Source organism: Schistocerca piceifrons, chromosome 5 (assembly GCF_021461385.2).
Source record: "Schistocerca piceifrons isolate TAMUIC-IGC-003096 chromosome 5, iqSchPice1.1, whole genome shotgun sequence".
Classification (NCBI taxonomy): domain Eukaryota; kingdom Metazoa; phylum Arthropoda; class Insecta; order Orthoptera; family Acrididae; genus Schistocerca; species Schistocerca piceifrons.
In genome coordinates, this window is record NC_060142.1 from 144,510,102 (window position 1) to 144,654,280 (window position 144,179).

The window sequence follows — 144,179 nt, forward strand, 5'->3', positions numbered from 1 at the left end:
GATTATCGTAAAGCAAGAGAAAATTGTGGCAGAACTTGACTAGGAGAAGGGATGGGTTGGTAGGGCATATTCTGAGGCATCAAGGGATCACCAATTTAGTACTGGAGGGCAGCGTGGAGGGTAAAAATCGCAGAGGGAGACCAAGAGATGAATACAGTAAACAGATTCAGAAGGGTGTAGGTTGCAGTAGGTACTGGGAGATGAATAAGCTTGCACAGGATAGAGTAGCATGGAGAGCTGCATCAAACCAATCTCTGGACTGAAGACCACAACAACAACAACAACCTAATGCAGCCAGTGACGAAAACCTCGCTCGTACGTGGAGTCATTCTCCCTGTAAAATTCCTAAAGTAATTACACGATTTAATTTCGTCCATTGTGGTTCGTGCGCGAAGTGCTTCCCTTTTATTGCATTATGACGATTTTCAAATACACAAAACCTTGTTTTATCTTATACGAAATAGCAACGTATGTTTATGAAACTGTTATAGTATCAGTGGTTAAATAAACGCTTTAGTCTCCAGGTGTACGCTCCCCAACTTGTGTTGAGGTGTTCTTACGTCTTGTATCATGTCAAGGTTCTGCTTTTAAGGATACTTCAAAAAATCTTAAATCGTTGTTCAAACTCTTTATTTTGTGATTTCTTTTTATAAATGGTTCTATACTTCTACATAGCTGATGGAAGTATGGTCCAATAAACCTAAGTAATAAGAAGTGCTTCTTACTGGAACAGTAACTGAATTATGTATTATTATATGGAAGTAAAAACATCGCCTTTCACTGAGCAAATGAGTGTTTACTTCTACGATGCATTTAAATTCCTGAATCCATACTTTTATTATGATGTCACTATATACAAACAACAGTTTTCATTGTCAGGGTGATGATTCTAAACTAATGACCAAATTGCTTACTCGTTGTTGCACCAGTTGCACAGGTCTGAGGCACTGTTTATTTACGATGTGAAATACAGGCGACGCTTTGTGACTAAAGGGAGATGTTTCTGCATCCACAGTTAGGGCGAGCCTCAGCACCTCCCTTTCAAACTTTGAGAAACAGTAAATCAAACGAAGGATAATTTTTTGACAGTTAACTTATCATTTTCAACACGTCATTTACGAGCTAAGTCATGAGAAATGCACAATGTTCTTAGCACGAATAAAAGCTGTTGTACACACATTACAGTAAATCACTACCTCTTTCAATTAAATTAAAACGGATGTTTAAATAGTCTGCCATGTGTTTGTTATCTTCGCAACATGAATGTCCAGCTCTGACGAGTGCGTCTTTATTTTTTCTCACATTATGAAAAGCGTACTAAATTTAGTTTGTATCTGACGTTTGAATAATGCTGAAACAAGTATTTACTGGTTGCCGAATAGGAGTAAATGCATTTCGACTGTAAGTTAGACTTTAGCGAGCTATCGTAAAAGACATGGTGGCTAAAGAAGATGTTACTCTGTACAGGACAGCTGCCGTATTCAAAAGGCAGTCTCCATATTGCAGCTGGCAATATGTATTTACGTAGGGAATTTAGAAAGTAAGTTACACATGCTGTTTCCTGATAAGACCGTAGCGCGACGAGAGTGGCGTATTTTCAGAAGAGAGTAAATTTCCTTAGTTTCTTGCAGAAGCAGATCTGCTGCAGTACGGCTAACGGGTGCATCAAAGTGTGGGAGCGCAACGACGCGGCAAATGGAAACGTACTCTAGAACTGAAGTACGCGGTACAGAACGACTGTCGTGGGCGAAACATCTAAACTGCGCACAGACTCACCGTTAAATTCTGGCTGTGTATGGACCGGATGCAATGTCGCGACCACCCGTAGTGAAGTGGTGCCAACAATTTGACGAAGGCCGCACTGACGTGGGTGAAGCTGATTGGGAAGTCCACACTTTGCACCATGCGCTTCCCATCTTTTAGGCAAAGTGAAAGAATATATGAGGGATACATATTTTCCAGCGATAAGGACGTTCACACACAGGTTCTCAAATGGATCTGTGAAGAGCGGGTTTCTATCGTCAAAGAATTGAACAACTGGTAGAGCATTGTGAGATTCCAGCATCACATCTGTTTCGGAAGATTTTCATTTTCAAGTACGTCTGCTGTGTCCTGACGTATATATAACATCTGGTGTGACTGTTTCTGGTGACTGTTCTAGATATATTTCGTGTAAAATTCTAAAATATCGATTTCGTTTCGATTTTGTGATGTTTTACGCAATTTGGCGTAAAATTTTGGTATAATATTGTAGATATTACTTGTAATTTTTGGAAGTTCACACCATTTATAGACTGATGAACCAAAGAAACTGGTATAGGCATTCGTATTCAAATACAGGGATATGTAAACAGGCAGAAGACGGCGCTGCAGTCGGCAACGCCTATGTAAGACAACAAATGTCTGGCATAGTTGTTAGATCGGTTACTGCTTACAATGGCAGGTTATCAAGATTTAAGTGAATTTGAACGTGGTGCTATAATCGGCGCATGAGCGATGAGACACAGTATCTACGAATTAGCGATAAACTGGGAATATTCCCGAACGACCATTTCACGAGTATACTGTGAATAGTAAGGAATCCGGTAAAACATATCTCCGACATCGCTGCGGTCGGAAAATGATCCTGCAAGAAGCAGAAGAGAATCGTTGAACGTGATAAGAGTGCAACCCTTCCGCAAATTGCTGCAGACTTCAATGCCGGACCATCAACAAGTGTTAACATGCGAACCATTCAACGAAACATCATCGATATGGACTTTCGGAGCCGATGGCCCACTCGAGTACCCTTGACTGGATGTTTGTGTTATCCTCATCATTTCATCATCATTCATGAAAGTGGCGAAATTGGACTGTGCGAAGGTTGGGAATTTGTACGGCCGCTGATAACCGCGCAGTCGAGATCCCCATAAACCAAACATTATCAGCATCATCATCGAGTACCCTTGATAACTGCAATACAATAAGCTTTACGCTTCGCCTGGGCCCCTTGTCACCGACATTGCACTCTTGATGACTGGAAACATGTTGCCCGGTCGGACGAGTCTCGTTTCAAATTGTATCTAGCGGGTGGACGTGTACGGGTGTGGAGACAACCTCATGAATCCATAGACCCTGCAAGTCAACAGGGGACTGTTCAAGCTGATGGAAGCTTGATAATGGTGTGGGACGTTTGCAGTTGGAGTGAAATGGGACCCCTGATACGTCTAGATACGACTCTGACAGAGGACATGCGTGTAAGAGACCTGTCTGATGGTCTATACCCATTCATGTCCATTGTGCATTCCGGAAGACTTGGTCAATTCCAGCAGGACAATGCGACGTTCCATACAGAGTGGCTTCAGGAACACCCTTCTGAGTTGGCTACCGAACTCCCCAGGCATTAACATAATTGAGCATATCCGGGATACTTTACAATGTGCTGTTCAGGAGACATCTCCACCCGCTCGTACTCTTACGGATTTAAGGACAGCCCTGCAGGATTCATGGCGTCAGTTCCCTCCGTCAGTACTTCAGACATCAGTCGAGTCCATGCCACGTCGTGTTGCGGCACTTCTGCGTGCTCGCGGGGGCCTTTCACTATACATCTACATCTACATCTATACTCCGCGAGCCACCTTACGGTGTGTGGCGGAGGGTACTTATTGTACCACTATCTGATCCCCCCTTCCCTGTTCCATTCACGAATTGTGCGTGGGAAGAACGACTGCTTGTAAGTCTCCGTATTTGCTCTAATTTCTCGGATCTTTTCGTTGTGATCATTACGCGAGATATATGTGGGTGGTAGTAATATGTTGCCCATCTCTTCCCGGAATGTGCTCTCTCGTAATTTCGATAATAAACCTCTCCGTATTGCGTAACGCCTTTCTTGAAGTGTCCGCCACTGGAGCTTGTTCAGCATCTCCGTAACGCTCTCGCGCTGACTAAATGTCCCCATGACGAATCGCGCTGCTTTTCGCTGGATCATGTCTATCTCTTCTATTAATCCAACCTGGTAAGGGTCCCATACTGATGAGCAATACTCAAGAATCGGACGAACAAGCGTTTTGTAAGCTACTTCTTTCGTCGATGAGTCACATTAGGCAGCTGTGCCAGTTGCTTTGGCTCTTCAGCGTATTTACATCAATATGCAATGCATCTTTCATAAGAAGTTACTTGCTCTCCCACAATAATGTGGAACTTACTTTTTGAAGTTCCCTAGTAGCTGTATTACGGCAGTTGAATATGCGTGGACGTCCGAAGGCATCCTGGCATAAAGTTTGCTATATTTTTCGATTAAGTTAGCTTGCTTCTCATTAACAGCAGCAATGATGTTTACGAGCGTAACATCTTTATGCTACAAAGTGATCAGTTAATCGTATTGACGGCGACATATTCCTTCATTGTGTGAGTCACTGAGATAATGTTTTGGGGTTTAACGTACGACGCTAGATTACGTCAGTATCTGTTTTGTGCCATCTGTGCTCCCCTTAGCTGCCAAATAACGACAAGTAAAATTTCTCCCACCACGGCGACTGGAACCATCTACCCTCGGTTCGAATGTCGTAAAACTAGCGTGCCTTATAGCCACTTTGCTATAGAGATAGGTAGTCCGTGTGTTTGCGTTGTGCTTGATTTCAGAATTTTATACACATTCTCACATGGCTTGTACTACGAAATGTTTCCGCGTGTGGGTAGCGGACCGCACGCAAGCTAGTTGGCCATTTCGAAACCATCTCGATGAAACAAAAACATAACGGGTACTCGGCCAGCGTTGCAGGCGTTGCGTAAGCGTTTCCTTCTCGGCTAATTACCGAGAGTCTAATTCTGACGAGCAGGAGGGGCCGCGCCGCGAATGGAGAGACGAAAATGAAGAATGAAACAGTCGTGTGCAGGAAGCGAGGGTGCCGGAGGCTGCACTCTCTTCTGCTACTGCATTAGCACTGACATCCTAATTGCAGTTTGCGTTAAGTTGGACTCGCAGGTACGAAAGCGAATACGTTCCAGAGTATTTCGAAGAAAATACGTCTTTCAGCTCTTAGTTCTCATAACGGCAGTGTCTCGTGGCTCACTGGATACCTATTTGACGTGCCTGCGTGACTTGCAAAGTCTCAAGATCCTGTGTTAAGGGAGATATGTATTACACTGGACTGGGTCGATGAACAAGTTCGTTTTTCCATAAGTTAATCAACACAACAGATATACACAACAGAGACTTTAGTCATAAATAATATATTCTCCTTGACTATTTACAATAGGCTGCCAACCCTGGGATAACGTTTCTATCCGCGACTGTAGATACAACGTCGTTTTGACGCGAAGAACTCGTCGAACCATGTTCGGAGCGCATTTTCACCGGGAGAGGAAGTTCCTTAAGGGTTGTTCGTTAGAGAGCCGAAAAGGTGAAAATCAGAGGGCAAAAGATGAGGTGAATAAGGTGGGTGCGGAATGACTTCCAAATCCAAATCCTGTATAGTGTTTTTTGTCAGTCTAGCGAAATGCAGGCGCGCATTCTCGGGGAGCAGCATCACTTCACGCAGTCTTGGTCGTTGTTCTTGGACTGCGTCTGCAAGACGTCTCAGTTGTTGACAATAAATGTCAACAGTGATGGTTAGACCTCGGTCAAACAATCCGTAGTTCCACCAGATGCATAATATTGTCTTTTGTGGAAGAGCGCATATCTTTGTACGGAATGTCGGTGCATTGTTCGGGCTCAACCATTCCTTTCTTTTTCTTATGTTAGTATAAAGACACTCTTTCTCGGAGGCCGCGGTGTCCGAGCGGTTCTAGGCGCTACAGTCCGGAACCACGCGATTGCTACGGTCGCAGGTTCTAATCCTGCCTCGGGCATGGATGTGTGTGATGTCCTTAGGTTAGTTAGGTTTAAGTAGTTCTACGTGCTAGGGGACTGATGACCTCAGGTGTTAAGTCCCATGGTGCTCCGAGCCCTTTGAATCAACTCTTTCTCGTCACCAATAACAATACAGCATAAGAAAGATCAGCGTTTTTCACGAACCAACTGATGACGAGCAAGCAGAGATGCACACATGATCACCAGCCGAATTTCGTGATTTTGGCTTAGAGCACGCGGTATCCATACACCCGATCTCTGAACTTTCTGTATTGCGTGAAAATGTCGCAATGTCGCACGATGGTGGAATGATCGAAGTTCATCATATCTGCCAGTTCTAGAGTACACTGACAAGGACCATTGTGGATCAATGCGTTTAAACGATCTTCATCAAACCACGAAGATCTTACTGGACGTGGAAGGTCAGTAATGTGAAAACAATCCTCCTTAAAAAGAGAAAACCATTTGCTTGTCGTGTTTTGTCTAATGGCATTATCCCCCTCCATGGCGCAAATGTTTCTAATTGCCTCCGCTGCTGTCACACGTCTATGGACGTCAAAGAACATGTCGGAACTGTTTCTATTTCTACCCTCGCAGCCCACTTTCTCGCGCCCACAGCTCCGGTCACTATCTCCAAGTAACAAAATGACAATATGAAAAATCAAATGGCAACAGTGAACTACAAATAAAAAATGAAAATCAATAACCAAACAAACATACAGCAACCAGAATACTAACATCGAAAACAAATACGCTACCAAAAGTAGAGGAAATTTCGAGTCCGCAGCTCGTGGTCTCGCGGTCGCCTTCTCGGTTCCCGAGCACGGAGTCTCGGATTTGATTCCCGGCGGAGTTGGGGATTTTCACCTGCCTCGAGATGACTGGGTGTTTGTGTTGTCCTCATCATTTCATCATAATTCATGATTGGATTAAGCAAAGGTTGGGAATTTGTACGGGCGCTGATTAACCGCGCAGTTGAGCACCCCACAAACCAAATATCATCATCATCATCTTCAGGAACAGTTCGCAGAGGATGTTGACAGTGCACTTTTTCATAAAACAGCATCTGTGAGGGAATGGTTTGTAGACAGTTACATTCCCGGACTGGAGTGGCCTGCCCGAATTCTCCAAGTGAGCCAAATTCAATTGCTTCAAATGGCTCTAAGCACTGTGGGACTTAACATCTGAGGTCATCAGTCAGCTGGACTTAGAACTACTTAAATCTAAGTAACCTAAGGACATCACACACGTCCATGCCCGAGGCAGGATTCGAACCTGCGACCATACCAACAGCGCGGTCCCGGACCTCAAGTGAGCCCAACGGAACACATCTGGGATGTGTTCCAATACGAGTTCGCTCTAGGCCCCAGCGTCCAATAACACTACCTTCTGTGGTTTCGAGGAAGAATGGAATGCTACTTCTTCTCAAACATTCTGACTCCTCGTTGAACGCTTTCCCGTAGTACAAGCGAAGGTTGGACACACACCATATTAACGTTCACTAACATGTTTCCGGTACATTTGATCAAATAGTGTAAACGTTTTCTGCGAGATGGCCTGCTCTATCAAATGGTAATTTAGAAAGTTTAACTATCCGTGTTTGAGGTGGGTCTGAATCATTTACGCAGTAAGTTGAAATCTTCCTGTACTCCCCGATGACTTGCACTTCAGATTAAGAGTAAAATGCCATTAACCCATCTAGCTGATTAGGTAGGTCGCGGAGAGGGAGAAGGGGGGGGGGGGGGAAGATTAAAGTGAATGGTATGCAAGAGTTGTGAGCCTTCTGTGTGCTGGCAGTATCTTATCATCATGTCACAATCCTCAAGTTTTTCAAGAAAGACGTGCCTCGCCTGAAATCGATTTGCATATACTTAAGGTAATCGTTAGTCGAATGGAAAGGAGTTTCGTTCCTTATTTGCGACCTCCGCCTGCTAAAAGCCGCCTATATTACGTAAACTGGAAAGCCGTTTTTAAAAATGCGACAGGCCCCTCACTTCCCGACTTAACGTCACCCGCGACAGTAAGAACCTTGCCAACGTTGCCTAAACGGTGTATTAAGACAGAATGGAGCGGAGAGGCCGAAATGGCTCTATTAAAAGACGGCGAGTTTTAGTAGAACTTTTAACAAACGTCTCACATTTCGAGAAAGGAGGCTGGAGAGATTGGCAACAGCTGTCGAAATGTCACAGAGATTACTGCTTACTTAACTAACAGATGGCAACTCACCAGAAGGGAAGCTTCTTATGGCTCTCTGGTGCTTCGGCTTACCTGAAAGTAAAACAGAAAAATGGTGTTAGTTTTTGCATATTAATAAACTACTCCAAAAACTCTTGCTTTGATGTTTTACATCATCTTTGATTTGTACGTACACGCTTACACAGTTTAATAGAAACCATAAATGGATAATTGACAACTGGTTAGAGATAGTCGCATGATACAATTGTAAACCTGGTAGTTATAAAAGCCAACCCATTATCCATAAACCTTTCTCAATATGTATAGTGACACAGGTACACCATACAATCAACACAGTTGAGACGTGACGGGTAGCATTTAATGTAAACTGGATGTTCTCTTTGCTGGTCCCTAAATCATAAGTAATTGGCGAATGCTGAATGAAAAAGCTAAAATCAGTTGCTTCCATTAAATAACTGATGAATCTATGACTCCTGAGCACCCATGTGCATCAATACGAATAAAAAAAAAATGTAAAGCAAGAAAAAGACTGTTTATAGGAGGAATGCGTGGTTAGATTTTCTAAATGTTGGCTACTTCACAGTCTGGGGACCAACCAACCCATCTGTCGTATTAAGCCTAAAGCAATCCAATTACATGTTCAACACGTGCAGCTTGGAATTTGAGGTGAAACAATGTTCACTGCTCATAGTGATTTAAATTTTAACAAACTGAATTTATTTCAAAAATAAGGTATCGCTGATCACAATTAATAATAATAATAACCATATGAGCGAGGGCTTAAATAATCTGAACAGCACCTCAAGTTCATGTAAACTTCCGAAAAATCACGGAAAATAGTTAAAGGTCACTTAGACCAAGTTTAATGTTAAAGTTGGCTAACTGTGAACTTGTGAAATTCCTATTTAAAAAAATGCAGTTGATATCCGTTTGACCCATGGCAGCGCCATCTAGCGGGCCAACCATAGCACCATCTGATTTCACCCTTCAAGCTAGACGAGTTTCGTTCTTCGTAGTTTTTTCGTTTGACGCTTATTTCGTGAGATATTTGGCCCAGTCACTATCAATGGTCCACCCTGTATATCCTCACTCTGTTTCTAGACGGTTTCAGCAGTGCCGTTTCCTAGAGGAACCTACTAATAGACTGACTGCATACGCAAAGCGATCCAAACTGCCGTAGTCTACGCTTACGTACGACAGTCTACGGTAGCCTGCGATAGTTTTACGACTCTAGATCAAACATTCTCATAGTCCGAGTGTCTGCCAATCACTACCTCGAAGGGTGCCGCCATCTGCTGATGACAGCGCGTGACTACTGCGTCCTGTGGACCATGCCTGGCTCGGACGACCGCCTCCTCATCTGTCAATAACACGCGCACGAACGCTTTCTCGTAACCATTTCGGGGATGTACCGTCGCATAACTTAAATGTAATTCGACTTGCCCTTGGTTAAACCGTGTTGATTCCCCCTTGACTTTCGCCTAAAATTAATTACCATCCGATCAAACCTGCTAAAATATTAAATGTCTGGCATTTGACTTCAGACCGCAATTTACGAGAGACCGTCATAAATTGTCAACTATCATCACGGAACAATAAAGGTACATGATTAATTGTATTTACATTTATGCAGTCCCGGTAGACATCAAAGTACCGTACAGTACCGGAGAACGCCGCTAGAGCAATAAAAAAAGTGTTTGACCATTGATAAAGTGGAAATACGACGAGACATTTGAGTTTGCTCACTCTAGTGGCGTGCTACGGCACTTGGATTTCATTGTGTACCATGGTCGCAGGCAAGTACCTGCAAACAACAAAAAATTATTTAAGTCACTTTATTTCTCAGAGGTGATAATCACAAATTTATCACTGCATCTGATAACTCAGAATACCGAGTTCGAAATTGTGCAACAAAAGATCCACTGTAGACTAAAAATACATGTAGGGCGAGCACGGGGATTACATACTTGTATCAGTAAAAGCCACCTACAAAATCACTATCTGATCACTCCGCACCATTCCCTCGATTTCTGCGCGTCCCAAATTTTAACAGTCTCTGCTAGTTCTTGATTGTCATCCTCTGCACCTCGCATTCTGCATCTTATTACTCTTTCCATTACCCCTAATTTAACAGGTAATTAAGTTTATCCTCACCCTGAGGTTTCCAGAGCACTCACAAAAATCTCGTACATACCAATAACCGAAGCTCCACAACCCTTCAATGCCCACACTACTCACTGAAGGGTGCGCCACTACCAGTAAATATCTATTTCGCTTCACCATTAAACACCCTACATCATGTCCTAAGGAAACTTTAAGAAATTCCCATTTCCTGGTATTCGTGTAGAAATCTACTCTCCATAGCACTTATTGTCACGCCCTTTTCTATCCGCTCCATCCTGTCTCTGTTTCACGCATTTTCATCTCCCAGCTCCAGAAACACAAACATACAGTTTATGTTATAACCCCGCGTGACACACAGCGTCAAGCATTGTTACGCAACCATGCAACTGGCCATTTACTTTTCGACATAGCAACTCAGAGGCCATTAGCATTATACAGCCCCTTAGTAATTTGATTGGTATAATACGCCCGCAGCAAAAGTATTGTAATGGTTGGATGGTCGAATGTTGTAGTTGGACAAGACAGTCTGGAATGCTGAATTTTGCTTACTAGGAAGTGGAATACATAAAAAAGGAAAAAGAAAGAAAGATTTAGTACGAATGGTTGCACAAACAAGGGCACTTTCGTAAAAAGGAACAGCTACCAATACAGAAAAATATTAACACGCAAACAGAAAAATGCTTCATGGAAAATGTATGTCTGGAGTACAGCTCTCTATGGTTGCAAAATAGAGACAACGGGAAGGGTTCAAAAATGGTTCAAATGGCTCTGAGCACTATGGGACTCAACTGCTGTGGTCATAAGTCCCCTAGAACTTAGAACTACTTAAACCTAACTAACCTAAGGACATCACACACATCCATGCCCGAGGCAGGATTCGAACCTTCGACCGTAGCGGTCGTGCGGTTCCAGACTGTAGCGCATTTAACCGCTCGGCCACTCCGGCGGGCACGGGAAGGGAGGGGGGGGGGGGGAGGACAGAAAATAAACTATGAGAAGGCTATGAAAGGCGCTGTTAGAAACCTATGAAAGGTCTGCTGCAGTAGATGGTTGAAGATTAGGTTAATTGATCGAGTAAGTAGTGAGGGTAGTTTACAATGAGTCGAAGGTAAAACGATGCATGATTAAAAACACAATGAATCAAAGAGGTAGAGTGGTTATATAACATACTGAATTACAGAATGACCCAATACCAACATCTGAAAATTGAGTACTTCAAGGAATAATGTAGGTACAGAGATTCAAATTGCCGCAAATACTGCAAATGCTGCAAATGACATGGCGTTTTATTGAAAGAAGAAAAGTACACAGGACGACCAACAGATGATGCTTCACATGATCAAAAGCAATAAATAGCACAACAGTTGAATTTTAGTAAAGACGATGTTCCTTATAACAAACGAACAACATGTCGGCCGTTATTCCTCAACAACACCTGGAATCGACAGTGTTGTGAGCAGTATTGTACATTAAATCAATAGGTATGGGGAGTAACTGCCGTCGGATGTTGTCTGTTAGCATCCCTAATGAGATCGGACAACTGCAATAGTCTTGTGACTTCAGTTAACCACACAACCAATAATCACACTGATTGAGGTCTGCGGTCCTGGGAGACCAAACATGGAGAACGTGGCGGCTCAGCACGCGATCCTCACCAAACCAAAGGTCTTTCACACCTTTAGCAATATGGGATGGAGCGCCATCCAGAATAAAAGTCGTACATTCCACCAGGTGTTTATCAGCCGGGCTAAGGGTGATCTTACTCTCACTACAGCTCATTATACACTACTGGCCATTAAAATTGCTACACCACGAACATGACGTGCTACAGACGCGAAATTTAACCGACAGGAAGAAGATGCTGTGATATGCAAATGATTAGCTGTTCAGAGCATTCACACAAGGCTGGCGTCGGTGGCGACACCTACAATATCCTGACATGAGGAGAGTTTCCAACCGATTTCTCATACACAAACAGCAGTTGACCGGCGTTGCGTGTTGAAACGTTGTGATGATGCCCCGTGTGAGGAGGAGAAATGCGTACCATCACGTTTCCGACTTTGATAAAGGTCGGATTGTAGCCTATCGCAATTGCGTTCTATCGTATCGCGACACTGCTGCTCGTGTTGGTCGAGATCCAATGACTTAGCAGAATATGGACTCGGTGGGTTCAGGAGGATAATACTGAACGCCGTGCTGGATTCCAACGGCCTCATATCACTAGCAGTCGAGATGACAGACATCTTATCCGCATGGCTGTAACGGATCGTGCAGCCACGTCTGATCCCTGAGTCAACAGATGGGAACGTTTGAAAGACAACAACCATCTGCACGAACAGTTCGACGACGTTTGCAGCAGCATGGACTATCAGCTCGGAGACCATGGCTGCGGTTACCCTTGACGCTGCATCACAGAGAGGAGCGCCTACGATGGTTTACTCAACGACGAACCTGGGAGCACGAATGGCAAAACGCCATTTTTTTCGGATGAATCCAGGTTCTGTTTACAGCATCATGATGTTCACATCCGTGTTTGGCGACATCGTGGTGAACGCATATTGGAAGCGTGTATTCGTCATCGCCATACTGGCGTATCACCCGGCGTGATGGTATGGGGTGCCATTGTTTACACGTCTCTGTCACCTCTTGTTCGCATTGACGGCACATTGAACAGTGGACGTTACATTTCTTATGTGTTACGACCCGTGGATCTACCCTTCATTCGATCCCTGCGAACCCTATATTTCAGCAGGATAATGTACGACCGCATGTTGCAGGTCCTGTACGGGCCTTTCTGGATAAAGAAAATGTTCCACTGCTGCCCAGGCCAGCACATTCTCCAGATCTCTCACCAATTCAAAACGTCTGGTCAGTGGTGGGCGTGCAACTCGCTCGTCACAATACGCCAGTCACTACTGTTGATGAACTGTGGTATCGTGTTAAAGCTGCATGGGCAGCTGTACCTGTACACGCCATCCAAGCTCTCTTTGACTCAATACCAAGGCGTATCAAGGCCGTTATTACGGCCAGAGGTGGCTGTACTGGGTACTGATTTCTCAGGATCTATGCACCCAAATTGCATGAAAATGTAATCACATGTCAGTTCTAGTATAATATATTTGCCCAATGAATACCCGCTTATCATCTGCATTTCTTCTAGGTGTAGCAATTTTAATGGCCAGTAGTGTATGAACGATTCTCATGTGGCGTGTTGTTGTCCAGCGCCATAAGTTAGTTTGTGCACTCGTTTTCGGTTTCAATAAAACCCCATGTCATTTCAGGCATGTGTGTCAGTTTTTACCTCTCTACTGACATTATTCCCTGAATTTGGGTATTTTCATACGTTAACGGACTTTTGGGTCACCCTGTGCTAGCAGTTGTGCATAGAAGTTAGAATGACATTGTAATTTAGTTTCCTTGATTGTTACTATTCCTCTTTTACCTTTTTTTAACGGATCATCGAATGATTACTTTATTAGAATATATATGTTACTAGTTGTGTGAAACCACAATAAAAGAACTTTTTTTATTTGTTTCTAAGTCGGTGCAGTACGCGGGAGAGTGTTGGCGCTGCTGGTGCGCGTCTGGGCCGAGTTGCGTCGGGAGTAACGGCTGGCTGCACAGACCCCCACGGCGGTAATGACGTTTTGATTGCGATGTGCCGCCGCCCCACCTCCCAACTGCCGCATGCCGCAGACCACGCGGGGCCTCTACCTTTGGCTGGACCCCGGCAATGAGAGGCAGCGTCCAACATCGTATCTTTATTTCACTGTATTTCTAAAACGGTGGGCGAACAGACCCGAATTTAAATACGGTCGAGAGACGCTTCGGGAGGTCCTTCGTAGCAACTAAGCACTAAATTGACTCTGATTCGTCTTTTGCCGCAGTGAGTACAGTGCGTGTGAGATCCGCGAGCTATGCCAGAGGGGTCTGCAAGATGCTATTAGAATAAAAAATACACTCCTGGAAATGGAAAAAAGAACACATTGACACCGGTGTGTCAGAGCCACCATACTTGCTCCGGACACTGCGAGAGGGCTGTACAAGCAATGATCACACGCACGGCACAGCGGACACACCAGGAACCGCGGTGTTGGCCGTCGAATGGCGCTAGCTGCGCAGCATTTGTGCACCGCCGCCGTCAGTGTCAGCCAGTTTGCCGTGGCATACGGAGCTCCATCGCAGTCTTTAACACTGGTAGCATGCCGCGACAGCGTGGACGTGAACTGTATGTGCAGTTGACGGACTTTGAGCGAGGGCGTATAGTGGGCATGCGGGAGGCCGGGTGGACGTACCGCCGAATTGCTCAACACGTGGGGCGTGAGGTCTCCACAGTACATCGATGCTGTCGCCAGTGGTCGGCGGAAGGTGCACGTGCCCGTCGACCTGGGACCAGACCGCAGCGACGCACGGATGCACGCCAAGACCGTAGGATCCTACACAGTGCCGTAGGGGACCGCACCGCCACTTCCCAGCAAATTAGGGACACTGTTGCTCCTGGGGTATCGGCGAGGACCATTCGCAACCGTCTCCATGAAGCTGGGCTACGGTCCCGCACACCGTTAGGCCGTCTTCCGCTCACGCCCCAACATCGTGCAGCCCGCCTCCAGTGGTGTCGCGACAGGCATGAATGGAGGGACGAATGGAGACGTGTCGTCTTCAGCGATGAGAGTCGCTTCTGCCTTGGTGCCAATGATGGTCGTATGCGTGTTTGGCGCCGTGCAGGTGAGCGCCACAATCAGGACTGCATACGACCGAGGCACACAGGGCCAACACCCGGCATCATGGTGTGGGGAGCGATCTCCTACACTGGCCGTACACCACTGGTGATCGTCGAGGGGACACTGAATAGTGCACGGTACATCCAAACCGTCATCGAACCCATCGTTCTACCATTCCTAGACCGGCAAGGGAACTTGCTGTTCCAACAGGACAATGCACGTCCGCATGTATCCCGTGCCACCCAACGTGCTCTAGAAGGTGTAAGTCAACTACCCTGGCCAGCAAGATCTCCGGATCTGTCCCCCATTGAGCATGTTTGGGACTGGATGAAGCGTCGTCTCACGCGGTCTGCACGTCCAGCACGAACGCTGGTCCAACTGAGGCGCCAGGTGGAAATGGCATGGCAAGCCGTTCCACAGGACTACATCCAGCATCTCTACGATCGTCTCCATGGGAGAATAGCAGCCTGCATTGCTGCGAAAGGTGGATATACACTGTACTAGTGCCGACATTGTGCATGCTCTGTTGCCTGTGTCTATGTGCCTGTGGGTCTGTCAGTGTGATCATGTGATGTATCTGACCCCAGGAATGTGTCAATAAAGTTTCCCCTTCCTGGGACAATGAATTCACGGTGTTCTTATTTCAATTTCCAGGAGTGTATTTTAAATATATTTCGTATGATAACAGATTTTTTGTTTTGGCCGGTTCCTCCATGAGGAGAGCCTTAGCGAACGCTAACTTCTGCGTCTAGCGTCTTCCTAGAGTGTAAAGAAATCGGCAGTGAGCATGAGTAACTTATTATTCGTACAGAACTAAGATGGGTTTCTCGAGGTATGATCTTGTCAAGATTTTTTGAACTTAGAGGCGAGGTTCGTGTCTTCCTTCTTGACACAAAGTAAGCGGATTTTTTTACTACCCTCTCTTGGGTTTGCTCAGTTGCGTACTTAGCTGATGTGTTTGAACACTTGAATGTGTTAGACTTGAGTTTACAAGGAAAAAACGTAGACATGTTCAAAGTTGAGGATAAGATTAGTGCTATGGTCAAAATGTGTCTGATCTGGGCGTTAAGGATAGAAAACGAGTCACAAACTAACTTTTCTACTTTAAAACAATTTTTGGAGTCATCAGAGGAGAGTTTGCCTGACCACATAAAGATCAATGTAGCCGAGCATCTACGCAGCCTAGCCACCACTGACCCTGACGACAGATGGATTCGAAATCCCTTGAGCTGTGAAGAAATAGACAAAATCCGAGGCCTCACTGAAGAAGAGCAAGATCAACTTGTGGATCTGTCCAGCTCTGGTACAATAATAAACATTTTCATCTGTGATAAAATTACAGACTTCTGGGCATCAGCACGCAAGGACTACAAGAAACTTGGAGATAAGGCAATGAAAAAGATCCTTCCATTTGCAACCACTTATCGGTGTGAGCAAGCATTTTCTTCCATGTGTTTCATGAAAAACAAATATAGGAATCAGCTCGACATGCGGTCGGATTTCAGAGTGAAAGTTTCAAGTTTGGAACCTAATATTTCAGGAATAACGGACTCAAAGGTCAGATTGAACTCATCTCATTAAGAACTGAAAATTAAAACTAACTGTATACTGATGGATTACTCTGTTATAACTATATTTTTTCAAATAAATAATACCTTCTATCAAATTAGTGTTTTCTTATTTTTCATACACGTCTACTCAATGCAATATCAAGTGTAGTACACTTGAAAGACCATTACACTCAGTTTTAATTTTTTTCTGTGATTTACAGCTCATACTCAATTTTTATTTTTTAAGCGGTTTGTTATACTAAACACCAAGATTTGAAGACAAAGATTTTGAGCAATAATCAAAATTTAACAATAACAATGATGGCTAAATTGAAAAAGTTTTAAGCTCAATATTTTTACAATAATGAATATGTCAATGTTTTTTCTAAGTACCAAAAATAGAAAACGAACAAAAAGACTCTTAATTTGGCTTTTTTAGGTACTTGATACTGTGATATGACAAGGTACCAATCATGCTCGATGAGGGGGTCCTAGAGAAAATTTTGTTGGGAATCCCTGCTATAGAGCAACGAAGCGACATATATCAACATTTATACCCTTCAAACCACCTTATGGTGCCTGGTGCCTGCTGGAAAGTACTTACCGTATCACTTAAGTGTTCCATTCGCGTATGGTGCCTGAGAAGAACGACTGAGTGGGCTCAAATTTCTCACGGTCATTTCGTGAGACAAATGTGGGAGGAAGTAATATGTTGACCATCTCTTCTTCGAGCGTACGCTCTCGAAATTTCAGTGATAACCTTCTCTGTGATACGCAAAGCCTCTCCTGCAGCGACTGCCACTGGAGTTCGTTGAACATCTCCGTGAGGCTCTCACGCTTAGTAAACGATTCCGTGACCAAAGGTGCCGCACTTCGTTAAGATATTCTTTATGTTTTCTGTTAATCCTTCTTGGTAAAGGTCGATTCACAATGGTCGTCACGTCACTTAATGTTACACCACTTCACGTTCTGTAACATTACAACATTCCAACAGTGCACATCAAATGGCAACATCCATACAGGCCGGGAACAGACCGTCATATCACGTCACGACACGTTACATCACGTCTCGTCAATGTTTCTCGGGAGGAAAGCTTTGACGGTGTTGTCGTATGCTGGCATCGGAAGTTAACCTATTTACGGTGCTCTCACTCATAATTTAGGATTTCGTGCTTTTGTAATTTCCTAATCTTTATTTTATGATTTTGTTATGTTTCCGTGGCATATTGCAAATGGAAAAGGAAGTTGGTTACGTAACGATTTGGATATTTTACCCCATTGAGTGTTTTGATACAAGCGAGGTCAGATATATGAAAGCGAAAACTCATTTAGGGTCCACAGTGACAGAACAGAGCTGACACCCACGGTCTATATAAGTAAGAACGTAAGCTGATGAAGCCATTTTCATTAATGACGTTTTAAGCGAAAAATTTAGCTCTACTGGAAGAAAAAAATAAAATAGTTTATGACGTTCTTAGTTGAGTAAGAAATGAAAATAGTGGATAAGGTAAACAGATTCGATTTATTCCCTTATATATATTGTTTGATGAATCTGTATGTATATATTTTCATTAGCAAATAAGTGTCGCTATTTTGGATCGTTGTTTCCCTTCTCAGCACTTTACCACGGAAAGTTGATCAAGAACACACGTTACGAAGTTTGGCTAAATGGTTCAAATGGCTCTGAGCACTATGGGACTTAACTTCTGTGGTCATCAGAACTACTTAAACCTAACTAACCTAAGGACATCACACACATCCATGCCCGAGGCAGGATTCGAACCTGCGACCGTAGCAGTGTTACGAATTTTGCTTTGGCCAATAATAAGCTATATAGTTGTTAATACCTCTAGTGGATACTATGACTTTTTGTATCATGAATAGTATGATCTCACTCTCATCGTCCAATACTTGGTTAAGCAGACTGACAAAGTCACCTCGAAACTTTTACCGTCATTGTCTTGGAAACTACTGAGTATTGCTACCTACGCCAAAATAGGTGTCGCTCTATTTTCGCCCTTCTTTCGCCCTGTAAATTTTCGACTGTGTCAAACAGCGACCTATGGAGTGTTCCCCTTGTAAGTGACGCCTGGAAGTGAGCTGTCGAAAGTCCTCTGAGGAGAAACACACAAATTCGCAGGATTACTTATGCTCCTACGGGAGCGGTGGCGCTACCAGTGTGATGTGATGCCTTCCTGCAAAGTGCAATACAGTTTTCTCTTTGAATGTGAACTAAATGATACATACAATCGTAATTAACATAGTATTTCTGTAGAACTTTCGTCTCTGAGATGACTGTTATTCTTCCAAAGGTTTCTGTAGAAATGAGTTTGCTAAAACACACGACGATGGATCCTAAACAACATTTTGCAGACCGCATCTTTTATTGTAAATGCTCGGCTGGTAACCATCTGGGGTTACAGTATTTAAATGAAAGCTTGTGATACTGTCAAGAGACGATGCATATCAAGTGTTGGAGCGCTATACTCAGAGGCAATGTTGTTAATAAACGCAAACAGATGTAATTTCGTGATTTCCTTACGCACTGTCACTTATCGCTCCCTTTTCTTTCCCTTTTTTTTTCTTTTTGGCTTCAGAAAACGTGGCAGAGGCTTGTTCATTTTGCTTCACTCTGGTCGCGGTGTTGCCTCTATGGTATTCTATCTTTCTGGACTGCATTGGTACCTGGGGCCCCCACACTCTTCTGTGACAATCATCAGGCATTACAGCACTGCTAAACTTGTCGGTGAAGAAAAGCAAACGCCATTCAACCAGATTCCATTCCAGATATTCCCTTCCCCGCCTTCTTCACGCGTCTCGGTGCTTGATCAACACCTGGAGACCAAACTAAAAGTGTGAGGATGGTTGTACACTGTCTTCGTCGGCACAGCTTTCCCAGTTGTCACCATAGTACAGTTGTGCTGGATTCGATTCGCGATACCAATGATTCATAAGTAATAGGTAGCCTTCATCAGCTTGCGCTGTTTTTTCTCATGACAGCGGTTGAATGTTCGAATGACGTTCCCGTGAACTACCGTCAGGAAGTTTCAACCGTTCTTTATGTTTTTTAGTGCGCGAACTTAGTTTGAAATGCATTTCACATCACTGAGAATTCAGGTTTACCTTCTCCTCGATTACACACGTGGCTATGGTAAACAGCGATTTACTGTGGTCGAAAGGGTATTGGGAGAGAGGATTCCGGTAAAAAAAAACTCTTAAAAATACATCGAAAGTCATGAGGATGGTGAAAAACTACTTTTCCCCATGTACTCGTATAATTATGAAGATACGGTTCTGCCTTGAGCAAACACAAATTCGTCTAGTGTAACACCCAAACATGTTTTGGTGTAGTTTCACTGTCGTCAATGGAGTCATTTATTTTCTGTTCAATAATATGTAAGGAAAATTTGTATGCTAATACATATGCTTTTGAGATTATGGTATTTTCATTTATAAAACTACCAACAGAAATAATACATACCTTAGTATCATATACTGATGCTCTGTGGCTGTCTGATATTTTCAGTAAAGCCGATATTTTACTCCTATTTATCATCTGCAGTAGATCAACATTTTTTAATATTATGTTACATATATGTGGCAACGGCCTTGCCGCAGTGGATACACCGGTTCCCGTCAGATCACCGAAGTTAAGCGCTGTCGGGCGTGGCCGGCATTTGGATGGGTGACCATCCGGGCCGCCACGTGCTGTTGCCATTTTTCGGGGTGCACTCAGCCTCGTAATGCCAATTGAGGAGCTACTCGACCGAATAGTAGCGGCTCCGGTCAAAGAAAACCATCATAACGACCGGGAGAGTGGTGTGCTGACCACACGCCCCTCCTATCCGCATCCTCAGATGAGGATGATACGGCGCTCGGATGGTCCCGATGGGCCGCTTGTGGCCTGAAGACGGAGTGCTTTACATATATGTACCAGAATGTTTGGCCTAAAATGAAACTATTGCTTTCTCAGCTTTGCTACTGTTAGACATCTTGTCGTTATAATATATTCTCGTCAACACTGATTTTTTTCTTCATTGCTTACCTATCGTTTATTACATTAAAGTAACAGTATTCGAAAATGTTATTAGGATATGCTGATTAAGAATGAGCTTTGTGAATTGGTGATTGGGAACGGGGGCGTGTGTATGTAAGTTGAGTGTGTCTACTTTTGTTTATAGAAAATAAACGAACCCACTGACGATGGTGAAACTTCACCGAAACATGCTTGGGTGTTAAAAAAGAAGAATTTACGCTTTCTCAAGCCAGAACCGTATTTCCATATTAAATACTACGAAGGAAACACGGAAAAAAAGGGAGCTTTAGCCAAAAGATAAATGTTTCCCGCAGTTTATTTCATGAACGCCTGCCGCCATTTCTTGCGTCAGTGCCACGAAAGGGCAAAGGAACATTTCTGGACATGCTACAGCGAGTCCTTCATTCTGCGTTGAATTTCATGAAAAGTTATCGAGTACGGAGTGTGCATCCTATTGCACCAGAATTTCTTTAGTTGGCCAAATGCAGGCGCACAGAAGGGCCTTGCACCTCTCAGAGTCTTTTATCTAGAGAAATTACTGTAGACGGAGACAAACAACAAGGAGGAACTTGCGCGGCAGAGATGCTCATGTTTTGCTGCAGCTGAGAGAGCGGCTTGTGTTGTGCTCACGGGTTGCGAAGCCCCCCGTCACTTGCTGAGATGCTTTCGCTGATTTCATCACGGCGGTGTACTTTTTGTTCTACAGCTGCTTCCCCTTAGAGTACTTGTGCTCGTCCATTACTTATCTGATGTTTTGTAACGTCATACCTGTCACTCAGGTACAGCTGCGCTCGAAGAAGTGATCCCTCTGCTTGAATTCCAAAAGGTTACATTATTAATAACAGAAATGAAAGGTGGTTTCCAGAATAGATTATGATAAACATAATTTGTGTATTACTCTATCATTTTGACATAGCTCTTCAAATCTTATCGAATTTCGTGTTTTTACAGCAGTCTCAACGCTCTGATATTTATATGAAAGAAAAGGAAAGTTTGTTCAAAATGGTAATAGTTCATAATAAAACTACATGGAGCACTTGCCAGATGACAGATTGCAACACGTAATGAGCCAAATGTAATTACTCAGAGACAACTGTGAAGTGCAGCATACATAAGGAAATTGTGCACTTGTTACAATAGAAAAATCCTAGGATATTTGATCAGGTGAGTAATGCTGATGGTCCAGTATCTGGGTCTGAGGTTTTATCAAGTTTTATTAATGAAAATCCGTTCCAGTTGCTAAAACGGACTCTATTAAGTCTACACGACCGGTTCCAGCCTTAATATTGGGCTATTGTCAAGTGTATCTGAAAGTTACATGGCAGAGAAGCAACGTCTTCTCATATCGTATACTTGATAAGGACCTAATATAAAGATCGGAATCACTCGCGTGTACTGAATAAACTCCTTATTATCAACATAACTACATTAAAAAAATGAGAATACATTAAAAGTTTCGAAAAAAATAATAAACAAAAATTCATTTTCCAGCACTATTTTTATTCCAGAATGAGGTTTCCACTCTGCAGCGGAGTATGCGCTGATATGAAACTTCCTGGCAGATTAAAACTGTGTGCCGGACAGAGACTCGAACTCGGGACCTCGTATAGTTATGGAAATACGGTTCTATTATTTCAATAAACTTACGACCAGCCAAAAACTTTATTACATTTTCGGCTGCCTGCCTGTCTTAGACCGTATCATACTTGCTGTGTGGGGTGGTGCCTTCCTGCTCAGAGCAACACAGTTTTTGCTTTGAATATGAAATAAATGATACATACAATCGTAATTAACGTAATATTTCTGTAGAACGTTCGTCTCTGAAATGACTGTTGTTCTTCGAAAGTTTTCTGTCGAAGTGAGTTTACTATAACACACGAAGATGGATCCTAGACAAAATTTTGCAGACCCCTATCTTTTATTGTAAATGCTCTGCTAGTGACCATCTGGGGTTACAGTATTTCAGTATTAAAATGAAAGCTTCTGACACCGACAAGAGATGATGAATATAAAGTGTTAGGGGGCTATATTCAGAGGCAATATTGTAAATAAACGCAAACAATTGCTATTTCGTGATTTCCTTACGCACTCTCACGTCCTTTTTTTTTGGTCGCGGTGTTACCTCAATGGTATTCTATCTCTCTGGACTGCATTGGTACCAGGGGAGACGAGGTACTGGCCGAAGTAAAGCTGTGATGGACGGGGCGTGAGTCGTGCTTGGATAGCTCATTTGGTAGATCACTTGCCCGTGAAAGGCAAAGGTCCCGAGTTCGAGTCTCGGTCCGGCACACGGCTTCAATCTGCCAGGAAGTTTCACTATTTTTATTGGGCTCAACGGTTACTGAGATGCTATTTTTATTTTTATTCCAACAGAAAAGAAATAGTTTTAGAAACGTTAGTTCATCCTATAAAATCGCAATTACGGAATCGTGTTAAGAGATATGACTGTGTCAGTAACCACCTCGGGGTGTAACTATCATGCCAACATATGCACAACTTAATGCGTGTTCAAATATGTGCGAGAACAAAACTAAACGCAACGGGTAATACAGTGCAATGATTGTGATGTTGCTGGTTGGATTAATATTTTTAAGAAGTAACAATAGGTTACACTAATGCCTCTCCATTCTGACGGTATCGTGCATTACAAATGAAGAAAATACATTTGTAACACCGCTCAACACTATCTCATCTCCTATCTTAGAAGCCACATTCTGAAGTTCGAGAACAGAAAATAGTCACGTGGATCTAAATCTGAGGAGCGGGATGTGCAGAGAGCTTTTTAGGGTCTAGCCTTGCGCACCATTCACCAATGTAACAGGCAGTTTTTCTTGGAGCAAAGGAACCTTCTCATTTTTTGCGTGCCTACCTCGATCGCTTTGTCTTTAGCTCACTACTGAAATGATCAAGAAACGTTGAATAGTAAGAGGCAGTCTTTGTTTACCACAAAATCCGTGGCCGGTTAATATTTGTATATTTATTAACTTTCAGGACCACAATGTAAATATCTGCTAATTATCAGTTTCAGTTTTTAGTAAACAACTGCGTGATGTATGTTAAAATGTAAATAACATATCTGGAAAAAGCACGTCTACCATGTTACGTCGCATAAGAAAATTTGGCATTGTTTCTGAGATATTACCCATTTTCCATTGTTTAGCGGAGTAAAAAAATACATATATACAAGACAACAGAGAAAACATATATCTCCGGATTCAGCGTATTTATTGTCTCGCGTTGCTGCGTTTTTTGTCATGGAACGATTTATGAAGTACTGTTTGACCATAACGAAGTAAACAAACCAACCTGTATCAATAAAGTGGAACAGGGTATATCCCAGCTCTTCATTATTTTTTATGTATGTCATGAACCGGCTTTTGGGTTATGTTACAAGTCTCAAACTTGTAAAGAATATACCTGTGGATCAAGTGGATTTATTCTAGTGTTACCATCTGAATTCCGCCTATACGCCAAGGGAAAGTGGGCTAAGGAATATGGTACTGAGCCTATCCGATATAAGACGGGGAGACCATGACGTTGGGATCACGGATTTACTTCAAACTTTGTTCACCTTTAGTAGGACATTAAACAACAGAATGTGCAAGTAGTAAGATGCACTACTCTGGCAATTCCGAGAAAATCGCAAGAGAAGTTTCACACGTCTATTATGTATCTGGTGTATCTGTGCGTACGTGCCGCATGTTAGACTTAATGCTTAGCGTTAGAGCTTCTTAAGACGAACGTGTAAGAGCAGACGGTTCGACTCCTACTCGAACCTTCATTTTTGTAGTACTGTAAGTAGGCTGTTTAGGTTTTTATGTTAGTAACGCCATGTAGCGCTCTATATGAAAATCGCTGGCTGTGCTGTGTGCAGTCTGTGGCTGGTTTGCATTGTTGTTTGCTATTGTAGTGTTGGGCAGCTGGATGTTAACAGGGCGTAGAGTTGCGCAGTTGGAGGTGAGCCGCCAGCGGTGGTGGATGTGGGGAGAGAAATGGCGGAGTTTTGAAATTTGTAAGACTGAATGTCATGAACTGCTATGTATGTTATGACTATTAAAATAAATACATAATTTGTTTTCTATCAAAATCTTTCATTTGCCAACTATATGCCTATCAGTAGTTAGTGCCTTCAGTAGTTAGAATCTTTTATTTAGCTGGCAGTATTGGCGCTCGCTGTATTGCAGTAGTTCGAGTAACGAACATTTTTGTGAGGTAAGAATTCATGAAAGGTATAGGTTATTGTTAATCAGGGCCATTCTTTTGTAGGGATTACGGAACGTCAGATTGCGTTGCGCTAAAAATATTGTGTGCCACTTTAGTGAATGTCTGAGTACGTTCAGTTTTGCTCAGCTGTTTGAAAATCAAATAACATAAGATGTTTATCAGCACAGTAATTCATTAATTTTTCTAAGGGGACGTTACATATGTCGACCCTTAGCCGAGGATACCTCACTGGAATCTTGTGATTTTTTCTTGTAGTTTGAGTAATTAGTGTAGCTATTGTTTATTGCTAGCGCGAAATTGTAGAGAGAATCTTTTTTTTGTAGTTGTAGTTTTCATTGTTGTACAGTAAAACAGTTGTGGCATGCATGTAGATTTACACCAAGTATTTTGCAGCTGCGCTTGCAATTAACTAGATATTATTTTCAGTGCTATGTTAATGTGTTCTCTTATTTTACTCTTCCAATTGTGCTTTTCTGTGTTATCGTGTGAAACATTGTGACAATTATGGCGTGTGAAAAACGTAATACTAGGCTCCAAAGTAAACTGAGAAATGACAGTGAAGACGACAGCAGTGTGTTAGCGCCACCGTGTAATGAATTAACTAATGTTCAACATAGTAATTGTGCATCGGGAAATGGAGCGGGCGGCAAATAATGGTGTAGACAGTGAAACAATTAGTGAGCAGGGAAGCATTATCGATCGATCGGTCGGCAACAGTTCGCCTCAGGAATCCGAAATGACAAGACACAATCTTGCAAATACTGTAGATTCAGGTTTTGCGTCCTCACCGTCTTCTCAAATAAGTCAAGACACATTTTCTGCTCGTCAAAATGTGGATGTTGCCGGTGCAAATGCACTGCCGAAAAGCATAGAGGAACAGATTCCAGACACTAATACATTATTATTGCAATTAATGCAACAAATGAAACAAAATCAGAGTCAAACACAGCACAGCCAGTGATTTTCATATAGAGCGCTACATGGCGTTACTAACATAAAAACCTAAACAGCCTACTTACAGTACAAGTGTAAATTCCGCAATATTCAAAAAAAATTTGCACCTACACTATTCCTTCTTGCTACATTAGCAACGTCTCACCGTTGAGCAGGTTAACTGCCAAATGGGGCCTGGCTCTGTCTCTACAGCTCGAAGCGTCGAGGTGCAAAGTAGTTCCAGGTACTTTCCCAGATTGCATGTAGAAGAGATTTTGCAAATCATGACACGTATACATCTTCAAGAAAACTCTATTCGTTTCTTCTTTTACTTGTAGACAGTTATAAATGTGTTTGTTCTAATAATTAAATTTAATTAAAAATAGTCAGTATTCAAATAACATGAAATTCACTAAAACTTCATGAGAATACACGTGTTTTTAAGAATTTGGTTACCATATGGTTACCTTCCATTCAGAAGGCTGTTGCACTCAGCGACTGTTATATTGACTTTTAAATAATAGATTTCAGCTATCAGTCGTCCTTTTGAAAGTTTATTGGCAGATCTAGATTTCAGTTAGAAACAGGCCATTCTGAATGCACTATCATTGTTGATTAATGCTTATAATGCCTGTTGGCTGGACTTCATCCACAGTTCGTTGAATTCAATGAACTGTGGAAGAAACCCGACCAACAGCCATTACACACACTGATCTATAATGATAGTGCATTGAGAATGGCTAGTTTCTAGCTGAAATCTAGATCTGCCAATAAAAGTTCAAAAGGACGACTGATAGCTGAAATCTATTATTTACAAATTTGGTTACCTCCCAAATGTCATACAAATTGAATAATATGACCAGTGATGAAAAAAAATACAGATTAAAAATTAAGTTTAAGCGGGAGTCGAAGAGGCATCACATACGTGTTCGTCTTACAAGGCTCGAACACTAACTACTTTTTTTAATCTCATTTTGTTCGTTATAGTTCGTTGCATTTGTTCGAGGCGGGCGTTCCGTGACGTCCGTTCAAGTTCATCGTTGATCCGTTCACTCAGTTTTTTATTACAGAGAGCAGCTAACCCTCTGTCCGAACACGCAAGCTAACGTGTCGGCTGATCATCTGCAACTCTACCGTCTAGCAGCTCTGCATAGATACGTCGGTTACTTAATAGACAGCCGAACGGGATTAGCTGACGCCGGCACGGTAGCTCAGCGTGTTCGGTCAGAGGGTTAGCTGCCCTCTGTAATAAAAAAAACTGAGTTAATGAATCAACAAAAGACTTAAACAGGTGTCTTACGACGTCCGCCCCGAGCAGATGCAACAAAAAAAGCGAACAAAATGAGATTTAAAAAAAAAAAAAAAAGCGGTCTAAGGCGCTGCAGTCATGGACTGAGCGGCTGGTCCCGTCCGAGGTTCGAGTCCTCTCTAGGGCATGGGTGTGTTCAAAAAATGGCTCTGAGCACTACGGGACTTAACTTCTGAGGTCATCAGTCCTCTAGAACTTAGAACTACTTAAACCTAACTAACCGAAGGACATCACACACATCCATGCCCGAGGCAGGATTCGAACCTGCGACCGTAGCAGCAGCGCTGTTCCCGACTGAAGTGCATAGAACCGCATGTGTGTGTGTGTGTGTGTGTGTGTGTGTGTGTGTGGTGTGTGTGTGTGTGTGTGTGTGTTTGTCCTTAGGATAATTTAAGTATTGTGTAAGCTTAGGGACTGATGACCTTAGCAGTTAACTACCATAAGATTTCACACTTTTTTTTTTGAACTTAATCTACATCTACATGACTACTCTGCAATTCACATTTAAGTGCTTGGCAGAGGGTTCATCGAACTACAATCATACTATCTCTCTACCATTCCACTCCCAAACAGCGCGGGGGAAAAACGAACACCTAAACCTTTCTGTTCGAGCTCTGATTTCTCTTATTTTATTTTGATGATCACTCCTGCCTATGTAGGTTTGGCTCAACAAAATATTTTCGCATTCGGAAGAGAAAGTTGGTGACTGAAATTTCGTAAATAGATCTCGCCGCGACGAAAAACGTCTTTGCTTTAATGACTTCCATCCCAACTCGCGTATCATATCTGCCACACTCTCTCCCCTATTACGTGATAATACAAAACGAGCTGCCCTTTTTTGCACCCTTTCGATGTCCTCCGTCAGTCCCACCTGGTAAGGATCCCACACCGCGCAGAAATATTCTAACACAGGACGAACGAGCGTAGTGTAAGCTATCTCTTTAGTGGACTTGTTGCATCTTCTAAGTGTCCTGCCAATGAAACGCAACCTTTGGCTAGCCTTCCCCACAATATTATCTATGTGGTCTTTCCAACTGAAGTTGTTCATAATTTTAACACCCAGGTACTTAGTTGAATTGACAGCCTTGAGAATTGTACTATTTATCGAGTAATCTAATTCTAACGGATCTTTTGGAACTCATGTGGATCACCTCACACTTTTCGTTATTTAGCGTCAACTGCCACCTGCCACACCATTCAGCAATCTTTTCTAAATCGCTTTGCAACTGATACTGGTCTTCGGATGACCTTACTAGACGGTAAATTACAGCATCATCTGCGAACAACCTAAGAGAACTGCTCAGATTGTCACCTAGGACATTTATATAGATCAGGAACAGCAGAGGTCCCAGGACGCTTCCCTGGGGAACACCTGATATCACTTCAGTTTTACTTGATGATTTGCCGTCTATTACTACGAACTGCGACCTTCCTGACAGGAAATCACGAATCCAGTCGCACAACTGAGACGATACCCCATAGGCCCGCAGCTTGATTAGAAGTCGCTTGTGAGGAACGGCGTCAAAAGCTTTCCGGAAATCTAGAAATACGGAATCAACTTGAGATCCCCTGTCGATAGCGGCCATTACTTCGTGCGAATAAAGAGCTAGCTGCATTGCACAAGAACGATGCTTTCTGAAACCATGCTGATTACGTATCAATAGATCGTTCCCTTCGAGGTGATTCATAATGTTTGAATACAGTATATGCTCCAAAATCCTACTGCAAACCGACGTCAGTGATATAGGTCTGTAGTTCGATGGATTACTCCTAATACCCTTCTTAAACACTGGTTCGACCTGCGCAATTTTCCAATCTGTAGGTACAGATCTATCGGTGAGCGAGCGGTTGTATATGATTGCTAAGTAGGGAGCTATTGTATCAGCGTAATCTGAAAGGAACCTAATCGGTATACAATCTGGACCTGAAGACTTGCCCGTATCAAGCGATTTGAGTTGTTTCTCAACCCCTAAGGTATCTACTTCTAAGAAACTCATGCTAGCAGCTGTTCGTGTTTCAAATTCTGGAATATTCCATTCGTCTTCCCTGGTGAAGGAATTTCGGAAAACTGCGTTCAATAACTCCGCTTTAGCGGCACAGTCGTCGGTAACAGTACCATCGGCACTGCGCAGCGAAGGTATTGACTGCGTCTTGCCGCTTGTGTACTTTACATACGACCAGAATTTCTTCGGATTTTCTACCAAATTTCGAGACAATGTTTCGTTGTGGAACCTATTAAAGGCATCTCGCATTGAAGTCCGTTCCAAATTTCGCGCGTCTGTAAATTTTAGCCAATCTTCGGGATTTCGCGTTCTTCTGAACTTCGCATGCTTTTTCCGTTGCCTCTGCAACAGCGTTCGGACCTGTTTTGTGTACCATGGGGGATCAGTTCCATCTCTTACCAATTTATGAGGTATGAATCTCTCAATTGCTGTTGCTACTATATCTTTGAATTTGAACCATAATAAATAAATATTCTCTTTCGAAGTTTTCGGAATTACCAGAGTATTGCACCTTACGACTTGCACATTATGTTGTTCTAACGGCAAAAAGTATAAAGTTTGAAGTAAATCTGTGAGCCCACCGTGTGGCCTCTCCTCGTAAGCTACAAGTGTCTTGCACTAGTCAGTCATGTGGATGAGGACACAGCCTATAAACGGTACGGTAAATAGGTAGTATAATGCCTGCAGAGTAGAGTATACACATGGGACACAATGATTGGGCATTATCGAACCGTCACAGCTGCGGCACCCATCATGATGGAACTGTTGGCATCTTCACGAGTGTGTCACTTTCTTTCCGTCGTTATTAAATAATTGGATAGCGCATATTTAGGTGCAAGCCTTTCCATTTGAAGTCACTTCAATAGCCTTGGCGTGAAGATGATGACGTGAACAGCTATTCCCCCCCCCCCCCCCACCACAACCAACGTCCCTTGCTCCCCAAAATGAAATGTCATTAAAGAAACGAACCGGAGACATTCGAAGCGCCGGCCGGGATGGCCGAGCGGTTCTAGGCGCTTCAGTCTGGAACCGCGCGACTGCTACGGTCGCAGGTTCGAATCCTGCCTCGGGTATGGATCTGTGTGATGTTCTTAGGTTAGTTAGGTTTAAGTCGTTCTAAGTTCTAGGGGACTGATGACCTCAGATGTTGAGTCCCATTGTGCTCAGAGCCATTCGAAGCAGTAATTAGTTGCGCCAACCGTTACATCTCCAAGTCGGTGCTTGCTATCAATACTCTATTGGAGCTGCTGGAACAATCTTCAGTCCTCCGTGGCAAGTCTGCTAAGAGCTCCAGCAAACAGAACTAAGAGCCGTTGCATACTGTGGCTGCGCACCGGCGTCGAGCTAACGGGACGTCTTGACCTTTGTTTCGCCATACCTTATTAACCACGCCGCAAACTCAAGGCCGTCGTTCATTTATCGCCGCACATCAGCTAAAACGGGGGAACGACGAAAGGCGCGGCAGATTTCAGCACGCCGCGCCCGTCGGCCGAGAGCGAACGCTCGAGACGGGGAACGCGGGCGGCAGCGAGATTAATCTCGAGGCTCGCACTGGCATACGGTAGACTGCAGCTGCAGCCACCGTGCCGTGACCTCTGGCCGCCAGATAGCGGCCGGCGGCCGGCGGCTCGCAATTAGGGCGCGCGTATGTCGCGGGCAGTAAATCGGAGTCCTGGACGTGACGCAGCGTAGCAGAAGCACTTTCCCCGCGACCCCGCCCACGGCAGCCGAGCGAGGGGCGTTTGTCGCGGCCGGCGGGTGGCCGGCGACCGATGCAGCGGTCGTTGCCCGCTTTCTCCCCGTGTCGCTCGCTGCCCACCCGACCGACCACAGCTGCCGACCACTCCGCCGTCTTGGCTCCAGTACGAGGGAACACCAGCGAGAGTTGTCGGTTCCCACTGTCGCTGGTCAGCTTCACAAATAATGGAAAATGAAAGAACAGTAGAACATGACCCGTCAGGATAGCCGAGCGCGCTAACGCGCTGCTTCCTGGGCTCGGGTAGGCGCGCTGGCCCCGGGTCGAATCCGCCCGGCGGATTAACGACGAGGGCCGGTGTGCCGGCCAGCCTGGATGTGGTTTTTAGGCGGCTTTCCACATACCCCTAGGTGAATACCGGGCTGGTCCCCACGTCCCGCCTCAGTTACACGGCTCGCAGACATATGAACACTTTCGCACTATTCCATGCATTACCCTAGTCGCAGACAGTTCAGGTACACTAATTCCTTCCCGGGGAGTACGTGGTGGCGGCAGGAAAGGCGTCTGGCGACCCCTTCAACTAACATTGCCAGATACGATTAACCATGTCGACCCTGCGTATAACGCAGGAAAAAAAAGGCACAAATAAAAGAAAGAATAGTAGAACATACACATGTAGCTTCTAAACGTCTGGTGACTCGTCTGGCGTAGCGCTAACATTATTTACAGGCCAGTGCGCGGAATTACGACTGAAGTTCAGAGAGCGACGACAGGTAACTTTCACAAAACTTACCGCAATCCGCCCAACAATCCGATCCGAGCATCACAGGCGCCTGAACATTTGTCAGAGGAGTGGTCGCCAACCCGCTATGTGCGCATTGTTCTGGATATGTACTGACAATAGTCGTTGGATGCCTCCTAATATCGTGTCAGGCCGCCTCTTGTCCGGCGTAGTGCAGCAACTCCACACGCCATCGATCAGACGCGAAATTTAAACGACAGGAAGAAGATGCTGTGATACTCAAATGATTACCTTTCCACAGCATTCACAAAAGGCTGGCGCCGGTAGCGACACCTACAACGTGCTGAAATGAGGAAAGTTTCCAACCGATTTCTCATACACAAACAGCAGTTGACCGGTGTTGCCTGGTGAAACGTTGTTGTGATGCCTCGTGTAAGGAGGATAAATGCGTACCATCACGTTTCCGACTGTGATAAAGGTCGGACTGTAGTCTATCGCGATTGCGGTTTATCGTACCGCGACATTGCTGCTTCCGTGGGTTGGGATTCAGTGACTGCTAGCAGAATATGGAATGGGTGGGTTCAGGAGGGTAATACGGAACGCCGTGCTGGATCCCAACGGCCTCGTATCACTAACAGTCGAGATGACAGGCATCTTATCCGCATGGCTGTAACGTATCGTGCAGCCACGTCTCGATCCCTGAGTCAACAGATGGGAACGTTTGCAAGACAACAACCATCTGCACGAACAGTTCGACGACGTTTGCAGCAGCATGGACTATCAGCTCGGAGACCATGGCTGCGGTTACCCTTGACGCTGTATCACAGACAGGAGCGCCTGCGATGGTGTACTCAACGACGACCCTGGGTGCACGAATGACAAAACGTCATTTTTTCGGATGAATCCAGGTTCTGTTTACAGCATCATGATGGTCGCATCCGTGTTTGGCGACAATGCGGTGAACGCTCATTGGAAGCGTGTATTCGTCATCTCCATACTGGCGTATCACCCGCCGTGATGGTATGGGGTGCCACTGGTTACACGTCTCGGTCACCTCTTGTTCGCATTACATTTCAGATGTGTTACGACCCGTGGCTCTACCCTTCATTCGATCCCTGCGAAACTCTACATTTCAGCAGGATAATGCACAACCGCATGTTGCACGTCCTGTACGGGCCTTTCTGGATATAGAAAATGTTCGACTGCTGCCCTGGCCAGCACATCCTCCAGATCTCTCACCAACTGAAAAATCTGCTCAATGGTGGCAGAGCAACTGGCTCGCCACAATACGCCAGTCACTACTCTTGATGAACTGTGGTATCACGTTGAAGCTTCATGGGCAGCTGTACCTGTACACGCCATCCAAGCTCTGTTTGACTTAATGCCCAGGCGTATCAAGGCCGTTATTACGGCCAGAGGTGGTTGTTGTGGGTAAAAAGTTTGCTTAGTGTTTTATTTCTCAGTTTTTAACAACCATTCCAAAAACCATCTTCTGTCCTTGATCGGCGTTTTTGACCACACGATGCTGCAATTCGCTGCAGCGATGTTGCACGATCTTTACTTCGCCGGCAAATGGTAACCCACACTTTCTCTTGCAGTGTCTGTTAATGAATTCCTGCTCTTATCAGTCGTCGTTAACAAACACTAATTCATTAAATACTTCATTCAATAAAGCAGTAGCTATGCACGCTGAGAATTTAATTAACGATAGTGCTATGTCTCTTCCTAGACAAATTTTTAAGCGCAGGCATAAACAAATATCTTTAAACATCTTACTTCTAAAATAAGATCTATTGTACCAGATATAGAAATTACAATACTGTATTATAAATTTGTTTAAGTGCCTATTTTTCGGAATGGAATGCATTGAGCTATTTTATATGGATTCCCATGAAAAACTGTTAAACTTAACGAGTGTTAATTAAATGTAAGATTCAGAGACGAATCATGCTCATTAAGTGAAGTAAGTATACAGTATAAAATTTACGATAGAAATAAATCATACAAAACAAGATGCAAATAAATCATGTAAAATACATACTACTATCAGTTATTTTTATTTCATGACCACTTAAAATACACATTAAATGACATATATAATGCAACTTAAAGCTGTAACTGTGATTAATTATATGGGATTGCCTGAAAAGACATACATAATACACATAATTAAATTAAAAATTGCAATTATGATTAAGGAGATTTATGTAGCTGTAACTTCCCACGTACAACTGTTTGCAATTATTGTGGATGAAGTTTGCTAGTGGAAATTATCAACAGTGACTTCATATACTCATCAGGTGGTTGAGATCTGTAAATTTTTTTGTATGTTTCGTTTTGGAAAATGTATCCTCATAGAGATTAATAATGCCGAAAGCGGAAGGAAGCCACGAGGTGACGTACGCAACTGATCGAAACGTGTGAGATGTAGAATTAGGAAATTCCAGCAATGACGAATTTAAATACACTCCTGGAAATTGAAATAAGAACACCGTGAATTCATTGTCCCAGGAAGGGGAAACTTTATTGACACATTCCTGGGGTCAGATGCATCACATTATCACACTGACAGAACCACAGGCACATTGACACAGGCAACAGAGCATGCACAATGTCGGCACTAGTACATTGTATATCCACCTTTTGCAGCAATGCAGGCTGCTGTTCTCCCATGGAGACGATCGTAGAGATGCTGGATGTAGTCCTGTGGAACGGCTTGCCATGCCATTTCCACCTGGCGCCTCAGTTGGACCAGCGTTCGTGCTGGACGTGCAGACCGCGTGAGACGACGCTTCATCCAGTCCCAAACATGCTCAATGGGGGACAGATCCGGAGATCTTGCTGGCCAGGGTAGTTGACTTACACCTTCTAGAGCACGTTGGGTGGCACGGGATACATGCGGACGTGCATTGTCCTGTTGGAACAGCAAGTTCCCTTGCCGGTCTAGGAATGGTAGAACGATGGGTTCGATGACGGTTTGGATGTATCGTGCACTATTCAGTGTCCCCTCGACTATCACCAGTGGTGTACGGCCAGTGTAGGATATCGCTCCCCACACCATGATGCCGGGTGTTGGCCCTGTGTGCCTCGGTCGTATGCAGTCTTGATTGTGGCGCTCACCTGCACGGCGCCAAACACGCATACGACCATCATTGGCACCAAGGCACAAGGCAGAAGCGACTCTCATCGCTGAAGACGACACGTCTCCATTCGTCCCTCCATTCACGCCTGTCGCGACACCACTGGAGGCGGGCTGCACGATGTTGGGGCGTGAGCGGAAGACGGCCTAACGGTGTGCGGAACCGTAGCCCAGCTTCGTGGAGACGGTTGCGAATGGTCCTCGCCGATACCCCAGGAGCAACAGTGTCCCTAATTTGCTGGGAAGTGGCGGTGCGGTCCCCTACGGCACTGCGTAAGATCCTACGGTCTTGGCTTGCATCCGTGCGTCGCTGCGGTCCGGTCCCAGGTCGACGGGCACGTGCACCTTCCGCCGACCACTGGCGACAACATCGATGTACTGTGGAGACCTCACGCCCCACGTGTTGAGCAATTCGGCGGTACGTCCACCCGGCCTCCCGCATGACCACTATACGCCCTCGCTCAAATTCCGTCAACTGCACATACGGTTCACGTCCACGCTGTCGCGGCATGCTACCAGTTTTAAAGACTGCGATGGAGCTCCGTATGCCACGGCAAACTGGCTGACACTGACGGCGGCGGTGCACAAATGCTGCGCAGCTAGCGCCATTCGACGGCCAACACCGCGGTTCCTGGTGTGTCCGCTGTGCCGTGCGTGTGATCATTGCTTGTACAGCCCTCTCGCAGTGTCCGGAGCAAGTATGGTGGGTCTGACACACCGGTGTCAATGTGTTCTTTTTTCCATTTCCAGGAGTGTATTTATATAAAAATCGGTATATTGGAAATAAACCCTTTCAATTTTAAGTTTTGGGGCAAGATTTATATATCGGTGCTAAAACGGATCTGAAAAATCTTGATATCGTTTGCGGTTGCATTAAAATTTGAAAAACGAGCCTCAAAATTTCTTTTTAAAGCACATAAAGTTTCAGTTACGATATCTACTAGAAGTGGAGCCTATAATTGCTAACGGAATGTTTAGATTGTATTACAACTGTGAGACCTTTTTCCAGTTGAGATTGAAAAAAAAAACTTTTTGTCGAAAGGATTTAATATGAGTGTACAAATCAAGGAGTAGCTGGTTTCTTCCTTGTCATTTTGAATTAAGGTCGTTCATATTTTTTGTTAAACCTGTGTAAAATGTTAACTTCCATAACCATGCATTGTTGTTTTGTAACTCAGCCAGAGGACGATTCCTTTTATTGAAGGAAATTTCGAATGTTTTTCGGAGCTAAAAAAAAAAAAACGCCTTTAAGCTTTTCCACAGTTAAGACACTGTAGTGCTGTATAGTACGGCAAGTCATTTTTTTTTCTAATTGCACCCATAAACTTGTGCAACTGACGATGACTGATTGAGAGCATGTGATCTGATTTAATTAACAGCTGACATGACTGGCTTTAAAACTTCTGACATGTCCAAGGATTTTCCCGCACGAAGACTGTTGATGAATGATGCAATGTATGATCAATGGTTTTGATCCACAGCCTTTGGCACGAGAGCGACGACACTTTTATTTTTTTCACACATGTTTGTGCACTCATCAGTTGTGATAGATCTTAAGTTTTCCCAGTGATGTTTGTTTTTCGGAACAGCATTTTCTGTCCCCTTAAAAGCTTCTCCCGTGGCTGTGCCGTGAATCCTACGAATGTTAAGACGCTTTTCGTACATTTCATACTCTTAATTATCCCTCGAATAAAAGTTAAAACCTGTGTAGTATCTGAAACGTATGTTGACTCATCCAGAGCCAAAGAGAACCACTCTAAGTGTCGAGTTTTCTCAGGAAAATGAGTTATATTATTTTCCGCAATACCATTTACTCTTCGAGCCACAGTATTTGCTGACAGACTGATGTTTTAAAGTAAATTAGTTTCTTCTGGACACATTTCTTCAACTGCTGCAATCATGCATTCTTTTATTATCTCACCATCAGTAAATGGTTTTCCACGTTTTGCTATTGAGTGAGCGACGCGGGAAGCAGCACGATTGCTGCTTCTTGTTCAGCGTTTACATCCTTAAACAACATTTTCCAAGATTTCAAACGGTGTTTCAAAGACGAATGTATTTCTAATACTTGGCTTCCGGTAAATCTGAAATAACTCTGAGAATGTTTAGTAAAATAATGACATTTTATGTTGTATTCTTTAAGAACTGATGTTGTTTCATTGCAGATTATACACATTGCCTTATTACTGGACTCAATCACTACATGTCAATGTTTCCAATGCTCTTTAAAATTTCTGCACTCGATATCTATCTTCCGTTTCTTTTCCATATTTACACAAATTCACAAAAAGGGAAAGTAACTGTAAATCAAAATGATCATTGATCAAACCAATTGATAACATTAAGAGCAAGAGATCTGAGTACAGAATTGCACTGCAGTTATTTTAAGGCAATTTTAATTAAATTAAATATTTGCAGCTAAACACATTGCATTTTGACTGAGAAACTGTAATCACAAAACACACTAGTCCCACTATATTTTGCATTTCATATCACTCATGTTGCCGATACCCACAAGATGGCGCCGTAGTACTGCACTTAACTTCTCTACTCTTCGAAGACGTCTCTACCATACATTTAGCATTGTCGGAAGTGTTAATAATACGTAAAACATGGCACGCACATTGGCTATCACGGAGCAGTGAAATGGGTGCCAACAGAAATTGTGGAGTGGAGTCCAACCACACTCCCTGTGCCATGGCCATCTCAGTCACCGTGTAGTCCTGAAACGAAAAATTTTCGCTTAATTCAACCCTACAGTATGCTGGTTTGCTGAACTATACAGTCCGTTCAATTTTTCTTGACCCATGCCAACGGTGACCGCAGGGAACGAAGAGGCAACTACTATTGCCGCCGCGTGGCGAGGAATGTTGCGGTGGGAAGATATCCCGCACTTCTCATACCGAATGCAACTCGCGCCATGTTCTGACCACTTGCTATAACGTTAATGGTGCACCGAGGAAACAACGTGAAAGCGCGTTACAACGACCTTCACGAAGAGGTATTTATTTGTAGCCGTCCATATGGAATGAAATTACGGACACAGTCAAGGTAAAACAATAAGCACTCCACTGCGTAATGACTACTGCAGTACCACTCAGAGGCAGCTCGTAAAGACTGGCAGCAGTGGTAAGCGTCGCGAAAACTTCTGAACTGTACTGAGGAGTTCCGAGCAGTATTGGGGTATCAGACATCAAGAAAATTTAGGCAGACTGTAGCTAGGTATTGGTACTTGGGACTTAATGGAAGAGCCTCTGTGGCCCTTAGGCCAAACTGTTTGGAGGCCCCTGCGTTAGACCGCCATACTCTGGTAAGCGACGACTGTCCCATTACAGATTTTTTTATTCTCTTCCCAACCATGTTGGTTCAAATGGCTCTAAGCACTGTGGGACTTAACATCTGAGGCCATCAGTCCCCTAACTAGCCTAAGGACATCACACACATCCATGCCCGAGGCAAGATTCGAACCTGCGACCGTAGCAGCCGAGCGGATCCGGACTGAAGCACCTAGAACCGCTCGACCACAGCGCCCTGCTCCAACCATGATGCTTATGTCGTAGCAACGGGTAAAGCTGTCACAAATCGACAGGACGACTACCAATTACATGTATTACAAAATGTGAAAGGATTAGTGTATGTCTGAAACATAGAGAAAATCACAAAAACAGTAACAGTAACAGAAACCAAAACATTGCATTAAAACAAACGTTCAGTTCACAGTGCTGTGGAATGTGGGAAAAAAACCGCAAATTGGCGTTCAAAAGAAGAAGCAGAACACCTAAAATGCAAAAGGAGCGTAGTATGTAAGAAATTGTCCACGCAACCTGCCACTGATGATGCCTTGCAGAAAATAAAGGCGAAACGCGTATGCCACTAAAATTGTGTTTTATTCAGTTGCTGTCAGACGGTCCATAAGTAAACATTATCAATATACCGTAATAAAATCACAAAAATTGCACGTAAAATCTGGATGGAGACAAGTTTTCAATTTTATCGCAAGAATGCATTTTTTATATATTTCATTCACTTTGGACCATTTTCGCATGTTCAAGTCACGTAAAAACCAGAATGAAATTTTCACTCTGCAGTAGAATGTGCGCTGATATGAAACTTCCTGGCAGATTAAAACTGCGTCTCGGACCGAGAAGTCTGGAAGGTTGGGGACGAGGTACTGGAGAAATTAGGGCTGTGGGGACGGGTCGTGAGTCGTGCTTGGGTAGCTCGGTTCGTAAAGCACTCGTCGCGAAAGGCAAAGGTCCCGAGTTTGATTCTCGGTAGGGCACAGTTTTAATCTGCCAGGAAGTTTCACGTAAAAACCAATTTTAAACCATCGCGTTTCAAAAATAGATAAAGACTGCAGAAAAAAAAGGTGCGTTTTGACTTTATCCATTTATCTACCTTCGTGCGAAGTTTGAACCGATTTATACAAGTTTAAAGTACAGAAGTAACGTGCTTCAGCAACCTCCCAGAAAAACGTGCTTTTTGCACGTAAAATCCAAGAGAAGCAAGAGTATTTCAAATGGTTAACACTTACACCAAATTTGAACCATTAGTGTAGCTCTAGTCCGGAGTCATTTAAAGTTGTCTGTTGTTGCACGTGAAATCCTAAAGGTTCACAATCAAAACTATGCAGTTAGCTGAGCATTAATTTCAACCCAATTAAAACATTATGAAAAAGGAATTAATTGGTTCCCAAACTTTGCCTGGGCGCCAGCTCTGGTTCGTCGTTCAAACCTTGCTTAATACACTGTAGGACGGCCGCTGTGACAGAGCGGTTCTGGGCGCTTCCGTCCGGAACCGCGCTGCTGCTACGCTCGCAGGTTCGAATCCTGCCTCGGGCATGGATGTGTGTGATGTCCTTAGGTTAGTTAGGTTTAAGTAGTTCCAAGTCTAGGGGACTGATGACCTCAGATAGTGATTAGAGCCATTGGAACCATTTTGAACCAATACACCGTAACACATCTACGGTAAAACAGATATTCGAATGGCTATAAAAGTCGCCGCTGGTCTAGACTAAACCAAAAAATTTTAACCCCATGTTCCTAGCTCTGATAGGAACAGAGCAGCAAGACCTCCGCTCCCCTCTCCTCAAAATCGGGATACTGCGCTCGCCTTTTCATACACGCTCGTATTTGTTACAACGCTTCCAAAAAAAAAAAAAAAAAAAAAAAAAAAAAAAAAAAAAAAAAAAAAAAAAAGTTTCAAATGGCTCTGAGCACTATGGGACTTAACATCTGAGGTCATCAGTCCCCAGTCCCCTAGAACTTGGGACTACTATGCTACTATGGATGGCTATGCGACTTATCTTCTGAGGTCATCAGTCGCCTAGAACTTAGAACTAGTTAAACCTAACTAACCTAAGGGCATCACACACATCCATGCCCGAGGCAGGATTCGAACCTGCGACCGTATAGGTCGCGCGGTTCCAGACTGAAGCGCTTGGAACTGCTCACCCACAGCGGCCGGGGCGCTGTAACCAATCCTATTCATAATTTTTATCTATTTTATTTATGTACTTTCGTTCTTAGTAATGCGATGTGTACGTCTAATACGTTTAACTGTAGGTTTGGTCGGTAACTGAGTAGGTGTGCCACTTTAGTGGCAGGAGGAGGGCAAATGCATACCAGAGCCAATACCGAGACACTGTGGCACTCAGACCAATCTCCGAGTAGATGACTGCTTGTAGTTTACCCGATTGTTAGCGCACAGCACCATAGTCCCCCCGATCAGCACCGTTACAGACACTCGAATGTAATCGGCCGGAGTAAATTGTTTTGTATTTTTACCCCTTCTGGCCCACGATTTAGGTCAATTTCACGGCCCCGTTGTCTGAACTTCACGCTCGGTTACCGAGGTCGACTATCCGCTCAGAAGCCGGCGTCCGCGGCCGGTAGTGTAGAAAAACACGACGGCGGGCGCCACGCACGGACCTTTGCCATAGCCGGCCCTGCTTACACAATGCGGCCACAAAGCCTTCGCCAGTCATCGCGAGCCACCACTGCCGTTCCCGAGAGGCCGCCTGCCTTCGCGGGACAGTCGTGCCTCTCTCGCGGCCTTCACGCCAATTTCCCTGTGTGGATACCTTTCTTCTGCACTAACCGCCTGTGACTCACTTTCCTCGAAGCACGTGCCTGGCTCATCTAAATGGAACTGACGTTTCGAGAGGGTACAAAAAAGGACATCGGGGTATTGGAGAAGATTCTTGGAGGAACAAATTGAAGACGCAAATCCAAAGCTGGAAGCACCATGCGACGACGCTACTGAGCTTCAAATATGTCGAGGCCAGCGTCACCTCTTAGGTATCCAGAGCACTACCAACCACGCGAGCAAAGTACTGCACTCTTATCGGGAAGTAGCTTTTGTGTTAGCAGAAGAGGCAACCCCGTGTTACGAGTGAACGCCGAAATGCACGCGATTAGCTCACACAGGCTGGCGTGAGGAGGGAAGAACTATACTGACATGAGGTCTGGAACATGACAAGGAATGAGAATTCAGAAAACGGACATAATTAGTTTAATACTTAACTTTAATCCATTAATGATGAACGTCGCTCTTGACGGTACATGACTGACAATATTATCTGTTCAGAATACATTCTGGAAGATAGTACGTATAGTAAATGAATATGGCGCCTTGCTAGGTCGTAGCAAATGACGTAGCTGAAGGCTATGCTAAACTGTCGTCTCTGCAAATGAGAGCGTATGTAGACAGTGAACCATCGCTAGCAAAGTCGGCTGTACAACTGGGCGAGTGCTAGGAAGTCTCTCTAGACCTGCCGTGTGGCGGCGCTCGGTCTGCAATCACTGATAGTGGCGACACGCGGGTCCGACGTATACTAGCGGACCGCGGCCGATTTAAAGGCTACCACCTCGCAAGTGTGGTGTCACCACAGTAGCCACTTGCAGAATCCTTGTAAATGAGTAGCCTTCACTTGTATGTGTGTTATCGTAAATAAAAACGTGGGAATGTGAACTGACAACTTATATATGGAACTGAGCTCAAAGCCACATCACTTACATGAAACTGAAAATAATCCCGTGTGTGTGAAAACCAATCTCATTCACAAGCAAATAAATAAGCAAAACACTAATTTCACTCGCAGTAGGCTTAGTCAGTACGAACTGTTCGAAAAAAAAACGTAATTGTATATAAAAAAACTGTAGTGTCGAGCTGTATAAGAATGTAGCCTGACATACACGAAAATTTCTGCACTGACATACGGCCCTGGTAAAATAAATAAAACTGACTGAACCTACCTCGTGCAAAGGAAACGAAACAGTCACGTATTACGAATCTCACCTGCAAAATGAAGTACTGGTAGAAACAGCAACACAGCAGGACTCCGAAACAGCTAAAAATATGCTGCTAAAAACTAACTACAGTTGGTCCAGGGAAATTGGATTCATAATCTTGACACAGAATCCCAATGAATCACATGAGCCGACCGGTGTGACCGAGTGGTTATAGGCGCTTCAGTCTGGAACCGCGCGGCCGCTACGGTCGCAGGTTCGAATCCTGCCTCGGGCATGGATGTGTGTGATGTCCTTAGGTTAGTTAAGTTTGAGTAGTACTAAGTTCTAGGAGACTGATGACCTCAGATATTAAGTCCCATAGTGCTCAGAGCCATTTGAACCATTTGAAACACATGCCTCAATCTTTAAGTTATGATATTTCAGTTAGAAAGGAACATATAAAAATGTACAGACACTAATATAAAAATTCATATAATCTAGTAACTTCGATGGTGCAGTAAATTAACTCACAAGATCAGTCAATAGAATAATATCAAAAACTTGACCGTGATGAGGGTGAAGTAGACCAAAAATACAAGTCTATAAACTTTTTACCTCATCAAATAATACCGTATTCTTGATTTCAAAACCTTTCTTATGTCCTTATGCTACCCAACCGTTGTTCTGAGTCATCATTCCACCTCTAATAAATCTGCAGCTCACGTAGTTTCAAAAGTACGTCCATGCATTACACTGTGCACTCATCGAACCCCCTCCTGCTGCACACCACAGCTGTCCACTACAGACAGTCAAAGATTCTACTACTCCACATTGCTGCCATCGCAGACACAGATACTGTTGCCTAACAACTATTTCTCTGGCTACAATTCTTTAAAAATATAATTTTCTTTTACAAATATTATCACATCCAGTAACATCATAAAAAAATAGCCATCTTACACCCTCTTCGTCATTCAGATTCCAACTGTCTATGGCTTCCCTTAACTAACAAATTCTAACACCATGGTGGTTCCTAAAGTAAGACGACGGTCGGTTTACCTCCTCATCATTATTCGTATCGCGGCTATGTTTCGTCTGTAATGGACTTGAAGTCGACGGAGCATTGAAGTGTAACCGAACTTCTTCTTCGACTTCTTCATCATTAGTAATTACAACATCCATATTTTCAGTCCTCTTCATCGGTACCTCAAACGAAACTACAACGAAAATGCTCGGGTAGCTGAAATGGAAATCGTTGGGTAGGAGGACGACGTTGTTCTTACGACACCATGATGATTATATTCAGAGCACCTGTACTCCAAGAAGACTGTGCCACCATTGTGCTTCCACAATCGTAATTATTGCATAGCTGTCATGAGAATAAGACAAAAAGAGGTTACGGTACGTACAGAGGCGTACAAACTATCATTTTTCCCTCCCTCAACAAGCGAATGGAACAGGACACAAAATCGACAAAAATGGTGCAATGGACCCTCTGTCATGTGCTGTGCAGTGGCTTGAGCAGCATATATGTATACACAGATTAATTTTACATCATCTTCCTCGTATTAATCTATGTCTACATATATGCTGCGCAAGCCACTACACAGCACATTAATACTACATTATCTTCCTGGTTGGTGAGCAAGATATATGAGACAGACAAAATACCTTCCAGCTTCAAGGAGAATATAATAATTCCAATCCCAATGAAAGCAGGACTTGACAGGTGTGAAAATTACCGAACTACTAGTTTAATAAGCCGTGGTTGCAAAATACTAACACAAATTCTTTACAAACGAATGGAAAAACTGGTAGAAGCCGACCTCGAGGAAGATCAGTTTCGAAAACGCGAGGCAATACTGACCCTAAGACTTATCTTAGAAAACAGGTTAAGGAAAGGCAAACCTACGTTTCTAGCATTTGTAGTCTTAGAAAAAGCTTTTGACTATGTTGACTGGAATACTCTCTTTCGAATTATGAAGGTGGCAGCTATAAAATACAGGGAGCGAAAGGCTATTTACAATTTGTACAGAGACCAGATGGCAGTCATAAGGATCGAGGGGCATTAAAGTGATTGAGAAGGGAGGGAGACAGGGTTGTAGCCTACCCCCGATGTTATTCAATCTATATATTGAGCAAGCAGTAGAGGAAACAAAAGAAAAACTTAGAGTAGCAATTAATATCTATGGAGAAAAAATAAAAACTTTTGAGGTTTGCCGATGACATTATCATTCTATTAGAGACGGCAAAGGACCGGGAAAAACAGTTGAACGGAATGAACAGTGTCTGAAAAAGGAGTATATAAGATGAACATCAACAAAAGCAAAACGAGGATAATGGAATGTGGTCGAATTAAATCAGGCGATGTTGATCGAATTAGATTAGGAAATGAAGCACTTAAAGTAGTAAATGAGTTCTGCTATTTGGGTAGCAAAATACTTGATGATGGAGTAGAGAGGATATAAAATGTAGCCTGGCTATGGCAAGGAATGCGTCTCTGAAGAACAAAAATTTGTTAACATCGAGTATAGATTTAACTGTCATGACGTCTTTTCTGAAAGTGTTTGTATGGAGTGTAGCCATGAATGGAAGTGAAACATGGACGATAAACAGTGTAGACAAGAAGAGAATAGAAGCTTTCGAAATGTGGTGCTACAGAAGAATGCTAAGGATTAGACGGGTAGATCACGTAACTAATGAGGAGGTACTGTATAGAACTGAGGAGAAGAGGAATTTGTGGCACAACTTGTCTAGAAGAGGGGATCGGTTGGTAGGACATGTTCTGAGGCATTAAGGGATCACCAATTTAGTTTTGGAGTGCAGCGTGGAGGGTAAAAATTGTAGAGGGAGACCAAGAGATGAATACACTAAGCAGATTCAGAAGGATGTAGGTTGCAGTAGTTATTCAGATGAATAGGTTTGCACAGCATAGAGTAGTATGGAGAGCTGCATCAAACGAGTCTCTGGACTGAAGACCACAACAAACGCAAACAAACATCTTCCTCGCTACACAGTAAGAAAGGAAGGTCAATATTTAACGTTCCGTCGACTACAGTCCCCACACCGGTCCTTTACAGAATTGAACTTCCATTTACGAATGCCGTTTCAATGCGTATGAACTGATATCTCCTGAACTATGCGTGATATAACGATATAATTTTGCAAGTAAATTCAGTAGTATACGTGATACCGCCTGCAAAGCGTTTTACGAGTAGAGCTAGTAGTGAAGCAGTAATAAACTAGAACGTTATCCTTAATGCTGCAGTTTTACTGTATGGACAGCGAAACTTTGAAAAGAAGAAGTTTGAAATACTGTGAAAAGTTTGTTGTATGTCACTTAAGTGTTCTCAGTGTGAGTGTTGTGTGAATAGGGCGCCGCGAGATACGCCTCCACAAGACTTACAGATAGTTTCTAACTTTATACTTTACTTATTGTGTTAAACCATTAACACAAGATCATACTTCTTAATGAGTAGATAATTACAGCATTTAAAATTTTTAAAGCTGGACAATAAGTAAATGAAGTAGTGAAAACCAAATTTTTGTTGTCCTGCAAGGCCTTGGATAGGCAGCCTTCAACTGCAACCGTGAGGCAGTGTGCCCGTTTTAATTGTTTAACGTAGAACAAATTGTAATTGGAGAAGAGTGAGTAATAAATCGGATGTTCCCTCAAAGGAGTCTATCTTTGGATTTGCCTTAACTTACATAAGGACACCACAGAATATCGAAAACTGTTGGCCGGGCGGGAATCTGAATCGCCGTCCTAGAGTATACCAGTGTGTAAAATATAAATAAGTAAATGAACTGAATAAAAAGTAATTAAATAAATAAAACCCAGACACACATTCCTTCATCCGCTCACATGCACAAAATGGCAGATATACCTCACACAGGTTCAAAACTCCGGCCCAGTACACATCCAACTGTTTAATTGTTCGACATCTTGTTTTCGTAGTTTGTAAACAGGGACAGTCAAAGTTATCATTGGCGCAAACTAATTTGGCACTCGGCACGGCTGATGGGAGCGACTGTAAATGGGAAATGCATTTATAGTCTCTTCTATCAGCCACCAAGTCGAGTGTCAACTTAGTTTGCGTTATTAGTACATAGTGCAGGTCTTCACAATGAAGATAATGGGGAAACCAGAAAAAGTAAGTGAAATAACACACACACACACACACACACACACACACACACACACACACACACACACACTAACTAACTAACTAACTAACTTCCCCGACTCGGGCATGGGTGTGTGTGTTGTCCTTGGCGTAAGTTAGTTTAAGTTAGGTTAAGTCGTGTGTAAGCCTAGGGACAGATGACCTCAGCAGTTTGGCCCCATAGGATCTTACCACAAATTTCCAAATTTCTTAGGACGAAGTATAACATTCCCAATAGTAAAATTTTGAAGTAAGTAACGTTTATGCATTAAGTTCTACATGGTAGCAGATGACAAATTGTGAAAAAAAAACAAGTGCAATAAAAAACATAAAACCCAAGAAAACCACAGCATGTGGTAACAAGGTGTATAAACAAAACATCGTCTGTTTTACAGAGTTGAACACACTATCTTACACACTCCAGTTTATAGCTATACAAGCAGTAAACATATTTTTTCTGTTTAATAGAAAGAAAGTAAAAGCCCACGGATGACGCTGGACGTTCAGCGAAATATGTCTGGGAAATAAATGAAAATATGAAATTGTGTTGTGTTTTGCTCAAGGCGGACTCCCCTCCCCCCCCCCCCCCCCAAAAAAAAACATATTTAATGTATTATCCACCGCGTGACCCCGCTCTGTGGTGTGATCAGTGGAAATATGTGTTTGAGGAGAATTCTAGTTTTCTTAAACGAAAAGAGTGGGGAATGCAAATACAAACTTGAATTACATACTGTGTAGACATATGAAACCAGTGTAAAGAAACAGACCCTATTGTTAAGGAAAGTTCTGTCACGAAAAAAAGTAATCACAAAAAAGAATCGAACTAAATCGCGGTATACCTGACTGCTACGCTCCATCGACTGACCTACTCGCTCGAAGATGCCTAAGGTTTTATAGACATCCTGGCAGCTACCTCATCGTTTGTTTACACTGTGGTTTCAGCTCAGAAATGTCCCCACAGAAAGAAGTCCGTTTGATTACGCTACCCTGTGTAGTGCCACAGGCAGAATGATACGTGCGGAGTGGAAGGCCTTCTTAAAGCTAGTAGCGAGACACCTGTTAAAGTATCATAGAATAACTACGATGGTTAAAAAAAATCCACATATAAACTGAATGTACCTATAAAATTATACCATACCAGGACACTTAGTTGAGGAGATATGACGGCATAAACATAGAGACACATGAAAAATTAGCTTTTCTTAATAATCCATAACGAAAGGCAACATAATCAGTGTTTTACATCTTCAACCATAAACGTTTTACCTGATAAACGTCAAATATTTAACGCATTAACACTCATTTGTAAAGTATGATCGTGTCTTAAAATATGAACCTCTCTTGATTTTTCCTTACTCTTGCTTCCATCATCAGTTGCAATTTCACAATTGCCTCTTTGAAACCTTTATCTTCCCTAAAGCCCAAGTGATCCTCATCTAACACATCCTTAATTTACTATCCCAAGCTTCTGTTTATTCTTTTTGTCAGAAACTTGGATGCATGAGCTGTTAAGCTGACTGTGCTATAATTCTCGCGCTTGTCAGCTCTTGAAATCTTCGGAACTGTGTGTACGACTTTTTTCCGAAAGTGGGATGGCATATCGCCAGAGTCATACATTCTTACGTACCAGCGTGAGTAGCCCCTTTGTTGCCACTTCCCTCAATCATTTTAGAAATTCTGATGGAATGTTAACTGTTGCGTTTGAAGTTGTGTTACACACGGGAGTTCAATTCTTTAAGGAATTGGTAGTGGGAGGGTTAATGGTTGTCACGGATAAAATGTGATACAGCTGTTGTTGCATGGGTCCTGGGCGACGGTGGCGAGATGTATTGTGCACACCGGGACAGCCACCGCGGCCGCCAAGTAGGTATGAGGAAGCCGCGTGCGTCGGCGCAGGTTCTTGACTCGCTCGCGACCCCGGTGACTGTTGTCCGCCAACGTGGGCGAGCCGCTCACAAGACCACTCCAGGACTGGACAGGCCGGGCGCCCAGCTGACGTTACACGCGTCTAGCGAAGCTGGTGACGCAGTGCTTACGTCACCGCCGCTCATACTGGTATTCGCGACAGGTTTGCTGTGAGCTCACAGGTTGCCCCACACAAGCTACTGTACCATTAAACTGGAAGGCATCAATGTCCGTAGTTTCCATATTACTGTACAGGCATAAAAGCCTCATGGCTAGGCGCATGAAGTACCAGAGTCGACTGATAAATTCGATAAAAATATCTAAATAACTTCATTCTAAAATGACGGTGTACTTCTGAGTGCAATCTCCGATGAGTTCAAAATATTTGGTCCAGCGAGAAAGCTTCTTTTATTTATTCCCTCAAAAAAAAAAAATGTTTTTAGGAGAGCATGACGAAAATTTCTTCCCTCCAATGACGTGGAGTCAAATCCGGCAAAAAGGGGATAATGAGACACAGCTCGTGCCGTTCTGCCGTCGCATCGATTTGCGTTCCAAGAGGCGCACTGTCGTGGCGCAAGATCGATTCTTACTATGGTAATATCGTCTTTTCTCTCTAAACTCAATACCCAAACCGCCCAGTGACTTTGAGTATGAAGCAAGTTTCCCTATTTTACCATTTTTTCCCCAATAATCGTTTGCTACGAAGCGATCAGCACATAAAAAAGTAGGTAGCAGGCTTTTTTCTCACTTTTTTCCGAGGACTTTAACTTCTACTTTGTTTTTTACTCCGAGTCGTTATTTCGTCTACAGATAATGCCGTTCCGGGTATCGTCGAAATTAATCGAAAACGATTTCGAAAGGTATTTCCTCGAAAGTCTCTTGGAGTCATCATGCGCAGCACCCATCGTGCAATAAGGTTGTCCATACTCCACAATGAACCTTATGCCTTATCACTTCAACAGCCTCACGAATCTTCTTCCTCAGTACGAAGACGGATTTCATACAGCTCCTCATGCTACTGTATCCAGGAAAAGTTTCTTCATCTCTGTATAACTACTCTCACCCTTCATCCATCTAAAAGTTGCCCCTCGCCCTTCCACACTTCCCTCAAATACGAAATCAAGTATTTCTAGTGAAATGGTTCAAATGGCTCTGAGCATTATGGGACTCTACTTCTGAGGTCATCAGTCCCCTAGAGCATAGACCTACTTAAACCTAACTAACCTAAGGACATCACACACATCCATGCCCGAGGCAGGATTCGAACCTGCGACCGTCTCGGTCTCGCGGTTCCAGAATGTAACGCCTAGAACCGCACGGCCACTCCGGCCGGCTATTTCTAGTCGCCTCATGATGTGTCACATCAACCTTTTCCTTCTTTTAGTCACGTTTTGGCACAATTTTGACAATATTTATAAGTCTGACTTTGACAAAGCTTCACGAACCAGCCACACGGTGATAATGTGCTCTGTTTGTGTTTCCAATTCGCTTTTGAGTATATTATACGTCAGATTCTATTTTTCAAGTTCTCTTTTAACACAAAACAATTTTAATAGATCTATGGGAGAGTAATCATCGCATGTACAACTTTAGAACGGTCAACAAAGAATTCTCTTTGACACTCCTCACTTTGATAATTTTAAAATGTAGTACAGGAGTTTGGAAAAACGTTTCAACTTCTACAATTACGTCATATATTTGCAATGAATAGTAAGAGGTTTGTGAAATGCGTTTCAGTTTATCCAAACTATTAAAAAAATTGTTTTACACTAACTGCCTGAACATATGCTTCTCAGATAGATATAGTTGCTTAGTTTATGGATGTCCATCCTATTACATGGACGAGAGACTTCAGCTGACGATATAACTGAGAAAAAGTACCATCACAGCTGTACCTTGAGGAAGTCTTTATCGTCTCACACAAGTAGTTTCGGCGGAACATTACCGCCACCCTCACCGTGTGGAATAGAGACTCTGAGCAAAGCTAGCCCACGTGTACTAGTAACAAGGACTCCATAGTAAATGCGCCAAGGAAATGTAATACTCTTTTGGCAGTGGTGGAGCCTGTGATTGGCGGCAATGTGCCGCCGAAACTAGTCGTGTGAGACAATAAAGACACTCTCAATATACAGCTGTGGTGGTACTTTTTCTCATTAATTGCTTAGGTCTTCATAGATTTTTACTATTTCTGTTTGGTGATAGTACAGAACTAAACTTCAAGCTTTCGAATGGATCGCTACTACTCATTTCCTTTCCTGTTGCTCTCGCAAACAGAGTGAATGGCTCCATATGAGCCCTAATTTTTCGTCCCTTATCCTCGCGGTTCTTTCGCGTGATGTATGCTGGCGGCAGTACAATCGTTCGGCAGTCAGTGTCAAATGTCGGTTCTCTAAATTTTCTAGAAAAGAACTTCGCTTGCCCTCCAGCAATTCCCATTTGAGTTCCCGAACTGGAATTGTGGTAAGTTCCTATGGGACGAAACTGCTGAGTTTATCGTTCCCTAAGCTTACACACTACTTAAACTAACCTACACTAAGGACATCACACACACCCATGCCCGAGGTAGGACTCGAACCTCCGACGGGGCGAGCCGCGCGTACCGTGGCAAGGCGCCTAGACCACGTAGCTACAACGTAACGAAATGGTTCAAATGGCTCTGAGCACTATGGGACTTAACATCTATGGTCATCAGTCCCCTAGAACTTAGAACTACTTAAACCTAACTAACCTAAGGACATCACACAACATCCAGTCATCACGAGGCAGAGTAAAGCCCTGACCCCGCCGGGAATCGAACCTGGGAACCCGGGCGCGGGAAGCGAGAACGCTACCGCACGACCACGAGCTGTGCAACGTAACGCCTACGTGTTGTTCGAACCTAGCGATAACAACTCTAGCAGCCCGCCACTCAATTCCTTTGATGTGTTTCTTTAACCTGACCTGGTACGGATCCCAAACACTCAAGCAGTACTCAAGAATAGGTCGCACTAGAGTCCTGTATCCGGTCTCCTTTACAGATGAATCGCGCATTCCTGAAATTCTCCCAATAAACCGAAGGCGTCCATTCGCCTTCCCCACTGGAATCCGTATGTGGGCATTCCAGTTCTTATTGTTTTGCAACGTTACGTCCAATATTTAATCGAAGTCACTGTGTCAAGCCGCGCACTACTAATGCTGTACTCGAAAATTATCGCCGGCCGAGGTGGCCGAGCGGTTCTAGGCGCTGCAGTCTGGAACCGCGAGACCGCTACGGTCGCAGGTTCGAATCCTGCTTCGGGCATGGACGTGTGTGATGTCCTTAGGTTAGTTAGGTTTCAGTAGTTCTAAGTTCTAGGGGACTGATGACCTCAAAAGTTAAGTCCCATAGTGCACAGAGCCATTTGAACCATTTGAAAATTATCTGCCTCTCCCCAGAAATCTCTAAGTTACTCCTCATCTCACGTCGACTGCGAATGCCTCTCCCACTAACATATTTTGTTTCTGTATTTTATCTCCTGTCAACATTAATAACTTGTACTAGGCAGACCTCGTAGTAAAATAATTTATGAAATCTTTCTGGTTCGTGACTCATTTGCCGTTCCCTTTTTTCAACCATTCTCGGACTCATTTTCTCTTTTTCGCCATTATAATTGTAACACGCGATTTCCTTTGGGTGTTCGACGTCTAAACCCTCCAAAACCACGTTGTTATCTAACAATTTTTGTCAGTATCATTAATGAAGTGGGGTCGCTTCAGCAAATTGATGGTTTATGTAAACGGAACAGGGAGGGAGGAGAAAGGAAAGGAAAGGGAAGGAACTAATGATATCAGCTGCAGCGAGGGTCTGTGCGAAATCAGCAGCGATGAGCGAAAATGTGCGTCGGACCGGGACTCGAACACGGGACCTTCTGCTTACTAAGTTGCAGTAACCACAGCGCCACCCGAACACAGTGTTTTTTTCGCAAATGTGCGGACAATCACGGCACGCTACCCGGGCGGCTTACACACCCATCTAGCGCCACCTTTCCGCATGTCCTCCATGCTCTATAATTGGTTGGAGGTCGAACGAAAATATGCATCCGCAGTGAAGGTTGTGGATTCATTGCTCATCCAGGCGAATCAATTACATGAATGCGTGGTGTATGTGTTTCTATTCTTTCGTACATGTACGACGCACATATACGAAAGAACAGCACCACGAGGGATCCGCAACTGTGATACATATTATTTAAATTGAAGCAGGACGGGGGAGAAAGGAAAGGGAAGAAGCTAATGATATGAGCTCCATCGGGACTTTGCGGAGTGACGTAATCAGCGGCGATGGGTGAAAATGTGTGACAGCAAGGGACTCGAACGTGGGACGTTTTGCTTACCACATTTTTCTCTACTTATGAAGAGTTCTCTGTGTCCATGGAATGTCGGAATGTGTGTGTTCCAATATCTCTACCTATTTCTGTGCACATGATGTTCTGAATTCAGAAAGTTCCTGTCAGATTCAAATTGAGCGTCGGACTACGACTGGAATGTGGAATCCTGTCTTCCACAGGTAGTAGTTTTACCGACCGAGCTCTTTTTCATCCCTTGAGTGACTATTAGTTTGGCTTTTTTCCCGCATTAACTGCTTTTTTCTAAAGCTTATCACAGCTGGGAACACATCAATGCTATGTTGCACAGTTGGTTCCTTCTAGTAATAAAAACAAAGACAACACATTGTACAATAATGAATAATAGAAATAAACCGCTCGCCCTGCGTAACAAATAAAAAGACGGCTCATTCGCGGCTGTATGCTAGTTGTTGCGAGGCAGTCACCCTGTCCTGCAGACGAGGTCCGGGCACGTCGTCTCGAAGAATAATTCCGTATGTCCCTGTCGCTGTCCCTGTACTGAGAATCAGACAACGAAGTTACCTTCTCGTGGCTGGTGCAAGCCAGCTGCGAGGAAGATCCAAGAACATACGGCCCAAAAAATTGGCTTAGTACTACCGGTAGCGCGGGTGCTGCTGAAGATGGGTAAAACGTTCCTTTACAAAGGCCCAACAGTTAAGAATGCTCTTGTCACTGTTCTGGAACAGACAAGATATCGACATTTCTTTTATCCATATCACTGCATTAGTCTTACTACGGAGGAGAAACATCTCATTTGGGATATAACGATGGAGAATTTACACTGAAGAAACTGGTACACCTGCTCAATATCGTGTAGGACCCCCGCGAGGATGCAGAAATGCCGCAACACGACGTGACGTGGACTCGATTAGTGTCTGAAGTAGTGTTGGAGGGAACTAACACCATAAATCCTGCAGAGCCGTCCATAAATCTGTAAGAGTACGAGGTGTGGAGATCTCTTCTGAACAGCATGTTGCAAGGCATTGCAGATATGCTCAATAATGTTCATGTCTGGGGAGTTTGGTGCCAAACGGATGTGTATAAACTCAAATGAATGTTACTGGAGCCTCTCTGTAGAAATTCTCGACGTGTGGAGTCTCACATTGTCCAGCTGGAATTGCACGAGTCCGTCGGAATGCAAAATGGACATGAATGGACGCAGGTCATCAGGCAGGATGCTTACGTACGATTCACGTGTCAGAGTCGTATCTAGACGTATCAGAGGTCCCATATCAATCCAACTGCATACGCCCTACAGCATTACACAGCCCCCACCAGCTTGAACAATCCCCTACTGACATGCAGGGTCCATGTATTCATTGTCTCCGTACCTGTACACGTCCATACGCTCGATGCAATTTGAAACGAGACTCGTCCGATCAGGCAACATGTTTCCCGTCATCAACAGTCAAATGTCGCTGTTGATGGGCCCAGGCGAGGCGTAAAGCTTTGTGTCCTGCAGTCATCAAAGGTACACTAGTGGGTCTTCGGCTCTGAAAGCCCATGTCGATGGCCGGCCGCTGTGGCCGAGCGGTTCTAGGCGTTTCGGTCCGGAACCGCGATGCTGCTACGGTCGCAGATTAGAGTCCTGCCTCGGGCATGGATGTGTGTTATGTGCTAATTAGGTTTACGTAGTTCTAAGTCTAGGGGACTGATGACTTGTCTGCCCCCGGTAGCTGAGTGGTTAGCGGGCACGGTAGCTCAGCGTGTTCGGTCAGAGGGCTGCGTGCTCTTTGCAATAAAAAAAACTGAGTCAAGGAACCAACGATCAATTGGAACGGATGTCTTGTGACGTCCGCCCCGACCAAACGCAACGAACTATATCGAACAAAATGGGTATAAAAAAAACGTGGTCAGCGTGACAGAATGTCAATCCTAAAGGGCCCGGGTTCTATTCCCGGCTGGGTCGGAGATTTTCTCCGCTCAGGGACTGGGTTTATGTTGTCCTAATCATCATCATTTCATCCCCATCGACGCGCAAGTCGCCGACGTGGCGTCAAATCGAAAGACGTGCACCAGGCGAACGATCTACCCGACGGGATGCCCTCGGCACACAAAATTATTATTATTATTATTATTACTATTACTACTGATGACTTCAGAAGTTAAGTCCCATAGTGCTTGGAGCCATTTGAACCAATGTCGATGATGTTTCGTTGAATGGTTCGCACGCTGATACTTGTTGATGACCTAGCATTGAAGTCTGCAGACATTTGTGGAAGAGTCGCACTTCTGTCACGTTGAATGATACTCTTCAGTCGTCCTTGGTCCCATTCTTGCAGGATCTTTTTCCGGCCGCAGCGATGTCGGAGATTTGATGTTTTACCGGATTCCTGATATACACGGTACACTCGTGAAATGGGGGTACGGGAAAATTGCCACTTAGTCGCCACCTCGGAGAAGCTGTGTTCCATCGCTCGTGCCTGACTATAACGGCATGGCTGACTATAACGCCACGTTCAAACTCACTTAAATCTTGATAACCTGGCATTTTAGCAGCACTAACCGATCTGTGATAGACACTTGTTCTTTCATATGTTCAAATGTGTGTCAATTCCTAAGGCACCAAACTGGGTAGGTCATCGGTGCCTAGACTTACACACAACTGAAACTAACTTAAACTAACTTGCGCTAAGAACAACGCACACACCCAAGCCCAAGGGAGGACTCGAACCTCCGGCTGGAGGGGCTGCACAGTCCGTGACATGGCACCTCAAACCGCGCGGCCACACCGCGTGGCAGGCGTTGCCGACTACAGCACCATATTCTACCTGTTTACATAACTCTGTATTTGAATGAGCATGCCTATACCATTTTCTTTAGCGCTTCAATGGACTTGGCAGTTGCATTAAACACTGCGCCACACGGACGCAGTGTTGATCGCAGATGCGCGGACTATCTCGGCACGCTCTTCGACCGACTCACACTGACTCCTAGCGACACCTGTCCACATTTCCCGTCCATCTTCTCCACGCTCACTAATTTTAGATTTCCGTTGGAGGTCGAACGTGAATGTGCATCCGCACCCAAGGTTGCGGATTCATTGCCCATCGAGGCGAATCATTTATATGAACGTGTGGTGTCCGTCCACCTCCGAAGTCAGTAAGGTCTCCTGACAGACCCATCCTACTGGTCAATTTCTCATCATATAGGGGTGTCTGGATACTTTCTTTCGTTTTCTGCTGTGATATAATTTCTCTTTCCGTCTTCCCACCTCTTGAGGACACAAGCTGTTCCACTTGCAGTACTGCTGGAGCTGTTGAGAGCGAGGCAGTGCAGCAGAGGAAGCCCCACACAATCGCTGGCGGCTGCTGGTTGCTGTCTGCGCCCATTGTCCGCACACCGGGAGCCGCCGCGCCGCTCGTAAACACGGCTGGCAGCAGGGAGGGGCGGGCAGCGAGCACCCTCCGTGCAGACATCCTCCAGACTCCCTGTAAACAAGCCTTTGTGTCCGCTCCCGCTCGGAAGCTGCCAGCCACTTGTCTGCAGTGCCACCACAGCGCAGTCCTCGCAGGATGCTAGTGACGCCAACATACCACCAGACCCCGAACGCAGTAGATACCGGCGCCCACTTATGCCGTGTTCCTCGACGTCGGGAAGGCATTCGATAAGTTTTGCACTCTCGTCTAATGAACAAAATGCGAGCGTACGGACGAGCTTTGTGACTGCATGGATGTTTTCCCCGCCGGCCGGTGTGGCTGAGCGGTTCTAGGCGCTACAGTCTGGAACCGCGCGACCGCTACGGTCGCAGTTTCGAATTCTGCCTCGGGCATGGATGTATGTGATGTCCTTAGGTTAGTTAGGTTTAAGCAGTTCTAAGTTCTAGGGGACTGATGACCTCAGAAGTTAAGTCCCATAGTGCTCAGAGCCATTTGAACCATTTCTGAAGCGTTCCCCACAGACACCACACAGCCTGTCAATCTCGATGGAGTGGATAATGTTTAGGGTTGCTAGGTTTTATCATGTCCGGCCAAATGCGTGGAAGTTCGGGCTATCCCGATTTTGTTAGGTCTTTCAGCGAGGAAGACGAGAACGCACAATTAAGCACCGTTCCAAGCTAATGAGTAAGCGCTAGGAGTAAGAATAAGGGGATCTACCATAAGGATACCACAACCAGATTAAGTGCAGAACGAGCGAGACAAGAATGTGCCAATCCGCCGATGCCAACGCTCCCCGTCCAGGGCTGCTGCTGCCCGTCTGGAGACACAGAAGTGCGAACGAGAGTTATAATAATCTGCGCTGCACCTTTGCTAGGCTGCAGCATATCGTGGATGGAAACCGAAATACTGTAGCAAAACATCTGTGTAATCAAGTTAATAAAGATTTTAAGGCGATTATCAAAGACAGATCAAAATCAGATAGGAGAATATAGAGCAAACATGTATAATATGTATTTATCTAACACAGCTACTTAAAATGCTGGATATGTGAATTTAACACCCGATTAAAGCTCTTTCAGTAAATGACATCAGCGTACATCCGTATCAGGTAAGAAGCAGCAGAAATTGTACATATTTTGTGTTAAAAATACGTAAACTAGCATGAGAAACTCTTTGATCAATGGCATATTTCATCAAAACTCATGAAAAAAAAATGCCCAAAGTTACTGAATCTCTTTTCGCTTCCCGTCCCAAAAAATATACGCCGATCAGTGAAAACATTATGACCAACTGCTTAATAGCTTGCCTGTCCGTCTTACGAACGAAATACATCACTGACTCTGCCTCCTGTAGGTTTCTGGAGGTACACACATCAAAAAAAGTTGTATACCACCTCCGTTCCGAGAGTTTCGGAACCTGCACAGAAAATTGGAATAGAGAGCAACATAAACATCATTTCCGCCCTTTTTATTGCCCATGAAAACCGCACATTGCACGTTGTACCACCATACCACGAGACCTTCAGAGGAGGTGGTCCAGACTGCTGTACTCATCGGTACCTCTAATACCCAGTAGCACGTCCTCTTGCATTGATGCGTGCCTGCATTCGTCGTGGCATACTATCCACAAGTTCATCAAGGCACTGTTGGTCCAGATTGTCCCACTCTCAACGGCGATACAGCGGAGATCGCTAAGAGTGCTTGGTGGGTCACGTCGTCCATAAACAGCCTTTTTCAATCTATCTCTGGCATGTTCGACAGGACTCTTGTCTGGAGAACAAGCTGGCCACTCTAGTCGATCGATGTCGTTATCCTGAAGGAAGTCATTCACAAGATGACACGATGGGGGCGCGAACTGTCGTCAATGAAGACGAATGCCTCGCCAATATGCTGCCGATGTGGTTGCACTATCGGTCGGAGGATGGCATTCACCTATCGTGCAGCCGTTACGATGCCTTCCATGACAACCAGCGGCGTACGTCTGCCCCACATAATGCCACCCCAAAACATCGGGGAACCACCACCTTGCCGCACTCGCTGGACAGTGTGTCTGAGGCGTTCAACCTGACCGGGTTGCCTCCAAACACGTCTCAGACAATTGTCTGGTTGAGGGCATATCCGACACTCATCGGTGAAGAGAACGAGATGCCAATCCTGAGCGGTCCATTCGGCATGTGGTTGGGCCCATCTGTAGTGTCGTGGTTTCAAAAATGGACACCGCCATGGACGTCGGGAGTGAAGTTGCACATCATACAGCCTATTGCGGACAGTTTGAGTCGTAACACGACGCACTGTGACTGCACGAAAAGCATTATTCGACATGGTGGCGTTGCTGTCAGGGTTTCTCCGAGCCATAACCCGTAGGTAGCGGTCATCCACTGCAGTAGTAGCCCTTGGGCGCCCTGAGCGAGGCACGTCATCGACAGTGCCTGTCCCTCTGCATCTCCTTGATGTCCGAACAACATACTTTTGAACTGGACAAAATTTGGCGTGATATCCCTCAGAAGAAGCTCCAATAGATTTGCAATCAATGTCAAGACGAATAACGGTTGCATACGGGCCAGAGGTGGACCAACACATTATTGATGTTCTCACTTTGTTCTCTCTCTTGAACGAATTATCCAGTAATTAGACTCAGTTGTTTGTGTACATATTTCCTTCACATACGTCGATTTCCGTCCAGTTCAGATAATTTCTTCGTGGTGGGTGATTTTTTTTCCCTTAGAGTGTATAAAAGTAAGGATGGCGAGAAGATTTTGCGCCGTGGCAGCAAGCTACTTTCGAACGGTGCAATCTCACGAAATGGTACACTACTGGCTACTAAAATTGCTACACCAAAAAGAAATGCACATGATAAACGGGTATTCATTGGACAAATATATTATACTAGAACTGACATGTGATTACATTTTCATGCAATTTGGGTGCATACATCCTGAGAAATCAGTACCCAGAACAACCACATCTGGCCGTAATAACGGCCTTGATACGCCTGGGCATTGAGTCAAACAGAGCTTGGATGGCGTGTACAGGTACAGCTGCCCATGCAGCTTCAACACGATACCACAGTTCATCAAGAGTAGTGACTGGCGTATTGTGACGACCCAGTTGCTCGGTCACCCTTGATCAGACATTTTCAGCTGGTGAGAGATCTGGAGAATGAGCTGGCCAGGGCAGCAGTCGAACATTTTCTGTATCCAGAAAGGCCCGTACAGGACCTGCAACATGCGGTCGTGCATTATCCTGCTGAAATGTAGGGTTTCGCAGGGGTCGAATGAAGGGTAGAGCCACGGGTCGTAACACATCTGAAATGTAACGTAGACTGTTCAAAGTGCCGTGAGTGTGAGCAATAGAATCGCGCCGGGTGATACGCCAGTATGGCGATGACGAATACAAGCTTCCAATGTGCGCTCACCGCGATGTCGCCAAACACGGATCCGACCATCATGATGCTGTAAACAGAACCTGGATTCATCCGAAAAAATGACGTTTTGCCAATCGTGCACCCAGGTTCGTCGTTGAGTACACCATCGCAGGCGCTTCTGTCTGTGATACAGCGTCATGGGTAACCACAGCCACGGTCTCCGAGCTGATAGTCCATGCTGCTGCAAACGTCATTCAACTGTTCGTGCAGATAGTTATTGTCTAGCAAACGTGCCCTTCTTTTGACTCAGGGATCGAGATGTGGCTGCACGATCCGTTACAGCCATGCGGATAAGATGCCTGTCATCTCAACTGCTAGTGATACGAGGCCGTCGGGATCCAGCACGACGTTCCGTATTACCCTCCTGAACCCTCCGATTCCATATTCCTCTAACAGTCATTGGATCTCGACCAACGCGAGCAGCAATGTCGCGATACCATAAACCGCAATCTGACCTTTATGAAAGTCGGAAACGTGATGGTACGCCTTTGTCCTCCTTACACGAGGCATCACAACAACGTTTCACCAGGCAACGCCGGTCAACTGCTGTTTGTGTATGAGAAATCGGTTGGAAACTTTCCTCATGTCAGCTCGTTGTAGGTGTCGCCACCGGCGCCAACCTTGTGTGAATGCTCTGAAAAGCTACACACCGGAAGCAGCTACTAGGGTAGCAGAGTACGTGTGGCGTGCACACGGGGGTTTTTTAGGTTAGAGGGACCCCCCCTTGGGCGAAACGATAAAATACCTGACGGCTTACCAGAGAGGACATTATCATCGTTGATAAAGAACGTCCGTCCTCAGAGACCAAAAACAGGAAAAGTTAACGTAATATTGGTAAACTGCAGGAGTATCCAGGGCAAGGTTCCTGAATTAGTATCTCTTATTGAAGGAAATAGTGCGCATATAGTATTAGGAACGGAAAGTTGGTTAAAACCGGAAGTGAACAGTAACGAAATCCTAGACACAGAATGGAATATATACCGCAAGGATAGGATAAACGCCAATGGTGGAGGAGTATTTATAGCAGTAAAGAATTCAATAATATCCAGTGAAGTTATTAGCGAATGCGAATGTGAAATAATCTGGGTTAAGTTAAGTATCAAAGGTGGGTCAGATATGATAGTCGGATGCTTCTATAGACCACCTGCATCAGCAACCGTAGTAGTTGAGCGCCTCAGAGAGAACCTGCAGAACGTCGTGAAGAAGTTTCGTGATCATACTATTGTAATAGGGGGAGACTTCAATCTACCAGGTATAGAATGGGATAGTCACACAATCAGAACTGGAGCCAGGGACAGAGACTCTTGTGACATTATCCTGACTGCCTTGTCCGAGAATTACTTCGAGCAGATAGTTAGAGAACCAACTCGTGAAGCTAACGTTTTAGACCTCATAGCAACAAATAGACCGGAACTTTTCGACTCCGTGAATGTAGAAGAGGGTATCAGTGATCATAAGTCAGTGGTTGCATCAATGACTACAAGTGTAATAAGAAATGCCAAGAAAGGAAGGAAAATATATTTGCTTAACAAGAGTGATAGGGCACAAATCGCAGAATATCTGAGTGACCACCATCAAACGTTCATTTCTGAGGAAGAGGATGTGGAACAAAAATGGAAAAAATTCAGAATCATGGTCCAGTACGCCTTAGATAAGTTCGTACCGACTAAGGTCCAAAGCGAGGGGAAAGATCCACCGTGGTATAACAATCATGTACGAAAGGTACTACGGAAACAAAGAAAGCTTCATCATAGGTTTAAGAGTAGTCGAATCATAGCTGATAAGGAAAAGCTGAACGAAGCGAAAAAGAGCGTAAAGAGAGCAATGAGAGAAGCATTCAACGAATTCGAACATAAAACATTGGCAAACAATCTAAACAAGAACCCTAAAAAGTTTTGGTCATATGTAAAATCGGTAAGCGGATCTAAATCCCCTATTCAGTCACTCGTTGACCACGATGGCACCGAAACAGAGGACGACCGAAGAAAGGCAGAAATACTGAATTCAGTGTTCCGAAACTGTTTCACTGCGGAAAATCGTAACACGGTCCCTGACTTCAGCCGTCGCACGGACGCCAAAATGGAAAATATTGAAATAAACGATATCGGAATTGAAAAACAACTGCTATCACTTAGTAGCGGAAAAGCATCCGGACCAGACGAGATACCCTTAAGATTCTACAGTGATTATGCTAAAGAACTTGCCCCCTTTCTATCAGCAATTTATCGTAGGTCGCTGGAAGAACGTAAAGTACCTAGCGACTGGAAGAAAGCGCAGGTCGTTCCCATTTTCAAGAAGGGTCATAAATCAGATGCGAATAATTATAGGCCTATTTCGCTTACGTCAATCTGTTGTAGAATAATGGAACATGTTTTGTGTTCTCGTATTATGACGTTCTTAGATAATACAAATCTCCTTCATCATAACCAACATGGATTCCGCAAACAGAGATCATGTGAAACTCAGCTCGCCCTATTTTCCCAAGAAATTCACAGTGCCGTAGACACTGGCGAGCAGATTGATGCCGTGTTCCTGGACTTCAGGAAGGCATTTGATACGGTTCCGCACTTACGTTTAGTGAAAAAAATACGAGCTTACGGAATATCGGACCAGGTTTGTGATTGGATTCAGGATTTCCTAGAAGAAAGAACACAACATGTCATTCTTAACGGTTCAAAATCTGCAGATGTAGAGGTAATTTCGGGAGTACCGCAGGGAAGCGTGATAGGAACTTTATTGTTTACAATATACATAAATGACTTAGTTGACAACATCGGTAGCTCCGTGAGGCTATTTGCAGATGACACGGTTGTCTACAAGAAAGTAGCAACATCAGAAGACTCGTACGTACTCCAGGAGGACCTGCAGAGGATTAATGCATGGTGCGACAGCTGGCAGCTTTCCCTAAACGTAGATAAATGTAATATAATGCGCATACATAGGGGCAGAAATCCATTCCAGTACGATTATGCCATAGGTGGTAAATCATTGGAAGCGGTAACGACCGTAAAATACTTAGGAGTTACTATCCGGAGCGATCTGAAGTGGAATGATCACATAAAACAAATAGTGGGAAAAGCAGGCGCCAGGTTGAGATTCATAGGAAGAATTCTAAGAAAATGTGACTCATCGACGAAAGAAGTAGCTTACAAAACGCTTGTTCGTCCGATTCTTGAGTATTGCTCATCAGTATGGGACCCTTACCAGGTTGGATTAATAGAAGAGATAGACATGATCCAGCGAAAAGCAGCGTGATTCGTCATGGGGACATTTAGTCAGCGCGAGAGCGTTACGGAGATGCTGAACAAGCTCCAGTGGCGGACACTTCAAGAAAGGCGTTACGCAATACGGAGAGGTTTATTATCGAAATTACGAGAGAGCACATTCCGGGAAGAGATGGGCAACATATTACTACCGCCCACATATATCTCGCGTAATGATCACAACGAAAAGATCCGAGAAATTAGAGCAAATACGGAGACTTACAAGCAGTCGTTCTTCCCACGCACAATTCGTGAATGGAACAGGGAAGGGGGGATCAGATAGTGGTACAATAAGTACCCTCCGCCACACACCGTAAGGTGGCTCGCGGAGTGTAGATGTAGATGTAGATGTAGATTTGCATATCACACCATTTTCTTACTGTCGGTTAAATTTCTCTTCTGTAGCGCGTCATCTTCGTGGTGTAGCAATTTTAATGGCCGGTAGTGTATACTGTACTGTAATTCGTCTTCAGTGGCAGTCGAAAAGTTGTAGATGTGTCAAGAGGCTAATCCAGACGGCTAGGGAAGTCCTCTGGTTTGGCCTGATACAGCTGCAGCATTTGTGCCGCAAGAAATCCGGCTCGCTACTGGATAATAATTTAACATGTGTTGCTTCTTTTCGAGGTGCTACATGTGGTAGAGTGAAGACCAACACGGACGTCAAGAAAATGACTGAAGTTGGATTTTGCGGTATCTGCACAGTATTGACTACAATAAGACGGACGAACGGCACTTGCAAGAACATTGTAAATAAAATTTTCGACGAAACCTATCGTATAGGTAAAGTCGTAATTGTTTGGCACTCGAGGGCTGTTGACGGCGACCGCCTTCACCTTCACCTGCGGGCTGCGCGGGGCACAGGTGCAGGCGGTAGCCGGCCGCACTCAAAGGTCAAACGGCGCCGCAGCCGACGCCGCGGCGTTACGCAAGCAGCAGAGGCGAGCAGCGCATCGCATCGCCGCGCCGCGCCGCTCCAGAAACGGCGTCGGGCGGCGCCGGCCTTCACCGCCAGGAATGCCACACCGCGCCGCACTCCGCCCGAGCGCCGGCCGCCGCCGCTCTGCTCGGCCTGCACCGCCGTACTGTTCCTCCCGCCGCCCACGCCGGCACGGCTGTACCTTCTTCAAAACGTCAGCCTCTTTCAGAGCAACTAAATGTTCTTCATGTTGCCCGACAAAACCAAACGTGATAGGAAATTCGTGGCAGGTGTCCTCCAAGGCTCCGTGCTAGGACCAATCATCTGCAATATGCAGGGTGACCCTGAAGTCCTTTAACATTTGAAAATTGGATACTCCACGGAATAGTGTAGAGGAGATGGTCGCCTTAGGGAATAACGCACTACAATTTTTCAAACTTATTGTTTCTAACTTCACCAATGGAAACATTGTCGTATATGCATTTAAATCGTTGTTTACCAGTTTTGTAAACTTAAACACATTTATATTAATAACGGCTGTATCTTCTTCAAAACGTCAGCCTCTTTCAGAGCAACTAAATGTTCTTCATGTTGCCCGACAAAACCAAACGTGATAGGAAATTCATGGCAGGTGTCCTCCAAGGCTCCGTGCTAGGACCAATCATCTGCAATATGCAGGGTGACCCTGAAGTCCTTTAACATTTGAAAATTGGATACTCCACGGAATAGTGTAGAGGAGATGGTCGCCTTAGGGAATAACGCACTACAATTTTTCAAACTTATTGTTTCTAACTTCACCAATGGAAACATTGTCGTATATGCATTTAAATCGTTGTTTACCAGTTTTGTAAACTTAAACACATTTATATTAATAACGGCTGTATCTTCTTCAAAACGTCAGCCTCTTTCAGAGCAACTAAATATTCTTCATATGTGCCCGACAAGACCAAATGTGATAGGAAATTCGTGGCAGGTGTCCTCCAAGGCTCCGTGCTAGGACCAATCATCTGCAATATGCAGGGTGACCCTGAAGTCCTTTAACATTTGAAAATTGGATACTCCACGGAATAGTGTAGAGGAGATAGTCGCCTTAGGGAATAACGCACTACAATTTTTCAAACTTATTGTTTCTAACTTCACCAATGGAAACATTGTCGTATATGCATTTAAATCGTTGTTTACCAGTTTTGTAAACTTAAACACATTTATATTAATAACGGCTGTATCTTCTTCAAAACGTCAGCCTCTTTCAGAGCAACTAAATATTCTTCATATGTGCCCGACAAGACCAAATGTGATAGGAAATTCGTGGCAGGTGTCCTCCAAGGCTCCGTGGTAGGACCAATCATCTGGAATACAGTTGGTGAGCCTGAAGTCCTTCAACATTTGAACATTGGATACTCCACGGAATAGTGTAGAGGAGATGGTCGCCTTAGGGAATAATGCACTACAATTTTTCACACTTATTGTTTCTAGCTTCACCAATGGAAACATTGTCGTATATGCATTTAAATCATTGTTTACCAGTTTTGTAAACTTAAACACATTTATATTAATAACGGCAGTACCTTCTTCAAAACGTCAGCCTCTTTCAGAGCAACTAAATGTTCTTCATGTTGCCCAACAAAACCAAACGTGATAGGAAATTCGTGGCAGGTGTCCTCCAAGGCTGGATGCTAGGACCAATCATCTGCAATATACAGGGTGACCCTGACGTCCTTTAACATTTGAAAATTGGATACTCCACGGAATAGTGTAGAGGAGATGGTCGCCTTAGGGAATAACACACTACAATTTTTCACACTTATTGTTTCTAACTTCACCAATGGAACTATTCTCATATATGCATTTAAATCATTGTTTACCAGTTTTGTAAACTTAAACACATTTATATTAATAACATTTGTCCCAGGACCCTGGCTAATGTGAATCCTCAGCGAAAAAATGCAAATAATGTAAAATAATTGTTTGTACACTTAAAGGAAACCATAATTCAGTGTAGTAATTAATGTGAATACAAATATAGCCTATATATGCTTATAACAAGTTACTAAATCAAATGAAAACACAGATGTGTTGGGCAGTGTCTCTAGTACGCCCGTCGATCGCATCACGTCGCTCTTTTCAGTTCTGAGGGCACAGTCAGCACATGAAGATCCCTAGAAAATAGTGTCTCCCGCCAAATACGAAGGCCTGGTGAGAAATGTCGCCTGAAGCTATGCTGCCCACATCACATAACTGTCATGCGTTTTCTTCTTCAAGACAGTTCTCGGCCATATTCTGGAGGGGCAATGAAGATGCTCCTGCAACGTTTTCGAAGGGCAGTGTTTGATCTCCCACAGTATAGTCCGTAATTGTCTCCCTTGACTGTCTACGAAATGTGGACTAGCGTAGAGAAAAGGCGGGAAGCACTGGCGGCTGCCTTCTATAAAGAGGGCACTGGAAAGTTGGTACAACGCTACGACATACGTCTAAGTCGGATCGGTGACTATGCAGGTAAGTAGCTGGAAGTTGTAACTAACTGTTGCAAATAAAACATTTTTGATTTTCACAGTGGTTTCCATTTCGCGACCGATCGGACCATAGTTTCCGAATACGCCTCGTATATTTAGCCCTAAAAAAACCACAGTGTCAGCAGCCAACATTACATCACTGCTTTGAAGATGGCTAACATACAGCGAACTATTTTCCGTAAGATAGACGGCCATGCTCTGACCGTCCAAAAGGTGGCGGCCCCGCCAATCGCCGTTAGAGGCCGTAGGCTGCGTAGACCTAGTCCCTTCCGCAAGACACATGATCGGAAATAAACCCGGCTGTATCCTAGCGTCGCGTGGTATTTAATGAATTTTCTTGGGCCAGGAGCCAATACTGCAAGGATTCCATCAATCTGGGTTCTCACTCGAGAACCACCTCCAATACGCTGCTGGCGTTCACGTCTGACTTCTTGATCCTGGGAGCTGCCAGCTGTGGACTTAGTGTGTTCGTGGCCTCGTCACCGAAGAAGGACGCAGTCATTGTGGTAGGCATGTGGGCTTGAAAATTTATCCCTATTTAGCTCTCAGATTGCTACACGCCAGACTTTGACAGTTTTGCTCTCTACGGGACTTCGACTTCTATAAAGTGTGTATTTAATGAATTTACATTTAGTGATAATATAACCGACTTTCAGCCGCGAGAAGTATTATTGTTCTGAAATTTCCTGGCGGATTAAAACTGTATGCCAGTCGAAGACTCGAACTCGGGACCGTGAAATGCAAATGTCCCGAGTTCTAGTATTGGTCCACGTTTCACATCAGCAAATATTCCGCTACGTAGTGAAAATATCAATACTAATCTGTTTCAAGAAGTGGCTAACTTTATGTTTTGTTTCGAAGTAGACCTGCAATTAATCTTTGATAAACAAACTTATTCAACCATTGTTAACTTGATATTTTTTGAGCTACCGTCGTCGGCTATATCATTATTAGTGTCGGGCAGCTCTTTCGGCCAAGTGAATTGTGTTGCAGCTGCATAGAAGATACGATCAGGTGTTTACAATGGACTGGGGAAATTCGCCAGTTTATTTGGCGAACAGAAATGATTGAGGCGGGCAGTGAGTGTAGTTTTAAAGTAGATTAACATTATCTAGTGTGTGTACGTTTATAGCGCACATCCCTAGCAGTGGTCCTTAACCTCAACAGAATAATGCTCGAGTGGAGACTTCGTTCGAAACATGGTGATTGTTCCTTTTTTACATAAAATCATTAACTGCTGCAAATAAAGAGTTTTACTTGTTCAGTATCTGATGTTGCTCACGATGTGTTTCGCGGATTATTCATTTTCAAGAGCGTTACTTAAAGACATTAAGACGGCATAAACGCGGTGCGCCGTGCTTGTGAGCTGCTGCATCGTTCTGGATATTTTCCTTTGTTGCTCACAGCGGTCGCCGACAACAACGCTCAAATGCAGGTCATCTTAATGTAATAGAAAAAACACAAAATTAATAATGAAAATAGTTTCGAGAAAGCACGAGCGTAAGATGAATGACACACACACACACACACACACACACACACACGCAACAGAAAAAAATTCGAAGAGTGACTTCTTGCAGGAATTAATTAAATGTTAAAGATGTAAGCAGTGTCTTTACAGCAGTAGGTTTTCAACAAGTGTCTTACTGTGAATTAAATTTTCGTCATGAATATGACAAGGTGGGAACTGAGTGTACTTCAGTGCGCTACATCAAATCCCACAGCTCGGCAATATCTCAAGGGTTAAGAACATGGGACACAATAAGACGATCCGTTTATTCGGTGAGGACATTAAGCTCGATGACTATTCTGGTGTACTTCCAAAGGAATTGTCTACATCCCTCGAGAAGCTCCTCTTCCATAAGCAACCGTAAGACACAGACGTGCCGGCCGCGGTGGTCTAGCGGTTCTGGCGCTGCAGTCCGGAACCGCAGGACTGCTACGGTCGCAGGTTCGAATCCTGCCTCGGGCATGGGTGTGTGTGATGTCCTTAGGTTAGTTAGGTTTAAGTAGTTCTAAGTTCTAGGGGACTTATAACCTAAGATGTTGAGTCCCATAGTGCTCAGAGCCATTTTGACACAGACGTATTACGTATGATTCACAAGTCTGGGTCAAAAGGCTCTGAGCACTATGAGACTCAACTTCTAAGGTCATCAGTCCCCTAGAACTTAGAACTACTTAAACCTAACTAACCTAAGGACATCATACACATCCATGCCCGAGGCAGGATTCGAACCTGCAACCGTAGCGGTCGTGCGGTTCCAGACTGTAGCGCCTAAAACCGCTCGGCCACTCCGGCCGGCACAAGTTTGAGTCACCTGAATGTTTTTCTCTTGAGCAGTGCAGTTCGATCGATCGAGATAGCACAGTGCTTAAAGACAGTGGACTCGTTTTAAGAAGGACTGGTTTACAAGTACAGCCTCTCAGGCTTCGGTTTTCTGTGAGTCTTCTAAAAATAACTCCAGTCGAATACCAGTAGCGATCTTTCCATAATTTTTCAAGTTAGCTAGAATGATTACTCAAAATTTGTAAAGGTGTTCAGGGTGATGTACGTGCGAAGACACGATGTCCAGCGCTTGGTCAACCGACCAATAGAGAGAGAGAGAGAGAGAGAGAGAGAGAGAGAGAGAGAGAGAAAGGTAACGACCCATACTGCCAGCAAATAGGCATCACATTCGTAGGAGAGATCGCTAGCGCACGCTTGCGTAATGTCGCTCGAGACGGAAATACAACGAATTTAGGTGGTAAAAATTTTTCACTGCCGGTATTTGGACAGCAAGTTGAAGAGAAATAGTGGAGTAGGGATCACGTTCACCAAAAATCACGCAAAATATTCTGAATTACATCCCAAACCTTAGTATTTCATGGAGTGAGGCAAGTGATGATTTGTCAGTCAAATGCGGACGTTTATCTCCGCATCCCCCTTGTCTCTTTCCGAGACTGGTAGGTCATATACTCCAGCCCTTATCTTATGTAGGCCATATACTCCCTCCCTTATCTCATCATCATATGTTCCAGCATCGTCATCACCAACAGGAACAAATGACGTTTAATACGAACCCAAGAGTCTCATACACGAACCAAATGATTTATGGCTTGCATTGGTCGTCAGCTACACGAATAAACAATAATGAATACAGTGTGTACAATACTTTTTCCGATGTATTTGTCTTAAAAGAGCTGCGATGACTGGAACATCATCCGTAAGAAGACGTTTCCGCGTTGGAAGTTGCTGGCGCGTCTGTACGACGGTGCAGTGATCCTCACCCCGCGACCGCCGAGATCTCCGATGCCAGAGCCGACCGCAGACCGCGTTATGAAAGAGGGCGGGTCTGTGAGAAGTTTCCGCACGGCTGCAGTAGAAGGGAAGTCTCCGCCGACAGTCTGTTCTGTCTCCGCCTGCCCGCGGCAGCCGATCACGCTTGCGTAAGGCCCGCGGTTCGTAGCCGGCGTTGCACAATGCGCGAACCGAGCTGCGTCGCATGGTGCGGCCACAGGAAGCGATTTATCAGTCGAGTCGGCACTCCCACTGTGCTAGACTTCCCGTCCAAGGCACCGTACACCGTACACCTGCCACCGTCCGCCGCTTAATCTACTCTCAGAACGCGCTTTCACAATGAGCTGCAGTCTCGCTATAGCGGAGTTGTTGCCGGAATCAGAGCACATACTGTTTATGTCTGGTGACTCTTAGCTTGCACCATACAGCCAGCTTATTCATATAGATAATGTACATTTGATCGCTTTATTACAGGTTGTTACTGTTACACTGAGATTTTACACACGGTGGCGGCACTGGATTGATGTTAGGTGGGGATGCAGCGAAAGAATACATAAAGAGCGAGCAATAAGTCTTGTGATGCTGCATTGCTAACGCCATACAGACTGGCAATGAATGACCAAGATGCGTACGTTCGTGTAAGACGACTGTCGTAATGCTTAATTCCAATTGCACTTTAGGCGAAGATGAACCATATTATGACCTTGTACGCTGGGGTAGTGTTTTGAACGTCTCGGTTGCACCCACGCCCTCCTGTTCAGCCCCGGAACACAGTTGAATAACTTAGGCTTCGTTCACAGTGACGCGACTTTGGTCGCCAGACGCTGTCGGCACCGCCAGAGGTCTCCCGGTAACATCGACCTACAGCTAGGTCACAGTGTCGTACATACAGGATTACGCCTCTGCATAATGTTTCACCGCCACTAGAGTTGCAACACTACTGTAGACTGCAGTAAGTGAGCGTACCCTGCCGTAGTTTTCCTAGTAGTTTTGGTTCTCTGTACGTTAGGCGTGTTGTATACGTATCGGGCGTAACCTCAGTTCGATCGCTTTCCTTGCCTATACGATCAGCGTCTTACCAGATTTCCCTAGAAATAAGAAGTTGTGAACCGTCTGGAAACTCAGTGAGGATCTATAAAGTGCAGCGTAAGCTACGGGACAAGTTCGTTCTACATAATTATTCTCCAGCGTATTGCTTAAAAATAAGCAGCATTCATAGCAAAATGAAACTGTCACTGTTTAATTCAGGTTTTTTTCGAAAATTCTTCATTTTTATCTTGAAACAAAATAAAAAACAGATTTGTCATAACACGTCGGAAACGCAATTACCTCCAAAAAGGTAATTTTTTTTAAAAGAGACATATAAAAAGGTATCACACATAGGGCTTATACAAAAAAATGTTTCTGTTATTGCAAAACAACTTCCGCACTTATCAGTAATAAAAGGATCATTATGAAAAGCGGCCTGTTCGTGCATGTAAATTGTACTCGTACTCGCATCAGAGGTAATAGCTTTGGTTACATAAAAGCGCAGAAGTTACACGAGCAGCTCAACTTTTATCTCTTATACAGTACTATTTATACTTTGTAAGGATATATGATGTTCAGTGGGCTAGCACTGAACGATGTGCGGCTCCAATTATGAGAAAAACAAAGTGAAGTCGTCGGTTCCCAGTTCCTCTTTCTGTTACTGCTCCTACCAAAGCTATCAGTACTACCGCTTTTGTATCCCACCTGGAAGGCGGCGCATGGGTCTGTTCCTGTAAACTGAAGGGTAGGCCGAATATAGGAAGCGAGTAGCAGCAGGAAAAGGTGAAATGCTTCGGTACTGCATGTGAATTTAAATCACCTTTACTACACGAAGAATAGGAATACATAACTTTGCACTGAGGAGCACGTAGGTGCGCAGCCGTACAGGTATCAACGCTAACAAAAGTTACACAGGCAAAATCCGTAGTGGATCGCCCACTATGAAACAGAAACAATGCAGTTTTGGTAGAACACAACTCTAGCCACCACACTTATGGATATGCTTTTCGGACGAGATGGGGCCCCTGCCTCACCTTGGATGTTGTTTGTCAACAGGAGAGTGACTGAGCTGTTGACCGCCTAGCCTCCCGCAGCCGCCCCCGCGTCTGGGGGCGCAAGCCGCACCGCTACGGGGCACGCAGGTCGCAGTCGCAAGCACGTGTCCCCGTGACACCGTGCGTGTAGTCGTCCGCACAGGCGTACTTAGGTCGCCGATCCGCCCCTCGTGAGCCGTCCATAAAGCTCTGTCTGCTCTGTTCGGTCGATGGAACTGAGAAGTACTGTACCATCCACCATACACCCCGGACTTGTGACTTTGATTTGATTCCGAAGATGAAGGAACCACTTTGTGGCATTCGATTCAGAACTGTTCCAAAGATTCGACAGGCAGTAGACCGCTCCATTTACACCATAAACAGAACAGGCTGTGCTAACGGTATACTACGCCTTCCACATCGCTGGCAACGGGTTCTACACAGACTGGTGACTACGCTGAAGGACAGTAACAGGTGCAAGCACGTAACTCATTTGTATCGGTTGTGATTAAATAGTTGCCAGTCTTTTAAGTTCCAACCCTCGTATAAACAAGTGTAGTTAGACACTTTGAATATCATGAAGTCACTTACCATTTCAATGAATGTACATCAAATCGTCTCATCATAAAGCTCTACGGAATTATTGTCACCAAGCGAGGTGGCGCAGTGGTTAGCATATTGGACTCGCATTCGGAAGAACGACGGTTCAAACCCGCGTCCGGCCACTCTAATTTAGGTTTTCCGTGCATTCCCTAAAGCCGACTTTCTTCCCCGTCCTTCAGTAATCCGATACGACCGACGACCTCACTATTTCCTCTCCTCCTTCCAAATCAACCAACCAACCAATCATCGTCCCGTGCGTAGACTGTCACTCACCACAACACAAACGGCTGTGTTTGCACAGGGGCTGTGACATGGAGGCATGGACTGCTGATGACTTGTGTCGCATCGTGGTCAGCGAAGGATCGCTGAATCGCTGTTTTCCACTGCCCCGGATAACTGTCGTCGTCGAATACTGGGGCGACCTGGGGAGAGATACCATTCTTCCAACGTTTTGTAGAGTTGCGGTAGTGTTCGGGAAGCTATCGGTTATGAATTCAGGTCACGGCTGGTAGTGATCGGGGGAAGTGACGGCAGAACGCTACATCAGGGACATCCTGCGTCCCCACGCGTTACCTCTCACGTGGCTTAATTGTAGTGCCAGTTTCCGACAGGAAAATGCTCGCCCAGACACGGTACGTGTCTCTACCGACTGCCTGTGTGATTTTGAGGTACGTTCGTAACCAGTAAGATTCATAGACCTGTTTCTGACAGAAAGTTTCAGACCAGCTCGGACGTCAAACCTGTCCCAATGTCATGATATCAAGGCTCACTTACAGCACCTGCTGGCCAGCTTGACGCAGGGGCGGTGCAATGACTCTGTGACGCCTTTCCCAACCGAATCACAGCATGCATTGAGGCCAGCGAGGGAGCAACGTCGTACTGTAAGTGGACTCATGCTGCCGTTCTTTGTAAATTTTACCCCATTTTGTAATGACTGAATGACATCACATACTCTCTCAACCGCGAAGTTTCATTTCGTTTCCTCCTCCCCTTTTGCGAGCTTAACTTATTTTGAAAGGCAACATGCGAGGGCTAATCGGAAAGTAAGGTCCGATCGGTCGTAAAATGGAAACAAGCATGAAAATCAAAACTGTTCTATTTGAAACAGTTAGCTACACCTTTCAGCTACTTCTCTCCACAGTCACTGCTCCAACTTACACATTCGTCATAACACTGTAGCAGGTTTCCAGTACCCTCGTTGTAGAAGGCAGCCGCCTGTGATTTCCCCCAATTCTCTATGCTAGTCTACATTTCGTTGACTGTCAAGGGGAGCCAATTACGGACTGTATTGTGGGAGATCAAACAATTCCCTTCAAAAACGCTGCAGGAGCATCTTCACCGCCCCTGCAGAGTGCGGCCGAGAATTATCATGAAGAAGGAAATGCATGGCAGGTATGTTACGTGGGCTGCATGACATCAGGCGAAATCTCTCACCAGGCCCTCATACTTGGCAGGAGACTCTATTCCACTAGCCGTCTTTACGTGCACACTGGGCGCTCAGAACTGAAAAGATTGACGTGACGTGGTCGACAGGAATACTAGAGATACTGCTCAACACATCAGTTCAAAGCTTCATCAGCTTTTCGTTGTGGTTTACATTTCGCGCCCGATCTGACCTTACTTTCCGAATATCCCTCACACGTGTTCCAGTCGTTAGGGGGTTCTTACTACCACTCCCCCCTTTGGGGGGTACTAACAGTGATATCTCACGCTTTCTCTCTCTATTACTCTCTCTATTACTTCAGACGGTGTTTGTTCAATAATAACCTTCATGCAAGAGATTCAACAAAAAAAGTCCAGTTACAGACTAGAAGATGCTGGATCGACACATTCACTTTCAAAGAAAAAAAAAGTCGACTTAGCAGGAGAGTGGTGAGCGGTAGCTTCGCGATGACCAGGCGTTCTGTCCGCTGTCAATACGAGTCAGCACTTCCGCGTTGACCAACACGGTTCCCGAGCTCTTGCACGATAAGAACGAAGGTTCATGCTGAGTTTTTATCATCCTCTAATGGCCTGCCACTGCTGATTACGAAACAAATAATACTGACTCGATAAAGCACGCTTCATATGTAATTATGAATTTATTTTTTTTTGCTGGTTTCAGAAGCAGGATCACTGCAGTTTATCTAGTGTCAATCTCATCCTCTCTCCGTTTATTGCATGTTTACTGCATCCAGTTACTTCAAGAGGCTGTGGTATATATTTCGGTTTATGACTTCTCCTGAAGTTAATATTGTTGACTGCTCGATCCAGATCGCCGCTGTGCGCAGTATCCGAAGAACGTGGAGGCGAAATGCTCATTAGGAACTATCTTAAGAGCGACGTATCCGACATCAGTGCATGAGAGCTGTAACACGGTATTAACGATCCACTCAGCTCACAATCCAGAGAACAATTAAGGCGCAAAAATGTGTCCGGTAAAGAAGACTGATATCACAGTTTTCTGATGTCTTCTGCAACGTAAAGCGGTCTTTGCGAGATCCGCATGAGTGTCGTAATTTTTACCCCACAGATCTACGTCCGGCGTGTGTACTCTACATTATAATGTAATAGAAAAAAAGTATTCTTTTTTACGTATTCATTGTACCGTGGCCTAAACAGTATTAAATGTGTAACGTGTGACTAGTTTATATAAAAATTCAAGGTGAGGCCAAAATGCCGTAAAGTTGTCAAAAAGCAGAATACGACTGTCAGTATGCAACCGAAGTCTTCATATCGCTGCAAGTACCGGTTTACGGGACATCACATGAAGCAGGCAGTTCGGACATGGCATTGACCTCATAGACGTAAGAGACTGCGACCTGCAGTGTGAGTACAGGACGTAATAGTAGATCCGTTAGGAATGTGGGGTCATGTGTTTCAGCTACAATAGAGCTTCATTCAGCGCCTTTAGTAATGCCAGGTATCTTTAGCTCAATTTAGCTTACCATTCAAACGAACGTTGCGCAGCATCGAAAATTACGCAGCGTCATGTTATTCCTGCGAAGGCTGGAGACTGGTTCTGTCTAGAACACTGCAGTCTATGTTTTATTATGCGAGACCTCAAACCGAACTAGGTGACGTAATTGTTAAAACAATGGACTAGCAGTCGGCAGGAGGGGAGTTCGAATCTCCTCTCGGCTTTCAGGATTTCAGTGACCAACTACTCTTCTGTGTCTGGGGTTGAGTACATGAAAATATATCTTCAGAAAAATGTCCTGAATGACTGCCCCTTTCAACTTAAAGTTTAGGCCGAAGAAATGATTGATAACGCACTCTGAGAATACTTCGGAGAACATATCCTAGAGTATTTAAAGCTCGGGTTATATAGTGGAAAGAACAGAGTGTATAAACGAATATTTAAGTGAATTTTATGATCACATTTGCTTCTAGCAAGTTCATTATCTGATTTGGAGGATGTATAGAAGTTCCACCTCGTAGATCAGTAAGTTGCAATGAGCCTACGTGGCTTCGTCTGATAACCGAACACCTTCCTTTCTATAAATCTGAAATATATAGATCCAGAGCAATTACGTCGATTTAAATATGATAAACAGCCAGCAGTCTTGCACTTTCTACACTGCCATTAACATGATAACCTGTAAAATATGTAACGAACAGAAAAAGCTTCCTGCTGGTTATAGTACTTAAAAGTCTATACAGATTACAGCTGCGCGTCGCTTTGACGAATATTCTTGCTGAAGTCAGATACGTGTAAGTGTGCTGTAATTAATCAAATCTTTAAAAAACACACGGGAATATGAATAAATCGTGGAGGCTTGAATCGAACTGGTAATCACGTTGATTCAAAGCATAATCATGGATGAAAGAAAGAATACAGTTTTTGTTCGTGAATTACGTGGGATTTTGGGATACCAATAAGAGAAAATTTAACAACAACAAATTCTACATGAATTATAAAATCCTGGGAACACTTAAATAAGCGAGAGAGTGATGTTTTCGACAAGCACATCATTCCGATGAATTAATAAAACCCCGATTCTGTGACACCTGCAACATGATAGCCACGTCGCTGAATCCAAGTAAAGGCACATAAAAGCTGCGAAAATGCTGTAAATGAGTCACAATCTCACCACACTTTTGCATCTCGTTGCGTGAGACTGACCATCACAAAGCAACTTCAAAGCAAGTTACTACATCAGGAAAAACTTGGAAGCAACAGTAGGACTGTTCACAGAAGACTGCAGAGAAATGTGCACAGGCTGATAAAGCTTTGTGTGGTTCAAACGGGCAGAAACGCCAAGAGCAGGCGATCGCCCTTGCCAACTACCGGTTCCCGCTCCTTCTCGCCAGACATGGCTTCTCAACAAGTCAAAGAGTGTGATACGTGCAGTAATCGATCACTTTATAGAGAACCATCTTTGTAATATGCTTCGGAATACGCAGAAGAACAAATATTATTTAAAGCTGACATTGTTACAGAAACTTTGAAGTGGTTTCCCTAAATTAGTTAAGACAAATGCCAGGATGGTTTCTCGGAAAATGTCACCTCTGCGTCTTTCACAATGACCCTGTCTCCAACGGGACTTAAAACCCTATTATCATTCCTCTCCTTCCGAGAACAGTGGTGATTTATCGAGTGAAAGGAGCCCTTTAGTTTTGCATATAGATTAAACGCCAGCCGTTCGCGGAAATTGCGCGATGCGTCGCATTCACCGCGAATGTATTTTCACCCCTTTCTATTTGCATCCTACTGAATAACAAAACCTACTGTGACACATTTTTGCATTTTTGTACGCAAATGTACAAGGGCGGTGCACGAAATTTCTGCAAAAGTAAATTTTAATGGCTTTTCTATTTTTGATAATTTTCATGTGCTAGTATCGGCATTTGCATTAATCAAATTAACTTGCATACCTACATCTGATCCAGTGTATCCGCTGATGGCGAACGCCGAAAATAGCGACATGTGAAACTTACAATATAAAATAATTCCGATCTAGTCCGAAATTGTTAGAAAATGTGGTACTAAAATGATCGCTGCGTGATATCACGACTCCTGGAGGGTGCGTGACGCAATCAACGTAGCTGACCATCAGCAACGTATCTGCACTTTCCTACTGATTTTGCTATTTCAGTCAGTCAGGGAGCTCTAATAAGTTTTGCCTATTTAGTCTACTCCTTCAGCGATCATAAAATATTATAGTCAACAGAAATAGGGCGGCCGCTAGGGCACAGCGGTTCTAGGCACTTCAGTCCGGAACCACGCTGCTGCTGCGGTCGCGGGTTCGAATCCTGCCTCGGACGCCCTTAGGTTAGTTAGGTTTAAGTAGTTCTAAGTCTAGGGGACTGATGATCTCAGATGTTAAGTCCCACAGTGCTCGGAGGCATTTGAACTTCAACAAAAATACAATAACGAACAAGATAGGACACCCTTCTATGCTGACTGTGTTACTGTCTGGTCGAGAGAAAGATTCTTGCCTTTTCTTGGAACAATAAAATCATTTTGATGTTATGTACAATTGACGCGGCTGTTTTTATTTAGACATCATTTAATTATACATGAAATATGGACAATTTTCGGTGGTCGCTGATTTCATGAGAACTTTGAACACCCTGCTGCTTGCAAGATAAGCATAGATAAACAGTATCTGCATTGAGGCGCCAAAGAAAGTGGTACAGGCATACGTATTCAAATAGAGAGATATGTAAACAGGCAGAATACGGCGTTGCGATCGGCAATTCTTATGTAAGATAACAAGTGTCTGTCGCAGTTGTTAGATCGGATACCGCTGCTACAATGGCAGGTGATCAAGATTTAAGTCAGTTTGAACGTGTTCTTACAGTCGGCGCACGAGCGAAGGTACGCAGCATCTCCGAGGTAGCAATGAAGTGGGAAATTTCACAAGTGTACCGTCAATATCAGGAATCCGGTAAACATCAAAACTCCGACATCGCTGAGGCGGGAAAAAGAACCTACAAGAATGGGTGCAACGACGACTGAGGAGAATCGTTCAGCGTGACAGAAATTTAATCCTTCCGAAAATTGCTGCAGATTTCAGTGCTGGACCATCCACAAGTGTCAGCGTGGGAACCATTCAAAGAAACGTCATCGGTATGTGCTTTGGGAGCCGGAGGCTCATTCGTGTACCCTTCATGGCTGCACGAAAGAAAGCTTTCGCCTGGCCTGGACCCGTCAACACAGACGATGGACTGTTGATGCCTGGAAACATGTTGCCTGGTCGGACGAGTCTCGTTTCAAATTGTATCGAGGAAATGGACGTGTACGGGTATGGAGACAACCTCATGAATTCATGCATCCTGCATGTCAGCAGGGGACTGTTCAAGTTAGTGGAGGCTCTGTAATGGTGTGGGGCGTGTGCAGTTGGAGTGATATGAGACTCCTGATACGTCTAGGTACGACTCTAACAGGTGACACGTACGTAAACATCCTGTATGATCACTTGCATCCATTCATGTCCATTCTGACGGACTTGGGCAATTCCAGCACGACAATGCGACACCCCACAAGTCCAGAATTACTACCGAGTGGCTCCAGGAACACTCCTCTGAGTTAAACACTTCCGCTAGCCACCATACTCCCCAGACATAAGCGTTACCGAGCATATCTGGGATGCCTTTCATCGTGCTGTTCAGAAGGGATCTCCACCCCGTCGTACTCTTACGGATTTATGGACAGTCCTGCAGTATTCATGATGTCAGTTCCCTCCAGAATTACTTCAGATATTAGTCGAGTCCATGCCACTTCGTGTTGCGGCACTTCTGCGTGCTTGCGGGGCCCTACACAGTATTACGCAGGTGTACCAGTTTCTTTGGCTCTTCAGTGTATATTGGCTTGGAGTGGTGGAATACGTCGTTAAAAGTGCCGCTTGTACAGACTTAAATTCTTCTTTCGACATTTCTATTGCAAAGAAACACACTGTTTCAGCACATCACACACTTCGAAACATTGAATGTGTGTAATGCTGTCCGGGTGCGTTTTATTCCGAAGAGGTACCATTTTCACGCTAAAAGAATAAAAGTGTGGAATAAGATATTCCACTCCTCTGCTTCTCGTTGTTGAAAAAGCGAATGCGGTAATTTTTGGATTTCTAATCCGTTAATATTGGCAACAATGCCCAATGTTAACTGTTCTTTTTCTAGAGAATGAGGACAGCGGCGGTGTAGTATGATAAGTGAATACAATAGTTCTCGGTTGTTCCTTAGCATTCGTCATTGATAAAACTTTAGACTTAATTATAAATATAATAACTACCAAAGCGACAGCAATTAACGATCGTACTTTCACCCAGTAGATACGAGAGAGTGATACGTAATTCCACACTTTCATTCCCGCATCACGAAACTGCTTCCCGATGTGGGGTCAAGTTCAGAATGATACTTGAGACAACCTGGCTATAAGTCTTCGTATTTCGTAACACAAATTAAAAAAAAAAATTGTAGCAAACAGAATACGCAGTTCGGTTCACTGTCTGAAGCGAAAATAGTTACCAGTGAATTACAAGGTACATCTAATAGATCGTAACCTTTGACGATATGCAGGATGTCTCCCCCAAGAATTGTCAGACGTATTTTCTCGGGTGTTTCGGCAGGTATATGCAATTACATTCCCGTAGTGTGTAGCTGGAGTCAGCCCAAACAAATACTGTTGATCACGTCTTTCGTGCGATCGACAGCATTGATGGAAAGCGTCGGTTTGCTCCTCGTTACAAACAATATGGTTTTTAAAGCGCAGTTTTACATGGCCACCCGATAGAGCGGACTGATATTAGTCTAGTGCGATATTCGTTTTATCGACATGTATTAACCGGAATTTTAGAACACGATGAATATTCAGTACTCGCGTGTTGCCATTGCCAGCGCTGAATCTTACCGTCAAGTAGCGGAGCTGCTCAGTCTCCGGTTATGCTCCTTGTGTGAATGACAGAACGTGTGAACGCTGCTCCACCAGTATTCTTTACTCTGTGTTCTTCGGGGTGTGGATTTCATGGGAAACCGACTCGATCCAGTACGAGGTTCTCATACTCTGTTCTGTGCACAGATTTCAGTCTAGAACATTGGACAACTGTCTGTGGTTACTCGTAAATTTCTATCCATGGCGATAAACTACCTGCAATAGGACGATGCCTACTGCAGAACTTTTATCCGTATATTCGTTCGGCTTTTCGGGAACTACATTCCGCTGCACGTTCTTGGAACGACTAATTCTTCATCTTCGATAACCAATAAAGAACCCTAAACAGTGGTACACTCTACCTTCGCCACTGCACAAGGCGAGTGTGTAATTTTTTTCAAGACAGCACCACCAATGCTGTTGCGACAGTCACTTTTTTTTGTTATGAATCATAAGCCAATTCAAACAGAAACACTAACTTCCAACCATTGGTTTGCTCTATAAAAACACTCATTTAAGGATCCTGTGCTGGATGTATCGTTTTAACCTTAAGGGTGTGGCACTTCCGATGTATTAGTCTCGAAACACTCGACAAATGTTTTGTTCGCGTAACTAAAAACGTCGCGCTCTAGCTTTCGAAACAAGAGATGAACCAGACGCGGGTCGAATTTATACAGGGGCGTTGTGACCATTGGCCGAGTACTCTAGCCATCCTGAGTGTGATTTCCAAGCGATTTCCAAACTCTTTTAGGCTGATAGTGGACTGGTCCCGAAACTCTGCATCAGAAAACACGCTAGATGAACAGTTAAAAATACGATTACACACCAAACAGAGTTTGATGGATTCACAGAGAGATAGCGTACACGGCATCTTTCAAATAGGTTAACAGACGACTGTGGCGACAGGAAGGACATCCAACAACGATGTTAAATAAATTTGCCAGGTCTTGAAAACAGTGAACTACGAACGACGGTAGTATACAAACACTAAGAAGGGGAGAATCGGCCAACAAATGAGAGAAACCATACACAAAAATTGGATCTATTTCCAACAATACAATTTTTTTCTAAGTTAATTATTAATAGAGAGAGAGAGTGAGAGAGAAAGAGAGAGAGAGAGAGAGAGAGAGAGAGAGTTTGTGGGGCGTGTTTAAGATGATGTCTGCTTACACACATGGCGGAAGACATGGGGAAGCCTTTTATCATGCCAGTTATCATAAAGCGTTGCTGGGGACATGAATCAATAAATTTACATTGTCACTGAAGTATGGCTACGAACCTATCTGCAGGAGTGCAGGTATCCCCTTTCACCATTATTCACAGTGAAACATCAGGAAGAAGACTATAAAGGGTGTAATGGGGTCTAAGTGCAGATATTTTAATACGTTGTACCTTAATATGTACACATGTGAGTGTGTCGGCTGTTTTTTCCCTGTACTGAACAGTCTTCTCACGAACACGTCGCAAACTTTATGACCTGATGTTTTCTCCATGGTCGTAACTAATTGGGTCACGCCTGACTGCAAAGACTAACCATTCTGCGCCCACACGTCCACATTTAAACATCTGACCTGTTGCTTAGGAGAAAATAAACATTAATGGCTTGCTCTTGCCACATGTGCTTGGAGGTACTGCTCAACCTTTGCAGTTATGCTCGATACACATTGTATCTCACTGCCTGTTGGGGATTAGTGGAGAGGGATTCGTAGAAAGTTTCAGAATCGGATATCCGTCTGTGATTAAGGATACTTAGTCACTTACGGGCAGCTTAAACTAAGTACCAGGACAATGGAATATCCATGAGCCCTGAGCCCCCGTTCTTCAGCAAATCTGACTGGCACTGCCATATGCGCCCATACTACCCACCTCACGGCAAGCCGAACCCACACAAATGCAAACAAAATCTACGCGACATTATACAATGAGCGGATAATTTTTCGAGGGGACTTCAAAAAGCAAGAAACACGTTATTATGGCATGCCAAGCAACTTTTATTGGGAGCTATGCTGCACTTCAAAGTGACGCAGAGACACATGACATTACTTTTCAATGTAGTCACTCAAGTCTCTGTAAGCAACAGTGAGAACGTTCTACCAGTCGAATTTCTCGGACACAGAAATCCACTCCTTTGTCAGGAAATCATTCGAGAACCGCTGTGTGAAAGTCCTCGATGTGTACTTTTATCTTGCTGAAAAGATGGAAATTACATAGTGCGAGACTATGACTTAGCGATCAGCTTCATCCTCCAGAATGAGATTTTCACTCTGCAGCGGAATGTGCGCTGATATGAAACTTCCTGGCAGATTAAAACTGTGTGCCCGACCGAGACTCGAACTCGGGACCTTTGCCTTTCGCGGGCAAGTGCTCTACTAACTGAGCTACCGAAGCACGACTCACGCCCGGTACTCACAGCTTTACTTCTGCCAGTATCTCGTCTCCCACCTTCCAAACTTTACAGAAGCTCTCCTGCGAACCTTGCAGAACTAGCACTCCTGAAAGAAAGGATATAGCGGAGACATGGCTTAGCCACAGCCTGGGGGATGTTTCCAGAATGAGATTTTCACTCTGCAGCGGAGTGTGCGCTGATATGAAACTTCCCGAGTTCGAGTCTCGGTCGGGCACACAGTTTTAATCTGCCAGGAAGTTTCAGCTTCATCCTCGTTTGTGCAGTCTCAGTCAAATTGCTGGCACCGTTTCACTACAGTTGGAAGCGACATTGCATCTCGTACATATTCCACAAGAATTTCAGTGTGAATCTGCGTGCAGCTTATATGTTTTGCCACAAGAATAGTACTATCCGCGTACTTCAGATTCAGAGTACGTTTCCAGATGCCTCGCAATTTCACCAGCACACTGTGATGTGTGTATCGCAGCATAACTTGTCTGCAGAAAGCTCAGAATGTGTTCTCTCTTCTGCCAGTTCACCACTCTCGTTAAGCAGTGGTCTTAGAGTGGGACGGCGTGTGTAACTTATAAATTACTCTCTGATGTCTCTACTTGTAATGAAACTGAATTCTCTGATGACAACTCTGATTCGTTGCGATAACGGAGACGCTGAAACTTACTCATTGCTAACATATCCTTATACCTGCACTTGAACTGGCAACATAAATCCGCCAGTAGCTCTACTACCGTCCAGACTGTCAAAGAGTTTTTGGTTCTCGCCCTGCTCTAAAAACCGATATTATTCAACCGTTTCTGCATACTATCTCCAATGTGGGACCATATTAGTGGTTGATCGCATCAGGTCGTACAGACAACATTAAAGCCGGCCGGAGTGGCCGAGCGGTTCTAGGCGCTACAGTCTGGAACCGGGCGACCGCTACGGTCGCAGGCTCGAATTCTGCCTCGGGCATGGATGTGTGTGATGTCCTTAGGTTAGTTAGGTTTATGTAGTTCTAAGTTCTAGGGGACTGATGACCTCAGAAGTTAAGTCCCATAGTGCTCAGAGCCATTTTGAACTACAATCCCGGATCCTGTGACTCCTCGATCGATACTAATCCTTTCGTAGTGGTGACCTTTGATAGTTTGGTAGTTTCCTGCCGTTATGTAGACAGGAGTGACACCACCAGCAGTCGACCACTGGTGTAAACTCCCAGAAGACGACCCCTACGTCGGGTTGAAACCGGCTGGTGGTATAATAATAATAATAATAATAATAAATACGATTAAGACTGTTTTTGAATAATTGACGAATATAAGATGATTAGCAGCGAGTCATGGTTGCAAATATGAGCACCACACAGCTACGCACTATATAACAACAATTGACACAAGTCCAAAGTATCGCGTAGTAAATGATATTGGTTGACCGTGTAGCAGTCTGACATCAACCAATATTAAAATGATAATTAAATCAAGACCCTATGGCGCCGACAGTTGTTGATATACATAAACGGGGACAGTTGAAAAATGTGCGCCCCAGCCGGGACACTAACTTGGGATCTCCTGCTTACGTGGCTGACGCTCTATCCATCTTTTTTACCGATATAGTTCGTTGCGTTTGGTTTGGGCGGACATCACAAGACATCCGTTCAAGCTGGTCGTTGATTCCTTGACTCCATTTTTTTTTTATTACAATGAGCACGCAGCCCTCTGACCGGAAACGCTGAGCCACCGTGCCGGCTAGTGTCAATAATGATGTATCTCCCGTCCCCCGTTTTGTCTGCAGTGCAGTAATAAACAGTCCGTGAATAAACACAACAGGTAGACGAATATGAAATAAAGTGACTATTTAGTAGCGTCTTTCACGTACATTTTAGGATGGACATCCCAGCGCCTCTCACAATTTTTCGTTTATCTTTCCTCTGGGAAAGGTCGTATCTGTAGAGGTGTACCTGCGGTGCCAACGCCATGATTTTCAGCCTGCCCGTTCGCTCCTCGCAGGCGTGTAACTGTTCGCTGCAATACTGCTAGTCGCATGAGGGACGGCTGCGGGGCAGTTCCGAATGCGTGTAGCGAGATGTTTATCGGCAGTTAAAGTTGTGGGCAGGCTGGAAGATACAGCAGGGCCGGCGCGCTGTACGGGCCAGGGAGGGGCGCTGTGGGCCGCATTACAAGAGCGGGCCAGCCATCAGTCACGTCGTGCGTGGGCGGCCGACACGGCGGAGGAGTGTTCCACGGCTCCGCCCCGGTCCCTTCGCGCTTAGCCCAAACTGTACCTCAGATGCGGCCACGGAGGGCTCAGTGGCCGCTGCTGAGTTTGGTTCTTCACACTCGTCTTAAAAGGGACAAAATTGTCATTTGTCGGGGCACAATATTCGCCTATGGTCCAGTTTCTGTGTTCTTCGGCCTGTTGCAGCTTTGCATGCCACTGCGGACTATGGCGTTCTCCGAGGTACCCGATTTCAAACATCCGTTGCATGCTATCCGCTTCACAGTGCTCGCTCGGAAACCGGTTAAGGCTAAATTATTGATTAATATTAATTGATTACTATTTTGACAGATTGATGTACTGAATTTAGAATTGATTTATGTCGAAAATGTTCAAATGTGTGTGAATTCCTAAGGGACCAAACTGCTGAACTCATCGGTCCCTAGACTTACACACTACTTAAACTAACTTATGCTAAGAACAACACAAACACACATGCCCCAGGGAGGACTCGAACCTCCAGCGGGAGGGCATTTATGTAGATTTTTTTCTACAATGGTGCTGATATTTTGTGATTCATTTATATTTATTTTGATTCTTTCTTTCAATCATTTGTGTTTTAATTAATGTGGCTTTTTAACTTTATTACAATATAAGGTTTTATATTCAAATTCGAAAGGGTTCAAATAAGGTAGGTCTTGTAGGCGGTCCTCTACCTTTTAACGACACAATTAAATTAACTTGCAAGGAGTATTCCTATTATGTCATATCGCTTCCTTTGTTGTTTTTCTACTGTTTTAATTTAATAATGTCGTTTGCTGTTTGAGTAATTTTTCCGCATTTAACTTATAAATGTTCTTTTTCTTATGGTTTATTATTATTTGTGTTGTACTAGATTAGGTGTATACGCTGTAATAACTGCTGGTTGATCATCAAATTCAAATAATTCTTTATAAGGTTCGTAGCAGTGTGTATTCGGGCTATTTCATATGAATTTAGATTATCATTGTTTTTATTATTTTTAATTATTTTGTTTTGAGGTTTGATATATTTGATTTTATAAATTATTAGTTTTACTGCTGATTTGTTATTACACGTTTTCCTTTAGCTGTAGCCTGTTTTGCCTCAAGTTTAGTCGTAACTAACCGTATCACTGTTGTTTTGCTTAAGGATAGTCTGAATTTGTTTCAGAGGTTAATACTTAGTTAGGTACCTGGTGGTTTTACTTTAATTTTTCTGGTAGAGTACACTAGAATTGTATTTATTGATGTATTATTAGCTTTAACTTTTTTAAGTGGTGACTTGTATTCTTTCTTTGTTACATCTCTTCCACCAGGAACGAGGTACACGACTCGTGCGGTCTGTAGTTCAACCATGCCTAGACAATCAATACCGCGGTTCGATCGCGCCCACATTGTTACTTTGTGCCGGAAGGGGCTCTCAACAAGGGAAGTGTCCAGGCGTCTCGGAATGAACCAAAGCGATGTTGTTCGGACATGGAGGAGATACAAAGAGACAGGAACTGTCGACGACATGCCTCGCTCAGGTCGCCCAAGGGCTACTACTGCAGTGGATGACCACTACCTACGGATTATGGCTCGGAGGAAACCTGACAGCAACGCCACCATGTTGAATAATGCTTTTCGTGCACCCACAGGACGTCGTCTTACGACTCCAACTGTGCCCAATAGGCTGCATGATGTGCAACTTCACTACCGACGTCGATGGCGAATTCCATCTTTGCAACCACGACACCATGCAGCGTGGTACAGATCGGCCCAACAACATGCCGAATGGACCGCTGAGAATTGGCGTCACGTTCTTTTTACCGATGAATGTCGCATATGCCTTCAACCAGACAATCGTTTGAGACGCGTTTGGAAGCAACACGGTGAGTCTGAACGCCTCAGACACACTGTCCAGCGAGTGCAACAAGGTGGAGGTTCCCTGCTGTTTTGGAGTGGCATTATGTGGAGCCGACATACGCCTCTGGTGGTTGGTCATGGAAGGCGACGTAACGTCTGTACGATACGTGAATGCCATCCTCGGAAAGATAGTGCAACCATATCGGCAGCATATTGGCGAGGCATTCGTCTTATGGACGACAATTCGCGCCTCCATCGTGCACATCTTGTGAATGAGTTCCTTCAGGATGACGACATCGCTCGACTAGATTCGTCAGCGTGTTCTCCAGACATGAGTCCTGTCGACCATGCCTTTGATAGATTGAAACGGGCTGTTTATGGACGACGTGTCCCACCAAGCGCTCTGAGCGATCCACGCTGATTCGCCGTTGAGGAGTGGGACAATCTGGACCAACAGTGCCTTGATGAACTTGTGGATAGTATGCCACGACGAATACAGGCACGCATCAGTGCAAGAGGACGTACTACTGGGTATTAGAGGTACCGGAGAGTACAGCAGACTGGACCACCACCTCTGAAGGTCTCGCTCTATGGTTGTACAACATGCAATATGTGGTTTTCATGAGCAATAAAAAGGACGGAAATGATGTTTATGTTGATCTCTATTCCAATTTTCTGTACAGGTTCCGGAACTCTCGGAACCGAGGTGATGAAAAACTTTTCTTGTTGTGTGTATGAAAACAGAATTGGAAGCGAGGGACGTCCTGCAGCTATTGGACCAGATGCTGGGATTTTTCGTTTTAAAATGACACAAGCAATACCCTTCTGTATTCTCGTGCAGTCGGAGCTTACACTTCGTTCCTGAAGACCTCGTTATCGAATGGACTTTAAAAACTAGACAAAAAATGGCTCTGTGCACTATGGGACTTAACTTCTGAGGTCATTAGTCCCCTAGACTTAGAACTACTTAAACCTAACTAACCTAAGGACATCACACACATCCATGCCCGAGGCAGGATTCGAACTTGCGACCGCAGCGGTCGCGCGGTTCCAGACTGTAGCGCCTAGAACCGCTCGGCCACTCCGGCCTGCGAAAAACTAGACATTTCCGACTTTATGGGGCGATAAGTCTGTTTTGCAAAGTAAGCGTTGTGGCAGTTATCGTGGTCTATTCATGGAAAGTACCGGAGAAACTACAGCTGTATGGCGGGAAGGTGTACTAGCCACGCGGACGAACTCGCCTTAGTTCGAAGACGCACGCGTTTCGAGCGGGCAAACGGTTGATTTGGGTAAGTTACAATGTGCTGTTGCGACGTGCCACACTTGCGGGTGACGGCGGCACCGTGGAAAAACACGGACCGACATACGGTGAAAGCCCTGTGCCGGACACAGCGGGGAAAAGCCGGCGGGAGAAAGGAGCGGCGCGCGGCCACGCCCGCCGCGGCATCGCGAGGCCACCGCCGCTCCGCGCGTAATGACCGGCCAGCCGTCTTCTGGACGATTACTGCAATTCCCCGTGCACTCGTCTAGCGGCAATAGCGGCCTTATCTGATGGCCGCCGGACCAGGCAGTGGCCGCGGAAATGACTGGCCGCGGCCGCGCTTAACGGCCACACTCCCCCCGCCCCCGCGCCGGGTTACAGGGACCGCGGAGCGCGCGCTGTCTGGCCGAGCCGCGGAAAAGCGCGGCGGCTCATTAGCGCTCCGGCCTTGCACAAGGGCGTCCGCCGGGTCGCCGAGCCACCGGGCCATGCAAAAGGGAAAGCTGCGGCGGCTGCGTGCCTGCTGCTGCAAGTGGCCGAGCGTTACCAGCCGCCCGTACTGGGAAGAGATAAAGGAAAAAGCATGCGCAGTACCGCAAACTGCATCACCGTTATTTCGTCACTTGTTCAAAACACATGTAAGGTGGCGTGGTCTCCTGACCTTCATTTCTTACATATTCCATCCTCACAGTCGTATTCTGCACATCAAGACGCTTCATTCGAACCCAAACTCGATAAGGTAAAGTCAATTTTGTATGAATTCACGTAAGCGATATGCAAATCTAATAAGTAAATCGCAAGTGCGCACTGAGGTTGTAAAAGTCGAGGCTGGCGTACACAACATGACGGCCACAGGAATTTCTGTTCTAAAGAGGAAACCAACCCGCTGGGAAGACGGCCCCTTCAGAGGGCTGGTTCAACAACATACCTACATCGGCTGAAGCGACCGCCCATAGAGAAGACAGCTTTTGCCGGAGCGAAGGGATAATGACCCCCGTGTTCGACTTACAAGCAAATTCCGCTACATTGTGTGGGAACACCCAGAAGACGCTTCATGGACCAACTGCATTGTTACGGAGTTCTCACAGGTGGACATTATGTGCCTAACGGGGACGCTACAGATTTCCGCATTGGTCGACTTAAAAGAAACGTCATTCTCCTGATTAAAAGAGCAACGCTGATTGGCGGAATATTTCTGACGCAAACAATCAGAGGATTGAGGGAAGGCAGCGAATGACCCTTCAACTTTTCCAGAAAAAGGGGCTGTTCTGTTGTCGCTCTTGGAGTGGGAACACGTAGCGAGAGCGAGTGCGCTCATACGTGCACGCAAAGAGCAAGGAACAAAGAACAAAGTCTCTCCTCAGTACTTCACTGGGAGAGCACCTCTGTCGTTAGGAAATCGGAGTGACACTTTATATTGAGTCGCTCGTGATTAAGCGTTCTTCGCTGTGTTGGCTGTCACACTTATTGTGCGGTGCGAACATGGACAGAGTACTAGTTAAACGCCTGTGAGCAGGTATTGAGTGGCATCACGGTGGACTGGTAATCTGACAGGTGTACCACGCCAATAGTTAGACTAGGGGCAGATAGGAGTCGTTGACTTCATCAAGGCATAGGGAGAGTTTCATTGGCGAAGGTCAATCCAGATAGAAAGAGATAGTTGTGTTTTTTGTCAGCAGCGAGCGACGCAGGCAGCAGTCGTCACAGCTCACGGTATTGTGTGCTACAGTGTATGCGAGCCCTACTGCCTCCCTAACAGTACACTCCACTACATTTTTTACGTGAAGCCTTGACCGTACCTAGAAAAGTCATTCAAGTTGTGTAGGTGCAGCTCTCAGTTATAATGCTGAGTAAATAATATTCTTAAAGAAAAGGGAGAAAAGAACCTTTCCATACTTTGTAAAATAATAGCATTCCTATCCATAACAGGCAATCTACCGTTCCAAAAAGAACCCGGAAATTTATTGTTATTTTATAAGAAAAAGTTCACTTGATTTTAAATTTTTTTTAATAAATAATATTTTTCGTTTGTTTAATGTTTTCCTTACACTAACTGGTTATACTCCCGTATCCAAGCATTCCACTGGTTACCTAAGAATATATAGAATATTTTTGTATCTTTTCCTTACAGTGGACGACTCCAGAAGATATTTGTTGCTGAATGTTTTTCAAGCAGTTCTTGTTGGTCAGACTTCTGTAGTAGTGTTGGGTGGAAATTGTTTCTTGCAGGAACCAAAGGATACTTGTTGGATCAATTCATTGCATAACTTGACAGAATAAAACCCACGCAGTCACACACACTTCGGGCAAAAGAAAAGCTAGAACTAAGTGCGTTTATCTTGGCCATAGTTCACAATTACGAACGCGAGACTGTCTGTAAGCTACACTTTTTACTTCTCCAGTGTAGGCTCCAACTCAACCTGTTCCTCTGTAACTGCGATCGTACCCGCCTCCTACCACCAACATCACATATCTACCGTATTTCTTTCCCAATCATCTTCGGTCATAAAAACATCTCTCCTGATTACCTGTACTATATACACTACTGGCCATTAAAATTGCTACACCACGAAGATGACGTGCTACAGACGCGGAAATTTAACCGACATGAAGAAGATGCTGTGATATGCAAATGATTAGCTTTTCAGAGCATTCACACAAGGTTGGCGCCGGTGGCGACACCTACAACGTGCTGACATGAGGAAAGTATCCAACCGATTTCAAATACACAAACAGCAGTTGACCAGCGTTATGTCATTAAACGTTGTTGCGAATCCTCGTGTAAGGAGGAGAAATGCGTACCTTCAGGTTTCCGAATTTTATAAAGGTCGGATTGTAGCCTATCGCGATTGCGGTTTATCGTGTCGCGACATAGCTGCTCGCGTTAGTCGAGATCCAATGACAGTTGCCGGCCGGAGAGGCCGAGCGGTTATAGGCGCTACAGCCGAAACCGCGCGACCGCTACTGACGCAGGTTCGAATCCTGCCTCGGGTATGAATGTGTGTGATGTCCGTAGGTTAGTCAGCTTTAAGTAGTTCTAAGTTCCAGGGGACTGATGACCTCAGAAGTTAAGTACAAAAATGGTTCAAATGGCTCTGAGCACTACGGGACTCAACTGCTGAGGTCATTAGTCCCCTAGAACTTAGAACTAGTTAAACCTAACTAACCTAAGGACATCACAAACATCCATGCCCGAGGCAGGATTGGAACCTGCGACCGTTGCGGTCTTGCGGTTCCAGACTGCAGCGCCTTTAACCGCACGGCCACTTCGGCCGGCTCAGAAGTTAAGTCCCATAGTGCTCAGATCCATTTTTTTTCCAATGACTGTTAGCAGAATATGGAATCGGTGGGTTCAGGAGGGTAATACGGAACGCCGTGCTGCATCCCAACGGCCTCGTATCACTAGCAGTCGAGATGACAGGCATCTTATCCGCATGGCTGTAACGGATCGTTCAGTCACCTCTCGATCCCTGAGTCAACAGATGGGAATGTTTTCAAGACGACAACCATCTGTACGAACAGTTCGACGACGTTTGCAGCAGCATGGACTATCAGCTCGGAGACCATGGCTGCGGTTACCCTTGACGCTGAATCACCGACAGGAGCGCCTGCGATGGTGCGCTCAACGACGAACCTGGGTGCACGATGGCAAAACGTCATTTTTTGGATGAATCCAGGTTCTGTTTACAGCATCATGATGGTCACATCCGTGTTTGGCGACATCGTGGTGAACGCACATTGGAAGCGTATATTCGTCATCGCCATACTGGCGTATCACCAGGAGTGATGGTATGAGGTGCCACTGGTTACACGTCTCGGTCACCTCTTGTTCGCATTGACGGCACTTTCAACAGTGGACGTTACGTTTCAGATGTGTTGCGACCTGTGGCTCTACCCTTCATTCGATTCTTGCGAAACCCTACATTTCAGCAGGATAATGCACGACCGCATGTACGGGGTATTCTGGGTACAGAAAATGTTCAACTGTTGCCCTGGCCAGCACATTCTCCAGATCTCTTACCAACTGAAAGCGTCTGGTCAATGGTGGCCGAGCAACTGGCTCATCACAATAGGCCAGTCACTACTCTTGATGAACTGCGGTATCGTGTTGAAGCTGCATGGACAGCTGTACCTGTACACGCGATCCAAGCTCTGTTTGACTCAATGCCCAGGCGTATCAAGTCCGTTATTACGGCCAGAGGTGGTTGTTCTGGGTACTGATTTCTCAGGATCTATGCACCCAAATTGCGTGAAAATGTAATCACATGTTAGTTCTAGTATAATATATTTGTCCAATGAATACCCGTTTATCATGTGCATTTCTTTTTGGTGTAGCAATTTTAATGGCCAGTAGTGTAAAAGGCCATGTGCTATTTGACTCATCAGCCAGCCAAAACCGCTGAGGATAGACACGTGGGAAACTTAAAGAGCTTTTTATCTTATACTGTAGGCGTCGTTAAAAGAACGGTTTTCAGAAATTCCACCCTAAAAGGGTGAAATAGGGAACGAAAGTTTTTTTGAAAATATGTCGCTGTTAAGGCAATTTTGAAGCTAGGCCTACGAAACTTGTTACGTTTCTCTGTTAGAGAAATACGTGTTTCAGCATTTTTGGTACTTTAGCCCCTATAGGTGCGAAATAGCGAGTGTATGTTTTTCTTAAATAAATCATTTTTAGGGGACTACTAGGTATTTTTAAGATTACATCTATGAAAATTGATATTTGATTTCTCGGTTGCAAATAAAGAAATCGTATCAATGTTTTCGGAAATACGGCGCCCACGGTGGTGAAGTATGAGATGAAATGTTTTTTGAAAATACTTGATTACGAAAGCATTTTTAACGCCAAATCTTGGAAAATTTCAATTTAGCTTCTCGTTTCAGTATTTCTGGAAATTCAACCGATAAGCGGCTGAAATAGTGGGCGAAAGGTTTTTTGAAAATAAATCACTACTGAAGAACTAGTAAATCATTTTTAATCTGTATCTATCACAATTGTTATTGACTTCTCGGTTGCAAATTTTGGAAATTATTCCCTTAAGGGGTGAAATAGGGGACGAAAATAATTAAGAAAATTAAGAAAATATTTCGTTGTCATATATTAAAATTATTTAAAGCTAAATCTGTGAAAACTGGTATTTCACTTCCCACTTAAATGTAAAGAAAGATGTGTTTGGGGGTGAAAGTTTCTGGGTAAATATCATCACAAGCATGCAAATGACATCATTAACGAAAATCTTGAAACACTAGCTACCAGAAATGCTTCATGGTCAGAACCACATTCGGAACAGGCGCCGGTTTTACGTTCTTAATTATCGTGAAAAGTTTGTGTGTTGCAATTTGCGAACAAAATAAAAATTCGGTTAAAGGAAACCAGTGCAGACCGTATAGTCTACATGACTGAAGCAGCAAGCGCTAAGCTACTTAATTATAAAAAGGCAGCGTAAGTATACACGCTCCTTATCACGCGTCAAAACAATATATGGCCTTCCCACACCCCGAAACTTTCGTTTGTTCTTCATGGCATCCGTGTTGTTGCTTGAAAGCACACTACAGGCAGCAGCCAGAATCCATGCACTCTTGGCCAGTGGCGGCCACTGATAATGTGCTAAAGTGCTGCAGCACACGTTAAATATCGCACTAAAATTGTGCCATTTCTCTTCGAATCAGTATGGATGCAAATAAAACAGACGAAAGCACGATTTGTAGCGCTGTCTCTCTCTGATAACTAGAAAACAGCGTTTTGTGCTGAAATGATGGTCACCCACACTACGACCAACTCAAACAGAGGACGCAGCTGTCTGTTTTCGACTGCGCACGCTCTGGTGTGGCGTCATCCCTGCCAGCATTGAGATTGCTACGTTGCTCACAACGTCAGCTCAATATTTTTCTTTGAAAGCGAAGGTGAAGTACTGTGCAAGCAACGTGGCGAATTCTGTAGAGGATCTGCTAACGAGGCCCTTTTCCAGTACATATCTGACGGAGAAAGCGAGAGTTGAAGAGTCAGGTAGATCTACTCCAAATGTAAATCTAACGAGCTCAGGGCGTGGGATGGGGCTTATCGATTGGGCTCAAACTATGTGAGTAGAAGCAGGTAAACCCCCTTTCAAGGTCCAACAATATTTCTTCTGAATGTGCCATAGGAAAAGGTAAATGACTCTCTAAATATTTACGATTAGAGTCCGCCTCGATAGCTGAGTGGATTATGTTTTGACGCTGGCACGGTAGCTCAGAGTGTTCAGTCATAGGGTTAGCTGCCTTCTGTAATAATAAACTTTAAAAAAAAAAAAATAAATGAGTGAACGGATCAACAACGAACCTGAATGGGCGTCATGGGACGTCCGCCTCGAACAAATGCAACGAGTAACATCGAATAAAATGAGTGCAAAAAGAAAAAGTGGTCAGTGCGATGGAATGCCATGCAAAGGGCCCGGATTCGATTACCATCTGGGTCGGAGATTTTCTCTGCTAAGGGACTGGGTGTTGTGTTATCCTAATAACGATCATTTCATCCCCATCGACGCGCAAGTCGCCGAAGTGGCGTCAAATCGAAAGACTTGCACCCGGCGAACGGTATACCCGACGGGAGCCCTAGTCACACGACATTTGCCGTTTTTAATTACATATTGATTTCCTGTGGGCCCGGAGCCGAGTATTCGCGGAGTGTGGCGGACAAGCCGACTAGTGTGACGTCACAAGTTCGTGGCATGGCCCCTATTTTCGTGCAGCCCATCGCAATATATATTAATATTTTCGTTGAGCCTCCGCCACGCCTGGCTCAAACCTCCGCAGTAGTTGGGTCTCAAGCTATGCTTAGCTGCAGGACACCATCTTTATTGGAGATGTGATCAGGCATTTCCATCTCGATCGCTTTTTTTGTTACGGTATTCGAGGTACTACTTTTCTGTTTAATGATACGCTATCTGGCCAAAGTATACAGACACTCCTACGTAACGCGGAATTGACGACCTCACGAGGGGCAAAGCAGGCAGTATAAAAGATGGAGAGCAGTATTGTGTTACCAGTAGCAAGAGCAGTAGCAGTAACGGCATAATGAGTTGGTCAGGAGAGGTTAATGATTACGGAACGTGGACTATTCATTGGATGTCACCTGAGTAACAAGTCCATCAGAGACATTTCATCCGGCCGCAGTGGCCGTGCGGTTCTAGGCGCTACAGTCTGGAACCGAGCGACCGCTACGGTCGCAGGTTCGAATCCTGCCTCGGGCATGGATGTGTGTGATGTCCTTAGGTTAGTTAGGTTTAATTAGTTCTAAGTTCTACGCGACTGATGACTTCAGAAGTTAAGTCGCATAGTGCTCAGAGCCATTTGAACCATTTTTAGAGACATTTCAACCCTTCTATCGTTGACCAAGTAAGTAGACTGTTAGTGAAGTGAGCGTGAAGTCGAAGGGTGAAGGGACAACCATGGCGAAACCGAAACCAGGCGGACCATATGTGTTAACGCACAGGTACCGTCGCATATTGTGTGAGGTGGCTCTAAAAAATAGCATGAATTCAGAGGATGGAATCACTAGTGAGTTCCAAAATGCAGCAAGCAGTTCAGCTAGCACTATGACTGTGTGTAGAGAGTTAAAAGAAATGGTGTACAATGGCCGAGTAGCTACTCATTCCCAGCTGGGAATCGAACCCGGGCCTTAGGATTGACATTCTGTCGCGCTATCAGCTACCGGGGGCGGATAATATGTAATTGATAAGCTTCCATGCATTGAAGCACGCAATCAAGAATTATTTAACTCGTCTGGAATCGTTACTCCTCCCTGCCGCAGACAGCTGCTGGAACTCGTGAGACATGATGTGTAACGCATTGTGACGTATGCTCTACGGCCTGCCTGTCTTTCTCGTCGGCCTCGACTGTGCGCCGGTTACGTTACAGTTGGTAGTACAGCCCTGTAATGACGATAGCAGCAACTACACGACAGTCACCACTCCTTCATCGCCACAGAAGACTCATCCGAAAGTTCGTGGATATTCAATCACACGAGCGTCTGGAAGCTCGGAAAAATTTAATTAGTTTGTTAGTGATTAATTCACTAAAGCAATAGGCTTTACATAACCTTTACCCTTTTAACTTTCGCGAATTAATGGTCGGAGGTAGAGAACGCCGTGACAGGTGTAAACACCGCAGGCATCCGGGTACGCAAGCTGGTTTCGGAGATCTGTGGGGTAGGGCGGTCAAGGCCGAGCCGTGCGATGAGTCGTGGGAACGGCGCGAGCCTCGTGCGCTGCGAGACGGGACGGGAGTAGCGGTACAGGCGCGACCTGCCCCCGCACGCCGGAGCCTGTTCTGTTCCCGTCCTGCTCCTGTTGGGGCGCCCGCACCCGCGCCCTCGCCCTACCTGTCTGGCAGCCATATGGCAGCCGCACACCGACAACAACAAATGTCACGTGAGCGGCGGCGGGAACCTGCTAGAGCTAACTGTTCCGGTCCGCGGAGCCGCCGCCTGCCGGTGGGAGGGGCGGCTGAAAAAATTCAGAAGTTGTCCGTGTTCACCTTCACAAGGTCTGCCGGCTCATCTCAAACAGGTTGCGCCGTGGCCGTGCCGCTAGCTCTACGGCGGCCTCAGTCACGGCGCACGAGCGCGCGCGTGCCTTGCCGGGCCGTGGCGCCGCTCTGTGCGCATGCGCGCATCCGGGCCGGTTAGGCCGCCGCGCTGGCCACGCCCACCTGCTACTGCGAAACTCATGGAGGTAAGAATAGAGGGAGACGCCGTGACGTCACAGCTGTGAACCTATGTGAAGCCGAGGGTAGCCATCTCAATCCGACCATTGCTGCTGTAAGCTTGTGTGCATAGGCTTGTCGCTCGCTTTTGGAAGGATTTTGCGCTATTATGGTGACTTGTGTGGTGTTCGGATGTACGAATCGTTCTGATTGTGATGCGAAATCGAAGGGAATAACATTTCATGTGTAAGTTGTCTCGTTAAGTGTGATTTTACTTCATTGTGAATGAACGTGTGCTACATAGGTACTTGTACTATAGCGTAACGTGTTTTTCTCCTGTATGATTTTAGATTTCCTAAAAATGAAAGTCGGAAAGCTCTGTGCGAGAATGCCGTGAGGAGGAAGAATTGGCGTGCGTCTAAATGGAGCACTATATGTTCTCAGCATTTCCGAGAAGAGGACATAGACCGAACTTCCCTTTCAACAGTAAGGCTCCGAGAAAATGCTGTACCATCAGTTTTCCGTACACACCCAAAACATTTGCAAAAGGTATGTTAATTCAAAGAATTAAATTCTTAGTTTTCAAGTTCACGTTTCAGTATAATACGTACGTATCGTCGATAATCGAAGTGTTGAGTAACTCACTTTGTCTTCATCATGTACCAAATTAAAAGCTAACACTACATTAACTGGCGTAAAGTGTAGGCCTAAACAGGACACTGTGTAGATTTGCCATTCTATGTACCGTATTTCAGTAAATATTGGTGGTAATGAACAGTGTTTCCCAGTAGTGTAACGTAACTGAAATGTCCCAGTACGTATTACAAACAAGATGTATTTATGGGCTTTGGAGGGAGGGTATAGCTAACTTAGTTTTCAGTTTCTATTATTTAGTTTGTGATACACGTTTATTACTGAATTAACAAAATTGTATCGTTTACATTGAAGGCTAGCTATTCGTAATATTATATTAAAAACTATTTTTAATCAGAAGAAACGCGGAATTTCGCCTTTACGAGATTTTATTTTAAACAAAAACTTTGAAACAATCAATCTGATGATGTTACATGCGTATATGGTGCAATTAGCGACTGTAATACACGCAGCGCCATAGCACACTGGCAATGTTTTGGTCAGAGTGTCATGGAAGCGAGCTACGCCCCCATGGCTTCAAAACGTAGTACGGCTGGGATACGTAGCGCCATCTCCCCTTATTCCTACCTCCATGGCGAAACTGTCGCGGCCACAGGATCTCTGGAGTGATGCGTGCGAACGCAGGAAACTGCTCGATTCTTTCTACGCGGATAGCTACAGTGCGTATACAGGGTGACAATTATCGAACTACATCAATTAAAATCGTCATAAATACCAAACGATTTACGTTAAGACGTTCAAACTGCACGGTTGGTCGCGGAGCGTGACAGAAATTAGTATGCGCAGGCATGGTTTGGTTCAGCGACGAAGCCCACTTTCATTTGGATGGGTACGTGAATAAGCAAAATTGGCGCATTTGGGGGGACTGAGAATCCGCATTTAGCGATCGAGAAACATCTTCACCCTCAATGGATGACTCAGTGGTTTGCAATGTGCAGTCACGGAATAACTGGAGCCATATTCCTTTATGGCACGGTGACTACCGAACGGTACGTGAAGGTTTTGGAAGCCGGCCGGAGTGGCCAAACGGTTCTAGGCGCTTCAGTCTGGACCGTAGCGGTCGCTCGGTTCCAGACTGTAGCGCCTAGAACCGCACGGCCACTCCGGACGGCATGCAACCACAAAGGAGGGGTATCTGTTGAGAGGCCAGACAAACGTGTGGTTCCTGAAGAGGGGCAGCAGCCTTTTCAGTCGTTGCAGATCGTTCAAATGGCTCTGAGCACTATGGGACTCAACATCCTAGGTCATAAGTCCCCTAGAACTTAGAACTACTTAAACCTAACTAACTGAAAGACATCACACACACCCATGCCCGAGGCAGGATTCGAACCTGCGACCGTAGCAGTCCCGCGGTTCCGGACTGCAGCGCCAGAACTGCACGGCCACCGCGCCGGCGTCGTTGCAGAGGCAACAGTCTGGATGACTGACTGATATGACCTTATAGCACTAACCAAAACGGCCTTGCTGTGCTGGTACTGCGAACAGCTGAAAGCAAGGGGAAACTACAGCCGTAATTTTTCCCGAGGGCCTGCAGCTTTACTGTATGGTTAGTTGATGGTGGCGTCCTCTTGGGTAAAATATTCCGGAGGTAAAATAGTCCCCCATTCGGATCTCCGGGTGGGGACTACTCAGGAGGACGTAGTTTTCAGGAGAAACAAAACTGGTGTTCTGTGGATCGGAGCGTGGAATGTCAGATCCCTCAATCGGGAAGGTAGGTTAGAAAATTTAAAAAAGGAAATGGATAGATTAAAGTTAGATATAGTGGGAATTAGTGAAGTTCGGTGGCAGGATGAGCAAGACTTCTGGTCAGGTGAATACAGGGTTGTAAATACAAAACCAAATAGGTGTAATTCAGGAGTAGGTTTAATAATGAATAAAAAAATAGAAGCGCGGGTAAACTACTACGAACAACTTAATGAATGCATTATTGTAGCCAAGATAGACACAAAGCCCACGCCTACCACAGTGGTACAAGTATATATGCTAACTAGCTCCGCAGATGACGAAGAGATTGAACAAAATGTATGATGAGATAAAAGAAATTATTCAGATAGTGAAGGGAGACGAAAATTTAATAATCATGGGGGACTGAAATTCGATAGTAGGAGAAGGAAGAGAAGGAAAAGTTGTAGGTGAATATGGAATGGCGGTAAGGAATGAAAGAGGAAGCCGCCTGGTAGAATTTTGCACAGAGCATAACTTAATCATAGCTAACACTTGGTTTAAGAATCGTGGCAGAAAGCTAGAGTACAAATGTAAGGATGTAGAGGCATATATCACTAGGGGTGAGATAGATACTGTCTACAGGAAAATTAAAGAGACCTTTGGATAAAAGAGAACCGCTTGTATGAACATGCAGATCTCAGACGGAAAACCAGTTCTAACCAAAGAAGGGAAGGCAGAGAGCTGGATGGCGTACATAGTGGGTCCATACAAGGGCGATGTACTTGAGGGCGATATTATGGAGATGGAAGAGGACGTAGACAAAGATGAAATTGGAGATATGATACTCCGTGAAGAGTTTGACAGAGCACTGAAAGACCGAAGTCGAGGAAAGGTCCCGGTAGTAGATAACATTCCATTAGAACTACTGATAGCCGTAGGAGAGCCAGCCATGACGAAACTCTACCATCTGGGAGCAAGATGTATGAGACAAGCGAAATACACTCACACTTCAATGAGAGTATAATAATTCCAATCCCAAAGAAGGCAGATATAGACAGGTGTCAAAATTACCGAACTATCAATTTAATAAGTCACGGCTGCAAAATACCAACACGAATTCTTTACAGACAAATGGAAAAATTGGTAGAAGCCGACATAGGGGAAGATCAGTTGGGATTCTGGAGAGATGTAGGAACACGTGAAGCAATAATGACCGTTCTATATCTCATAGAATATAGGTTAAGGAAAGGCAAACCTACGTTTATAGCATTTGTAGACTTAGAGAAAGCTTTTGACAATGTTGACTGGAATACTCTCTTTCGAATTCTGAAGGTGGCAGGGGTAAAATACAGGGAGCGAAATGCTATTTACAGTTTGTACAGAAACCAGATGGCAGTTATAAGAGTCGAGGGACATGAAAGGGAAGCAGTGGTTGGGAAGGGAGTGAGACAGGGTTGTAGCCTCTCCCCGATGTTATTCAATCTGTATATTGAGCAAGCAGTAAAGGAAACAGAAGAAAAATTTGGAGTAGGAATTAAATCCATGGTGAAGAAATAAAAACTCTGAGGTTTGCCGATGACATTGTATTTCTAACAGAGACAGCAAAGGATATGGAAGAGCAGTTGAACGGAATGGACAGTGTCTTGAAAGGAGGATATGAGATGATTATAGAAAAAAAAGCAAAACGAGGATAATGGAATGTAGTCGAATCAAATCAAGTGATGCTGAGGAATTAGATTAGGAAATGAGACACTTAAAGTAGTAGATGAGTTTTGTTATTTGGGGAGCAAAATAACTGATGATGATCGAAGTAGAGAGGATATAAAAAGTAGAGTGGCAGTGGCAAGGAAAGCGTTTCTGAAGAAGAGAAATTTGTTGACATTGAGTATAAATGTAAGTGTCAGGACATCTTTTCTGAAAGTATTTGTATGGAGTGTAGCCATATATTGAAGTGAAACATGGACGATAAATAGTTTAGACAAGAAGAGTGCAGAAGCTTTCGAAATGTGGTGCTACAGAAGAATTTTGAAGATTAGATGGTTAGAGCACTTAACTAATGAGGAGATACTGAAGAGAATTGGGGAGAAGAGGAATTTGTGGTACAACTTGACTAGAAGAAGGGATCGGTTGGTAGCACATATTCTGAGGCATCAACGGATCACCAATTTAGGGCACCGTGGAAAGTAATAATCTTACAGGGAGACCAAGAGATGAATACACTAAGCAGATTCAGAAGGATGTAGGTTGCAGAAGGTACTTGGAGATGAAGAAGCTTGCACAGGATAGAGTATCGTGGAGAGCTGCATGAAACCAGTCTCTGGACTGAAGACCACAACAACAACACTGGGTGGACACTACTCTCAGGACCCGAAACAGAAAATACAATCTAGTGCGGCAGTGCTCAGTGTGGAAGCAGCCAGTTGACTCCTAGTGTGGACGAAATTTTCATCGCCACTATAGTGTCGGCAGGCTGGAGATTAAAGTCTCGGGTTGGATCCCGAGCCTGTCATGGTCTTTAATGTCAACGTATTTTTGAGGGTAAAAATTCGAGATTGTTCTATAATGTTCTCGAGCTTTTGCGAATGATATAGAATGCAACTTGGAAACAGTAAGCATCGAATTGATTCGCACTCTCACAAAATCGTCTTAACCGATGAGTTGTGCAGTATAGGAGCGACAGAGGAACAACTAATCGGAACAGTTTACCCGCTTATATATTGCGCAAGTTTCCCAACACAATTCCTAAATTCGCTCAATTTTCCAGGTATGTTTTCGCGAAAAAGCTTCCAAACGGCATCAGAGAAACGGAAGTATTAACCATAAAATAAAAAGACAACTCATTATTCATATTACCAGTTCCAGTCATTTCAGCTAAATTACCGTTCAGCTTTAAAAGGCTCCAATTTCAAGTAAGACAAGGCTACAGTGTCAAAGGAACACAAGGGAAAACATTCCAGTGTTGTGGAGTGAATTTAGAAGAATAGTGTTTCTCGAACAGACAACTATATGTAGTGTGTTTGCTTGTGGAACAACCACTAAACTTGTGGTGTCGTCCAGAATCATGATTCTGCACCGAAGTCGGCAATGCACATGGATACCATCGTCCGTAGCGATGTCTCGCTGCAATCCGCAGTGTCGGATGGGAGAGGCTGAAGAAGACAAGCCCTCTGTCTCAGCACAACAGCGCCCTCCCACAGAGGTCAATATGGAGCCCAGCATGGAGGCTCCATGCTCCAGTTCGTGACTTCAGCTGAAGCAGTCAGCATCACCGAGTAGGACTAAAGAGTTGTACCAAATGGAAATGTACTTTCGTAAATGTTGAAGATTGAACTTCAAGAGAAGATTGATTATTAGTGTTTTAGGACGCACAACAGCGAGGTTATCAGCGCCCGTTCAAGAGAAGAGTTGATAATTAGTGTGCATCAGATGATGATGTAATAGTCAGTGACAGTTGTAAATTATCAGGCACTCCTGATCAAGTTAAGTAAATCTTCGAATCATTCATGTAATAAAGTGAACCAATATTTCATATATTGTACACTCCTGGAAATGGAAAAAAGAACACATTGACACCGGTGTGTCAGACCCACCATACTTGCTCCGGACACTACGAGAGGGCTGTACAAGCAATGATCACACGCACGGCACAGCGGACACACCAGGAACCGCGGTGTTGGCCGTCGAATGGCGCTAGCTGCGCAGCATTTGTGCACCGCCGCCGTCAGTTTCAGCCAGTTTGCCGTGGCATACGGAGCTCCATCGCAGTCTTTAACACTGGTAGCATGCCGCGACAGCGTGGACGTGAACCGTATGTGCAGTTGACGGACTTTGAGCGAGGGCGTATAGTGGGCATGCGGGAGGCCGGGTGGACGTACCGCCAAATTGCTCAACACGTGGGGCGTGAGGTCTCCACAGTACATCGATGTTGTCGCCAGTGGTCGGCGGAAGGTGCACGTGCCCGTCGACCTGGGACCGGACCGCAGCGACGCACGGATGCACGCCAAGACCGTAGGATCCTACGCAGTACCGTAGGGGACCGCACCGCCACTTCCCAGCAAATTAGGGACACTGTTGCTCCTGGGGTATCGGCGAGGACCATTCGCAACCGTCTTCATGAAGCTGGGCTACGGTCCCGCACACCGTTAGGCCGTCTTCCGCTCACGCCCCAACATCGTGCAGCCCGCGTCCAGTGGTGTCGCGACAGGCGTGAATGGAGGGACGAATGGAGACGTGTCGTCTTCAGCGATGAGAGTCGCTTCTGCCTTGGTGCCAATGATGGTCGTATGCGTGTTTGGCGCCGTGCAGGTGAGCGCCACAATCAGGACTGCATACGACCGAGGCACACAGGGCCAACACCCGGCATCATGGTGTGGGGAGCGATCTCCTACACTTGCCGTACACCACTGGTGATCGTCGAGGGGACACTGAATAGTGCACGGTACATCCAAACCGTCATCGAACCCATCGTTCTACCATTCCTAGACCGGCAAGGGAACTTGCTGTTCCAACAGGACAATGCACGTCCGCATGTATCCCGTGCCACCCAACGTGCTCTAGAGGGTGTAAGTCAACTACCCTGGCCAGCAAGATCTCCGGATCTGTCCCCCATTGAGCATGTTTGGGACTGGATGAAGCGTCGTCTCACGCGGTCTGCACGTCCAGCACGAACGCTGGTCCAACTGAGGCGCCAGGTGGAAATGGCATGGCAAGCCGTTCCACAGGACTACATCCAGCATCTCTACGATCGTCTCCATGGGAGAATAGCAGCCTGCATTGCTGCGAAAGGTGGATATACGCTGTACTAGTGCCTACATTGTGCATGCTCTGTTGCCTGTGTCTATGTGCCTGTGGTTCTGTCAGTGTGATCATGTGATGTATCTGACCCCAGGAATGTGTCAATAAAGTTTCCCCTTCCTGGCACAATGAATTCAAGGTGTTCTTATTTCAATTTCCAGGAGTGTAGTTCCGATGTGCGATCTCTCAGGGCAGTCAAAGAACCCACAGTTATGGCCGGACGATGGTACTATCGTCTAGTCATAACAAAACTTACATGTCTTTCTACACGAAAGCAAAACGTCAGATTTAGTTCGTAACTCACTATGAACGAGATGTTATACGAATAAGATAATTAATTGTATATTTTTTTATAATTCAGAAAACAAATGGAAAAAAGAATAGGTGAAGAGAGTCCTTTTCAAATAGTCGACTTATAAGACGGAGTGCAAAACTGCCACTTTTGAATATAAATCTGTGCATTTGCGTTAAAGCTTATTTCGTAGCGTTTACAATCTTTCAGAGCAACAGTTGCAAGCATGTTTTAACTTTCCCGAGCCACGAAGTACACTCACAGCCCAATGACGCACCATATCATTAGTTCTGGGTTTTCAGAATGTTTGTTGCCTTTAAAGCTGCTATAACATATCACACAGCCTCTCTTGATCCCATCGTAGCTTAAAAGTACCGTGAGGCTTCTAAATTTGAATAAAGTACGCCAAAGTGAAGGAAGAGTAGGTTTTAACATTCCTTTCTTCCATGTTATCCTTACAGAAAGGGCATAAGTTCGGAAGAATGAGGAAGGTATTCAGCCGTGTGCTTTTCAAATGAGGCATTCCGACATTCTCCTTAAGCAATCTGTGGAAATCACGAAGGGCCTAAGGCAGGATGACCGGATGGCAATTCGAAACTCAGTGCTCTAGAATAATAGTCCAGTGTCTTAGAGCCGCGTCACAAAGAGTGGTAGTTACACCAAATCCAGACTGCGCCCCCAAGAAAGATTTTGTTCTGTTTGTGGCAGTGAATTCAAGTGCTACAATTTGTACGGGCGTGCGACCCTGATCGCGTCTTCGTGATTTAGAGTGGGGCAGCTGTGGAGGATAGTAGTGGGCGCTTACGAAGATGGGTGACCGGCGATGCAGAGTCTGAGCAGGCATTAAGTCTTACGCAGGACGTGGAGCTATGAGATATATGTCACTGGCGTGGTTTCAAATGTTCAGAACTGATCATACGGCGCGTCCGCGTCGACATGGTCCGCAAGCGCAGATGTCTCTGGGCACAGTTGTCGGATACACACAGCACCCAGGGCGCGCGAACATACCGAAAATGACCACGCGTGAATTAGTTGTTTTATCAACGATACAATAATCTTGTTACCTATGAAGTTATACAAAAGTCTGAAAAAATCAGTGCATAGAAATCATATTAAGGGGAGGTTTACTATCTTTGGCCCGAAAAAAGCATGTTCTTTGAGAATTTTATTTCTCGGGATGTGCTATAAATATCAATATCAAATTTGGTCAAAATGTTTATTGTTATTTCCTCTACAAACTGGAATTTTTTCGACCGGAAATGTCGAAGAGCAAAGGCGGAAGTGCCGTTGAAACGAACAAAATTTCGATTTAGACCTCCACGCGCGGTATGTCACAGGTCAGCCGGCCGGTCTGAAATCAAAATTGAGTTGTCGTATGCGAAGTATATAAGATTTTTTAGGAGTTATACCTCGCTAAGTTATTTGGACCATAGGAAACAAAATGGCGTCCATTTGAAAAAATATAGTGTTTTTTCATCGATATTTCGACTTCTTCGGCCAAGTAAAAATACTTACAGTAGATGGATCGGAATAAAAGTGGTACAATTCCTAGACAATTTAGTTAGCTTCGTCAGAAACAAAGAATCATGCCAATCGCTTCGGTAGATTTGAAGTTACCTTACCGAGCGATAAAAAAGAGTCATTTCGAGAAAAACGCGTTTGAAGTTTTGACTACATATAAATGCAATATTATGCAACTTATGTTCAATCTGGTATTCCGGGTCCATAAACTTGTCCTTCCTCTTCCTCATAGAGGGCGTTCTGCTCGATCTGGGCCATCCTGCGCTGCTCCAGAGCCGTACGGCCGGCGACAAGCGGTTTTCGGCCGCTTGAATCCGGTGGTCGTCCAAATGCTTGGCGAACTGCGTCGAATAGAGTTCCAGGGTGACGTCCATCGTAGTCATGGTCTTCAGAATTGCTGAATACCCTTCATGAAGCTGCTCACTGGCAGGAAAGTCGAAACCTCTACAGTCTTCGCGCCAGAATGCAAATGCTTGGGGGCTAACTTCCAAACATACGGCCGGCCGAAGTGGCCGTGCGGTTAAACGCGCTGCAGTCTGGAACCGCAAGACCGCTACGGTCGCAGGTTCGAATCCTGCCTCGGGCATGGATGTTTGTGATGTCCTTAGGTTAGTTAGGTTTAACTAGTTCTAAGTTCTAGGGGACTAATGACCTCAGCAGTTGAGTCCCATAGTGCTCAGAGCCATTTGAACCATTTGCCAGCCAAACATACGCGTTCAAACTTTCATTTGAATTTTGGCGTTTCCTCCCTAGCACCGGTACAATAACTCGTCCTCCGAAAGGGCCTCATAGATCGGATGAATCACTTTTTAAACTTCTGTGGAGAGCGGCTGGCCGTGTTAATATTCGTCCAGATGTCCGGCAGCCTCTGCAATGCGCCACTTGCACCAACTAGTTTCCCCAGCCGGAGAATGTTGGTGTTGTGGGTGGTCATCCGTCGAACACTCGTGGAAATACGTTGCCCAAATTGCCTCCTTCAGCTGTTCCAGCGAACTGGAATGCCGTCGGACAGCCAAGTCGTAGTACGTCGGAAGCTCCTTGATCACTTTATCAGTTTTAGTCATGGGCAAGCACATAGAATAATTTTTCGCGGCTACAAAGTCGAAATTCCCGAAAAAACTGGTGCATGAAAAAGGCCAATTTCAGGAAGGTGCATTTTTTTTTGTTCAACTGCGAATAATAAACATTTCCGTTCCGTATTCGGAAAAACCGTTTGAGGAGTCGATTCTAAACACTTTTATGGATCCAAAAATGCAATTTTAAAAAAATCGATTTTTTGAACTAAGAGATAGTAAATCTTCCCTTAATCTGTATCAAAGGGCACATTAGTATCGGCAGCAACGAACAGGCTGGTCAACTGAACAATTTACAACGTCTAGCATGCCATGTAATCCAAAAGTATCACTCACCGACTTGCTACAACGAAGATGCGAATGAGGTAACAAGATGAAGAGAGAACAAGGACTAACAACAAAGGGAAACGTTACAGAGAAATACACCCTATGATCCCAACAACTCATTGGTATACAAAGCAAAAATGGTGCCAAAAAATACAACCACAGTACATATGAAATTTAATCATGGTGAGTTTAAGAGACATCTACATCGGATGAGACTGACTTACATTCCTATTTTTTACAGGTAGAGATTAAGCTGTGAGCCACATAATATTAAGATGTCCCGAAAAGACAGCCAGTACCGAGAGAACACTAAAAAGACTGTGTGCTTTGGGATAAGAAGGTTCCCATTATGTTACCACCTTATTGGGGACAACAGACACCATAGTTTATAAAATTCTGTACACAATTCTCAGGTAATTAGGAGCGTTTATATAATCAGGTACTGCAAAATTTACATTCTGCGATTAAGTCAAGGTATTTTTTTCCACCTCGATGCGATGATATTTGGATCTGTACTGAGTAGGAGTGACCTATAGTGTGGGGCCATATGCGAGCTGTTATTACCACGTTAGAGAACAAGCGAGAGGAAGAGAGATGTCGCCTATAGGGGTGGCCCAAACGATAGAAGCCAAAATGGACACACACTTTGTAGTGCACGTATATAGCGATTTTTGCTATAAATTTACGAAATTATATTACTTTTTTTGTAAATGAGTTTATGTTTCCTCTGTAATGGCAGTAATATTGTTATTACTGAATCCACCACTGTATAGCTACACTATTGATGACAAACTGCTGGAGACAGCGTCTGTTATAAAATATCTAGGCGTAACTATCCAGAGCGACCTTAAGTGGAATGACCACATAAAACAAATAGTGGGAAAAGCAGACACCAGACTCAGATTCATCGGAAGAATCTTAAGGAAATGTAACTCATCCACGAAAGAAGTGGCTTATGAGGTGCTTGTTCGCCCGATTCTTAAGTACTGTTCATCTATCTAGGATCCCTATCACGTAGGACTGATGGAGGAGGTAGAGAAGATCCAACGAAGAGTGGCGCGTTTCGTCACGGGATCGTTTAGCGTTACGGAGATGCTAAACAAACTCCACTGGCAGACGTTACATGAGAGGCGTTGTGCATCATAAAGAGATTAACTATTAAATTTCGGAACAGCACTTTACAGTAGTAGTCGGACAACACATTACTCCCCCCCCCCCCCCACACACACACACACAGACATGTCGCATATTGAGCACGAGAAAATTTCTAGAAATTAGAAAATATTTCAAATGGCTCCAAGCACTATGGGACACAATGGAACTTAACACCTGAGGTCATCAGTCCCCTAGACTTAGAACTACTTAAACCTAACTAACCTAAGGACATCATACACATCCATGCCCGAGGTAGGATTCGAACCTGCGACCGTAGCGGTTGCGCGGTTCCAGACTGAAGCGCCTAGAGCTGCTCGGCCACATCGGCCGGCCTAGAAATTAGAGCCAGTACAGAGGCTTACCGACAATCGTACTTCCCATGCACTATTCACGAGTGGAACAGGGTTGGAGGGATCAGAAAGTGGTACCGAAAGTAGTACCCTCCACCACACACCATCAGGTGGCTTGCGGAGTGTGATGGGGATATCATTGTACGTGTATAACAATTAAAAATTATGGATAGCTGTATGCTAATGAAACAAGACATAAAAATTACATAAACAGTTTTATTAACGAATGTCTAAGATGAAATAAGGAGGGAGTAGGAGGAGGAGATTAGTGTTTATCGTCGCGTCGGTAATGAGGTCATTAGAGATGGAGCACAAGCTCGGATTAGGGAAAGATGGGGAAAATGCCGTGCCCTTTCGAAGAAACCATCCCGGCATTTGCCTGAAACTATTTAGGGAAATCACGCAACACCTGAATCAGTTGCTCAGAGACGGGTTTGAACCGTCGTCCTCCCGAATGCGAATCCGGTGTGTTAACCACTGCGCCACTTCGCTCGGTAATAAGGAGGGCAAAAGAAGTTCGTGGAGAAGTGAAAGAATTCAAAGGCGCTTAATATGCTAACAAGTAAGCTATTCCATTTGACTTTCATTCATAGTTCCGTCTCCAATGACCTTTGTATCTTTCTAACTTTATAACTCAACGAAAAAAATAAATGTTCTTCCTTATTTCAACATTTACTCGTGCTAAGCTCTTGGAACGCTGGGAACATGAGACTGAACATTTAGAGAACCTCTAACGTTACGCGTATATTAATGTTTGCAGCAGAGACGTATAGGTTGAAAGGTTCTCAGCCGTGCCAGCTTAATCTGCATAATGAAACACCAGCCTTGTGCCTGGCGTCTGTCTCCACTGTTCCATTCTGAGACTTGGTGAGGTGCAGGTTACGCATATTTACGAAGATGGGGTGTTGCTTAAGTCTCTACGGGTGACATCTCTGATGTAGGCACCCTTCTTGCTGATTTTGATGTAAATTGGGAGTGTATATGATGAACATGAATTAAAGAACAAGGGAGTGACTTTACTTGAGTATTTGTTTTAGTGGAGCGTAAAATTTCAAAGTTAGATGAAAACATTGTTAGGTTAAAATGGTTCAAATGGCTCTGAGCACTATGGGACTTAACTTCTGAGGTCATCAGTCCCCTAGAACTTAGAACTACTTAAACCTAACTAACGTAAGGACATCACACACATCCATGCCCGAAGCAGGATTCGAACCTGCGACCGTAGCGGTCGCGCGGTTCCGGACTGTAGCGCCTAGAACCGCTCGGCCACTCTGGCCGGCCATTGTTAGGTTCGAATCAAAAAGCTAATATTTCGATGATATACTCAACAAGTTTTCAGGTTACTCATTATCTCACATTATTGTTTCTTGTGTAGCCAAAAATGGTTCAAATGGCTCTAAGCACTATCGGACTTAACATCTGAGGTCATCAGACCCTTAGACTTAGAACTACTTAAAACTAACTAACCTAAGGACATCACATACATCCATGCCCGAGGCAGGATTCGAACCTGCGACCATAGCAGCAGCGCGGTTCCGGACTGAAGCGTCTAGAATCGCTCGGCCACAGCGGCCGTCTCTTGTGTAGCCTTCATATCAGTCTACACCAAAGAGATATTTTGTAGTCAAAGTGTTGTTGTGATTCAGAATTAAGTACTCTCATGTTTCAACATTCACACCTAAATAAAGCTGAATAGGCATTTATCATTGCTTGTTACGAGAAAAATTTAATTTTATTTCTGTTACTTTTAAAAAGGAGTTAATGAACTCCGTGAAGAAAACGGCAACATTTGTAATATTTACCTAAGTTCCGCAATGTATTGCAGCATACCGGCCGAAAACCTTTTTACTTAACTTTTCAGTTTTTGTAATTACTTCTTTTTTTTCGTTCTACATGCGTACGGAATACGTTAGTTCTTGTCACCTTTTTGGAGTACTGATTCTGCTCAGCACCCTTTCAGGTTTTAAGTCTTTCTTCACTCATTCGTCCATGTTGTTCGTGTTTCTTTTGGAAACGTCTGATCGCTTCAGTTTTGGTTCTCAAAGTTTAAGTTGCAAAATCATGTTTCCTACGTTCCTACACCTTCCAGACCTTTCTGTATCTCTTTCATCGTACATTCTTCGGCTTTCTTGCTCATAAAGAGTATCACAGTATTCCACGGGCAAAGCCAGAGAAATAACGCTTCATTTACTTCGGTGTCCGCTATGCATTCCAGCTATTCATTATTATTATTCTGGACAAACGCAAGCTCGTGTTAGGCGTCCACACTCTTCATGGCGGAGACGTGTTACCTACTGCTCCTTGCCCCCGTCGTGGCTGTCGTTTCCATAATCCTGAATCAGGAAACTATCAAACAGCCACTACATGACTGGGCGACAGGCGTTACGTTCCACGTTAAAATGCTTTCCTTGTCTGTGGAGGTCAGACACGTCGTATTATGGTAATTAATGCAGTTAGGACGTGGTCTCCTTGATTATTTGATATTCACGCTCGGAAGCCCCTCACAACAGAACACCAGAAAAGTATCACCACTAACTACAGTCCATGCGTGACACCGGATTTGACCGCCGCTCACGCTTCTACCAATATATCTGTGACAAGTCAGCTTAATTATCGCATAAAAAACTTCCAGTTACATCCAAGCAACGGTGAAGGAATGTTTATCTCAATCATGTCCATTCCGCTGAAGTCCTCTGTACGTAAAGTATGACATGCTTGGCTTCTGCACGAACATAGTGTGAGAACGGTTATCGACATGTATATTTCATAACAGCTGCGGTTTTATACTGCACGAAGTTCAAAGGAGAGTTTACAGACTTCCTTTTTCACACAATAGACACAAAGAGAACCGAAACTAGCTTAAATATTTAAAGCTTTTGTCAGGGTGGGATGTTTACAAGTCTCGGGAGACCTGCTTTTACAATCTTCGAGAGATGACCTACGTTTTACAGTTTCTCAAGCGACCACACGGTATATGACGAGAGGGGGTAAATACTGTACGGGAGAATTAGTTTTACGATGAGCGAGAAGAATGGTTTGCCGGAATTCCATTATGCACAACCGACTTTCTTGTATTTCCCGTGGTCATTAGCGGAAATATGTTAGAGGTAGTAATATGTTTCTTGACTGTTATTGGTTCGTGGAACATTTTGATTTTGTATGTGCGGCGCTCTTTAACTAACAGATCCTCTCTCGAAATTGTTCCTAGTTCGCTCTCTCGCTGACGGAACAAATCATTGACGAAGGGCACAGCACTTCTTTGAATCCCTTCTGCTTCTTTTGCCAACCTTTTAATAAGGATCCTAGACTGGTTAAGCACACCTAATAACTGACCAGCTGAAGATTCCGTAACCGGTCACTTTCACGAGTGTGCAGCTTCGTTTAACATTCTTCTGATAAATCTCAGTGAAGCGCCTACTTCCCCAAGGTAAGATTTATGTTGTGATTCTATGTTAAAACGCTGCGGGCAAATACTCTCTGGTATTCGATAGCCATGGCTAACTGCTGTGACTGTTTGCCATTCTTGTAGTCAAACGATATCTGATCCTTTCACCTGCTCACTTTCATTAAATTCTGTTTATTCATGTTGGTCATCGTCAGTTTTGCACCAAGAGCTATCTGTCACTGTTCCTTCATACCGCAACAATATTTTAACAATATTACCTCCCATTTTACAACAGCGTCCTCTATAAACAGTCTCAATGAGATAAAAAACATAGATGACGTATTTACGTAGCCTTTTTGTTAGTATTTCTTGAAAATCTCATGTGCCTATGTAGGGTAAGAAAGGAATAAGTATGTAAGACAGAAACACACTTATTCCTCTGAATATGGTCACAGACTCAACAGTCTCAATACCCACGATGCAAAAGACGAAAACGATGTACTTTCTGTTCGTGTGCTAACTGTGCAAACTTTGAGCTATTACTGATAATTATAGATTAGCATTATTATTTCAATTCCTTGTAGCATTTTAAAAGCAGATTCGCCGAGAAAAAGTAGTAGATTAATCTCGTCTTTTCGAAAATTGTGTGTTTTCCAGTATTTTGTCAACACCTGAAAGCTTGTAAAAGTAATTTATCATTATCGTACAGAAAGTTCGACGTTGAAGCCCTTGAACGTGCTAATATTAGAAGTGAGAAGGAGGTGGAATTGACACATTAAATAAATATACTTCGAAGAATCCCAGTAATGTTCCTGAGGTATAATGTCTTTATTGGTGCACTTTCTTTCATGTGTCGCTGAACGAGGGGGTTTTGGTTAATGTTGGAGAGATAACAGTAGAGACTGAGAAATTCTAGGCTAAGACTATTTAACGTTCTTTGCTTTTTTATTTGTCTCCATGTATGATTTGCATTAGGCCTAACCGGGCGAGGTGGCGCAGTGGTTAGACACTGGACTCGCATTCGGGAGGACGACGGTTCAATCCCGCGTCCGGCCATCCTGATTTAGGTTTTCCGTGATTTCTCTAAATCATTCCAGGCAAATGCCGGGATGGTTCCTCTGAAAGGGCACGGCCGACTTCCTTCCCTAATCCGATGAGACCGATGACCACGCTGTCTGGTCTCCTTCCCCAAAACAACCAACCAACCATTAGGCCTATTTATTTCGCATACTGTCAACCAAGAAGTGTGTCAGAACTCACCATTACATAAAGCAATATATCCAACTTAACGCTATTATTTGCATTGTGTAAGTACTCAGATGTCGATAGTAACAGTCCAAGGGTAAAACATGGGAGCGCGATTCTAAGCATTGCTGTGAGACGAGGTCTGTCTGCGAGAGTGGGGAAGTGGTATCAGTCGAGAGCTCGGAGACAGAAGAAGTGTCACGCTGCCCTCACGTCGGTGATGGCAGATCTTACCACACTCAAGGCCTCATTTCATTTATATAGCCAGGAGAGATTTAGATGGCTTCACTATGCTTGAAGATGGAATTCAAGATAAAATTCGCAAACATAGAGCAAAAGCAATTAAAAGGGGTAAGGCTCGTCAGTGTTAGTCCGAGTTTGAAATAATTCCGTGTTTTCCCTGTCAGTGAAAGAAGCCTCCTTAGCCTCCAAATAATAAAAATTATTGTCCACATCTAAATAATATGCTGTGATTACTAAACGCTGATGTAACTTCAAAAATTGAAGTAATTTGTTAATGTGGCACTCAGCCATTATTGACACATATGTCATTTAACATTAATACTTGTTCATGATGATTCTGAAGTTTTAAATAGACGTAATTAATGAAATCCCTTCTCAAAAGTTATTTAGTAGTTAACAGGACCCAAGCAAACTCCTTTTTATTAAATTCATTCTTATTTAACAACAAGCTGTAGCTGCTGCTGCTGCTGCTGCAAGCTGTTGCTCATTGCTGTAAACCAAATGGAAAAAGGCAGTTATGCAAAGAGGTGATTGTAAAACTTAGGGCCAAAACAGAGACACTGACACACCACAACATCTCATGTACTCTAGCGCAGTAAATTCTGTTGCACAAGTCAGATTTTGTATCACTTGTAAATTCTTGTTCACAAACGCAGTCAGATATCTTATCCAAATGTTAGTTTTAAGTTTTTCATGTAACGACTGTTAAGGGCTTAAATGACAGTGAAACTGACACTCATACAACACGCACACAGTGTTATGAAGGTTAGATTCCGTTTACTGATAGCTCTTGTTGCTTATCGAGTCCAGTCTCACAGACGAACATAGGCCATATTGGCTGTAGCTACGTTACATATTTGCTGAATATACGTTACACCATTTACCATTTTTTGCACGTAAAAACTATTGTAATTATTTTCAGTTGACGCGAGTAATAGTAAGAACAATTGTAACAGTAATAATCAGTAACCCCACCCCCCCTTCTTCAAAGAATCGAACATCTTTTTAATAAAAGCTACTCAAGCATCTCGATGATTACGACATCATTTCTCATGAACTACATCACTGGCCATTAAAATTGCTACACCACGAAGATGACGTGCTACAGACGCCAAATTTAACCGACAGGAAGAAGATGCTGTGATATGCAAATGATTAGCTTTTCAGAGCATTCACACAAGGTTGGCGCCGGTGGTGACACTTAACAACGTGCTCACATGAGGAAAGTGTAGTACCGATTTCTCATACACATACAGCAGTCGACCAGCGTTGCCTGGTGAAACGTTGTTGTGATGCCTCGTGTTAAGGACGAGAAATGCTTACCATCACGTTTCCGACTTTGATGTCGGATTGTAGCCTATCGTGGTTGCGGTTTATCGTATCGCGATATTGCTACTCGCGTTGGTCGAAATCCAATGACTGTTAGCAGAATATGGAATCAGTGGGTTCAGGAGGGTAGTACGGAACGGCGTACTGGATTCCAACAGCATCGTATCACTAGCAGTCGAGATTACAGGCATCTTATCCGCATAGCTGTAACGGATCGTGCAGCCACATCTCGATCCCTGAGTCAACAGATGGGGAAGTTTGCAAGACAACAACCATCTGCACGAACAGTTCGACGACGGTTGCAACAACCTGGTCTGTCAGCTCGGAGACCATGGCTGCGGATACCCTTGACGCTGTATCGCAGACAGGAGCGCCTGCGATGGTGTACTCAACGACGAACCTGGGTGCACGAATGGACACGTCTCGGTCACCTCTTGTTCGCATTGACGGCACTTTGAACAGTGGACGTTACATTTGAGATGTGTTACGACCCGTGGCTCTACCCTTCATTCGATCCCTGCGGAACCCTACATTTCAGCAGGATAATGCACGACCGCATGTTGCAGGTCCTGTACGGGCCTGTCTGGATACAGAAAATGTTCGACTGCTGCCGTTGCTAGCACATTCTCCAGATCTCTCACCAAAGGAAAACGTCTGGTCAATGGTGGCAGAGCAACTGGCTCTTCACAATAGCTGTGCGGTTCTAAGCGCGTCAGTTTGGAACCGCTTGACCGCTACGGTCGCAGGTTCGAATTCTGCCTCGGACATGGATGTGTGTGCTGTTCTTAGGTTAGTTATGTTTCAGTAGTTCTAAGTTCTAGGGGACTGATGACCTCAGTAGTTAAATCCCGTAGTGCTCAGAGCCATTTGAACCATTTTTTCTTCACAATACACCAGTCACTACTGTTGATGAACTGTGGTATCGTGTTGAAGCTGCATGGGCAGCTGTACCTGTACGCGCCATCCGAGCTCTGCTTGACTCAATGCCCAGGCGTATCAAGGGCGTTATTACGGCCAGAGGTGGTTGTTCTGAGTACTGATTTCTCAGGATCTATGCACCCAAATTGCATGAAAATGTAATCACGTGTCAGTTCTAGTATAATATATTTGTCCAATGAATACCCGTTTATCATCTGCATTTCTTCTTGGTGTAGCAATTTTAATGACCAGTAGTGTATGTGTCATGCAGTGATATAATTTTGGAGTGCATTCAGTGGTATACTTCGATATTGTCTGCAAAATATGTTGCGGATAGAACTAGTACTAAAGGAGTCATAATTTAAAACAACGTGCCTGATAAGATTTACAGTATGAACAGCAAAAATGTACTCGCAGTACGTGAAAATTTCTTTTCCGTTCAATGTTTCGAGGGAGATGTCAACCAGTAAAAGTTTCTAAAGACTTTGGAATTATGTGCAAAGTTTTTTGGAAGTTTCTAAATGCTCTCATTCTCAAATACTAGATGAACATAAGCTGGATAACTTTCGCGCCGTGAGGTACAATGCCTCAGGACATACACTATTTCTCACTTCAATAATTGATTTATTGTGTTAAAGCATTTAAGGCAAGATTATAGCTCTTAGATTTAAACTGCATTTTCAGTCTTTAAGTTCGGTCGATTATTAAATGAAAACTGAAAAGGAGAGTCCCTGGAAGCCGTTAGATAGGCAACCAGCAGCTGAAATTTAGTGACGGTTTTAAGTAAAGACAAGTAAACAATACACGAACAGTATTAGTTTGCTGTTTGGTTGGTACACGGCTAAGTTTACTAGGAGCAAAGTAATTCTAGCAGTTTTCGTAGTTAGAAAACCCTGATTAGCGTGGCTGCCAAAAATAGGTTTAACCACCCGCTAATGAAAGCGCGTGAGCGTTAACAGCTTTCAACAGCACGCTACTCGAAGCAATTCGGCCGGTCCTTATTGGCTTCTGTCTGACTTTTCACCTCGTTTGAGGCACTCCTCCTGCTGGATTTGCGCGCCGCGTACGCTCTACCACTAGTTCCGTTCCCGTACAAGGTTCCCTGTACAGGGTAAAACAACGAGAAGAAATCTGTGTAGTAAATTGCGAGGCACAGTTAGTTCCACAAAGAAAGAAAGAAAGTTAATACTGTTCGCAACCTTGTCCGTCGATTTGGATTACGACGCTCGCATTTACCGTAAATTACTGGCTGGTGTGGAAACCACGAGACACGTAGCCGGTGAATTGGGCTGGAGCCAATACCACGGTGGAGCGGATCTCGTAAAGGGGTCTGTCTGCACCAGCCCAGGCAGTTTCCCTTCCTGTTATGATTTACGTCGCAGGCTAATAGTAACGGCGTTACGAAACACGGTCCGGGCGAGCGCGCAAGTCAGCCAAACTAAGCCGTTACGGTCCAGCGGCGGCGCACACTGCGTCAGGATACATTTTATTTTCAGTCTGACCAAACCTCCCGTCCCGTGAAAGGCAGTATAGGCTGGCGATGTCCTGTTACTTGGCTCTCTCACTCTCTCTTTCTCTCACTCCCTCTGTGCCGAAGGAACAAGTGCTTGCTGGTACTGAAGCATCAAACACCCACTCTGGCGATGAAGATTTTTATAACATATAGGCCCTCTACGTTCCAGTATTATGAAACACTTCGATGAAAGAAAACGACCTTATGAGAACATAACCAATATAAAATCAGAAAAAATCATTCTTTTGAAACACAACTGGCTCATTATTCACATTAAGCAATGAATGCTGCCTTCAAGTGGCTCTGAGCACTATGGGACTTAACATCTGAGGTCATCAGTCCCCTAGAACTTAGAACTACTTAAACCTAACTAACCTAAGGACATCACACACAGGAGTGGCCGAGCGGTTCTAGGAGCTACAGTCTGGAACTACGCGACCGCTACGGTCGCAGGTTCGAATCCTGCCTCGGACATGGATGTGTGTGATGTCCTCAGGTCAGTGAGGTTCAAGTAGTTCTAGGTTCTAGGGGACTGATGACCTCAGAAGCTAAGTCCCATAGTGCTCAGAGCCATTTGAACCATTTTTGAACATCACACACATCCATGCGCGAGGCAGGATTCGAACCTACGACCGTAGCGGTCGCTCGGTTCCAGACTGAAGCGCCTACAACCGCTCGGCCACACCGGCCGGCCGCTGCCTTCAGGGGATCTTAAGTTGATTACGTATTTCTAGATTTTCAGGAGATTTTTGACACCGTTCCTCACTTGCAGGAGCTGCCAATCAGACTGCAGGTCTATGGAGTCTCGTTGCAGCTCTTCGATTGTATTGGTAATTTCCTGTGAGAAAGATCACAGTTAGTAGTAGTTGACGCGAAGTTACCTAGTAAAACCGAAGTAACGTCTGGGGTTCCAGAGAGTGGAGCTATAGGCGATGTGCTGCTCTTAATCTACGAAGGTTGCCGAGAAAGTAATGGACCGCATTTTTTTTTTCTCAGCCGAAAACAGTGCTACGAATGCGAAACGTTGCGTATGTATTATTTGAAATCTCCAGAGTGAGTGCGCCAATTTTTCCCGTCGCTTCCGACAGACAGCGTAACTGGATGACAGTTCCAAATGGCGTCTGTAGGTGATGTACGTTACAAGCAACGCGCTGTTGTCGAACTTCTCACTGCAGAAACAGGAACTGTGCGGAATATTCATAAAATCTTGTGCAAAGTCTATGGAGCATATGCTGTCGACAGAGGTACAGTCAGTCGCTGGGCACGGAGGATGAGGTCAACAGAAGGCGGTTCGGCGGAGCTCCACGATTTGCAGCGATCGGGGAGACCATCCATCCACGGCTGTCACACCTGACATGCTGGAGCGAGGTGATGTTGTCATTCGCCATTAAAGGATGCCACTCGTGGAAGCCATTTTGAGGATGATGAGGAGGTGATTCACACAGTGAAGCACTGGTTCCGCCACCAGGACAAGGATTGGTACCGACAGGGCATACACGCCCTTGTTTCACGCTGGAGGAAGGGTATAGAATGGGATGGAAGTTACGTGGAAAAATAGGGTGTGTAGATAAAACACCCCTCTCATGTGAATAATTCTTACTGTGTTCAATAGCCGGCCGGTGTGGCCAAGCGGTTAAAGGCGCTACAGTCTGGAACCGCGTGACCGCTACGGTCGCAGGTTCGAATCCTGCCTCGGGCATGGATGTGTGTGATGTCCTCAGGTTAGTTAGGTTTAAGTGGTTCTAAGTTCTAGGGGACTGATGACCTGAGAAGTTAAGTCCCATAGTGCTCAGAGCCATTTTTTTGTGTTCAATAAAGGATTATTGAGGAAAAAATGCGGTGCATTGTAAGTAGGCTGTTTAGGTTTTTATTATGGTAACGTCACGTAGCGCTCCGTATGAAAATCACTGGCTGTGCTGTGTGCAGTCTGTGGCTGGTTTGCATTGTTGTAATATTAGCTATTGTAGTGTTGGGCAGCCGGCTGTTAACAGCGCGTAGCGTTGCGCAGTTGGAGGTGAGCCGCCAGCAGTGGTGGATGTGGGGAGAGAGATGGCAGAATTTTGAGAGCGGATGATCTGGACGTGCGTCCATCAAAGACAGTAAATTTGTAAGACTGGATGTCATGAACTGATATACATATTATGACTTTTGAACACTATTAAGGTAAATACATTGTTTGTTGTCTATCAAAATCTTTCATATGCTAAGTATGCCTATCAGTAGTTAGTGCCTTCAGTAGTTAGAATCTTTTATTTAGCTGGCAGTATTGGCGCTCGCTGTATTGCAGTAGTTCGAGAAACGAAGATTTTTGTGAGGTAAGTGATTCATGAAAGGTATAGGTTGTTGGTAGTCAGGGCCATTCTTTTGTAGGGATTATTGAAAGTCAGATTGCGTTGCGCTTAAAATATTGTGTGTCAGTTTATTGATGATCAGAATAAGTAAAGAGAGAAATGTCTGACCACGTTCAGTTTTGCTCAGCTGTTTGAAAATCAAATAACGTAAGAGGTTTACCAGCACAGTAATTCATAAAATTTTCTAAGGAGACGTTTCAGCATTACTTTCTGCGCAAGCCTGGATTTAGTAGATTGTTTGTAGATAACGCTATCGTTTGCCGTCTAAAAATCAAAATGATCGCATCCAATTACAAAATAGTCTTATTTTACATCTATCGATTGCTGTGTTCATTTTTGCAGTCTGACCGATTTCGGGCAGTGTCGACTGTTTTCAGATCACTTCTCGCAGTTGCAGCCGTTTGTGTTGTGGTGTTAGCGACAGCCTACGGCAATTCCCTCGTGCGAGTGCTGCTACCCTCCGACCAGTGGTTCGGGATGGCACCTGTAATATTTCTGGCTTCGCAGCCATCATATTCAGATTCAAGAAGCTCTTCTTAGATCAGTTGAAAAGTCAGAAGTGACAAGATGACATAATGTGGTGCGAAGTACCGATGGCAGATGGTTTGTTTGCTACGGGTATTTGAGAAACACCGCATAAATTGCGCTCCTTCTCGGCAATTGACTGCTGCGTTCGGTAGTTTCGCGCCAAAATAACAATCTTCTGTTATTAATATTTGGCAAACCAAACAGCATATTTGCTTGCATTTCAAATTAAAGTATCTCTTAAAAGCGTGCTATCATTCCATTATCTCACAACTATTAGTAACCAGCAGAGTAATAAACAACTGCTAAACGAAAAGGCAGACGGAGCACTTGGTGACCTTCGGATCGCACTTAACTTGGATGGCGGGCGTAGTGGTTCGGCTGTAAGATCAGAGCTGGTTCGGCAGTCTCGGTGGACGGACATGTTGTACGCCGCGGTATCATGTAAAACTTAATTTGTAATGTCTAGTTTGTAGATGCGAGAGCTGGTTCGGAAACCTCGTAGGACAGACATGCTGTCTGCCGCGGTCGGTGTCAGGTTAAGACTTCATTAGCAAATATGGTTATATGGACGTGTAGCTGACAACAGTTTGATTTTAACTGCGGAAATACGCAGTTCATTAACTTGTTGAAGAACAGAAATTACTTGTGACTCTAAAGTGGAATGTAATTGTGTAGTTTCTCGTATTCTGCTAATAAAAAGCGAGTGGCATCCTTTATAAACAAACTGATTGAAAATTTAATTATTTCTGAAATAACAATTCTTCGCTGACAGTTTCTTACAGCCTCAAGATAACGCATTCACGACCCAAGTGCTGTTTTCTGCGCAGGGGACAATAACTGTGGAAGACTACAGGTTGGTGAGTATTCATTAGAGCTCATGCATTCCACTCAGTGCGGTGGAAGCAAATAGGCACCTAGCGTGTACTGCAGTCTTATTACAAATGAGATCGTTTGTTGTTGTTGTTGTGGTCTTCAGTCCTGAGAATGGTTTGATGCAGCTCTTCATGCTAATCTATCCTGTGCAAGCTCCTTCATCTCCCAGTACCTACTGCAACCTACATCCTTCTGAATCTGCTTAGTGTATTCATCTCTTGGTCTCCCTCTACGATTTTTACCCTCCACGCTGCCTTCCAATGCTAAATTTGTGATCCCTTGATGCCTCAGGACATGTCCTACCAACCGATCCCTTCTTCTAGTCAAGTTGAGCCACAAACTTCTCTTCTCCCCAATCCTATTCAATACCTCCTCATTAGTTACGTAATCTACCCAAGTAATCTTCAACATTCTTCTATAGCACCACATTTCGAAAGCTTCTATTCTCTTCTTGTCCAAACTATTTATTGTCCATGTTTCACTTCCATACATGGCTACACTCCATACAAATACTTTCAGAAACGACTTCCTGACACTTAAATCTATACTCGATGTTAACAAATTTCTCTTCTTCAGAAACGCTTTCCTTGCCATTGCCAGTCTACATTTTATATCCTCTCTACTTCGACCATCATCAGTTATTTTGCTCCCCAAATAGCAAAACTCCTTTACTTAAAGTAGTGTCTCATGTCCTAATCTAATTCCCTCAGCACCACCCGACTTAATTCGACTACATTCCATTATCCTCATTTTGCTTTTGTTGATGTTCATCTTAAGTCTCCTTTCAAGACACTGTCCATTCCGTTCAACTGATCTTCCAAGTCCTTTGCTGTCTCTGGCAGAATTACAGTGCGATCGGCAAACCTCAAAGTTCATGTTTCTTCTCCATGGATTTTAATACCCACTCCGAATTTTTCTCTTGTTTCCTTTACTGCTTGCTCAATACAGATTGAATAACATCGGGGAGAGGCTAAAAACCTGTCTCACTCCCTTCCCAACCACTGCTTCCCTTTCATGTCCCTCGACTCTTATAACTGCCATCTGGTTTCTGTACAAATTGTAAATAGCCTTTTGCTCTCTCTATTTTACTGCCACCTTCAGAATTTGAAAGATAATATTCCAATCAAAATCGTCCTATCCACCAACCATGGCATCATAAATTTAAAACGTTCCGCACATTTTTAGCACAATGGGGAGATGCTCCGACCTGTTGGAACCACATTCGTTGCCTAGTTTCTAAAACAACATCTTCCATTACCTCCAACAAATCATCATGGAGTTGTAAATAAGATTCCCCAGTAGCATTCCGGTCAAAAAAAAAAAAAAACCGGTCCTATCAAGTAACTGTTTAAAATTCCACACCAGACCATTAACGACCATTTGTGTTGATTGACAGTGGGTCTGTGCCAGTGTGGACTGACAGAGGACCAATAATGACTATCTTGACGATTTAATTCGCTATTGTTTTTGAATGTGGCTTCGTCGGTGAACATACCGTATCTAAAAAAACTTTGTCACTTCTTATCATTTCCAAGGCCCATTGGCAGAAATGCACGCGTATTTGCATATCTTACGGTGTTAATGCCAGTGTCAGTGTGATATGATACCCAAGATAATTATGTGCCTTCAAAATCCTCAAAACAGTTGATTTCGGTATTCCAGTTTGTCTCTGAATCGCACGGCTACTCATTTCGGAATCCAGTTGAACACAGGCGAGAACGGTAACGGTACGAGCGTCATTTTCATTGTATTCGAGATGACGAGGTGGAAGGTGCATGTATCCATTTCGAGCTCGTTGAGTGCAATTTCGAATAATGTTTTCGCTTGGATGTCGTCTGTTTGGGAAACGATCCGCATACATTTGCGCAGCTGCAGCGTAATTGTTATGGCATTCACCTAAAATTACGAGTAACATCATATCAACAATATCTGTAGGAGGATAGTGAGCCATGTTTCGCTAAAGGATAATTTACTTTCGTCAGTTGATGTTTACGGTTCACAGTCTGAAAGTGAAGTGACGTCTGATCGCATTGCACCGACCTTTATACTGAGCCATAGTTCGCAGTTTGGCCACGGTAGCGCCACAGTCGGGTGAGTAACGCAATTGTGAATAGGTCCCTAACGAGATTTTTAATACCATTCCGCCTCCCTCCATCAAAAACTGTGGCGGGTAGGATACATTATGTAAAAAAAAAAAAAAAGCATAACTTTGCGTTATGAAAATTGGTGCACGTTTTGTATCGATTTGATGTATCCTTCTCGGATCATTCTAAATAAATCGGAGTTCTTCCCCAATTTTACTTTTTTCTCGATTTCAGCGCCCTCTGTCAATTGTTTAAAAATGTTTCAGACAAAACCTGATTACTTTTTTATGGAGAATTCGAATATGCAATAAAAAATGGGGGTTTCCATTTAAGATTTAAAAGTTGCTCCCGACCCCACCCAAGGGGGCGTGGGCTCGGTGTCACGTGTAGTATTTTACCCGATGTATAGTTTTCGAGATAATCTCATCCGAAACTTCAGATGGACCACCCTGTATATAACACTCTATCTCTTCCTCTTTCTCTCTCTTTTTCAATTTGCCGTACGCCGAATGTTGCAGGGAGTCTATTACTTGTTCTAGGATGGGAGGGGCTATGATGTGCTTCGTACGCAGTACGGCTATCCTCCTTGGTGGTGATCATACGTGGTCAATTGGAATCTTGACAACGAGTATGGCTGTCTTTTAAGTTCCCATACAACCCCACATCGGGGACTGCCCCATAAAGCTCGATATTGCGATATTGGACGTTTCGATCTGCTGACCAAACTGAGATCCACAATATGAGGCTCCTTCAAACTCTGTGAAGTACTGATAATGCTGCCACACATGGGTACGGGGCATCCCCGAGTCCTTCGCAGTGATCACCCACCACCTGCCGCTTCTTATTACCCATCCAGGTTTAGTGACAACGCTAACCACAAACAACACGAATGCGCTCTGGTGGCTGTTCTACCTGTCACAGAGAACTGCAGCTCTAAATTATAGCTCTAGACATTTACGAGTGGCGTTCAATAATTAATGCAACACTTTTTCTGAAAGCAAGATGGTTTTATTCAGGATTCCAATACACCATATTATTCCCCACTCTTTTGGCTACAAAGCCCTTTATTTCAAAATAATCTCCGTTCAATGCGATCGCCTTATGCCGCTGTACCAGGGAGGGGGGGGGGGGGGGGGAGGGGAGGCTGTATGCCCACATGGTACCACTCCATTCGTCTTGCTGCATCAATAACCTGCAGCGCGGTATAGTCACGTGGTCTCAGGTGCCTTGCCTCGGTTCGCGCAAGTCCCCTTGTCGGAGGTTCAAGTTCTCCTTCGGGCATGGGTGTGCGTGTTGTCGTTAGTTTAAGCTAGATTAAGTAGAGTGCAAGCCTAGGGACCGATGTCCTCAGCAGTTTTGTCCCATGGCAACTTACCACCACCACCAATAACCTCTTCATCATCCAAAAGAGACGTCCAGTTGTACAGCGAGATGTTTGATTGTGGTCCGTCGATCACCTACAATGAGAGTGTCCGCACGTTCCAATATTAGACGAGTCACAGTTCTGTGCCGGTGCGCGAGAGATCAGACAGGTCTGCGCGACCCTTGATGTGATGATGACAGACGCCTCGCCCAACGACTCGTCGTGCTTTTGTTCACTATCAGGTCGCCGTAGAAATTCTGCAAGGGCCTATGAATATCTGCGATGCTCTAACCTTCCTCCAAAAGAAACTCAGTGACAGCAGTCTGCTTGGAACGCACTTCCTTTACAGACGACATTTTGAAGGCTACATAAAGCGCCGCCACCTTTCGGAACTTCATAAAAACGTAGAGGCTGAAGCAGGAATATTCCACGATGTCCCACAACAAAATTCCGCCTTGTTTTCCACCGAGAAAAAAAAAAGTGTCGCATTACGTATTGAACGACCCTCGTACATTCTCATCGATGGTGTATACGTGTGCGAAGTTACGTTGAGTCCGGCCACGTCGATGGGTGCTTCACTTTTTCTGCCCGGCAGTGTATATCGGCGACAGGCACTTGGGCGTCGTGCCGAGTTTTAATTACGGTACCCGGTTTGCAAATCCACTTGCCGTGTATCGTTGATGGCGGCGGCGGCCGCGGTGAGTGCTTTCGGCCGAGGCGGCGGTTTTTGCGCAGTCTCCGGCCGGTGCAGCCGGCGCCTAAACTGCACAACGTCGGAGGGAGCGGCGCGTTTTTCCTCCGCCGGCCAGCGGCATTACGGCGCTATTACGACCGCAGATTATACGGCGGGAGAGGCCGGCAAGAAGCTGGGACCCGGCTGCAGCAGGCGCCGGCAGCCGACTCCTGGCACACTGCGTGCGCGTCGTGCGCCAGTATTATGTGGGCGAGTAACGACGGTAAACGCGCCCCTAACACCGTGGGCGCTCTCCAGGTGGAAAGGTCGGGCGTAAGTCTGTACATCAGGGCCTTCTCACGCACAAGACGGCGAGCTGAAGCCGCCCTCACACGGCACGCGAAAGCGTTCGTAGACGAGGTGCCGGTCGAGTTTTGTGACGTCACAATACGGAATTACGCGAGCCACAGCATTCCCAAGCGTGTAGAATTCGATTCTACACAGAGTACGCGAAAGAACTTGCCCCCCTTCTAACAGCCGTGTACCGCAAGTCTCTAGAGGAACGGAGGGTTCCAAATGATTGGAAAAGAGCACAGATAGTCCCAGTCTTCAAGAAGGGTCGTCGAGCAGATGCGCAAAACTATAGACCTATATCTCTTACGTCGATCTCTTGTAGAATTTTAGAACATGTTTTTTGCTCGCGTATCATGTCATTTCTGGAAACCCAGAATCTACTATGTAGGAATCAACATGGATTCCGGAAACAGCGATCGTGTGAGACCCAACTCGCCTTTATTGTTCATGAGACCCAGAAAATATTAGATACAGGCTCCCAGGTAGATGCTATTTTTCTTGACTTCCGGAAGGCGTTCGATACAGTTCCGCACTGTCGCCTGATAAACAAAGTAAGAGCCTACGGAATATCAGACCAGCTGTGTGGCTGGATTGAAGAGTTTTTAGCAAACAGAACACAGCATGTTGTTATCAATGGAGAGACGTCTACAGACGTTAAAGTAACCTCTGGCGTCCCACAGGGGAGTGTTATGGGACCATTGCTTTTCACAATATATATAAATGACTTAGTAGATAGTGTCGGAAGTTCCATGCGGCTTTTCGCGGATGATGCTGTAGTATACAGAGAAGTTGCTGCATTAGAAAATTGTAGCGAAATACAGGAAGATCTGCAGCGGATAGGCACTTGGTGCAGGGAGTGGCAACTGACCCTTAACATAGACAAAAGTAATGTATTGCGAATACATAGAAAGAAGGATCCTTTATTGTATGATTATATGATAGCGGAACAAACACTGGTAGCAGTTACTTCTGTAAAATATCTGGGAGTATGCGTACGGAACGATTTGAAGTGGAATGATCATATAAAACTAATTGTTGGTAAGGCGGGTACCAGGTTGAGATTCATTGGGAGAGTGCTAAGAAAATGTAGTCCATCAACAAAGGAGGTGGCTTACAAAACACTCGTTCAACCTATACTTGAGTATTGCTCATCAGTGTGGGATCCGTACCAGGTCGGGTTGACGGAGGAGATAGAGAAGATCCAAAGAAGAGCGGCGCGTTTCGTCACTGGGTTATTTGGTAACCGTGATAGCGTTACGGAGATGTTTAATAAACTCAAGTGGCAGACTCTGCAAGAGAGGCGCTCTGCATCGCGGTGTAGCTTGCTCGCCAGGTTTCGAGAGGGTGCGTTTCTGGATGAGGTATCGAATATATTGCTTCCCCCTACTTATACTTCCCGAGGAGATCACGAATGTAAAATTAGAGAGATTAGAGCGCGCACGGAGGCTTTCAGACAGTCGTTCTTCCCGCGAACCATACGCGACTGGAACAGGAAAGGGAGGTAATGACAGTGGCACGTAAAGTGCCCTCCGCCACACACCGTTGGGTGGCTTGCGGAGTATCAATGTAGATGTAGATGTAGATGTAGAAAGAATGAATAAGGTCTTGGACTTGACAACTTCTTCATTTGGATAAAATCGTACTCAGATGCAAGATTCTCGGTGTATATCGCATCATTAGGTGAACGCTCCCCTAACACAGTGAGCGCTCTCTGGTGGAAAGGTTGGACATACGTCTGTACATCAGGTCCTACTAACGCACAGGGCGGCGAGCTGAAGCCGCTGTCACACGGCACGTGAAAACGTTTGTAGACGTGATGCTGGTCGAGTTTTGTGTCGTCACAATGTGGTATTTCGCGGGCCACAGCATTCCGAAGACTGACTGAGATAAATCTGCTCCAGTTAAACTTGTCCTTTATTTGCATAAAATCGTACTCACGACTCAAGTTTCAGGGTGTGTATCCCATCTTCAGACGCTGCAAAAAACAAAGAAAACTAAGTGGGATTCTTCACAAAATTAATTAATTAACATTGAAGATCCCATATAACTGTAAACATGAGGTTAGACCTTAATTGCGTACGAGAAAGTCGTACTAGTCATGTAAAAATTCCAGCAAATTATCAAGTAAAATGGTGCAAATGGCTCTGAGCACTATGGGACTTAACATCTGAGGTCATCATAACTAGTTAAACCTAACTAACCTAAGGACATCACACACATCCATGCCCGAGGCAGGATTCGAACCTGCGACCGTATTATCAAGTAGCTTGCGAGATCCTGTACGTGTGAGGCGTGAAAAGGTTCTCTGAGTCAACCAATACCACACCATATAAATGGCGAATAATCGAAAAACATGCTGCTCGATAGATTTGCTGGATTTTTTACATGACTGTTACGACTTTTTCGTATGAAATTAAGGTATAACCTGATTTTAACTCTCGTAGGGCCCTTTTAATGTTAATAAACTTTATGAAGTATACCTCTCAGTTTTCCTTCTTCTTTTCAGCGCCTAAAGATGAAATATATATGCTGAAACCCAGGTAGTGTGTACAATTTTATCCGAAGGAAGGATTTCTCGATTCAAAAAAACTTCACCAACAGCCACATATTTTGGTTCATTTCATTTTATATCTCAAATGCTACCAGTTTCGGCAACTCAATATTGCCATCTTCAGGTCCCGTACGCTACTTTTGTATTAAAATGCTTATGCCATAAAACTGGAACCGTAAATCCAACCGTTATGCAACAGATTCATATGATAGGGTGAGTCAGGATGACTTCTCTGCAATTCTCAAGTATGTGCCTGGCAGAGGGTTCATCGAACCACCTTCAAGCACTTACAATACCCTACTGTTCCACTCTCGAACAGCACGCGGGAAAAACGAACACTTTTCCCTACTAGCTCTGATTTCTCTTATTTTATTGAAATAATCCTTTCTCCCTTTTTTTCATTTTCGGAGGAGAAGGTTGGTGATTGAAAATTCATGAGAAAAACCCTGCCGCAACGAAAAGCGCCTTTGTTTTAATGATTGCCACTCCAATTCGCGTATCGTATTTGAGGCACACTCTTCTCTCTTTCGCGATGATACAAAACGAGCTGCCCTTCTTTGAACTTTTTGGATGTCCTCCATCAATCCTGTCTGATGTGAGTCGCACATCGTAATGCTCCGGAAGAGGGCGAACAAGCGCAGTGGAGGCTCTCGCTTCAGTAGAGACTTTACATGTTACCTTTTTTCCGGCGAATTAGTTGTTTGCGTTGTTCTCTGGTGTCCACTCGGGTGCATTCGTTTACGCAATATCTTCAGATGAAATCTGTTGAGCGAGCGTCTTCAGTACATCACGCCTCCTTTATACTATTACCTCTTCTCATACCTTCCCCTGCAACTCGGTCGCACGCCGAGTCGGGTGGACTGATGGAGGGGCGTGTATTATAGCTGTTTCAAAGACGCGGACAAAGAAAGGTTGACCGTTGCCCAAAAGGTGGTTACTGCGCTGCTATGAAGTTGTGGAGCAGTTATAAATTACAAGGCTGATGTCGTATTTAAATAATTTCATTGTTTACTTCCATTACCGGTTTCAGGAAAATATTTATCAGATGGCTTCAGTGCATGAATGAGACGAATTACTGATCGTATATGAATTCTCTTAAAATGTAATATTACTGGAGTGTGATGAAAACAGTTGCTCGTTAGACAATAATATTAGATTGTAAGTGAAATACAGAAAAAGAGCAGAGCAAGCGTTGCCGTGTGGCTTAACCTAATCCAGACGTAGAACCGCCATCTGAGGCCGAGAGGTTCCATTCATTGATGTAGTCCAAGTCCTCGAACAGCGAGTAGAAGCGGGAGTAGATCGAGCGCGGGCTGCCCAGCAGCGAGAGACTCAACGATCCACTGAGGTATTCTCGCCTGGATAGCATCGGTGGTCGCATTCTGTAAATCTAAACTTTTTCCTATTTTCATATTTTCTTCATAAATAAATTATTAATTTTAAGCATCTCCGTTTCCTCGTTAGTTTTAAGTTTACAAGTATTTACAGTTGCAGCTTTGTTAAAACCTTGTTTAAATAATAAGAAATTACACAAGGTTAATATTATGTAATGTACAATTTAATTTTGTGAAAACACTAGGTGACAGGTAATTTGTAAATGGCAGCAAATAAGTAAACTAAGATGCCATGATGCCCACCAGCAAAGAAAAAAAGAAAAAATTTAATCGAACTGTAGGTAATAGCTAATGTTAACGTAAAAATAACAGGGTAAATGTATGGCGCTTGTGCTTACAGTGCTATCTTCCATACTCTTATTGAAGACTTACTATCCAAACAGCAGAAAAAGCGGTGTTCGGTTTGTTTTCATTGCATCATATGCTTTCAGAAAAAAAAAGTTTTAACCTAAGACAGAGTTCTGCCATCATTTACAAATTTAAGTTGAACAGCAAGACCTGGCATTATCACGTGTTTCAACATCAACTGACAACACAAAAATCTAGAGCAAAGATGAGGCGCCAGATATACACTCCTGGAAATTGAAATAAGAACACCGTGAATTCATTGTCCCAGGAAGGGGAAACTTTATTGACACATTCCTGGGGTCAGATACATCACATGATCACACTGACAGAACCACAGGCACATAGACACAGGCAACAGAGCATGCACAATGTCGGCACTAGTACAGTGTATATCCACCTTTCGCAGCAATGCAGGCTGCTATTCTCCCATGGAGACGATCGTAGAGATGCTGGATGTAGTCCTGTGAAACGGCTTGCCATGCCATTTCCACCTGGCGCCTCAGTTGGACCAGCGTTCGTGCTGGACGTGCAGACCGCGTGAGACGACGCTTCATCCAGTCCCAAACATGCTCAATGGGGGACAGATCCGGAGATCTTGCTGGCCAGGGTAGTTGACTTACACCTTCTAGAGCACGTTGGGTGGCACGGGATACATGCGGACGTGCATTGTCCTGTTGGAACAGTAAGTTCCCTTGCCGGTCTAGGAATGGTAGAACGATGGGTTCGATGACGGTTTGGATGTACCGTGCACTATTCAGTGTCCCCTCGACGATCACCAGTGGTGTACGGCCAGTGTAGGAGATCGCTCCCCACACCATGATGCCGGGTGTTGGCCCTGTGTGCCTCGGTCGTATGCAGTCCTGATTGTGGCGCTCACCTGCACGGCGCCAAACACGCATACGACCATCATTGGCACCAAGGCAGAAGCGACTCTCATCGCTGAAGACGACACGTCTCCATTCGTCCCTCCATTCACGCCTGTCGCGACACCACTGGAGGCGGGCTGCACGATGTTGGGGCGTGAGCGGAAGACGGCCTAACGGTGTGCGGGACCGTAGCCCAGCTTCATGGAGACGGTTGCGAATGGTCCTCGCCGATACCCCAGGAGCAACAGTGTCCCTAATTTGCTGGGAAGTGGCGGTGCGGTCCCCTACGGCACTGCGTAGGATCCTACGGTCTTGGCGTGCATCCGTGCGTCGCTGCGGTCCGGTCCCAGGTCGACGGGCACGTGCACCTTCCGCCGACCACTGGCGACAACATCGATGTACTGTGGAGACCTCACACCCCACGTGTTGAGCAATTCGGCGGTACGTCCACCCGGCCTCCCGCATGCCCACTATACGCCCTCGCTCAAAGTCCGTCAACTGCACATACGGTTCACGTAAACGCTGTCGCGGCATGCTACCAGTGTTAAAGACTGCGATGGAGCTCCGTATGCCACGGCAAACTGGCTGACACTGACGGCGGCGGTGCACAAATGCTGCGCAGCTAGCGCCATTCGACGGCCAACACCGCGGTTCCTGGTGTGTCCGTTGTGCCGTGCGTGTGATCATTGCTTGTACAGCCCTCTCGCAGTGTCCGGAGCAAGTATGGTGGGTCTGACACACCGATGTCAATGTGTTCTTTTTTCCATTTCCAGGAGTGTAGAATGACAAAGAGAATCAATAAATTGTTGGCAACAGCGGAGCAGCATAAATGACTTAAAAAATGTTTAACGTATCATGACGAAGTATATTGCGGTGGGGGCAATAAAAAAATAAGCCTATATTACAAGAAAGATGCCACTTGCAATGCCCTTCCCCGATCAACTCTTCAATACCGTTAGTTCTTCGGGACCGAGAGACAAGTTGGGTTAACGAAACCAACAGAGATGATTGAAGGAAACGTTATACGAATTGTCGCCAACTTGTTTCGTGTGCGATATAGCTTCAACAGACTGTAGTGTTTCACGATAGGAGAAGCACTGTGCTTTGTAGGAAGACCAACTCTCAAAATCTCGAGAGCTTAGGTTCTAAAACGAGTCTAGAAACACATTATTTTCTACAGCATAGGCCTTGTATCTTCACCCCAAGGGTGAAATTAAAGAACTTTGCAGTATTGGCTCGCGCGCAGCGTTTGAGGCAGCACTTGTATCAAACTTGAACATCTTGTACTACGAGACGAAACATTAGTTACGTAGGCTATAACGGCTGGTTTAGCTCTCAGAGCAAGAAGATGGAATAGAGGTGCTAGGCACCCTTGCAATCAAAGAGAAACACGCTGGAAACATTGTCTACAACGTCTTATTTGCAGGACAAAATAAGAGAACAATGGTACGAATTGCTCAACGTCGCTTAGATGCTAATTCACTCCATAGCCTCGGCTCTGTGTAACGCAAATACTATCCACTGGAATAGTTTTCTAGAAAAATCCTTGGGCGTGTTTTATAAATTATCTTGACAAACGGCGTCATGCGAATTTCCTGCGTTCCCCGAGCAGCATTGCTTACCGAAGCCACGCACGTAATCCTTTGTAGCCATGTCGGCTTGTTAAATGGCTTGAAGCGCGTGCATTCTTTGTCTGCTACATGCGAGTGCAACTGCGTTTCATCATCGGGAGTGAGCGGTGAGATGCAAACCCCCTTTAATAGACCATCTACTTAACAGGACAGTTTGTTATTTTTAGAATGTACAGTAAAATATATATTTCCTTTGTGTGACTACTAGCGACTCGCTCCTGCCTCGAACGGGTAGCACTAACAGTACTTTCCTACGGTCAGACGGATAGCCTTACATAGTGGCAATAAATTATGTGTACAAACCGTCCCAGGAATAAATCTTATGTATAGTGACAACCGTATCAAAATCCCTATAGTAGTTCCTGGGATTAGCCTTCACACACAGAAAGAGAAATACAAACGGAACGATGCAAACGCAAACGCACAGAATCAGGAAACATAATCTGTCAGTGTTTCGTTTCATGATGCAGTTGCATTTTGATGTATTTGTTTACGGGATAGCTTCCCAAACATCACCATGTAATACAGGATGATTATAATTAAACTTACGCTACTTGAGCCGCTGTAGACGGAAAACTGTTTACCGTATGAATGCCCAGCTTTATAGAAATCATGTTCAGACTGTGGGCCGCAGAATCTGCATTGTTAGTAGTCTAAGTGTCACGACTCGAACGGCGTCGCAGGGACGAAACACAAGCACCTGTGGATAGGCAGTCAACTTGGGCCTGGCCAAGGCGATCAGGGCTTTGCTCGTAAAGGTTATATCAAAACAATAGTATCAGTTATGCTTTTCTTCGCGAGTATCGATATATTAAAGGAATATGGAGAGGTCCTCTTGCCGCACCGGTGTTGAAGAACATGATTCGGAACTTCGAATTAGCTGACAATTTGGTAGCTGCTCCTGGCAGAAATCGACGGCCTATTGCGCTAACAATTCAAATGATGGTTCAAATGGCTCTGAGCACTATGGGACTTAACATCTGAGGTCATCAGTCCCCTAGACTTAGAACTACTTAAACCTAACTAACCTAAGGACATCACACACACCCATGCCAGAGGAAGGATTCGAGCATGCGACCGCAGCAGCTGCGCGGTTCCGGACTGAAGCGCCTAGAACCTCTCGGCCACACCGGCCGGCGCTACAAATTGTTGTTGGAGAAATTACTGTGGCCATGGCTAAGAACGCTGGATGCAATGTGTGACCTTCAAATAGTAGTGTAACCTCCCCACAAAAATATTTAAAAAAAATGAACCAAACGTAACCTCCCCACAGAAATAATAACTAAATGAATTTTAAATATTGTAACCTCTGAACAAAATTGGTTGCCATTAATAATCTCCGTGCAGAAATGCATTCACATTTGATGTACTCTCAAAATTCTTTTCTCATTTAATGTTAAGTCCGAAACAGAAAAATTCCTAAACACCAAAATAATGAAAAAAAATTCAGTACCTGGTAAATTTTAGGACGACAGCAACGCTGCGCCTCGGCCCTGTACTCTGAATAAAAAGCAAAAATTCTTACATCAGTAAAAACTGCGAATATATCTCCTCTTACCTAAAAAATTTTCGGCATAGCTCAGTGCAATGCTGGCCTATGCTTTGTGACTCGTGAAAGGAATGATCGTGCATTGGATATATTCTTTAAATTGAAATGAATGCTTTTTTTAAAAAAATTACTTTATATTATAAAAATTATTATTGGGGCATTTTTTTACAAGAAATTGGATGACAGTTAACATACATTACTAGATATGCGCAAGGCTGCTTCTTTACCTTCTACAATAATACTCATCCTCCAGAGTCCCGACCAGAGCAGACTGCAGACAAGCGCAGACACGCGCCGACTACTGGTGACTACCGCCGACTCACGCAGACTACTGCAGACTACTGCCGACTACTGCAGACTCACGCAACTACTGTCGACTACTGCCGACTCACGCAGACTAGCGACAAGCAACAACTAACTACATACTGCTCTCTGGTCAGAGACTCTCCTAAGTCTTGCCTGTTGCAGGCAGCGCATACATCGCATACCTCTTACAATTATACTGTGGCTGCAACATCAGTTCTAAATTGTGCTTCAGTCGTTGCGCGGTCAACAGTATGAGTTCGTCTGATGCGGGCTTCAAATGTGAGTTTTCCATCTGAAACCAGTTTGATGAGTATGTCATCATGAAATGGATTACCGTGTCGACATTGATTTATCATATGCAATGTGCTGGTGAGTTCGTTAGACATTTCGTAGGTCCAGATTACAGCATCATTGGAAATCAGTGTTGTGCTCGTACTAACCTAGTGTGATGCTGGAAACAACACTCTTGCAGCAGGTCAAACAGAGTTGTTATGTGGTCAGCGTCTTCATGTTCAGTGCACGGTTCTTAGTCCGTCCATAGCACAGCCTCCCCACAGTGGAATTACTCTGTCGAACAACATATCGAGTGTAGTAATTTTTAAGGACAGAATATAGTTTTCACTCCATCAGCACACAGAAACAGCCTCCGGACTGGAAAATCTTCTCGTGAGTGAGCAACAGGATTGTGGATTAATGCTGGGGCAGCATCCGAAAGGTAGGCGTTCGCTACTACTCGAATCACTTTGAAAGTAAGGAAGATGAGGGTTCAATGAGCTGTCCATAACGATGTTATTAGCGCACACGCTCGGCGTAAAAAGGATGGTGAAAGAAATCAACCGTGTGTTTTTCAAACGAAACATGCCCACATTCGACTTCACTGAACAATGGAAAGCTCGGGAAACTTATATGTGGAGGACTGATCGAGGTTTTATCTATACGTACATCTATATAGATAATCCTCAACCCACCGTACGGTGCGTGGTGGAGGGTACCCTCTAGCACTACTTGTCATTTCCTTACCTGTTCCACTCGCAAATGGAGTGAGGGAAAAACGACTGTCTGTATGCCTCCGCATGAGTCCTAATTTCTCGTCCCTTATCTTTGCGATCCTTACGCGCAATGTATGTTGGCGGTAGAAGAATCGTTCAATAGTCAGCTTCAAATGTCGGCTCCCTAAATTTTCTCAATAGTGTTTGTCGAAAAGAACGTCGGCTTCCCTCCAGGAATTCCCATTTCAGTTCCCTAAGCATCTCCGTAACACTTACTTGTTATTCGAAGCTACCGGTAACAAATCTAACAGACCGCCAGCGGTCGGCGTGGCCGAGCGGTACTAGGCGCTACAGTTTGGAACCGCGCGACCGCTACGGTCGCAAGTTCGAATCCTGCCTCGGTCATGGATGTGTGTGATGTCCTTCGGTTAGTTAGGTTTAAGTAGCTCAAAGTTCTAGGGAACTGATGACCTCTGATGTTAAGTCCCATAGTGCTCAGAGCCATTTCAACCATTTTTTTAAAACTTTACGTGCAACTGATTTTAGATAGTACATTGCACTGAATGAAGTGTATTTTATTTATTTTATTTAAAAGTGAAAGCAGAACGATATCTCATTTCGTTCTCGAGTTATTAGGTTTTACATGCGACAAACGGTCCGATGTGATGCCCTGTATTCAAGAAAACTATCACGTGAAAAAAAAACTGATTTTTGCATATCTTATAGTCTGATATCTTCGCTTGATAAAGGACTGAATTTCTTTTCCTTGTGTGCCACAGTTACTGTGCAGGATCAGATTAAGCAGAATGTTGCACGAAATTCTATAGTGTTGGCAGGGGTATAAAAGGGTTGCTTATGGTTGATTTTAGCTGATACATTGTAGTGAATGAAACGTAGAGAAGATATCAAAATTTTATTTAAAATTGAGAGCATAAGGGAATATCAGTTCGTTGTCCAGTTATTGAGTTATGTACCCGAAGGACGACAGAATGCGACGAGCACATTCAGTCCTTACCCATCGTAAATCATGTGGTCATAACAATCGTCATACCTCGTAGTCGATTCAAGACATCGAAACGTGACTTTCTGCAAATGATAGCATGCAGTGAAGCAACACTCAAACTTTTTTATTATCTGAGATATGGAAGTAACTCGTTGGCAGCAGTGAGAGGTCGGCCGCTCGGGACGCATTCAGACGTCCACAGCGATGTAGGAAAATCGAAGTGGACGTCCACAGCACCTGAGGAACGGAGTAGCAGAACATGGACACATGACCACAGCAGCGAAAGGGCTAAGGCTCTCTGAAAAATGGTAATTTCGTTCACAACACGGCTGTCTGAAATACTCCTTTTCTTGCCGTCTGTCCGTCCAGACGCAAATACTGTTCTTCACTGTGATATCTCTGTTTGTGGCCATTTTTCAGTTTTCATTATCGTATATGTTGAGAACTGAAGCGATTAGGTAGTAATCGTCTGTGGCAGGATGAAATGGTGTTTCAGACGTGGATTAGAACCTGCGCTGCTGCCTTTCTCGGCCAGTTTTCCTCCAGATGACAGGTTATCATTGATGTTACTGCACGTCCCTCAGTTCTAATCGACCATCAATTTTCGATACTGCGAACAGCCCGCTAGTAATCAAAGACTGCGGTCGACGAGAATTAGTGTCAGATGAAAGTTGTTACGTAAGACGCTCGGGGTCCGCACAGGAGTTCCGCGGGTGGGCGGAGGCGGGCTAACTAAAAGGCTGACCGCTAGACCGCGTGCCATGTGACGGAGCAGACAGTCTGCTGTTTCTTGTTGTCGGAGAACCGCCCGCCCACCAGATGGCGCCGCAAATCTGCCGCGCTTGTCCTATCAGTCGCTCCGCTCACATTCCCGCATTCTGGTCCCATACCCTTCACGGGCACGCTGCGGCAGGCACGCGCTTGCAGACGAGAGCGCCGGTTCACGACAGTTCCCACCAACATGTAGTGTGTCCATGATGAAAGTAACAGTTTCAAAACGCTGTAGGAAGAGAGCCACTGTTCGAAATGAAGTCAGATTTGAACATGATTAAAAATGGTTCAAATGGCTCTGAGCACTATGGGACTTAACATCTGTGGTCATCAGTCCCCTAGGACTTAGAACTACTTAAACCTAACTATCGCCGGCCGGTTTGGCCGTGCGGTTAAAGGCGCTTCAGTCCGGAACCGCGTGACCGCTACGGTCGCAGGTTCGAATCCTGCCTCGGGCATGGATGTGTGATGTCCTTAGGTTAGTTAGGTTTAATTAGTTCTCGGTTCTAGGCGACTGATGACCTCAGATGTTAAGTCGCATAGTGCTCAGAGCCACCTAACTATCCTAAGGACATCACACACATCCATGCCCGAGGTAGGATTCGAACCAGCGACCGTAGCAGTTGCGCGGTTCCGGACTGAGCGCCTAGTACCATACGGCCACCGCGACCGGCACACATGATAAGATTAGAGATTATATTAGATTAGTACTTGTTCTATAGGTCGTGAATACGACACTTCATAATGATGTGGAACGTATCAGGTTAATAAAAGGTGTCTATACGAGATATTACATTACACAAAATATTACATGACACTTAATATTTTTAATTTCTTTTTCTTGGGTGGGGGAGGGGGAATTACCCACTTACTATATCCAAAAATTCATCTAATGAGTAGAAGGAGTTGCCATTCAGAAATGCTTTTAATTTCCTTTTAAATGCTATATGGCTATCTGTCAGACTTTTGATGCTATTAGGTAAGTGTCCAAAGACTTTTGAGGCAGCATAATTTACACCTTTCTCAGCCAAAGTTAGATTTAACCTTGAGTAGTGCAGAACATCCTTTCTCCTAGTGTTGTAGCCATGTACACTGCTATTACTTTTGAATTCGTTCGGATTGTTGATAACAAATTTCATAAATGAATATATACAGGGTGATCAAAAAGTCAAAATAAACCACGGAATAATGTAGGTAGAGAGGTAAAAATTGACATACATGCTTGGAATGACATGGGGTTTTATGAGAACAAAAAAAAAACAAAGTTCACAAAATGTCTGACAGATGGCGCGTGGAAGATCTCTTACGCTCGTCGTTTAGTGATGATCGTGTGCTCAGCCGCCACTTTCTTCATGCTTGGCCTCCCAGGTCCCCAGACCTCAGTCCGTGCGATTATTGGCTTTGGGGTTACCTGAAGTCGCAAGTGTATCGTGATCGACCGACATGTCTGGGGATGCTGAAAGACAACATCCGACGCCAATGCCTCATCATAACTCCGGACAAGCTTTACAGTGCTGTTCACAACATTATTCCTCGACTACAGCTATTGTTGAGGAATGATGGTGGACATATCGAGCATTTCCTGTAAAGAACATCATCTTTGCTTTGGCTTACTTTGTTATACTAATTATTGCTATTTTGATCAGATGAAGCGCCATCTGTCGGACATTTTTTTGAACTTTTGTATTTTTTTGGTTCTAGTACAACCCCATTTCATTCCTAGCATGTGTGTCAATTTGCACCTCTCTATCTACATTATTCAGTGATTTATTCAGTTTTCAAATTTATACTGACTTTTTGATTGTGAGGCTACAGTAAAGATCCCTAGCTCTTTAAATAAGTGTCTGCAGAATGATCTTGGATGAGCTCCAGCAATTATTCTGATTACACGCTTTTCTGCAATGAACACACTTTTACTCAATGATGAGTTACCCCAGAATATGATGCCATACGAAAGCAGAGAATGAAAATAGGCGTGGTGCTGATTTACTGAGATGTATATCGCCAAAATCTGCAATGGCCCTAATAGCATAAGTAGCTGAACTGAAACGTTTGAGCAGATCTTCAGTGTGTTTTTTCCAGTTCAACCCCTCATCAACGCATACACCTAGAAATTTTGAATATTCTACCTTAGCTACCAATTTCTGATCGAAGTCTATATTTATTAATTGTGTCATTCCATTTACTGTGTGGAACTGTATATACTGTGTTTCGTCAAAGTTTAATAAGAGCACATTTGCAGAGAACCACTTAATGGTTTTCTGAAAAACGTCGTTTACAATTTCATCAGTTAATTCTTGTCTGTTGGGTATGAACAGCATATTATAGACGCAGTGGGAAACGTCATAGGAAAAAAAGAGTTGACCAGTAGATAGCGGTGTAAGCGTCGGAATATGCAACCCAAGAGACGAGCAGCACACGGCTGTTCCTCTGTTTGCGCCCGACACGCCCAACATGAGTGACACAGTGACGGATCGTGCGCAGCAGGTAAACCGCTTTTACAAGATGGTGACTGTGAGCCAGTAGCCCTGCAGAAGTTCCAGACACTCAAGGGTATGACAAAAGGGAGTGGCCCGATGCCTGCTAAGGGTATATTACAAAATTCGAAGAGACAGGTTCTTTTGAATTGCAATGTGGCAGAGGGGGGAAAGCAGTTTATCCGACGTCTCTTAAAGATGTGGACACAGCACAGCAGAAGGGGTCGAGCGTGCACGAGGAGTGCTCGTGGCGTGCAAACATGTAGTGCACGGCGAATTGCCTGAACGTTGGACATGCCTGCGAGTACAGTGCATAAAATCCTACGAGACATCCTATATTTCTATACATACAAAATCACCCGTTCTCAGGAGTTACTTCCTGACAGCAAGACAAATGGAATTTCCTCCTCGCGTGGAAGCGGACAATGAATGGCCGTGGAACATTCTGTGGACAGACGAAGCAAATTTCCATCTCCAAGGACTTATCAATACACAGAACTGCAGAATATGGGCAACGGAAAATCCGCACGCACATCAATAGGTACCACTTCATTCCGCAAAAGGGGACTGTCTGTTGCGGGTTGAGGGCATCGTTTATCATAGAGCCTTATTTTTGAGAGGAGACGAGTCTTTCGGGTCCTGTTATTTGTACCGCCACTGGTAAACGCTACGAGACAGCGCACCAACGTCGTTACAAACCTTCAGCAGTGTGGGTGTGTGAATAGGATCGTTTGCAGGGGCAAGATGGCGCACATCTGTACGCTGCACAGCAGGTGAAGCGGCTGCTGCAGAGGCATTTCCAAAATGCTTGAATTATCAGGCGTCATTTCGCTACTCCAGATCACTTGATCTTAATCCGTGTGACTTCTGGCCGTCGGCTTATCTGAAAGATGTTGTGTTGAGTACTCCAGTAACGAACGTAGATGAACTGAAGGCAAGCATTGCGAAACACATTCTGAACTTGACCGCGAGATACTCCGATCTGTTGTGGAACATGATGATCCTCCATTTCAAATTGGGTCATAGAACGGTGGATAGCATATTGAACATATCTTGCACCAGTCTCACAACAATTGGAAACCGAAGTAATTTTGCTTTTTATGCGATTTTTGGCCCCAGAACAATTAAAAACGGTTTTTTCCTATCTGATGTTGTACGACCTTGCGGTGGTGGATGCGCTCACCTAACTAACAGTGCCATAACTGTTGATTACTGAACGTGTGCAGTCATGGATACTAAACAATAAGGATGTTGTAATGTGCAACTCAAACCATAGCCCCATAGCCGGCGTACTGCGAGTGATCTGTCATGTGTAGCCGACCCCCATTTACTTTAAGATGTTTACAGCGCCATCTATCGGTTTTTTTTTATTTTTTATTTTTTATTTTTTTTTATTTTGCTGATCCGATACGTTTTCCCTGCTGTTCAAATCTGACGTTATTCTGAGCAGCGGTTCCCTTCCTACAGCGTTTTGAAACAGGAATTTCAATTATGGACACCTGTATGTCTGGAAAAAGACAGTGAACCTGCAACAAACCAATTAGTCTCTCCTTTCTCTATATAATCGTTTAGTCGATTCTGAGTCTCCATAACCTCATGAACTAAAACATTCCAATTTCTTTTATCGTGCACTTCTCTCAAAGATTTTCCAGGTTGTACTTCACTAGTCCAGTGAAGACACCTATCCACTCATTCTTTGTCGCCTTGTTGTGCCTTCGATTTTCTCCAGAATTAAGGTCTTTTCCAGGAAACATGTCTTTTCAAGACGTGCGCAAAGTAGGGTCACTTTTTGTTCCACTGTCAGACCTCGCAAGGGGCAATCTGGTTTTGTTTGCTATAATACCGACCTATACGTTCTCTTTGCAGTTCATGGAACACTAATGCCAGCTGATGTGGCCGAGCTGTTCTAGGCGCTTCAGTCTGGAACCGCGCGACCGCTACGGTCGTAGGTTCGAATCCTGCCTCGGGCATGGATGTGTGTGATGTCCTTAGGTTAGTTAGGTTTAAGTAGTTCTATGTTCTAGGGGACTGATGACCTCAGATGTTACGTCCCATAGTGCTCAGAGCCATTTGAACCCTAATGGGTTTCCTACAGCACAGCAGCTCAAAGGAGTCTGTTTTTACGACGTTTAGCCTTTCAAAAATGGTTCAAATGGCTCTGAGCACTATGGGACTTAACTTCTCAGGTCATCAGTCCCCTAGAACTTAGAACTACCTAAACCTAACTAACCTAAGGACATCATACACATCCATGCCCGATGCAGGATTCGAACCTACGACCGTAGCGGTTGCGCGGTTCCAGACTGTAGCGCCTAGAACCGCTCGGCCAGGACTTAACTTCTCAGGTCATCAGTCCCCTAGAACTTAGAACTACCTAAACCTAACTAACCTAAGGACATCATACACATCCATGCCCGATGCAGGATTCGAACCTACGACCGTAGCGGTTGCGCGGTTCCAGACTGTAGCGCCTAGAACCGCTCGGCCAGGACTTAACTTCTCAGGTCATCAGTCCCCTAGAACTTAGAACTACCTAAACCTAACTAACCTAAGGACATCATACACATCCATGCCCGATGCAGGATTCGAACCTACGACCTTAGCGGTTGCGCGGTTCCAGACTGTAGCGCCTAGAACCGCTCGGCCAGGACTTAACTTCTCAGGTCATCAGTCCCCTAGAACTTAGAACTACCTAAACCTAACTAACCTAAGGACATCATACACATCCATGCCCGATGCAGGATTCGAACCTACGACCGTAGCGGTTGCGCGGTTCCAGACTGTAGCGCCTAGAACCGCTCGGCCACCCCGGCCGGCTTAGCCCTAAAAAAGAAAAGTTTCAAATGTGTGTGAATTCCTAAGGGACCAAACTGCTGAGCGCACCGGTCCCTAGACTTACACACTGCTTAAACTAATTTAAACAAACGTATGCTAAGGACAACACCACACACACCCATGCCCGAAGGATGACTCGAACTTCCGGCTCGAGGGGCCGCGCAATCCGCGGCAAGGCGCCTCAAACCGCGCGGCCACTCCACTGGGCTTTAGCCTTTATTATGGTCCATGTCTCACATCGTTGCATCACGACTAGAAACACCATAACCCCTACTATACTAATGTTTGTTGTTAAAGTTGTGGCTGTGCTCAATCGTAAGGGTTAAAATCACAGATACGCATAGTAAGAGCTATGTTCTTTCCAGTTACGAGGAACGGCTGTGAGACCTGGACGATAAGAAAGGCTGAACGCCGTAGAATAGACTAGTAGTTAGTACGATACACATTACATGTTACAGATGATGTTCAAAACTGCTACCATGTGATGCGATACAAGTGTTCAAACGTTGCATCAGAGCTTGCCTCACTCTTTCGGAGTTCCAGGCTGTAGTCGATTAGCATCACACTCTAATCACACAGGCAGCTAGCTACTATGTTTGATTGAGGTACAGTGTTTTCTATGCGGTTGGTGATAACTATACTGAATGTCTTACGAAGAATTCATGGTTTTTTCCGAGTGCTGTTATGTTTCCGACGCTAACAATTAATTTTTTTTTCTATATTCAGAAAGTAACAGGCTCCATCATGACCTATAGGAAGTGTGACTAGTGGCATGCAATATGTGGAAGGCACGCCACAGAACGTTTCGTGGACAAGGCGGTCTGCATACCACGGTTCACCGACCTCCACTCGAACGGAGAAGAGCGTAGGCTGAGGATACACCACACACGCACACACACACACACACACACACACACACACACACACGCACACACACATACACGTTGTTTGCACAGAACGTCTCGACGCTGCCCGTGCCGTTGCTTTGTGGCTGTGATTAGCTACCAGTTATTTGAAGCATATGTGTGATAAGGTCTATTGTTGGAAAATGAGAATAATTCATTTACGTTACGCTTTATCACTAGAAACACCTCGAGGACTTCGAGAAAAAGTGTATGTCAGAAGTGTTGCACACATAACAATTCTAAAAAGTAAAAGAACAACAACAACAAAAAACAGCGAAATGGGCTCTTGAGTGCTGATGATGTCTTTCTCGTTTCTCTTTACAAACACAAAATCACAAAGATACCCTGCGTGCAACAACTGTTGTCTTCTTACTTTTCGCGGGCATACTGGAAACAGGTAATGCTTCGGTGCCTTGGACATTCATAACTTGACATAATGGACCATTCAGCAAGCAACTGTCCTTGTCAAAATCGGGCGTCAAGATTTTCAAACCATTATTAGATTACATCCGGCGCTGCCTGGCTCTTCCGCATCAGAAAGGCTATATTTTAGAGAATCTTTAGTTTATTAAGTTGTTATGTATGTATATAATATTATACGTGTTTTACAATTTGTACGTCGTGTTTGTACAAAATATCATGGACCCAACCAGTGTTGTTCAAGTGTGTCACAGCAAACTCGCTGTGCGGATTTGTGAAAGGAATGATGCTTTTCACTTGAATGTGTGATATTTTATTTGTGTAACTAAACAAGAGTATCTTTCATATGTTGTAGATGCATGTGTGACTGCAAAAATCGAAACCAAGCAAATAAAAATAACTTTTGTAAATCTCTACTGTCCTGTTAAATTTACTGTCACACATATTCGTTAAGAACGTTGACAATGTGTCTGCCTTACAAAATTTTAAATGTCCCTCTTATCATGTCACGTATTGTACATGTTTCGTGACAAAGAAAACGCAGTAGACTCTCTTAGTCGTCTTCCACTAAACTGTGTAATTGTTTCACAAGCCCTCCATTGTCTGAACAACACACTTCCTCGTAAGTTTCAATCCACAGGATTAAAATTCTTTCAGTTAATGTGACACCTGTTACGAGGTTTATTTTTGTTATTTCGTTCGGCACCACGAACGCTATATCTTGCTGCACAATACACAAAACACGTGACTACAACTTCTTAAAATGAAAAATGGTCCACCTTCGACAACCAACCACGAACTAAAATAGTGTTACCTCCACCGAGGGCACATCACACACTAATTTGTGACTGGGCAAGGATTTCTTTTAGGGAAGATTCAGCATCTTATCTTGAATGGTGAGCAATCGAAAACTTACTTCGAGTGTGCACCTGGGGTGGTGTTGGGATCCTTACTGCTCACGTTCGATATCAATAACATAGCAAACAATATTAATAGTAACTTAACAATGTTTGTAGATGATTCAGTTACCTATAAATAATGGAGTACCGTTTGAAGAAAACTGCACAAATATCCGGTCATATTTTGATAATATTTCAAAGTCCTCCAACAAAGGCAGTTTGATTTACATATTTAGAAATTTAAAATTTTGCACTTCATAAAAATTAAAAACATAGTACCCTATGATTACAACATCACTGATACATTATTGGAAGCAAATTGTTCACAGAAATAGAATTTTTGGAAAGAGCAGAGAGTTAGACGTAGCTACAGCATATGGTAGACTCTAATTCTTTGGCAAGACACTGGGAACATGCAATCACCCCAAAATGTAGATTGTTTACAAAACACTCGTGTGACTCATGCTAAAATATTGCTCAACTGTGCGGGAACTTTGCCAAATAGGACTAACAGCGGATATTGAAGGTATACGAAGAAGGGTATCGTGAATGGTTACAGATTTGTTGGATCGATCTGATAGTTTTACTGAGACGTTGAAGACAGACAACTATCCCTTGATACTCTCTGTTAACATTCAAGAAGCTGTTTTATATGAAGAATCTAAGAATATCCTATAGCTTCC

At 44.4% G+C, this 144,179-nt stretch overlaps 1 pseudogene; it reads left to right on the plus strand.

Moving 5' to 3' along the window:
- The first annotated feature begins 20,020 nt into the window (after positions 1-20,020).
- LOC124799389 lies at positions 20,021-20,138 on the plus strand (annotated as a pseudogene).
- The last annotated feature ends 124,041 nt before the right edge of the window (positions 20,139-144,179 follow it).